This window comes from Triturus cristatus, chromosome 12 (genome assembly GCF_964204655.1).
Source record: "Triturus cristatus chromosome 12, aTriCri1.1, whole genome shotgun sequence".
In the NCBI taxonomy this organism is placed as follows: Eukaryota; Metazoa; Chordata; class Amphibia; order Caudata; family Salamandridae; genus Triturus; species Triturus cristatus.
This window is the reverse complement of record NC_140595.1, coordinates 815,149,317-815,293,495: the sequence shown is the minus strand read 5'-3', so window position 1 is coordinate 815,293,495 and position 144,179 is coordinate 815,149,317. Positions and strand designations below refer to the sequence as shown.

General features: G+C 46.7%; 1 protein-coding gene across 3 annotated transcripts; it reads left to right on the top strand.

Moving 5' to 3' along the window:
• Positions 1-32,870: 32,870 nt before the first annotated feature.
• On the top strand, positions 32,871-135,736 carry LOC146782962 (phospholipid scramblase 3-like). 3 transcript variants are annotated; one of them, XM_085638090.1, is made up of 8 exons: positions 32,871-33,069; positions 44,290-44,354; positions 68,057-68,220; positions 96,888-96,915; positions 116,691-116,875; positions 124,909-125,073; positions 132,096-132,257; positions 135,271-135,736. In XM_085638090.1, the coding sequence occupies exons 2-8, from the start codon at positions 44,342-44,344 to the stop codon at positions 135,307-135,309; spliced, it is 756 nt and encodes a 251-aa protein (XP_085494216.1). In that variant the 5' UTR covers positions 32,871-33,069; positions 44,290-44,341; the 3' UTR covers positions 135,310-135,736. The 3 variants fall into 3 exon arrangements, with proteins under 3 accessions (XP_085494216.1, XP_085494217.1, XP_085494215.1); XM_085638091.1 differs by having other exon boundaries at positions 32,885-33,331; XM_085638089.1 differs by lacking the exons at positions 32,871-33,069; positions 44,290-44,354 and adding an exon at positions 51,333-51,353.
• The last annotated feature ends 8,443 nt before the right edge of the window (positions 135,737-144,179 follow it).

Below are 144,179 nucleotides of genomic sequence, written 5' to 3'. Positions count from 1 at the left end.
GGTGCGCAATCTCATCGGAGCTTCCGGGCGGTAGATCAATACAGCGGTGTGCATTGCGATCACCAAATCACCTATACAGTTGTGTTACTACAGAGCAGGCACATGGGATTGGGGCGCCCAGACCTTCATATCTAATTTGTGTTGATCCGGAGTTCGGCTGGGGGCTCTGGGTGAGTTGTGACACTTGGACTTTGGGCATCCCTCCGCATCCAAATTGCATAAGGTTTGGTGACTCCTGTATGGAACAGCTGCCGTAGTGAGTCCATCGGTGTGCTGTGTATGTGTTATGAAGTAGTAGTTAAATCATAGAGCTAGCAGCATACAGAGTGAACCGTCTATCGTGGGTAAACAGGACGCTAAGCAACCTAAGCTAAATTGTGAAGGCAGAAGAACCACCAGGCTCACCGAATCGGATCCGGAGGCCAGCCCGAGACACAGACGGAGGACCCTGGGAAGGATTTACATACCTTAATGCTCGAGATGCAGTCTAGCCTCCGAACAATAGATACCAAACTGGATGCGCTGACCACCCTGTTGGACACAGTCAAAAAACAGTTGGGGTCACATGAAACGCCGCTGGATGTGCTCGAAAATCGCCAATCAGACTTGCATGAGTTTCAAGTTGAAACCAAGGAACAACTGTTACAGATGAACAGAGTGCTGGGTCTGATCAGGGCGAAAAATGAGGACCTGGAAGCGAGATCGCGCCAAAACAACCTGAGAATTATTGGGATTCCGGAGACAACGGCCATCTCCAAGATGGAGGTGTACATCACCGACCTGCTGCGGGAACTCTTTGACCCTAATCTGTCCACTGTGTTCGCGGTTGAGCGGGCACACCGGGCCTTGGGCCCAAAACCTCCGACTGGGGCTCCACCCAGGCCCATCCTAGCTGGGATTTTGCACTATCAGGACCGAAACCTCATCCTTCGACTTGCTCGTGAGAAAGGATCCATAACTCATAAAGGGAATAACATCTCCTTTTACCCCGATATCACGCCGACTGTGCAGGCGGCACACCGTGAGTTTCTGCCTGCAAAACGGATCCTACTTCAGGCCCAAATTCCAAATTCTCTGCTGTATCAAGCAAAGCTCAAGGTCACGCATGCGGTGTCGTGGCATTTCTTCTCGGACGTAAAGTCTGCATTGAAATTTGCAAAGCATGTTGGGGGGAAGAAGACTAAGAAAGAACTCCACGATGGGAATTCACCCACGAACAGGCTGAGTGATAACGACTAACTGTATTATGCAGTGGGGTATCATCTTTGCATTTGTATGGCCTAGTCTAACTTGGGGTTCCCATGGAGTATGCTGCTAGAGGAGCGCACTACACAGACCCCCTTTCCCTTTTATATCTTTGCTCTCATTTTAAAGTTGTAGCCGGGATGAGCGGGCATTGTGTGTAACTGTTCTCAGCTAGGCCTGTCCTTTCACGGATTTCTAGGCCACCCTTCTCTACGTAGGGGAATATGCCAGCAGTACTGAACCCCCCAGGGAGAGTTCCCAACAGTTGTTATCTTCCATATCAGGGATACCACGATTGTTGCCCTGAGAGAAAGGGTGTATTTGCTAGAGTTGAAAATGTTTCCGGGGAAAGGTACTACACAACCAAATTTGGGGGTTGGAGTGGGCGGCGGGGGTGTGGGGGGTGTTTTATGTTATGTTTTCAGCCATTTAATACCTCAGTCTCAACTATTGCTGAATGTATCATTGTCATCTGCCGTGTGTAGGTTCCACACCGTGCCAAGATTTAAATTTCAGTAAAGATCGAAACGTCAAGTTAAAATTTGTTTAACAAGGAACATTCGCTGTCTAAACGACCATAGGAAGGCAAGATTAGTCCACTCCTACTTAATACAACACCACATTGACGTATGTATTATACAGGAGACGCACTTGAACACAACACCATCCACCAGGCTGAAACATAGAGGATGGGGAAACGTATATTCATCCATCTCCTCCAACTACTCACGGGGGGTGGCTGTGTTAATTAGACAGGGACTCGAATGGAAGGAGGGGGAGATGCAGGTAGACCCAGAGGGAAGATTCATTTTGTTGTTGGGTGCGCTAAGCGGGATACAGGTGGCAATAATCGCAGTTTACGGTCCTAATGTAGATTCCCCTTGTTTCTTCCAGAACATATGGGCTAAGATGAGAGCAACAAATTGTGACACCATCATCTGGGGGGGGACTTTAATTCAAATCTAGATGATGTACAAGACAGAAAGGGATTGTACCGTTCACTGCACCCCTCCGCAAGTGCTGCCCTAAATGCTATTATTTCAGATGGTTATCTGATTGACATCTGGGGTCAACAACCCCTATTGTTAAGAGAAGGTACATGCATTACCGAGCATCACAGGGCCTGGTCCAGGCTGGACTATTGGTTGGTGTATCTGGATGTCGCGACATGGACCAGAGAAGTCTCCCATCTCCCGTGGTCATTATCTTACCACAGCCCTGCCCTCCTGCGTCTACAATTTCCTACCTCCATCCCGAAAATGTTTAGTTGGCGGCTTCTACCTAACGCCCTGTTGGATGAGGTCTTCAAAGAAGAGATTAGGGCAGATATCATTGAATATTTTGACATCAACACGGGCTCAGTCACCACTTATGCCTTCTTATGGGAGGCATTTAAAACTGTGCTTAGGGGTAAATGCATGGCACGGCAGGCCAGAGTATTGAAAGCTATACGGGGTACATTAGACACACTAGAGAAACAGATTAAAGAGCTTGAAGCCAAATTCTACACCACCAACGACCACACGGCAATAGCCACACTGAAAGAGAAACTGTTGGAGTTTGAGGTGGAGGCTCAAAGGGAGTTGAGGTTTTTAGGTAAACAATGGCAGGCCAGAAGATATGGGGAGGGGAGCGTCCCGGTAGAACTTAGCATCGATGCTGCGTTTCCCACGATCAACAGCCTACATTACTGAACTTAAGGGTGAGAACTCAACCACGATTAGAGGCCCTCAGGAAATCCTAAATGCGTTCTCACACTTTTACACTACGCTCTATACCTCAACCTAGAGCGAGAACCATGAGGGCCTTGGACCCCTTTTAGACTCATTGGAGCTGCTATGGCTGCTATGGCTGAGTAGGGGGCACAGGGAGTATTTGAATGTTCCTTTTGGTGCGGAGGATGTCACCCAGGTAATTAAGAGTTTACCGCTTGAGAAAGCCCCGGGCTCTGACGGCTTAAACACAGCTATTTATAAAACTTATACTGAGGAACTTGCTCCTCACTTGGTGGCGATGTATGAGGAGGCTCAGACCTCCAGTATTTTGCCACCGTCGCTACGAGAGGCTGCTATTATTACTTTGCTGAAGCCAGGTAAGCCCGAAAATGAACTTGACTCCTACAGGCCTCTATCATTGATAAATGTCGACGTTAAAATAATAGCCTTTGCTCCCACTGATTGCCCGCCCTGACCAATCAGGTTTTATCCCTGGGCACTCCACATCTCACAATCTTAGGTCCCTTTTTACGGTAGTCCACTATTTACATCCTGACTCACAAGCAATAGCAGTTTCTCTCGACGCAACAAAAGCGTTTGCCTCTCTTGAGAGGTCCTATTTATTTGCGGTACTGGGAAGGATGGGGTTTAGTCCTCTGTTCCTCAGCCTGGTGAGACTGCTATACACTACCATCTGCAAGAAGCCGTGTGAATGGCATGCTATCGGGACCGTTCTATATAACACGCGGTACGAGACAGGGGTTTCCGCTGTCCCCTCTGCTTTTTGCGATCGCTATGGAATCATTGGCAGCACGCATAAGGCAGCATCATACGGATCAAGGGCTGGGTTTTAGCACTAGGGCCCTGCTCATCTCATTATACGCGTATGACGTTACGTTATATATTAAGGACCTGATGACGAACATGGCTCCAATACTTTGGGAATTCATTAAATTTGGAGGCCTGTCGGGTGTCTCTATATATTGGGCTAAATCTACCTTACTCCCTCTTACGGATGCTACAACCTCCTTTCAAACTGAATTCCCTCTTACATGAGCCAATGGGCTGGTAAAATATCTAGGTGTATGGTGAAGTAGAAACATGCAGGACATTTAGGATATGAACTACGGACGCACAGTTTCGTGGCTGGAAGAAAAGGTTTCAGCATGGGCCAGACTCCCTTTGTCACTGGCCGGGAGAATCGCAGTTGCGAAAATGGTAGTTTCGACGAAGCTGTTGTACCTATTTGTAAATATCCCAATCCCCCTGACTAATCCTTTATGCCCCATCAATAATCCTGGCATTTAACTCCATGCTACCCACAATGGATGAGGGTGCAAGCAGAACACTGGCATTGAAGATGGGTTTGGTTACATTTGCAGATTTGTACCCGGAGGACTCATTTAGGCCCACCCCTGTATCTACGGAGGAGCAGGCTGTATCATTCTCCGAGTTACTGTTATATTATAAACTTAGGGCTACATGTAGGTCCCTGCACGATCCATTCCATAACCCGCCACCTACTCTACAGGCCCTAGAAAATATATTAAAGTCGGACTCTCCGCTTAGATTAATTATACGGATTTACAATAACATGCAAATCACGGCCCCAGTAATATAACCTAAGGCCATACAGGCGTGGAATGAGGAATTACATACCCCATAGACAGAACAGCAAAGGTCCCCCTGCTGTGCCCAACTTACTGCCTTATCACCTAATTATAAATTGTGTTTAATACATTTTAAATACTTGCACAGATTCTACAGGACCCCCTCTCAATTACACTGCATGGGGATTAGGGAAAACAACAAATGCTGGAGATGTGGGGTGGCCCAGGCTACATTTTTGCACATGGCGTGGGGTTGTCCACAGTTGTCCTTGTATTGGACGAACATATTTACCACAATTCATGATATGATTGGCACGACAGAAGACCCGGACCCCGTTGGGTTTATTGGGGTATGTTAAAGATACGCCAGTTACATTCTGCAAACTACACGCCTTGCTCCTATTGTTCGCTAAACGCCGTATAGCCATGCATTGGGGTTGGAGGGGGACACCAACCTTGAAAGACTGGGTACAAGATGTCACATTTGGTCATACGCAACTAACCACATTTTGGGAATTGATGCGTCAGCATCCAGGCCTAGAGACATATGGAGTCCTTTTGTGTAATGGGCAAGCACTCGCCGGGAGGATGGTGAAGGACCATTGGGAACGCATGGGGAATCACAGGGGAGTAATTAATAGCCTTACGGTGTGAGAAATGTTTGGGTTAGTGATGTATAATGCACCTTAGTTATGCCTCTGTAGAAGTAGAACTGACGGACCAGGGGCTGACTGTGGATCATTGGGTAAAATGCACACTTTATTGAAATCTATGGTGCTGCTGTTGTATGATGATTCCTGGTTTTTAAAAGTATGTATATTCTGTAACTCTGTACGGGTGGAACTGTATACTGGACTTGTCTGGAGGCCTTATACCACTGCACGACTGGACAGATCCTGTACGACTGTGAGCAACTGGCTTGTTGTTTGTACTGTTTGTTGTTAATTGAAATGCCAATAAAGAAATACAAAAAATAAAAAACTTTGACAAGACAGAAGTACGGATCTTTGACAAAAACACATCCATATGGGACCACAGCTGGTGGCCACCAAAACTCGGACCCACCCCAGCGCCTACCTCGGCATCATCCTCAACAGCAAACTGACCATGAATAGACAAGTCAACACGGTCGCCTTCCCCTGCTTCCACACCCTCCGCACACTGCAAAATCTTCAGATGGATCCCAGTCAACACCAGAAAGACAGGCCCTGGTCACCAGCCGGCTCGACTACGGCAACGTACTCTATGCCAGCATCTCCACCCAGCTCCCCAGAAGACTCCAGACCATACAGAACACTGCAGCCAGACTCATTCTGGATCTACACATATGGACCCACATCACCTCCCTCCTCAGAAACTTCCACTGGCTCCACATCCACAAGAGATGCCAGTTGAAGATCCTCACGCATGTATACATGGCCCTGCATGATCAAGGACTGGGCTACATCAACCTCCGACTTAACTTCCATCTACCTGCAAGACACTTGTACTCCTCCTCTCTAGCCCTTGCTCACCCCCCCCCCGCATCTATCGCAGCCATGGGGAGAGTGCTCCTTCTCCTACATTGCCACCAAGACCTGGAATAACCTGCCGAGCAGAGCCCCCTCTCTGGCAGACTTCAGAAAGAAACTCAAGACCTGGCTTTTTGCCTTGGACCTTGCCCCCCCAGCGACCAGATACTCCTACGGGTGACAGTGCTGCTCTATACGAATGTTGATTGGTCTTAAAATCATTGCTGAAAATATATAAATATGATTCAAAACATTAAAATTTCACAATTAGGTATGGTGCCATCGCACCCAAGAGTTTGCAGCAGATACACTGCGATAAAAGCAGGACCTGTAGGCATTGGGCACATATAATGACTAATGGCCAGGTACTGTGCCCGGTACGCTGGCCCCAGGGCTCACTGGGCATGGCTTGCTGATATGCCCAGAGTGCACTGGGCAAAAGCCATGGTCTGCATCCAGACACTGTGGCCAGTATCCCTTCTTGCAGTACAAATGACATGCTTGGAAGAGGCTTGGCTAATGGTCCTCTACATATCTAGGGTATGTAACTTCTTCGGCTTGTCAAAATTAGTGAGATGTCAGTGCCTAAAAGATCAGATCTCCAGACTCTCCTTGTTTCCTGTTTACCTGCTTCCCATGCATCTTCATGGCCCACCCATGTATGTTTATGGCCCAACCATGCTTCTTATTGGCTCACCTGTGCTTCTTCATATCTCACCCATGCTTCTTTATGGCTTACCCATGCATCTTCATGGCCCACCCATGCTTCTTCATGGCTCACCTGTGCTTCTTCAGGGCCCACACGTGCATCTTCATGGCCCACCCATACTTCTTTATGGCTCTCCTTTGCTTCTCATGGCCCAGCCATGCTTCTTTCTGGCCCACCCATACTTCTTTATGACTCACCTGTGCTTCTATTTTTTTGTCAAACTTGTTTTTATTGAATTTTTCAAGACAATTATCATTGAACATGGTAATACATTCAATCGTTCTACTTGTATACAGCTGTCAGTAATCTATTACCTTGTAGAGAGTTAATCGGTTGATCCAAGTCGGGTCCCTTCCAAATATCCAAGCGGGTATTACCTTGAAGTATACATTATATTTCAAAACCTTTGTCTTTAAACTAAACCCTCCCCTCCTCCCCTCCTCCCCTCCTCCCCTCCTCCCCTCCTCCTCCACCTCCCAAGAATCTGTTCCCCATATAAAAAGATCACTATGATACTGCTGCCGCTTGTGGGTAGAAGATAGGGGAGTATGAGAGAAAACTAAAACTATGTGTAAACAAAAAAAGTAAAATTATACAAAGAGAATGAGCCCGATCAGCCTAGACTAACCGGGGTCCTGGGTGACCTGGAGGTGTGGAGCGGGCCCTGTGGTAAGCTCTAGCTCGGGGAGTGACTCTGCTTAGAATTGGAACAAGTGTAGCGCTCTAACCCTTGTGGGGCAGGTAGTCAGCGGGAGACCCCTAGATAAATAGCTAACTAGGGGACCCCAGGTGTATTAAAAGTTTTTTAACTCATCGCTATAGATGGAGCTCATGTGTTTCAAGGTTAGTGCTTGCCATAGACGAGCCTGCCATTGTGTTATGGCCGGAGTGTCTTTCTTCTTCCAGGCAGCGTCCAGTGCCGCCTTGGCCACGCCCAAACATAGCCACATTATGGCTTGGTCGGCTGTGGTTTGGTATTTCAGACCCGGGTCGCAAAGACCCAGAAGCGCAAAGTCGGGAGAGTGCGGAATAGTAGTTTTTCTTTAATTTGAGCAAGAATCTCGGACCAAAAAGGGTGAGTTGTCGGGCAGTCCCACCATATGTGTCGAAATTCACCTAAAAGGCCACACCCTCTTCAACATAGGTTGATTGTGTTTGGGAATATCTTTTTAAGTTTTGTGGGGTACAGATACCAGTCGTAGAGTATCTTGTAGTGAGGCTCACTTTGAGTTAGAGAGTGGTTGTGACGTCTTATATCCCTCCATAATACTTTCCATTGTGTGTCCGTGATGTCATGGCCTAGTGTGCGTTCCCAGATGTCCAGATAGCGTGGTCGTCGGAATGGCAAGGTATATAGTAGTAGGGAGTAAAGGAAAGAGATAGCCCCTTTCACTGTGCCAGCCCCCTTCAGATAGAGCTCTTTTGTTGTGAGTTCTCTTTTCGCCCCTTCTCTAATCTCGGTTTGCAATGCCCAGTGGTGCACCTGGTGATAGTGAAAGTATTCTGAGTTAGGCAGATTGAAGTCTCTCTGACAATGTCTGAATGTTAATATGTTCCAATTATGAAACATATCCGCGAGAGTGAGGCATCCTCCCTCCTTCCACTCATCGAAGGGTCCCGGCTGTAGTGCGGGTGGAAAAAGCTGGATTGTAGTGTATGGGAGTGAACAGTGAGGGAAACGTCATCTATTCAGTCTGTATCAGTATGTCGTCCCAAGTTTTAAGAATTGTTCTAGTGGGGGTACTTATTTATGCATTAGCCGTTCGATCCAACTATAGCTTCCGTAGGAGGTCCCATATCACCCTTTCTGTTATCGCTTGTAGCCAGTGTTTGTCTGACTCACGTTGGGACAATTCAACTATTACTCGGAGTTATGCTGCTCTATAGTAAAGGGTCAGATCGGGCATCGCTAGTCCTCCTTCATCAGAGGGTTTCCATAGGAGATGAAAGGGGAACCTCGGTCTTTTATTTTGGCAAATAAATATTTTGAGCAGAATGTGTGCTCCTTGTAAGAAGCCTCTCTCAAGGTCAATGGGCAGACTCTGAAATAAATGTAGGAATTTCAGAGGGACTACCATCTTGATGGCATGTATTCTGCCGATCCACGATAGATACAGTGACGCCCAACATTTAAGGTCGGCTTGAAGCTGGCGGAGGAGCGGAGAATAGTTAGAAGCAAATAGGTTTGAAATTTTGGGGTCAGTTTGATCCCTAGGTATGTCAATTCCCTGTTGGCCCACTGGGATGGGGTTGTGGCCAGTAGGTCCCTCATCTCCGCATCCGCTAGTGTGTCAAGTTGAGAAGGAAGGATTTAGGAAGATTAATCCGGAGGCCCGCCACCTCCTCATAGCGGCCCAGCTCCCCCTTGAGTGTTGTCAAAGATCTCTGCGGGTCAGACAATGTCAACAGGATGTCGTCGGCGAACAGGGAAATCTTATGCTTGTCGGTCCCAAAGACTACCCCTCTGATCCCCGGACTCTCTCTATTATTTGCGGCTAAGGGTTCAATGCTAAGTGCAAAGAGGAGTGGGTATAGTGGACAGCCCTGTCCTGTTCCTCTCCCCAGGAAAAAAGGGTCCGAGGCTACACGATTAAGCAAAATTCTAGCACTTGGAGCCGCAAAGTTAGCCTTTACCATGTTGATAAACATCTCACAGAAGCCGAACTTCTGGAGAACTTGGAAAAGAAAGGGCCAGTCCACCCGATCAAGCGCCTTTTTGGCATCTAGACCAAGAAGTACCACAGGAATCTGTTTTTTGGTGTTTTTTTCTATTAAGTGAACTACTCTGCTCACATTATCATGGGTCTGTCTGCCCTTAATGAATCCGGATTGGTCCGGTGTGAGAAGTCGGTCTGGTATATGCTGTCCACTAGTTCTAGTGGGCACCTTGCACCAGTCCAAATGACCCTTATTGATAATTAGGTTAAAGACAACCTTTATTGAAAGCTATCCTAGTGGTAGCTATGGAGAGCAGCCTTCAGGCTAGGAATGTAAAGCAGCTTGGTGTACCAGATTATAACCTCTTGAATAACCAAATGAAAGGAGAACCACACAAGGTATATATAAAATATCTGTATTTATTTCTAAACACTCTCTACTAACCTCTTTATGAGATTAAAGATCAAGGCACACAATATTAATACACTAGAATGACAGTAAATAGCACAATACACAGTGGGCCCCAGGGGGAGACCAAACCATATATTAAGAAAGTGGTATAACAACCACGACTTGACTAGACACAGTGCCTAGAGCACGTAGAATCGCTGAGACCCCAAGGTACCACCCAAGGTAGTGACACAGGGGACCCACAGGGGACACGTGCAGTGTGACAACACAGTTGCGAGCTCTGTACAATTCTATGGGAAACTCACGGTTGGAATTCTAAAGATTAAGGACACTTAGGACAGGACTTTGAGCAAACCCTTTCAAACTTAGAAGGTTCTAAGGCCAGCACCCATGTGAGCACTGGAGTACTCGTGTTACCTAACCCAGGGAAGCCGGGTGCATAGGTGTCAAATGGTGTCCGGAATCTTCGTCGTTTTCAATGGCGTGATGCTGCAAAGTGCTGCTGTCGGGAAGATGAGAAGTGTCCGGTGTGATCCAAGCCTGGATCGGAGCTGAGAAGAACCTGAAAGCAGAGGGGACAGAGTCTGGGTCACTTCAGGGTGACCAGGGGCACGATAGACCAATGCCCACCAATGTCGGGTGTTTCAGGTGAGATGAGGTGAAGCTTGACTCTTCAGCCACGGGGACCAGGAGATGTCTACGACAACCAAAGTCTGTAGGTGAGCTGTCCCACGAAGGATGTCGAGTGCTGGGGGGTCAGCGTCTGGATTGGAGACCAGCAAGCCTTGGCAACTGCAACCCACGCAGTTAGATAAAAGATGCTTCGGTGTGGACCAGCAAGGTCCTGGGGACTCCCCAAGCAACGAAGAGTCAGGGCACATCTGGAGCAACCAGGAAAGCCGACTGAAAGTTAAAGTTCCCTTCTCAGGGACCCACAGGTCGATGGAGAATCACAAAATACCATCCCACGGAACACTCGTGGAGTGCAGGCTGGTAATCTTCAATGGAATCACTGCTCCGGGTCTGGACTACAAGTAGCCCAAAGCAAACAACCTCAGGGATTACCAAAAAGGATATGCTGCTGCAAATGTGCACGGTGTCCAGGGGTCTGGGTTGCATGGTCCCCACGCGGGCTGCGGGTTTCAGGTTTGCTGAGAGCGGTAGTTGACCTCGGGGAAGCTTGGGGACCCACCTCCTGTGTTGCAAAATCTTTGGAGTCCTTCAGGAGCTGTGTAGATGCAAACCGGTCAGATGTGTTTCAGGTGCCTGCCTTGCAGGGGAGTAACTCCTTTACTCCAAGGGAAATTCTTCGGCCATCCAACGTAGTGTAGATAGTTGAAGTACTTAGTTTCTGTAACAGAGTTTCGTCCAGGTAAATCCAAAGTCCTGTAGACAGGGGTTCCTACTTTATACCCAAGGAAGGGGTGGGACAAACTCTAGGGACCCACCTATGGGAGGGTCAGGAGAGAGGGGTGGCTACACCCATGTCCTTTGTCCAGTTTCACGCCAGAGCAGGGGCTGATAGCCCCTGCAACCGGTTTGAGCTGGACTATGCACAGGGACACCAAATGTGCCCCCAGTGCAGACATCAAAGCACTCTCAGAGTGCACCCACCCAGCCCCAATACACTAAAGCCTGTCTGGGAGGTGGTCACACCTCCTTGTGACAGGAGATCTATTGTACAGCCTTCCCCTGCCAGAGTTTCGTTCAGCAGCAGGAGGGCAGACTCGTGTCTGTAGCTGGCAGCATCCATTTTATGATGCCAGGGTCTGTAAAGCTGGTACCAGGTATACCGGTGCTGTCATATTTCTCCCTCTAGTAGGGTGGAATCATACCTCCCACACCAGTTACTGGTGTGGATGTATGATTCCAAGCTGTTTGACACCAAACACGACATGTTTCCATGCAGCCATGTTAAAGCTAGCAATTTACCGCAAGGTTATAATGCACTTAATTATATATGGTTGGCTGCATCACAAACAACCCCGGAATGTAGGTACTGAAAGCTGCATAGGGGCTCTGCTCATGCATGGGCACCCTCTCACATAAAACACAGCACCCTGCCTTCAGGATTGATAAGGCTTGCCATAGGGGTGACTGATAGGTTTATATGTGCAGTGATATGGATATATATAGTGAACCTATATCTAAGTAAGGGGTGCATGCACCACCTTACACAGGCTGCTGTAGCAGACCTATTGTGTCATTTTGAATGGTCTCCCAGGGGTGGCATAATACATGCTGCAGCTCCTGAGAGGCCTCTGGGGTACCTATGCCCTGGGTATATAGTATACCATATACTAGGGACTTACAAGGGTACCCCAGAATCCAATCTGGAGTGTACCTAAAGTACATGAAAAACCAATTTGGGGAGAAAGCAGATAGACGGGGGTCCTGATTAGCAGGATCCCAGTGAAAGTAAGTAAAAAAACAGCAAAACACCAGGCAAAAAGTGTGGGGGGGGGGGGGGTAACCATGCAGTCAGATTCCACCTTCCTGCATCCGGATGTATCAGTTCCGGCATCAAGTTTTCTAGTAGAGAGGCCAGAATTTTTAAATATAATTTGCCGTTGCGGTTGAGGAGCGCAATGGGCGGTACGAGCCACATTGCTGTGGGTCCTTTCCAGCTTTGGGTATCACGGTGGTCAGAGCTTCACTCATAGTGTGTGTCACCTGTTTGGATTCCGCTATCTGATTAAAAAGGGTGGTCAGCTGGAGGATTGGTTTGGCGCTAATGGTTTTATAGAACTGTGTTGTCAGGCCGTCCGGACCCGGAACTTTGTGCAACCTCAGGCCCTCTACACCTCCTCTTCTGTTATAGGTTCTCCCAACTGCTGGGTAGTCGTGACCTGAGGAAGCTCCACTGTACTAAGGTAGTCTGCTTGTGACAGAGGGTTGGGTTGGTCGGCTGTGTATAATGCGCTGTAAATGTCCCTAAATATGCGAAATTTCCCTGATTCTTCCTGTGCCTGTGTGCCTGAAGGATCTTGTATGAGTCCAATATAATCCCTTTCCCTCTTCACTTGCAGTTGACGTGCCAAATGTGCTCCTACTTTGTTGCCCTGGGCATATGAAATCTGTTGGAGGCAAAGTAGTGTTAACTCTGCCCTAAGAGTATATTGTATGTAGTTTGCCTTTCAGGGCAGTGACCTTTCATTGGACTGTTAGTGTGGGGTTGGCCTTATGTGTGCGTTCTATAGTTTTCAATTCTCCCTCCAAAGTTAGTCTTTCCGTCGCTCTCTCTTTATTGAGGGCAGCCATTAGCGTCAGGCATTGAACTCTAACCACTACTTTAAACATGTCCCAGTTGTTCGCAAGGGATATGTCTTGGGAGTCGTTTAATTGGAAAAAATTCCCTGACGGTAGTATGTAACGCGTTGCGTAGTGTTTTGTCGCTGGCTAGTACGTTGGAAAAGAACCATCTCTGGTATTTAGGTTCGGGGCAAGACCACTCCAGAGAAACTGATACGGTGCATGGTCAGAGATAATAATGGGGTGTATAATGGCCTCTTGGACGCGTTTATTTAAGGCTTGGCTCATGGAGGTGTAGTCGAGCCTCGAGTGGACGTGGGAGAAGAAGGTATAGTCTGTATCATCTGGGTGTGCTTCCCTCCAAGAGTCTTTGAGTCCCATTTCTTGAATAGCCAGTTTTAAATTTTTGGGGAAGCTCCCTGTGTGGTATTTGTGTGGATTTGAGCTATCGGCCCCGGAGTGCCAAGTAAGGTTAAAATCTCCCATTAGGGTTATGTCTCTGACAGCAAACCCCCCCAAAAGGGACAGGGTGTTGTGAAGGAAAGTCGCCTGGTTAGTGTTGGGCACGTATATCGATGCAATTGTACATTGTTTTCCCCGAAGGCAGCCTTTCACCAGTAGTACTCTCCCCTCCCTGTCAGTTTTATAATCTACCGGTTGAAACTTGACAGAAGAGTGAAAGAGGAGAGCCACACCCTTGTGTTGTGTGGGGGAAGAGGATTTGTATATCAATGGATATGTCTTGTGCTTTAACCTATGGTCTTCTGAACTTTTGAGGTGGGCTTCTTGGAGAGCCACTATATCATAGTGTTGGTCTGTGAGGTATATCCAGATCTTCTGGCGCTTGAAGGGTGCGTTCATACCTCTAACGTTCCATGACAGCGTGGTAATCACCATAGCGGCTGTGTGTACTGGTTTGTTAACTCGTGGTTGCGTCTTTCTCTCCACTCGTCCTCTCATTACCTCCCCCCTGACCTTTCCCTATCTCCCTCCCCCCAGGTCACTCGAACATGTTCCTCGTTTGTTTGTTGTCCATCTCAGTGTCCCACATGCCACCCCTGTCACCCAGGTCCAAAATGGAGAGTATGAGAAAAAAAAGGAAAAAACAAACTCCAACATAGTAAACTTTGGGACAACATGTCCCCAGTTTAGACTACCCTCGTGGAGTCTGTCAAACATTTTGAGGCGAATTGGACCAAAGCCCACTGCCAAAGTTCCTATGATGAGGCTATTGAAGAAGATAAACTCTGTTTCTCCGTGTTAAGCCCTGATAGCATGTTCCGCTGGTGTGTTGCAGGTCGTCGGGCACGAAGTATGTTACTGACAATGATGTCTAGGACCTAGAATAACGTGTAGTCCATGGATCTCAGTTTCGCAGTGCTGGGTGACCAGTGTCCACTACTGTCCTTGTTTCGTGTGATTGGAAAACAGTTGAGTCGGTCCTCGTAAGAGGCCTGTCATGTGGTGGCTCTCAAGTTTTCTCAGGAAGTCTGTGTGTCTTCTTCGTTCCGGGAAGTCGGCAGGTTTGCCATGTGTTGATTGTCTACGCGCCAGTTAGGGAGGTGTCTTGGTGGCCTTGATTATTCTCACGAGGTCGTTTTCCGGAATCGGGAGTTCCAGCACGCTGAATGCTTCCCTGACCTTGGTAATGTGATGCGCTTTGTTTTTATATTCGAAGCCCAAACCAAAGCGATACCTGATGTTGTCCTTTCTTTGTTTTTCTGTAACGGGTCCCTGGAGCTATATCCTGATACAGATCACAGGAGAACCCCTGAAACTTCACCATGTCCATTTTCTTGGCCGGTTGCAATATGGCTTCCTAGGTTTTAAATGAGTGTAGTTTTGCCAGGATATCCTGTGGCTGACGTTTCTCATCTTGATTGGGCCTTCCCACCGTATGCACTCTCTCCAACTTCACCTTAAATGTTGCCGACTCCAGGGTTTCAGTGAAGAGTCCGTAATAAAAGCTTCGAGATCTAGGCCTTCTGCCCCTTCTTCCAGATTGCGGATTCTGATGTTTTCACGTCATTCTCGGTTCTCCAAATCTTCATTTTCCAGCTGCATTGCTTGGAGTTGGGTTTGGAGATCCCTCGTGGTCGTTGTTATTCATTCCGTTTGTTGTTTGAGGTCTGTGGTTTTAGACTCTAAGTCCATCACTCTCGTACCCACTGAGTCGATACCCTGCTGCAGTGTGGCGAGTCTGCCACTGAGGTCGGCCCCCGGCGATTCCAGGGACTGGGCCATGTCTGCCTTTAGTTACTCCTGTAATTCCTGTTTGAATTCCCTCAGGGAGGCAAGTAGGTCCTCTTTGGATAGTGCTATGTCGGTCTTCCCTAGTCGATTTCGGATCTGTGGTGGTGGTAGGGGTGAAATATGCAGAGACTCTGTTGCTCTGTGGTTGTTTTTAGGGTGGCATAGAGAAGCTCTCTATTTTGCCCTTGTTAGTTGTACTGGTTCCAGGCCTGTCGGGAGGTACAGTGTTGGTGAGATTCGCATGGCCTCCCACTGCTCCCGTGTTTGGGGTGAGGCTATTAGCTCCCGTGATTATCTCTAGGCATCAATTTAGTGTCCTCCTAGCAAGGCTCGTGCTGTCGCCTGTGGTGTGTTCCTAGGTGTCTTTCCGGCATGGGCGTAGTTTTGCCTTCTCCCCTACACTCAGTCTGAGAGGCAGCCCCTCTTTCGTTGCCCAACAACACTCTGGGATTCCAGCTCCCACTCCATGCCGTCCTCGTGTCTCCCCTGTGGCTCCTATCCTGTGGTTGGTTTGCGATCTTGTGGGGTTTGAAGCGTTGTTCCACGTATGATGCAGTGGATGGGCAGGTGGTAAGGTGTCCAGGAACTGTGCCCGCCGAAGGTGTGCACTTTCTCGGTGTCTCTAATGTTGTTTTGCGGACATCTGTTGTCCCCACGTCTCAGCTCAAGGTGCCTTGTCCCCAGTGGGTGCCATCTTGCAGTCAGGCAAGAAGCATTGCAGTGCCGGGCAGCCTTAAAAAAAAATCCCCCTGCTGAGGGCCCCTGTCTGGCATCGACGCCTCCCATTCTTGTCATCGCTGGGGCTCTGCTTCAGGGACTTCCAAGAGGGCATTTGCTGCTCCCCTTGGTGCGCAACTCTGTGGGTGAGATGCTGTCTGCCACGCGGTCCCGGCCTCGCAGTACCCACTCAACGGAACCACTGGAAAGTTTGTTCCGGATCCTGCCGGGAGAGGGGAGCCCTGATCACTTGTCTTTGTTCGTTGCACGATGGGGTCCCAACAGTCCCGCGCCTGGATTCCTCCGCTCCGGTCCCTGGCTGGCTCTTCGGATGGGCCTGTCTCGGACCAGTCCACCAATAATCGGCTGCCATCCAGTTGCCTCCGGTCTTTCTTGGGCATCACAGGTCAGTCTGCATTCTTAGCAAAAGGCCCCCAGGTGCAAATCAGCAGTTTTGGTGTCAGAATTGCGGTGTTATCTTCTGTTGTCTAGCGATTGGCAGCAGAGCCGTCGTGGATCACGTCCACATGGCCATCTTGGCTAGCCTCACCTGTGCTTCTTAATGTCCCAGTCATACTTCTTTATGGTCCACCCATACAACTTTATGGATCGCCTGTGCTTCTTCATGGCCCGGCAGTACTTCTTTATGGCCCACCCATAATTCTTCATGGCCCAGCCATACTTCTTTATGGCCTACCCATACTTCTTTATTGCTCACCTGTGCTTCTTCAAGGCCCAGCCGTACTTCTTTATGGCCCACCCATACTTCTTCATAGCTCACCTGTGCTACTTCATGGGTCGTCTGTACTTCTTCATGACCCACCCATACTTCTTTATGGCTCACTTGTGCTTCTTCCTGGCCCAGCCATACTTCTTTATGACTCGCCTGTTGTCGTACTTTAATATTCGGGACCGCGTAGGGGACAGGGCCCTACCCCTGTCTATCTTGGTATTAGCGAACCGCAAATGGTAAATGCGGCATGTACGAGTGCTTTATATACCGTTCTAGCTATGAATGCACTGTGTACACGTTATTCTGCTCCACTACGCGGGTTCCATTTTGGAAGCAGTGGCCATCTTGTCATTGCCCTCACATAGGCTATAATGGAGTAAATACGGGCCTCACAGTACATGGGCTTTCCCTCTGACTTCTCTGTGACCTGGGCAGCTGGCTCTGCTGCCCTGGGTCAAACCGGTCTCACGAGCTCCCCTTCCTCCGTCCACCTGTGATTAGCATCCCAAAACAGGAGATGCTCATGTTTATTGGGGGGTCTCTTTACATCAAACGTGGGATCTGAACCTTACTGTGTAAATCATTGTGGGCTGGCCGAACTGGAATGTGGGATGGTCATCATGACTCTGCCTTTTCTTTGTAATGTACACTTGTATATTGCCGTATCATAAAACCTAGGAATGTATGCTTGAGGCAAGGAAAAGCGTATTTAAGATGAAGTCCGTTCCTATGATTTGCAGCAGTCTCCTGAGAACATACACGCTGTTGTACTTCTAGGATACCTGTCATTGGTCTGCAGCCAATAAACGATTCTTTGACTTCACCCAGAAGACTCTGTGTTTCTGTAGGTCCGGAACAGGGTGAAACCCAGAAGTCATAGGGTGTGTGCCCCTGCACCGCTGGGTCTAAAATACCCAGTACTTCAGTTTGGCGCCCAATGTGGGGCGATTTCAGCGGTACCAGTCCAAGCCAGAGGTTCGTGAGGAGCTTCGTGTGGAAATTCCGGAGGAAGGCCGCCACTTCATCGACCCCTGCATGTCGACGTGGTCCGAAAGTCTTTTCTGCGAGGTTCTCCGCGTCCCGACGGCTACGAAGGACTGCTGCCCTGATTAATCGACCTGTTTTGGACCCTTGACGAGTTTGAGAGAGCGAAACAATCGAGAGAGTCTTCTGGTGACGCCATCGATCAGCAATATTCAGTTAAGTATAAGTGGAGCGTCTCCCATTTGTTTTGGTATCCTTCGGGATCATTTGAATTGGTACTTTGGAGTTTGCAAACGCCAAAACCAGAGGACTCGTGTATTCACGAGAATATCGTATTCGATAATCCTTTGACGTTTGGATCTAGACTAGTGAGCGAAGATGCCTGGTTCTGGACTATTTGGTAGATTATTCTGTTTGGGTTGTGGAAAAGATTTCCAGCTAGAGGAATCATGTCCGGTTCCTCCGGTTGGAACTCCAACTTATGAGCTCTATGTGAAACATGGCGTAGGCCCCATTGCATATAACGAAGTGTGGATCCACTACACCAGGAAAGATGGTGTTTTAAAATGGCCCCAAAATGGTAGTTTTGATACCGATATTTTAGATAATCTGGAAATTAAATTGTTTAAGAAGAAAGCCCGGCCGGCGATGTTTGACTCTTTCCGCTTATGGCGAAAGGAAGCCAAACAGAAAGAAATTAAGTTAGCGAAAAAGAATAAAAGAGAGAGAAAGGTATGTCAGTAATGCAAGCAGCTGTACAATTTAAAGACAATGAAGAGGAGCAAATGAATGAGCAATTGCACAGGCAGCGTAAGTTAGGGATTGACAAATGTTACCCAGCTTTGCCACATTCTAAGCAGGATGAGTCAGAAGAAAAGGAGAAAGATCCCTTGATGTCACATTTGTTGAGTTCGCCACCCCCATATGCTCAAACTGCCATGGCGCCTCCCCAGCTTGTAAATATGCCGCCTCCAGTGCATATACTGCAAGCCTTGCCGCAACCGCCAGTTGCTTTGCAGCCAGTTCCTATTCCTGTAGCGCAGCCCTCTCAAGCGCCGCCAGTTGTGCTTCCAACTGCCCCCGCACTTCCTGCGACTTTGCCTAATCCAGTAACTGCCTCCCCTAACACTCTTCCTTCCATCACTCCAGTACCTGTCTCTACATCCTCTTTTCTTCCCTCTGTTTTTCCCCCTGTTCTCGCCTCAGCTTCTCCTTCAGCGCGACAGCGCTTAGCTAATGTGGTTACTACATTAATGTCTCCTCTCTTTGGGTCATCTGGTGCAACTCCTGGTTTACAGCGTAAGCAGCTGCGCAGCCAATTGCCTAACCCCGATGAGAAAAAGGTAATAGATCACATGGCGCGCAGATGGATTGTTTTCCCTTCATTGTATAATGTGGAATCAGTTGTCAGTGTTTTCCATCAGTGGGATGCCCCTAAACAGAGATATGTGTTCGAGAAAATGTGCGAAATTCTCTGTGAAGAATTGGAGGATAGTGGTAAAAATCCGAACCCGCAGGAGTTGTGTAGAGTGAGGTTCGATTTTGGAACTGGTATAATTGTGGACCGCGAAGTAGATAAAGCAGTTGCGGTTGTATTGTCACTTAGGAATGACGATTGCCAACAGTCATTGTTTGAACAAGAGGTCCTTGTGGGGAAAAAGGCAAAAGCGCGACAATACCCCATGAGAGAAGTTCCCCCGGTATGGAAGGAAGCAGTTGCGGCTGATGCCGCTCGAGGTATTGCTGCTGCTCCAGCACATTTCCAGCGTGTTTGGGTGCATGTTCCATGGAAGCGCTCTGAAGTATTAGCGCTTAAACAGTCCTTACCTGATCCCCGTAAGAACCCAGCAGGTTATTATAAAGAGTTGTCACAGACGGCAGGGTCATGCATTATGAATCTGGCCGATATAGACATGTTGTTTGGTAATGTTGTTCCACAGCCTCTATGGGGATCAATTCGTAATGTAGATCACAATGCAGAACTAGGGGATACATGGGCCAACATTGTTGCTGCTGATGCTAGACAAACTGGTGGTGCGAAACCAGAACCTTTAGTAGCTGAATTGCCTGGTAGAATCATCACGTATATGAAGACAATAATGCCTGCGATGCGCGTAAATTGGGACAAGTTATCTGCATGCAAGCAGAAGAAAGATGAGACAGTGTCAGACTTCTTTACTAGGTTTGAAGAAACGTTTATTGATCACAGTGGGCAAGATATGAGTACTGAGGGTGGCCAACGGTTATTTGTGGATAAGTTTGTGCAGAATCTACTTCCTGACCTGTGTAAAAAGTTAAAAGATTCAGAGAGTTCCTGGGCTGTTTCTTCTTCAGCGCAAATACTGGCTACTGCACAGTATTATGAAAATAGAGATAAGGACGAGAAAGATAGAACAGAAAAGAAAACGAAGGAATTAAAGACAAAGGTCCTTTTACAGCAGGCCTATCCGCCACGTGGAGGTCAGAATAATTATAGACAACCACAAGGTGTCTATCACCAACCTCAACAGTTTCAGAACAACCAGCAAATGAATGGGTATTATCAACCACGTGTCCCTGTAAGTCCCAACCAATGCTCATACTGCAAAGAGGAAGGTCATTTTAAATATAGTTGCCCTAAATTAATGCAGCGGAACGGTAATATGTATGGCGCAAGAGGTAGAGGTGGTCAGCAAGCTCCTAGAGGCAGAGGGCGTGGAAATGCTCCCCAGAACGCGCGTCCTCTGCCGCCTCAAAGTGCCATCAATAGCTTTGATCAGCAAGTTAACGCGATTAGTAATACGGCCCAGTATTATAATAATGATTATTATGTAGAGGACGGTGATGCAGGGAATAATGATTACTAGGACAGCCATAGACAGAGAGAGGGAGTTGTTTCAGTGCCAGTGGATCAGAGTGGACCGTATGTTGAGGTGACTACAGCAAAAGTAACGGAGCCTTTTCTGCTAGACACTGGTGCTGCAAAGAGTTCAATCATGCATTCAAAACTCCCTGGCGCACCTTTGTCTGGCGATATAAATGTTTCAGTAGGTTTTTCTGGCGCCCCAGTAAGGAACCCGATTTCTAGTCCCATGTCACTTTCTGTTGGACCTTGCAAGCTGAAAGCACCCCTGATCCTGACAACAGGTTGTGGTGAGAATTTGCTGGGATTAGATTTGTTGAAAAGATTGCACGCTACACTGTATTGTTCTCCTTCAGGAGTACAACTTACATTAGGCAAGAAAGTGATTTCCCCAATGTATTTGTCTAAAAACACGATGCCACCTGAATTGTCATCCCTTCCGGATGCCCTTTGGGCTATTGGTCCCAATGACGTGGGCCTCTTAGAGATACCGCCATATGTGGTGACTTTAAAGGCTAATGTCAGACTGCCACGTATTCCCCAGTACAAGATCTCTAATGAAGGGCAGAAAGCATTGTTAGACATTGTCAGCGACTTGATTCATAAGGGTGTGATTGAAGAGACAAGAGGCAACGTTTGCAATAGTCCGATCTTACCTGTCTTAAAACGAACGGATCCTTCACAGCCACCTGTTTACAGGTTTGTGATTGATCTTAGAGAGGTTAATAAGATTGTTGTGCCACAGTTTCCGGTTGTCCCCGATATAACTGCCTTGTTAACGATGATTCCAGCCTCTGCTGCATGGTTTTCGGTGATCGATTTAAAGAATGCTTTCTTTAGTATCCCAATTGCAGAAGAGAGTAGAGATATTTTTGGGTTTAGTCTGGGAGGCCGAAGCTTCCGCTTCAAACGCGCTCCCCAGGGCTACTGTGAGAGTCCATCCATATACAGTCAGGCTTTGAAAGCGCAGCTTGATGCACTCGTTTTACCTAGTGGCGCTATCCTGATTCAGTACGTGGACGATTTACTGATTGCCGCGGATACTGAAAAGATCTGTAAAGAAGCCACATTGTCACTGTTGCGCCATTTATTCGCTTTCCATCACAAAGTGTCTCTCTCTAAGCTGCAATATTGTCGACAAGAAGTGACCTACTTATGTCATCTCTTATCGAAGGAGGGAAGGAAACTGACCCCAGAAAGAATTCAAGCTATTGCACAGTTGAGTGTGCCAAAAACACAGAGAGAAGTGCGTGCTTTCTTGGGCATCACTTCATACTGTAGGCATTGGATCCCTAGTTTTTCTTTATTGGCAAAACCTTTGTTAGCCTTAACATGCAAAGACACACCGAATCCTATCCCATGGTCTGAAGAGTGCCAGAAAAGTTTTGTGGAATTGCGTAATGCATTATGTTCAGCACCTGTGTTGGGTACCCCCGACTACAGTAAGCCTTTTACATTGTATGTTCACGAGAAAGATGGATGTGCGTTGTCAGTGTTAACACAGCCTTTTGGTGACAGACCGCGCCCATGCGCATATTTTTCATCTACCTTGGACCCTGTAGCGAGGGCATTGCCAAGCTGTCTGAGAGCGACAGCTGCTGCAGCGATGTCTATCCGACAATCTGCTGGTTTGGTAATGGACAACACATTGATTGTTATGGTTCCACATGCCGTGGACACATTATTAAATAGGACCAAGACACAACATTTGACTAGTGCGCGGCTATCGGGCTACGAACTTACACTGTTAGCTAATCACATACACATAAAAAGATGCAGTACGCTGAATCCAGCTACATTGTTGCCAATTCCAGCAGACTCAGATGAGATTGAGCAACATGACTGTCTGTTCAGAACAGAAGAAGAGACGAAAGGGAGAGTAGATCTGAAAGATACTCCCCTGACTGAGTGTGATGGTACTTTATGGGTAGATGGGTCCTGTTTCAAGCTCCCTAATGGTGACACGACTGCTGCATATGCTATCACGACTCTACACACGGTTGTGGAAACTGGACGAGTGCCACATAATTCGGCCCAAGCAGCAGAATTAATCGCCCTCACGAGAGCATGTGTGTTGTCTGAAGGAATGAGAGTGAACATATACACAGATAGCCAGTACGCCTTTGGCGTGGCTCATAATTTTGGGCGTTTGTGGAAGGAGCGTGGGTTCCTGACGTCACATGGAGCTAAAATTCAGAATGGCAAGTTGGTGAATGATCTCCTTGAGTCACTGACCCTACCGTTGCAAGTTGCGATCATGAAATGCAGTGCGCACAGGAAAGTCACAGATGATGTTGGACGTGGGAATGCGTTTGCTGATGAGACCGCGAGAGAAACAGCACAGAATGTGAAGACTAGAATGTATGTTGCAGGTCCCGCAAGATGGGTTAATGATGTGGGAATGTGTGAGAACACAATAGAGAGTGTGAAGTCGCTTCAGGCTGAAGCCACAGAGGAAGAGTTAAGCAAGTGGAGAGAAAGTATGGGTAAGTTGGATGAGAATGGTTGTTGGATTGATCTGACAGAACATAGGCGATGGTTGTTGCCTGACGCATATGTGCTTCCAGTGGTTACTATGGCACATGGAATGGCACATATCAGTACGAAAGGTATATGCAAGTTGTTGGCTCCAGTATGGCAGAATGCTGGGATTCCCAAGTGTGCAGAGAATGTGGTCAAGAATTGCATGGTATGCTTGAAATACAACCCTGGTAGGGGAACCCCAACTCCGGCTGGTCACTTTGCACCCCCATCATGTCCGTTTGAAGTTTTGCAGCTGGACTTTATTCACATGGAAAGATGCAACAACCTGAAATATGTACTAGTGGTTGTTTGTGCTTTCTCAAAATGGATTGAGGCTTATCCTCTGAAAGATAACACTGCCCTATCCACAGCCAAAGCCCTTGTGAAGGAATTTTTTCCTAGGTTTGGGATGCCAAGAATGGTGTGGTGTGATAACGGAAGTGAGTTTGTGGGTAAAGTGATGAAGAATGTATGTGAAGGGCTAGGGATAAAGCAGAAGTTCCACGCTGCAAATCACCCCCAATCAGCTGGATTAGTAGAACGCTACAATGGAGCCTTAAAACTCAAGCTGGCTAAAATCCAGGCGAGCACCGGTCTTAAATGGCCTGACGCTCTACCTCTAGCACTCCTGTCTACTAGAATGACCATACACTCACGAGTGGGACTTAGTCCTTACGAGGTCGTTTTTGGCCGTCCCGCCAACGTATGGGGTGTACCGAGACCTACGAAGTTCAGTGAGATTGAGCATCCAGTACTGCTCGATTACCTGTATGATTTGACGGTTAAACTGCGTGTTTTGCACCAACAGGTACATGATACTCTTCCCCAAGCCTCTGAACCTCCTGGACACCCTATCAACCCTGGCTCGTGGGTCCTGGTCCGAAATTTCCAGCGCAAGAGCAACGACGAGCCTCGCTGGATCGGCCCTCATCTTGTTCTTCTTTCGACAAGATCAGCAGTGCGAGTGAAAGGGAAGAAGCACTGGATTCATGGTACCCACTGCAAGGTAGTCCCCTTGCCTCTGCCATATGACCAGTGGGTCAAGGAGGGTATCGCCGACTCAGAGACAGACATTGTACCTCGCTTTGTACCATTCAGTGACGCACGCCTAAAAGACACAGTTTCAGACCAAGAGAGTGACAATATTCTGCAGGAAGCTGTGCCACCATCAAGTCGATTGAACACCACTGAGCCCGAACTTTTGTTTCAAGACCAAACAGCACCTGGCCGTCTCCGCTATAATTTGAGACCTAGGCCCATGGACAAATAAAGATTTCCTCATTATTTCCCTTTTGACATTTTTGCTCTCCCATCTGAAGGACTTTCTTGATTTTTGTTTTTCGAACCACCATCCGGGTTCTGCCGCAGGGTCGCGGTGCCAAGACTTTGGGGTACAGGCCGAAGACGCTAGGTCGACGGTTCTGGTTGGTCTAGGGCGTTTCCCTGGACTGACAGGCGTACTCCTTAGCAGAAGAAACTCATCCGCCGCGAGCGGCCCGAGTAGAGGATGGAGTTTTTTAAGATGGAGAGACCGATTGAGGAAATGACCTTTAACGCAAGGATGTGTAGAATTGTAAAAAGTAAATGTTTTGTCTTTTTGTGCTTTTTTACACTGTGTAGTATCATAATGTTTATTGTAGGATTTGTGTTTTTCTCCGCTCAAAAGCCCATTGCACCCACTCAACAGCCTATATCTCTTTCTACTGCCTCCTCTCACTCTTTTCACCCTTTGCCTGAGCACGAACAGACCAGACGATCAGAGTTTGTAAATAACTCGTTTATCCAGCTCTTGCACCAGCACCAACTAGTAATGAATACGACCAATTGCTGGGTGTGTGGGTTAATGCCACATACCATTAACAAAGGTATTCCCTACCTGGTGCTACCGTACAGTTACAATGGATCGTCATGGGCATTCCAAACCATGTTTCTCTATGCCCTAGATACATACTCCCCTCGCCAACCGCGTTCCATCAAACCCATCACCAATAATAAGGCTTTGGTGAAAGGAGTTGCCGATATGAGTAGAGATATTGATGCATACTCCTCTATTCCCAAAGAAGAGTTGAGACCTTATGTAGGATGGAACGCGACGGGGTATAGTATTAGTCTGGGTGAAAGACAGCGAAAAATCTCATCTCCAATCTGGGTCGTACCCCACATGGGTCGGTTCTGCTTACAGGGTAATGGTCAGAATCCTAGAGCTCAACTGGGAAGAAGTGACTGTACTGAAACGTACACTTTCCCGTCACAGTTTTCCCCTGCGTTTCTAGCTGCCAAGGGCACATATTTCATCTGTAATGACCGAGCATATACATGGCTGCCCCCTGATTTCTCGGGCACATGTTATATTGCGAACTTGCTACCGCCGACATTTACTGCCGCCTCTGACTATCACAAGACCAGAGTTGTGAGAGGTGTGATTAGTAAGGAGGATACTGCCGGTCAGGAAGCAGGAGACTTCTTCTTGGGTTTCCTGCCGTTTTGGGGACCTATGGTCAATAGTAGGAACCTGAGACAGCTGACACGTGTGGTTGAATCCACTGTCAATGTAACGGCTGGTGCCCTTAGTAATCTGACAGCTGAGCTCCAAGCGGATCGCCTTATGACTCTGCAGAACCGCATGGTTCTAGACGTTATTCTTGCAGACCGCGGTGGGGTATGCAAGGTCATCCAATCCAGTTGCTGCATTTTCATACCAGATAATGCTCCAACAGTGTATCAAGCCATCTCCAAACTCCATAAAATATCTGAAGCCATACACGTGGATAAGGGAGATTGGTCACTGGTGGGGTGGTTCTGGGAATTGATATCTGCCTGGGGTTGGAAAGTTCTGATGGTCATTGGAATGATCTTAGCCATTCTTTTCCTGTTCTGTCTGTGCATACAGTGTGCTCCTGCGATATGTGGCCTCTGTACTACCTTATGTGTAAGGAAACCTGTATCGAGGGACGAGCTAAGTAATAGGATGATGCTACAGCAACATCTCCATGACTTTGCGGACATTGACCTAGACTCGGATTAAGATGAATATAGTAATTGCCTATGTAAGGGCAAAAGGAGGGTCTGTCGTACTTTAATATTCGGGACCGCGTAGGGGACAGGGCCCTACCCCTGTCTATCTTGGTATTAGCGAACCGCAAATGGTAAATGCGGCATGTACGAGTGCTTTATATACCGTTCTAGCTATGAATGCACTGTGTACACGTTATTCTGCTCCACTACGCGGGTTCCATTTTGGAAGCAGTGGCCATCTTGTCATTGCCCTCACATAGGCTATAATGGAGTAAATACGGGCCTCACAGTACATGGGCTTTCCCTCTGACTTCTCTGTGACCTGGGCAGCTGGCTCTGCTGCCCTGGGTCAAACCGGTCTCACGAGGTCCCCTTCCTCCGTCCACCTGTGATTAGCATCAGGGCTTGACCCGTCATAAAACCCTTTCATTCTACACAATCCCCCGGCTAATCTCTTCCACACCTGCTCGTTCCTGCTTTATGACTTGTTTCCCAAAACAGGAGATGCTCATGTTTATTGGGGGGTCTCTTTACATCAAACGTGGGATCTGAACCTTACTGTGTAAATCATTGTGGGCTGGCCGAACTGGAATGTGGGATGGTCATCATGACTCTGCCTTTTCTTTGTAATGTACACTTGTATATTGCCGTATCATAAAACCTAGGAATGTATGCTTGAGGCAAGGAAAAGCGTATTTAAGATGAAGTCCGTTCCTATGATTTGCAGCAGTCTCCTGAGAACATACACGCTGTTGTACTTCTAGGATACCTGTCATTGGTCTGCAGCCAATAAACGATTCTTTGACTTCACCCAGAAGACTCTGTGTTTCTGTAGGTCCGGAACAGGGTGAAACCCAGAAGTCATAGGGTGTGTGCCCCTGCACCGCTGGGTCTAAAATACCCAGTACTTCACTGTGCTTCTTAATGGCCCAGCTGTGCTTTTTCATGGCCCACCCATACTTCTTTATGGCTCACCCATACTTCTTTATGGTCCACCCATAGTTCTTTATTGCTCACCTATACTTTTTCATGACCCACCTGTTCTTCTCATGGCCGTTCCAGATCTTGAATTCTGGAGCCGGGTTTAGGTACAAATAGCACTTGTCCTACCATGGGATAGGTGGCATCAAAGACAGTGCTTTAAATGGGCAGGTATTGTTCAGTACTGAGCATCTGAACTTCTTTAAGTTGAAAGGGAGAGTACTGGCACTTTTCAGCACTTCTGCATTACATTTAATGGGAGAGTACTGGCACTTCTCAGCACTTCTGCATCACATTTTATGGGAGAGTACTGGCAATTCTCAGCACTTCTGCATTTCTTTTAATGGGAGAGTACTGGCACTTCTTAGCACTTCTGCATTACATTTACTGGGATAGTACTGGCACTTCTCAGTACTTCTGCATAACTTTAATGGGAGAGTACTAGCACTTCTGCATTACATTTAATGGGAGAGTACTGGCACTTCTCAGAAGCAAACAGGTCCTCTAAATAGTGAATACCAGCACTTCTATATTTCCATTTAAAGCACTGATCACAGACCACCCACCCACACACGAATCCTTTGGGCAAGGTGTGGGTCTAGGCCACCAAATTCACCTGCCCTCGGCCTTTAGGTGCGCTGAGCATAGCTGTCTGTGATGTGACAGCGTGATGAGCACACACTGACCTCTGAGGCACAACCATCAGGGTGCCCCAGCTCTCAGTGCCCCTGAGAGCAATGCTCTGAGTGGGGGTGCTGCCATCAGTGTCACATTACTGAAGTCACAGAGATTGTGAAAAATCCAAGCACCACACAAAAGAGAAGGGTAGCAAGTGTGAGCAGTAGATTGTGGAAAGGCTGTGTAGTATGTAGTTGGTGGCGCGACTTGGAGCACACTGATGCAAATATATCACTAAAGTATGGTGTGGTAGCACAGTCATTTACAGACAGCGCGCTTCCCATTGAGATAGCAACTAAATTTGCACGGACGGAGTTTAAGTGATAAAACCAGGACACGAGTCGGGGGTACATGTGGGTGGACGGCGTCCACCCACTCTTTTCACAGGGTGGACGCCGTCCCCCCTCTCAAGAAGTTGGGCCCCACTGAAAAATATGCTGAAATCGTCCTGGTGTAATGTGCAAACACCGGGACATTTTCAGCAGTGTCGGCACGTTGTTGTCTGCTTTCCATCCACAACAATGTGCAGGTGGGGAGGGGGGTCTTAGTTCAGACTCCTGCTGGGCCCATAACAAAGGCCCAACCTGAGGGGTCATCAGGCCTCCTGAGTCTCCTGGCTGGGTGCAGTCAGGAGCCTCACACCTAGAAGCAAATGCAGCAGAGGGGAAACAAAGGTTGGCACTTCACACTTACTTAAGAGAGGCAGCTTTTCACTTTGTTCAGGCTCTGTTTAGAATGTCAGATGCACTGTAAAAATGTCAGATGTGTAGGTATTTCCCTGTATTTACACAAAATAAATAGCATTTATGTAGTGCTTATTACCTCTGAGGAGGTGTTGTAATAATTTAAATATTACTATTTTTTCTTGTAAAGCACAATGGGTAGAGGACATTTACGCTGACAAAAGGCAACATTGTTCTATGTGCAGCTTACAAAAGTGTGAATCTTCGGGAGGGTTTCCCTGTACACTGGAAATGTGCTTTAATGCACTCATGATAGACATGTTAAACATATATGTGAGGGCTTCAGATCTGATGTCACTTCTTATGATGCCACTTCCTTTGATGTCACTTGCATACTGATTAACTAGGTTAGTCCCCTAACTTCTTTTTTAGGTCGAGGGACCGTCCGGTCTGCCGAAGGCAGAACCGGAAGTCCGGAGATCTTATGATGCTTAGAGTGGCTATTTAGCCCGCCTCTCTTTTTGGCTCTCCTCCATTGGCTGGCTTCCTAAACGGAGGCCAGCCATTGGAGGAGAGAGCCGTCCCTCCAAATAGGCTCCGTCTTTTTCAGATTCGGAGGCGTGTTCCGTGCTCTTCTTTCCACTTTTTAGCCACGCCCTTTTTAGGTCTCGGCTCGAAGGCTGCGCTTGCGCAGTCTCGCTCCGAGATTTAATGTTTTGGAGAAGAGGGGCTTGAACCCGCCCCTCTTCTCTCCTCTTCTCCATTGGCTGGCCTCTTAAATGCTGGCCAGCCATTGGAGAAGAGTATTTGTCTCGCAAAACAAGCCCCGTCCTTTTCGGATTCGGGGGCGTGTTTTTTCGCTACTTTTCGCTGGGCGTGTTTTTCTCTCCTCCAGCCAATGGCAAGAGGAGAGAAAAGAAAAGAAAAACACGCCCCCGAATCCGAAACCGCCGCTGCGTTTCTCCGAGGCATTTCTGCTTCGCCTCGGAGAAAGGCGGCGGTGTTCATGGCTCTCACTGCCCTATCCTCGCAACCTGGAGCTTGTGGTGAGGTGTGCTCTGATGTTTACGTTTCCAACTCAGGTCACAAACCATAACATGTTTAAATCCTGGTTTCTCCACTTGACACCAACCGTGTGATCTTGCGCAAACCACTTTAACTCCCGGTGCAAAGTTCCGGATTCCCCGGGAACGGTCTAAGCTCCAATATTAAGCCTTATCTTGGAAGACTGCATCCTCCTGCACTGGAGCCGCACTGTTGGGGTCCCCCGTACCCCAGGATGTTCTCGGTGTTGGCAGAGCTGCAGAAAGGAGGTCCAAGGGTCCGTCCCTGCCGCGCCGCTCCTTATGCGCCCTTGGCTCCTCTGTGCACTGCACCCTCAGCTGCAGCGGGTGGAGAACGAAGGATCCGCTAAAGAGTGGGCGCGGTGCCCTGGCACCCACGGGTCCGCACGGGTCCAGCTGGGAGTGCGAGGTGAGTGTGTGGGGTGCACTCTTCTTCCCCTGCAGTTAGCCTTGCAGAGCTCTCAGCTATGGCACAGTACCGGTGCTTGACACGGATCCTCCCCCCTACCTTTAAGTACAGTGCATCCGCCCTATCCAATTACAGCGCCATTTCCACCCCCCGCGGCCCCTCCCGGCCCCTTGTGCGCTCTATTGTTTGCTAACAAGCTTCTGATGCAATTTAAGAGCCGCCAGACTCTGCCAGGCCGGGAGGATGTGCCTTATTCATGAGGCGCCTCGGTGGCGAACCTTCAAGTCTTGGCACCTCCCACAGTGCCCTTGTGTGATGGGCAAGGCGCTATAGGTCACCCCTCTAAAGGCAGCTCAGTGTGTTGGGATCCTACTGCAAAGAGTACCGTTAAACCCAGGCTGTCATGATTGGGCAGATATAGGCCGCAATCCTTACGAGGTCGATATATTTACAGCCATATGTGAAACTCAACCTGTTATCCTTCGGAGATCTATATAATCAGGGCCACTTGAATTATGCGATTCTGCAGCCGCAGCGTTTTCCACATAATTATAGATTTGCCCCATTTGCCACTTGATCCATCCACTGCTGTATCTGCAGATTTTAACCAAACAATGCGTCTAGCTGAATCGCATCAAACGTTACTAAATATGTGGCGACCCCTGTTTCCGCACAACAGAATGCCACCCGCAAAGGTTGACTGGTTATCCATCCTTCAGTTGTTTATGACCGTATTTGGTTGTTAAACTGGTACCAATGAGGTCAAATCTTTGGCCAGAAAGTGTTAGCAAGTATAAAAAAACACAAAATAATGAAGCATTACTATAAAAAAAAGTGCCTCATTATACTGCATAGTTGCCTTTTTTGCCTCCTAGTTTGGTCCTCCCTTTCTGCGTCATTCGAGTGGCCTAGGAGATAATAAATATCATAATTCAAATTAGGCATGTCATCTTTCCGAGGTCGATAAAAATAGTCCTGCAGGTGACACAGCCTTTAATCCTTCTGAGGCTGCTAATGTGAAGGACATTCTACTCACTCCCTCCACTTTTCAACAGCAATCTAGATGATACCATGAAAGGGGCGGGGGAGGGGGGAAATAAATGCTCTATAATTGTATTATCTTAGCTTTTATTTGTTCGAGGATTGTATTCACAATGTTAGCATACACTATACATTGGTTCTTTTCTCTCCGGCAGATCTAGCATCTTTGAGCTTACCCCTTTACTGCACCTCCTTTCAGCACTGAAGTTGGCAGACATAGTGATTGTGGTGCGGCTGTGGTGGGAAGGGAACGTTTGGGAGTACTTGTGAGGGGGGAGATTAAAGTTAACAACCTCTGACTGTTCGGGCCCACGCGTTCTGCTTACATGATGAGTGTGAGCTCAGATGCATGATGGGTCGTGTAGTTTCCTTGTCCTTACGAGGGTAGTTAATCCTACCCAGATTGTATTTTTGTTACAGGTTCGGATTTATAATTCTCCTGTAAGAATGAGTTAAAAGTAGGGCTACAAGTCTTAGAAGGCAAAGCGAAAAACATGAACTCGGCGAGCTGCTCACGCAAGGATCAGGGCACACGAGAACTTAAACAAATTTGCCTTCAAAGTCTCCTAAGTGGTCGAGGTCAAGAGGCAGGTCAGTGGGTCCTATAATTCAAACAGAGGACGTAGACTTAGGGCTAGAGCAGCCGACTTTGGAGCTGACGCACAGGGTTCGAGTGTCGGCCTTGGTTCAGCATCCTGTGATATCTTAATCTTCCCGTGTTTATAAAAAATGAATGTGTCTTGTGTAAGGTAACTGGTGATCATTTAAAGCGCTCTAATACCTTCGGGTAGAGGTTGCGCTATATCAACCTGCAAAAAAATAAACAATGGATTTAGGAAGAGAAGGGGGCCGCAGAGGTGGGTGTTCATAGCTCTTTGACTTCACAGCCTGTAAGCGCTTTGTGAATATACACATCGTTAGTTTAAACAAGCGCGCGCCTTGCGCTACAAGTGGGAGGGGTGGGGGGGGGGAATGCAAGAGCACACAAAGCGTTTCCCTTGCAGGAGCATTTGCGAGTGATTAAGCTATTGACATTGTAAATAACAATGCTGTTTCTTTAAATGTTTTAAAAACAACAACATAAACAAAAATAATGTCATGAGCAATGCCAATAGCTCTAACTTTAACAATGCCGAGACCATTGCATTGTAAATGCTTGTTTAGAACATGTGCCCTGGATACAACTATTCAGTGCACAAACCATAAGGTGTGAAAATCGGGTTTCTGTAAATATTTGATTTGTGCATCACCAAGTGTACTGATTTGTTTCCATCACTCTTCAGAATTACAAAAAATGTGCTTTATGTGTGCTTTGTATCTGCCGACATATTCTGAAATCTATGTACAGTTCCTTTACAGATGTTTTCGTGTTAGACAAATTGATATCCTACAGTCTTTCCTTTCACATCTGAACTCTGTAAGATTCCACAGATTCCACAGATTCCATAGTTCACTTAATAAAATCCTTCACGTGGCAGGGACATGAAAGTAACCCCCATAGTCCATGATAAAAGAACAAGCAGCAATTTGTCAGAAGACACAGCTTGACCTCTGACCTCAGTCTGTGAAAGCACAGCACATGTGACAAGATAAAAACAAACTTCAAACGCCTCTTAATTGCTTCTTCGCCTTCTGAGCTCCAGCGTGGTTATTTTGGGGGTGCTGCAGCACCCAGCACCCCTACTTCCAGCGCCTATGCTAGCTCTGTGCACACTGCACATTTCCTGGTCCGGGAGGAGGGGCGAAGAACCGCGGGAGGACTTTCCCGAATGGAGTAAGAACTACCACCCGTCCCAGCGGCTGAGGTCACATCCTGCCCTGCCCACTGCTGCGTTTATTCGCCAGATAACAGCCTGACAGGGTTGTTGTGCTGTGAGAGGACAGCGTTGAGCAACACTGGGTGGGCTGAGAACAGAGGGAAGCCCTGCTCCCTCAAACAGCAACAAACAGAGGCACAAGAGCACACGGCGAGACACAGCAGCATCCGGGACCGAGGGCACAGGCAGACCCTGGGACTGTCTGCCACCTGCAAGAGGTAGTGTAACAAGATCACACAGAGGGACACAGAGGCATCTGGGAGTGGGACAGAGGACCAGCGAGCATAGTATCCCCGTGCACTGCCAGCCACCTGGAAGAGGCACAAGATCACACAGAGAGACACAGAAGCATCTGGGACTGAGGGCACAGGGAACCCCTGGGAGTGGACTGTCTGCCACCTGCAAGAGGAAGAAGATCACACAGAGAGACAGGAGACCTTCCTGGACCGAGGTCCAAACGGGAAGAAACCAGAGGAAGAGGTAACACATTTTACAGAGTTACAGCAGGAGAACGGAAGAGGAGAGCCGGAGGAGAGGAGAGAAGAGGCAAGGAAGGGCGGTCATCTGCCTTCAGGGCCCCGGGCACCAGGCTAACAACAGCAGTGCCTGTCAGGGGTAACAAAGGGCAAGCCAGGGGTTACAGGTGCCGCCCCAGCTACCACTGGTTGCTGCCCAGGCTGGCGGAGAGAAGGGATAGAGAAGGGTCGGGGAATAGGTAGAGGCGTGGGGAGGGACTGTGTGCGTCACGTGCCTGTCAGGAAAAGTACAAATAGTACCATGTTCAGCGCATTGCAATGGAACTGTGAGACCTGCCCCCCCCCTTATCTCAATGTTAAACGGCTTGCGGGCGAATTTACGCATTAACTGTGTTTGTAAGTGGAAGCCATAATGACGGAAGTGTGTGTTGGAGTGAGAAAGAATGAACGAGTGTGCTCTGAAGGCGAGATAATGAACTGGGTGAGTGAGCGTCAATGGGGGGGGGGGGGGGTCACTGATAATCACACTACAGGCCGTAAATGCACATGAATTATTGAATTGAAATTGCATTTATATAGCGCTTACTACCCATGATGAGGCCTTGAAGCGCTTTACGGCTAGCAGCACGATGCCTGGGAGCCCAAAGTTAGTGGTCAATCCATTGGTGTTGGGGCTAGTCTTATCTCTCAAAGAAACCTTTCCCTGTGTTTACTCCGGGCTCTTTGAGGTGCATTAATACATTAGGTGTGATCGTTAGAGGGGGGTTTGTGAAAAGCAAATGGCTCCTGTGATCCAGCGGTAAACCAGCCACTAATACTCTAATGCCTCATACTCCCCTTGGGCCCCTATACACAAACTTACACACAGGCCAGTTAAATCCACTGGAGTCAAATTTTATATTTATCTCTCAGATTAATTATTTGATATTTCTAACCAATCTTTCACAGCTCAAAAGTTCTTTCCTCTGGTCAATGGACCATTAGTTGAACTAGTTGATGGTGAAATGACAGGAATCTTAATCTACTTTCTCTGCAATGAAATAACCACAGACTCTGGATTTTTTTTTAATGTTTATCTAAATGAAATTCATGTGAGCCAAAATTCAAAGTACAGAACGGTCTCCGTCACCCATAGAAGGAGGAATTATACAGATTTATAAGACTTTCAATGGCGGTATTTGGACAGGAGAGGATAGAGAGAGAGAAGTACAAATTAAATTCTACGGAAAATTATTGTTACCTAGAATGGTGTGAGAACCGACCCCTTAGCCAAGGAGTTGGGAAGGGTCCCCCGGGAAAGGACAGGAGACAAAGGCTTCAGGATTCAGGACAGGATAATGGGACCTCCTCTAGATCCGACGCCTGCGTCGCACCCCTCTCTGACACTATCTTCCTCCTCGACTCTTCCGCGATCTTCTTCCAATTATTTGGCTTAAATTCAAAGCCTGCAATATGATTCTTCTTCAGCATTCGCTCGTCACTCCGACAGCATCCCGAGCTCTGCAGCGTTCCGGTCTGTCTGTTCTTACTAATTAGCTAAACTACCTCAATTATACCCTCCTAATGCCATGTACCACCCCTTAATGTTTCAGATTCGTAGAGCCCCTAAGTCTGATTGGACAGGCAAGAGGGATGAACGTCACACCATGCTAAGTTTTCTTCATTTTCTTTACTTCATTGTCTAGTGATCCCTCCCCTTAAACTTTATTCAAAAGTCTTTATTCCCACCCGTATTCACATCTTTATCATATCAAAGTATACATTTGGTAATATATTTCTTCCTTTCACAGGACATCATGTTGGTTCCCAGGGTATGTTGCTGATTCTTTTCTTGGATGGCATTCAAGGATGACCGCGCCGCTCCTGGCTCACTTAGACTATGCATGTGTAACGATCACATGGGATATAGACCACGGTCTCTCTCAAAAGGCCCAAAAACTAACTAATAAGGAAATCAGAAAGAAATATATTCATTGCAAAATAAAATGATTTCACTTTATACCACATATCTCTACTCTAATCCCATTTACTTTAAATGCTCTCCCTGCATTAGCAATTAGTAAAATAGTGTCATTTAGTTTCAGCAAAGCAGATGCTTAGTATGTGAGCTTTCAAGCGGCCATTTTGGAGGTGTCTGCGCAAGTGCAGAAAATTCCCTCCAAGCAAAAGCTTGTCATACTACGTAGGTGTAGTTGACACATGCGCAATGCAATTTCCCGCGTTAGCGGCCATTTTAGATTTCTCTCGAGTTACTTGTTAATAAGACACATACGCAAGCTTCTCTATTCTTGATATTTAAAATGCGGTGCATATTAATTACACAATACACGATTAGTATGACGTTATGAGTTATATGAGAGGATTGTCTCCAAACAAGCCTCTTCTCTACGAGTCCTTGCTCCATCACCTGGGATGAATAGATATTGTCGGTCTTCATAGAAAGAGAGGTTAAGACAGGCGTGAGGTTTGGAGTAGCCTATATGTACAAGAGATGCACAGAAGGATGAAGGGAAGGAGAGGGCCATTTAAAATAAAGGATGGTAGTAAAAATGGAAAGTTTAAGTCAAGCTTAATTTTTCAATCAGTTATTAGTAGTATAGAAGGTGAAATTTGTTTACAATAAAATGCTGTCTGTGGATGTAAAATTTCAAATGTCACTCTGAAGGAAAATGGCTTTTAACAGTCTTTGTATAAACACTTTAACTTTCAAAGAGATGGCAGATACTTGCCTCGCCGCAGAAAGGAACCCCAGTGCTGGCTGTGACCCCTTTACGAGCGACAGTCAAGCAGTGTGACATTTAGTCACATTCCAGTACCCGTAATGACCATTTGACAACACCATTGAGAAGGCTCTTGTGCACATCACACCACTGTAGATGCGTCATGAATCCTTGCAAAGCCAGAAAGGACACCTGTGTGCACGTATTACAGCAGCACAGTCATTGCGATGAAGTATTGTCAGAGTTCATGCTTTCAAACCATTGGACCCCTCACATAAACGACACGTATAAACATATGTCATGTACACACCCGCCAACTTAATATAGAACGAGGCAGTTGATAAACACCCTGCAGCAATCATCGTTAGTAAATTCAGAGCATAGTTCAGCTGACCCATTCATGGCCTTCTTTGTAAGGGCGTTGGAAGGTGCTGTCCACAGCCCGGCCTGAAGAACCCAGGACTCCACAGAACAGATACCACAGTCCACTCAATGGATGTGTCTTAGGTCACCATGACCCTCCAGCATCCACCTGGCCCTGTAGTGGAGCACACCTGGATGTAAACATGCTTGCCAGCTCAGCCCCTCCCACGTCCCAGGGGGCTGGGGATCAGTAAAGCACTTCTGGCTTACTTTACTGATCGCACAGCGACCATATTTGATGATAGCTTAGTGTGTTGAGGCACAGCTGCACAGGTTTCTGTGTTGAAAGCCTAAAGGGCACAATACTGGTATGGAAACCTCACGATGCTCTGTACATTCAGGAAGCAGCTGCTCCCAGTGGAAGTTTAGGGCTCAGTGGGGAGTGTTTGCAACAAAGGTAATTTCTGACATTGCACAAGAGCTGGTCTAGAAACCTAGAACATGTTGTAGTTCCCACCGTGTCACCTGGAGCGCAGCGGGTGTCGTAACAATATCCCACTTTCGCAAGCACATGGAGCTAGTGCACCCGGTGTTTCCCTGTCTTGCAGCCCCTCCTGCCTTGGGCAGTGTGTCGGAGTCTGATGCTGGCGTGGGCTAGAGCCTTTACTCCTCCCTGCTCTGTACTACAAAGTGTATGCGGGGGATAACGCATCCCCACCTTTAGCCTATGTGCTTATTGCCTCCATCTGGTTATTGGGATCCAGGAAACCCTATTATCAAGCCTCATTGTAAGAACAGCTCCGTCCTCAGCTGGCACCGGTCACGGCGGCAAATAAGCTCTAAGAACCATGTGCAAAGCCACAAAAGTCCATGTTAACAGGGTCGACACATAACCACACTGACGCGGTGATCACACACATCATCAAGACCTCTTGGAGTGGCCCCACCAGCTCACACTCACACATAAGGGTTCATTAGGATCTGTCTCCCCTACCATGGGCGTGGCCGCCACCTCCCTCATAAGTGGTAATAACTCGGAAGTGACGTACACCTGTTCACAGCCCGCAGTGAGGCGCACGGGAACGTGGGAGATGAAATGAGCTCCATTGTTCCTGAACCTCTATGGTTCTGTTGGAATCTAGGCTTGCCTGGAGTCCCTGGCTGAGAAAGATGCACTTTTATGAACCGGCTGTGGGTCAATCTAGGGAGCAGACCCCATTCAACAAATCAACGGAGTTGTCGTGGCCCAGCAGTGGTGACCAGTGGTTAACATCGCCCAGTTAATGCATGTTGAAGGTCAGTAGATCTGGGTTCCTCCAAACTTCCTCTGTCTTCAGCACATCATGAAAGCCAACTGGCCGTACAGCGATAGCCACATTGAATCCTTGCAAAGTGACCTGGCCTAGTGCCAGACCACCCTGCCCTGGGGACCCCAAAGGTTTGGTTCATCCCTCAAGAGGGGGTCCTGTTGCCCATCATGGTCCTGCCAAAGGGATATCTTCTTGCTCCTGTTTGACCACTCTGGAGCTTCTGGTGATCGACCAATGCCTTTTCTTTAATGCATGCACAATTAACTGCTATATTCAAAATGGCAATTATTTGCAAGATTGCAAGTACAATTACAAATTGTAACCCCTTCTTTAGGGGCTTTGGAGATTAACCAGGGTGTAAATCATGTACTATAAACAAATATCACCGGAACAATGAACCCAATACCTCTAGGATCAGCAAGGGTAGGCCTACAGGCTTTGTCGAGTCATTCACAATGTACAATGAGAGGCCCACTGCCTTTGTCACCACATTTCAAAATCGATAAAGCAAGTTTGTTGGCTTCAATATAAAAATACACATGACTATGCGTTCTCTATTAAGACTCAACAATTTGAACAGACCCCAAATATACATTGACATGAATATAAAATTGCCCTCAGAGCAATAAAGCATTTACAGAGGCTAGACCTAAAAAGAAACCTCTGTACTAACCTGTTTCCTATTGCATTTGTGAGACAATTCACAATATAAAGCCCCATTTCAATTGTATTAGTAGCATAGTTCAAAATGTAAAGAGCCTGAGTATGTTTTTTATGGTGGAGCTCACAACAGAAGATCCCTTCCTATTGTATTCGTAAATGTGGTGCTTTACGTGTACTGTGTTTTGTTAATTTTTAGTGTGGCCAGACCTTTTTCTTTGTGCCAGTGAGAGACCTGTCTACTGACCCCTCTCTTGTAAATTTCTTCTTTTATTTGAAACCCAGCGCTGGCATCGCGTGTACATGTTGTTGTGTGCGTGTGTGTGTGTGTGTGGGTGGGTGTGTGCAAATCATGTAGTTTGAAGAAATATCACAGGGAGCAAATATCCTGTAAATGTGGTATGGCACCAGTGTCTGTGAGGTATCATAACATTATGCGCACTAGCAACCTTTAATTGTAAAAACCAGCAATCACTCTATTACGGTCTATTCGGAAACATGAGGATTTTCACCATAAAAAAGAGTTGCCTACAGGCCTTGTCAAGTTCTTCACAAGGCAAAATTAGAGAAATACAGTTTTTATCACCAACTTTAAAAATCAATAAAGTAAGCACATTGGCTTTAACATTAACATAACATGCCCTTGTGGTCTCTGCTGGAGAGACCCATCAAGCATTTTAGGCAGACGCAAATTATACATTAAGGTGAACGTAAAGTTTCCCATTAGAGGCAACCAGGATTTACAGTTGCCAGACCTAAAAAGGGACTTGTGTACTCGCCACCCCCCAAATGCATTTGCTGGAGAGTTCACAGTGTAAAGCCCCTTCCTGTGGTCTTTAACAAGGAGTTTGCAATGCAAACCCCCTTCCTATTGTACTTTTCAGAGAGTTCACAATGTAAAACTCATTTATTATTAGGGCTCCCGGTTTTATGGTATATATATTTTTTTACATTTCCGTCTGTATTTATCCATATTTATGTTTTTTACCTTCTTATTATTATGTTTCCATATTTGTTTTGTGGTTTGTGAATAAATGGAGTCAAAGTTATCCATTTCCACATTTAACTGATAAACATGCACTCATACTTTGATGCCTGTTGCATTTTATCAAATTCAGCAGCCAAATATAGCAAAACACTACACCCACAGGTAAATATTAGCAATTTACTACAAATATATTTTAACATATGCCTGTATTTAAAGCGATCTTAACCTGTGTTTTTAAACAACTCCCCATGCTGTCGATCTGCTCATCTGTTGTCTTGGAATTCACAACAAGACAGTATGGAAAGTCACTCATTAGAAGCACAATTTTCAGTATTTTCCTGCTTTTAAAGATTGTTTTCTGTCTGTATTTGTCTGTAAAAATCAGTAAAAACAGAAAAAAGGGAACCTTAATCATAATATATTTAAGATATCCAGTTTGGGAGTCTCCCAGGGCAGTCAGAAGTTCCAATCCCCGCTTGTGTCAATGGGGGTCTGTCACCTCTGGTGTTCTTGGACCTTTTCTACCCCTGATATTTCAACTAGGGACCAAGTGCCCCTTTTAAGACTTGTCTTTTAGGTTAACTATGAAGACCCAAAGTTAGTCCAGTGTTTGGCCCCAGTCGGACCAGTCAGAGCAAACACGATTGTGCGTGGCAGTGGTCAGTAGTTGGTGCGCGATTCAGGCTCCGGGCCTACCTCTTACTCTGCCGCTCTGGTGTACTAACTTTGGGTCTGTCCCCAGGAGACACACTACATATTTATGTAAGGTATACACGGCATGCTCTGCACATATCTCACAAATCCATCCCTGTTTGAGTAGATGCAGATGAATTGGTCTGAATGAAATGCCTCGATCCTTGTGGACAGTAAGAGGCATGAAACATGTTGACTCTTGACTTATGTTAATCAGAGCCTAGATAGATCATTATATCAAAAACTAGCTCAAACTCACGTTTTCAATTATGACCAAATGACCCAACAATTAAAATAGTTTTTGGATCCTATTAGTCATTTTTACACACACACCCTCCTCTTATTCCACTCACACCTGCACACCACACCCAAACTTCACTCCTCACTTTGGCTAAAAAGAAAAGAACTCCCACAAAGAGCCACCCTGAGGGGCCTGTTGGGCATTGCGGTGCCGGCCCAACGAGGAGCTGCCCAATGATGAAGCATGACACCCCTCGGGTGTATGAGGGCCCTTGCTCCTAAAAGGACCACTCCCCTGTATTCCCCTGGATTCACCACACTTGGAGACCTAGGTCCCCCATAGGAACTGCGCACTCCTTGTTTTCATAGTCGATTCAAAGGGCGCGTGTGCTGGACCATAAACAAGCCCTTTTTGGCTCTAAGGTTAACTATGCAGAGCAGTCAAAGACTGTCTTCGATAGGTGGCCTGTGCGAGAAACTCAGAACACAGCAGTGCACATTAACACCCAGTGAACCAATGTCCAGACGGTGATGTTTCTTCCAGTCGAAAACATTTTTTAGGGCACACAAACTAAATACTACAATCAAAATAACACATATGTACAAGATTTCAAGTGGAATTACAAATTGGAACCCGTCCTAAAGTGCCTTAACCAGAGTGTAAATCATGTACCCTGAAGAGATATCATGAATTGGAACTGACCTTATAAATGTAGTCTGCTCGCTGGATCTGTGAGATATCATGTAACTGTTTGCGAATCAGAGTGCTCTCACCAAAAACACCAGAAATGTACCTATATCTTCCTGTTGGAACACATGAGGGTTTTCACAATCAAAATATTTGAGTCTGCAGGCCTTGTCAAGTCGTTCGCTACGTAGAATGAGAAGCCTGCTACCTTTGCACCACATTTAAAAATCTATTAGGCAAGTTTGTGGGAATTACCTGGAGCATATATATCACCATGTGGTCTCTGCTTGCAAAGACACATTGAACAATTTAGACAGACCTAAGGTATATGTTGTGATAAACACAAACTCTCCTCCCAGAGACGCCAACCATTTACTGTGGCTAGATCTGAAAAGGGGCATAAGTGCTAACGCCCTTCCTATTGCATTTGTCAGAGAGTCCACAATCTGCAGCCCATTTCTGTTGGATTTGTCTCATAGTTCGAGATGTAAAGCTTCTTCCTGTGACGTTTATCGTGGAGTTCACAATGTAAAACCTCTTCCTACTGTTTACAATGTAGAATCCCTTACCATTGCTTCTGTAAGAGCGTTCACAATGTAAAACCCATTCCTATTGTACTTGTCATAGGGATGCCAATGTAAAGCCCACGCCTGTTTGTGGTCAACATGTTTCTCGCCTGGTAGTCAATCAATCTGTTGGCGATTCGTCAGGACCTTCTAAAATCAAATCTATCTACACACGGGTGGTTATATGGTGTAATCTACCTCTATAAACCCGCCTAACACATACTATGCGTAGTACCTGATAGAACATGACCAACCCCAGTCGGGTTTCTCATTTTACTTCATCAATACCCGGTAGGTATCGCACAAGGAATTTCCCTATGTAGTTTGCTGAATCATCAACAGGTACCACCCGATCCCGGCAGAAGTGGATAGGTCAGAGAGCCTTTTGCTGATTTAGCAAAGTACATAGGGAAAACACAAACTCAGATGTACAGATACACACTTACACACAGATGTAAAGTTACACACACAGCTACATCGAGGCATAGAATCACACACAGACGTGCATAGATATATAAACGCGCATACATACACACTCAGACAACACACTCACACACAGACATATACCCACACCGACATACACACACACACACTCTCTCTCTCGCTCTCTCTCTAGTCCTGCAACTCTCCTTTGGCTCTAATCTCAATTTTTTATTATGTACTCTGAGTCTGCTACTCACTCCCTCCTTGAGTAAACACTACCGTTTCCACTTCCTTGCATTGCCTGGCACTGCTCCCTGAAACTCCTTCCCCTGTACAGTCTGTTGGGGGTGGGGGCAGTGGATTTTACTGGGGCCTTGGAATGGTCCATGCGCTTGGGTGTGACTGGGGCAATACCACCCTTTCACCCCCTCACTACAGCATGTTCCCTCCTCTTCCCAACACTGGTTAAGCCAGTGACACTCAAAGTACGTCCCAGGGGCCACAGGCGGCCCTCCTGACCTTTACATGTGGCCCCTGGTTGAACAGCAGCACTAGGGTGCTGGTCTCTTTACAAAGCACTGATATTCATAAAGATATCAAATAAACGGCAATCATTTATTTACAGTCGAACTGAAGTAAAGAAAGGAAAAAAAAGCACAGACGGTATCATGCACCACTGAACTTTAAGAACAACTTTATTTGTGTAGACATCTTGCAGCAAACCTGCAATAAAAAATATGATAAAGTCTCCTCAAAATTCAAAAACATCTATTTCGCTAATATATTGAAGCTGTTTCACCTAAATACATCTGATTATAAAGGTGCTTTGCAATTTTTTTTTTTAAAGTGACAGTTTTCAAACATGAATTTAGAAACATTCATGCCTGCTCCCACCCTGACAACAATGCCAATAGTGAACTAAGAGGCAAGTCAGTCAGTAGTTGTGTGCACACTCTGGCTGGACGGGGTTGCTGTTATACATGGACAACATTATAGTTTATTAAATCAAACACAAGAGAAGGTTTTGTACAGGGCACATTCTGAAGTCATGTATTTCAAGGTCCTCTTATATGTGATAGTAAAGAAAAAGGAGGCAAAGTTATATAAAACTATTGCCTAGGATCACACAATTTGGTCAAGTGGGGAAGCCGAGATTGATCCCAGGTGCAATTCAACCACTAGATGTGCATGCATCGCGTCCCCATGCCTACCTTACACCTCCCAGGACCCCGACTGACAACCTCCTGGCATCAATGCTGCCCTCAGTCACACCACTGACCAAACTTTTTGGCCATTGTGAAAAGTTTACCGAGGACCCATGAATTAATCCTACCTGACAGTCAATGCGATGAGAAGGCCAGGAAACAGAGTGACCACTTGAACTAGTTTCGGGTAATCCGCTTACTTACCCAATAAATGCTGGTAACTGGAAGTAAAGCGGGTGGGGTGGGGCTGCAGTCCTGCAGTTTCAAGGCTCACCAAAGGTTTTGTAAGTTAAATGGGGGGTAGTTAGTAATCAGTAATGTAGACTTTTAATAAACGTATAGTGTATTGTACTATTAGTTGTATGTAATATTGTGTATTCTGAATGCAATACCTTTAAATCTGGCTAACTGGTTTGCGGCTACAGTCTTCCGACCGCTTTAAATACCGAACACTGTTATAATTCAAACTCTGTGGTAATCACGTTAATGGTCTCTGAAGGATGAAAGGTTGGGTTGCAGGTATTTGGACTAATGGCCCACAAGTCACACAGATCTCTGCAGCAGGCACATTGACCCGCCAGGGCTGCTTTCAGGTTTCCACGAGAAGAAAACACAAGGCCAAGGGCCCCTGAAAGATAGTTTGGAAAGGAGATTTAAAGCGGAGATAACAAAGTGTCCTGAAAACCCAAGAATACCGAGTGAAGGAATGAGAGATGCGTGTGACTGAGAAACTGAGAGAGAGAGGTGTCTGTGGATGGGGGGTGACAGTCAAAGGGTGAGAAAATGGAGGAGGAGTTCGAAGATAACTCTTCCCTTTTGGAAATCAGTTACCACCCTAACCAGGGAGTCTATAACTGATCAATGTCTTGAGACTAGAATATTGATAGTACCATACCAACTCACAGATTGGAAGGACGCCCTTACACGCCCCTTCCAAATTGCGATTCAGTATGAGTCGGACAGCCCATTGTACGATTTGGGAAAACCTTTCTGAATTGCTCAATGGGGTTAGTACATATTATAAATTGATTTAGCAGTTTTTATCTGTGGCAACATTTTTCTCCAACACACGTTTTGCTAAAATACTGTTTTGTTTCCTTGATTAGGTGACCCTGCGATTTGCACCTCGTGCCTGAATTATTAAGTTACATTCGGACGATGGCGTACCAAGGTATGTACAAAGCAAGCCTGTCGCCAGTCACAGCTCCGAGATGCACTTTTTCATGGTTTTGAATGACTAAATGAATAACTCAGGTGTTTACGGGGCCTTTCGGATCATTAAACCGTAGACTACAGTCCTGGCTTTTAGGTTGCCTTAGATCCTAGGGGTAGATGGTTTGTGTCTCCCAATCATATCCAACAATGCATACGTCACTTACATATTCCAGCGCTTCGCCAGTATAAGTGTTTTACACAGGTCCTGCGCTTTGACTCCTTTCCAGCGATCTAAAAACAATTTTACCTTAGCGTAAAAGTTTTAAAACAATGGGGCATATTATCAAGCACGGCGTTAAAATTATCGCCGCTTTAGTGGCAGAAAACTGCTGCTAAAGCGGCGATAATGGGCTTGATAATATGCCGCAGAGAATTCCCATGGAAGCCCATGTTGACACCAGAATATGGGCTTCTATTGGAATTCTCAAGGGCATATTATCAAGCCCCTTATCGCCGCTTTAGCTGCAGTTTTCTGCCGCTAAAGCGGCGATAATTTTAACGCCTTTTCTTGATAATATGCCCCAGTGTTTTTTCAATCCGTCCATCAAATATGATTTATTTCAGAAATATGCCTTTAAAACCTTATGCTAAAAAACAATCATTGCACCAAATGTATTACGTGCATCATTAAAATAAAGAAAACATTGAGACTATGTCTGTACGTTTGGCCCTGTAAGTGAAACATGTTATTTTTGTTTTGATGTATCTGTTCATTGCTTTGTCCACAAATGGACCTCTATGTAAACCCCACATTTTATATTATTTATTGAATTTTATTTTAAAAGTTTTATATAGCGCTGGCTAGACCCAGAGGTATCAGAGCACTTTACATGAGTAAGATAAAATAAAACAAACATGGCATACACGTAGATAAAAGATAATGAAACAACGTGAAATATACAAATCAAAATAGATATACAGGGGCAAGAGCTATACATATCAAGTAATTAGGTAGATGATGTTCAGGAAATGGACAAATATTACTGGACAAATATAACCTGGTGATTGGAGATCAAGTGCAGGTCACAGGTTAGGATCCCCAATAATAATTGAGGAGGTGGATTTTGAGGTCTTTTTGAAGCTGAAATAGGAGGGGTTACAGCGCAGGTTTTTTGGGAGGGCATTCAGATGATAGGACCATTACCAGAGAAGGAGCGTGATTGTGTGGATTTCTTTTTATGAAGTGGTGGGATTAGGAGGAGGGTGTTGGTGGTTCTCAGAGGTCGTTTGGTGCCCGCAATGAGGAGTTTCTTGGAGAGGTACTGCGGAGTGTTTTGGTGGAGGACTTTATGAGTAATGCAGGCAGTTTTGTAGGCAGATCTGCCTTCAATAGGGAGCCCTTTAAGAGATTTGAGAGCCGGGATATATGATCGAAGCATTTGCAGTCTGTGATGAGCCTGGCTGCAAGGTTGAGCACAGCTTTGATTGGAGCAAGGTGGACCTTGGGGATTCCGTTGAGAATGGCGTTACTATAATCAATACGAGAAAGAACAAGTGACTGAACTACAAGTTTAAAGTCATCGGTAGGTATAAAGGGTTTGATTTTCTTGAGGTGACGGAGAATGAAGAGGGCTCCTTTAGCAGAGTTTTTGATGTGGACGTTAAGGGTTAGGGTGTTGTCGACAGAAATACCAAGAGATTTGACGGAGTTGGACAGGGTGAGTGAGCAGTTGAGTGTGTTAAGGTCAGAGATCCAGGATTGAACGGGGAGAGGGTTATTTTTAGGGGAGAAGAGAATGATTTCGGTTTTGTTAAGGTTAAGTGTGAGATGACTGGAATGGAACCAGGTTTGGATCTTGGTGAGGGTGTTGTTCAGGTGTAAGATGTCAGCATGAGTTTTAATCTTGTAATAGATTTGGGTGTCATTGTCGTAAAGGTGGTAGTTGATTCCTGCTTGTTTAAGAATGAGGGTGAAGGGTTCCATAAAGAGGTTAAAGAGGGAGAGAGAGAGAATAGATCCTTGGGGGACTCCAAGGGAGATAGGGGTGAGGTTAGAAAGACAGTTTTTAATTTTGATTTGCTGAGTTCTGTGTTGTAGGTAGGAGACAAACCATTTGTGGGCAGTACCATTAAGGCCGAAACGGGTCCTAAGCATATTACGTAGGGTTGAAGGGTTGACTGTATCGAACACTGCGGAGAGATCAAGGAGGATAAGAAGGCAAGACTCGCCAATATCAAGTGAGTGGTGGATGTCATCGACGACATTGAGCATTGCCGTTTCGGTGCTGCAGCCTTTCTTGTAAACCTGATTGAAAGGGGTCGAGTAGGTCGAAGTTTTCGATGTATTTATTTAGTTGTAGTAGGACACATTTTTCAAGGACCTTTGAAGAGGTTAGTGATGGGGCGGAGATTGTTTAGGTCATTGGGGTCAGCATTGGGGTTCTTGATTATGGGGGAGATTTGTCCAAGTGGAAGGGAGGTGGGGACACAGCCAGTGGAGAGAGAGGTGTTGATGATTGTGGTCCAGTATGGGGTAGTGAATGATGTGCTTAAGGGCAGGGACAAGGTTAGAGGGTAAGGGGTCTTTTGTGTGGGAGTACGGTTTAAGATTACCAATTATCTTAAGGACTTCTAGCTCAGTCACAGGGAGGAAGTTGAGCAAGGAGGCATTGTTCTTTAATTGTGAGTTAGGAGAGTTGGTTTCCGGAGATGTGGTAGGGGATAGGTGTGAGGAGTGGTTAAGGGGGCGGGAGGAAGTAGGTAGGTGAGGATAGTCGCTGGGGAGCGGTAGGATAGTGGGTGGAAGAGAGAAGGGGTTAACTGGTCGAGGGTATGTGGAGTAGGCATTGGAGGTGAGGACGGGTTTGCATTGGGAGTTGGAGGGGAGCTGTGTGGGAAGGAAGGATTGGTCAATTTTGGCTATTTTGTCCGAGAAGAAGTGGGAAATTTCTTCACAACTGGCAGAGGAGGCAATCAGATTTGGAGGTGCGGGGGAAGTTTGGTTTCAAATGATTTTAAAGAGTCCCCTAGGTCTGTTTTTGGCACGATCAAGTTGAGTGCAGAAGAAGGATGCCTTTTCCTTGAAGATGTGTTTTTTGTACGTGGATCTAGCACTTCTGAGGAGTGCAAGATGGGAGGGAGAGGGATGTCTCCAGGTTCTTTCCGACAGTCTGAGTTACCGTCTTTCATTATTAAGCTCGGTATTAAACCAAGAGCTGGAGGGGGTGTTTCTTTGGTTTTTGAGTTTAGGCAGGGCCAATTGGTCAAGGATACCGGTGACAGTATTGTTGAAGTGTTCAGTGAGCTCATTCGCATTTTGTGAGGGGGAAATGAGAAGAAGTTGAGCTTGGAGTTTAGACTCAAGAAAACCTGGGGGGATACGTTTTAGATTTCTGTTCAATGTCTTAGGTCTGTTAATTTTGGAGGAAGGGAGATTTGCATTGGTAGAAATGGTGAACAGTAAAAGATGATGGTCAGACCAGTCAATGGGGACGATATTTGTCACGGAGGCCAGATCTTCGTTGGAAAGAATGGCGTCAAGTGTGGCTCCTTTGGTGTGTGTTGGGGCAGACATAGTTGTTTGAGTTCATTGATCTCAAGTAGATTAGTGAGGAGGGAGATAGTGGGGTCATCGGTATCGTTCCAATGGAGGTTAAGAACCCCAAGAAAGAGATTTTTTGAGTTGGAAAATGAGGATTGTGTCAGGAGCTCCGATAAGTCCTCGATGAAGGGCTGGGGGGCACCAGGGGGGCGATAGATGTTGTGTAGACAAATTGGGTGGGAATTTTGAGTTGTCAGTTCAGCTTCCAGGTATTCGCAGGAGTTGTAGCCAGAATTATTGACAGGGGATAGCTGAGGTTCATTTTATAAAGATAATGGCTAGACCACCCCGAACTCTGTCAGGTCTATCTTTTCTAAGAATAGAGTATCCCGGGGGGGAGAGTAGGTCAAGTATGCTCGTTGAGTGGCCATTGAGCCAGGTTTCTATGAGGAATGCAATGTCAATGGATTCACTCAGGATAATTTCCGAAATTTCCGTGGCATGTTGGACTGCGGAGCAACAGTTAACAAGCATACATGTAAGTGGTGTGGGGTTGCATAAGGTGGGTGGGCAAGAGTGGATCGACATGAGTTGGGGTGGTGGTCTGGGGGAAGCGGGGGAGGAGGGGATTCTATTAGTCCCTAGGATAACAGGGATGTGGGAGTAGGGGAGTGGAGGATTGGTGGTTGGTAAACTAGGAAGGTAAGAGTTGCATAGGTCGGAGAGGTCGGACGGGGAGAGATGGTCGAGGTGCGACGAGGTCTATGTATACGGCAGCGGAGAGGAGTCGATCTCCAATGATTGTGTTTGGTGTTAGGGATTTTTTGGAGGGGGTGATTTATGGTGAGGGAGGTTTCTGGAGCTGAGGAAGATAAAATCTTTCCTGAATTGAGAAAGTTCAGTAATCAAATTAGAGAGGTCAAGTTCGATGTTGTGTAGGCTCTGGGCTATTATGGTGAAGGGAGGTACCAAGGGGGCGTGGTCTGGGTTAGTTGCAGAGGGTGGACTGATGTGTGAGGGGGAGATAGGGTATTGGGTGTGGAGTGAGGGGTGACGGGGCTGTTAGGTGTGAGGGGTTCGGTAATCAGGTTGGCTAGGTTAAGTTCAGTGTTGTGTAGGCTTGTGGCAGTTGAGGTGAAGGGGGTACTGAAGGGGCGTGTGTGGGGGTAGGGAATGGTCTGGGTTAGTTGCAGAGGGTGAACTGATGTGTGAGGGGGGAGATAAGGTAGTGGGAGTCGAGTGAGGGGTGACGGGCTGTTAGGTGAGAGGGGTTCAGTAATCAAATTAGATAGGTTGAGTTCAATGTTGTGTAGGCTCGAGGCAATTAGGGTAAAGGGAGGAACTGAAGGGGCGTGGGCGAGGGAAAGGGAATGATCTGGGGGTAGGGAGTGGTCTGCGTTAGTTGCAGAGGGTGGACTGATGTGTGAGGGGGAGATAGGGTATTGGGTGTGGAGTGAGGGGTGTCGGGCTGTTAGGTGTGAGGGGTTGGGCTAGGTTAGAAAGGAGGTTAAGAACTTCAGGAGATGTGGTCAGAGAGGATAAAAGGGCATAGAGGGACTGGAAAGCGGATATACTGGGGTGGAGGGGTTGTGATAAAGGATTGGGAGGCGGAGTTAGGAGGGCCTGGAGGGGCAGGATAGGGGGGATGGGGAGGATAAGAGGGTGTTTGGGATGAGTAAGAGGAGGGGGGTGAGGAGTTGTGTTAGGGGATTGAAGGGAAAGGACAGAGGAGTACATGAGTGTTTGGGAAGGGGGGAGAGGTTGGGGGGTCAGGAAGAGGGGGGTAATGGGAGGGGAATGAGAAGTAGATGGCAGGGATTGGGGCTACCATTTTAGTGGAGGGGTCCAAGGAGTGTGAGTTCCGGAAGTTAGGGGGAGAGAGGGAAATTAGAGGGGGATGGGAAATAGGTAACGGTGGTTGGGGAATGTCGTTTGCTGTAGAGAGGTCCAGAGAGAATGATGGTGAGGTCAATTGTTGGAGGATGGTGTTAGCTGGATGGTTGAGAGTGGAGGTGGAGTGAGAGGTTGGAGGGGCGTTATTCAGTTGGGGAGAAGGAGTGTTAGGCGCAGAGTGGTCAAGGAGGAGAGACATTATGCTGAAGTGGTGTTCGAAGATGGAAAGGTGGGATACCGTGGCTTGTATGAGGATGTTACCTGTTTTGAAGTTGGAGATATCGATATCACCATGACAGGATGAGGAGGGAGCGGTGGATATTTTGAATCCATATGGTATTTTATTTGATTTAGAGATTGGGAGGTGTTGTAGGAAGATGCTTTTCCATTCGGAAGGACGTTTGGAGTAAAAGATGTAGTTGGTTATAATGGGGGAGGTGAGGCTGAGGTAGTTATCAACAATGAATGTTTCAGGGTTACGGATAAGGAGTTTATGTTTGAAGTTTTGAGAGATTGGGGGTAGAGAATGGTCCATGAGTTGGGGCCATGTTTGGAGAGAGTAGGGTCCTGGGGGTGATGGTCAATGCTGTGAGGGGGCATGTTGGGTAGACGTGAGAGGAAGAGAGAGTGGAGTGAGGAAAAGTTAAGGAAATGGGGGAAGAACAGGAGAGGAGGATTGGGAACCAAGGGGGGCACTGGGAGAGTGGGGGGTAGAAATATGGGGGCTAGACTAGGAATAGGGTAGGCCAACGAGGAATTATAATCTGCAAAATGGGGCAGATCAAATAAACAAATTATATCGACAATCAGATAGATAAACAATTGGCAAAAATGGAGCAAATCAATATACCAGGAGCAAAGCTTGAAATCAAATAGATAAACAATCGGCAAGTGAGAGCAGATCAGTAGAAGACAACAACAATGCTTGCGAGGGCGTGGAATGTCTAAGTTAGTGAGGGAATACCGGAAGAGAGAGAAATACAAGAGCATAAATATAGAAAGAGTTAGAGGGACATATGGGTAAATCAATGAGCCAAAAAAATAATAAGCGGTAAAAAAGTTAGAGTAAGAAGCTAGAGTCAACAATCAATGGAAACATTTAGAAAGGGAATACCGGAAGAGAGAGTAATACAAGAGCATAAATATAGAAGAGTTAGAGAGACATAAGGGTAGATCAATGAACAAAGCAAAATAATACGCGGTAAAAAGTCAGAGTAAGAAGATAGACCATGATAGTAAGCAGATCGAGTCAGTAATAGTGCATTGGGTCACATAAGATTCACACAACAGATACATAAGCAATGTTGATGGACAGCATAGTGGGGTCAGAGGCATCTCCAATTTGTAGAGGTTGAAGAGATGTCATCCCTTTTGGAGACTTAGGAGATTTAGGACCGTGGAAAGGGCTGTGAGTTTCACCCTAAAAAGGACCGTTGAGGAAAGAATCGTTTAGTCCTATGTCTCTTTCCATGGTGCTGTGTAGAGGTGGTGAGTCCTTTCTTTGTTACGTTTTCTTTGTTACGTTTGTTAAGAAAGTAGCATTTAGTCCTATGTCTCTTTCCATGGTGCTGTGTAGAGGGGGTGAGTCCTTTCTTTTTCACGTTAGAGGCATTTAAAGATAAATATGCTACCTCACGTGGTGTTGGTCAGCAGAAGGCACGGCATGCTCCCTACTTTTTTGTTGTTAAAAATACAATAGTTCGTGAAAATAAAAAACACATTGTTATAATGGCAGGAAAATCCAGACAGCAATACAGATATGCTCATGCCGATCCGACTATTGTTTCGAAATGCCTACAGTTCCGATGCTTGGACATCAGAGGGAGCCAAAACACTGCAGATGCGGGCAGCAAGCGGTTTAACCATCTTCAGTCCATCCCGGTGTGGGAAGCGGGGTGGAGCAAGGAGCGGCTGGAGTGTGTTATTGCTTTGCTCCAAGCACTGCCTGGGCGGGCGCGTAGCTGTCAATGGTGCAGTGTCTGTATTTTCAAACCCAGCACATGCTCCTTGCTCGCAGCAGACTCTATCCCAGCCTTGCTTGCCTCATCCCTGTGCCTGGGCTAACACTAGATTTACAAATAGAGTTGCACAGAGGTGTGTGAAATCACAGCTTGACTTGTTCTGGCATCGGTGTATCTTACAGTAGAGCTGCAGGGGCTGATTTCCTGCCCACTGTGGTTTCCTGCAGTTTCCATGCCGGGGAGTATTACCACAGACACCCGGGCTGCTCGCCTCTCTCCAGAGGGTGGAGCCGGGTGACAGGAGCTGATGCTTCTGCAATGAAGATACCGGATGCTTTGATGAAAGGGGGGGGGGGGGGGGGAGGAGAAGAGAGACAGGGAAAGATTTGAGTCCAGCCTGGCACTGCTTCAGCCTCCACTCATTGAGATGATGCCACCCTGCAGAATGTGCTGAGGGGCCCCTCGGACGCCCACATCATAAGAATATTCAGGGTCCTTATGTTGAATAGGGGCCCCTGAAGGTTGGTGGCACCCCTGCACGCAGGAGCTGCAGGGCCTGTGTTACACCCATACCTTCCCTGTAGCACCCATGGCCGGTGCCATTGCACACCATGGGGCACTTTGTAGGGCACCCCCAAAGTGCACTTAGGCCTCCTCATGGCAGTGCTGCATGCTGCGGCCCGCTTTGTTACAAGGTGCAAGAAATCTGACCACATCCCTCCCATCCTTCTCACCGTCCAATGGCTGCCTTTTAAGACGACAGCCCAGGTTAAAACGGCCTGTTCCACACACAATACCCTGCAATTCTCTTCGCCCACGCACCTAACGGAACAATAGAAGATTTCAAGTAAACAATGAGGTTCAAGAAGCTCTCAAACCCTTCTTCAGGAGCACCCCACCTTCAAACGAGAGTGAATGATGAACCATTCATTCTCCGGAAGTGCAGAAGAATTTGGAACTCCCTCCCTCCGACCCTCTGTGCGACCTTCCAAAACTCTGCTCTTTGAAATACACTTGGGTCAAATTCCTTTCGCCCCCACTCACTCCTGAATGTCTGTTTCACTCTTTTTGAGGTTGTGTCTCAGCTGTGCTCCCTCACTGGTGGTTTGGGGTTTACACTCATGCACAGCTTATCTCCTCTTACTCTTCATGTGAGTTTGTGTCTGTAATGTACTCTGTCTGTGACTGTTTTACAGCACTCTGATGCCTCCTGGCCATGGCTCCTGTTTATAAAATCACACAAATAAATAAATGCATACATATATACATAAATAAATACATACATGCATACATACATCAAATAAATTACCCTGACAGGTAAAACAACTGACGCGAGGAGGCAGGTGGGAGGAGCGTGTGTGCTTCAGATGTGCAGGCTGCACTGATGAGGTCTGTAAACTAAGCAATAACAATGTTCACAGGGAACTTATTTTAATTAAACAATTAGTCAATAAAGAGTACAAATTTATATACTCGTAACTGATTCAATCCAAAAGCAGGGAGAAAAACATTTCAAATCAATTGAAAAATTACTTCAGTAACCTTGAGAATTATTTACTTCAGCCGAAGTAAATATAATTTATTTCATGAATAGCAATTTACTCACAAGAATTGTTTCATCACAAATTTTTGATGCTACAGGCACAGGGATAGGAAGTGAAAGAAAGAGCCCAGTGAAGTGATCATAGCCTTTAAGGTGAAGAATATGTGAATAGGGAAAAGGTCTTAAAAACAATGAGAGGCATTCAACAATAACATAATTCTTTGTTGCTCTCTCTTGGTTTGTGTCGACGACGTTTCAACCCATGTTGGGTAGGGGGTCTCTTCAGGACAGTTATCTGGGGACTGAAAATTAAGATATTTTATGTGCCAGTAGTAATTTAAAACCATCCGTCACATTTAATTATATGGACGTAGGTTACTGATTCGCTTACCAATGTAAGTCTCGTATCTCCACAGTATTCTACGTTGAACCCACTGATCGAAACAGGGTATGGGTGGGATTAAATCTCTTCAATTCAGCCTAATACAAACAATATAGACAGACGTGTCAATTCAGTAGGGCATTGTGTCAAGAGATTAACACAATTCAGTACAGCCTCATTGAGATGATAAAAGATTTTTTGCTCCACTAAAGCTACAGTCTATGACCCTTGGAGAGCCCATTATCATCGGTCTGTATCTACCACCATTAATGTAATAGTTAGCTCGTGAGGTTCAATTAACCCCTCATGTTATTAATTATAAAACTAAAAAAACGATAGAGGAACACTCACATGAGTTGTAAGTCTCTCTCACTTGTCCATGATAAAGATGGGCCGCAACAATGATATAATGCTGAAAAGACCAAGGGAATTATTAGTGGATGCCTACTGATGTTTAGAACTCGCGTCAGTCTTAGCCTACGATATAACTGGACTTACTAAGTATAAATCTCTAGGACGACGAGTTAAGCGTCTCCTTCGCAACGGCTGCAGTGCCGACAATCCTACGAGGGTAGTAAAAATAGAAACTGGACCATTCCCCGCATGCGCAGTTCAGTTGGCACAAGGCAATCATCACGGCCATCTTTGAGTGCCTAAACCTTCATTAGTGTTCCCCATTACTATATAGAGGTTATAATCCACTCCATTAGATGGTATCTAATTCCATCTATTTATACTGGAAATCATGTATTAAGACTAGTTATTTCGCCCGGAAGGGTGTTTGAAACCAGTAACGATGTGTCCGGTGAATCCGACCCCATGTTCGCGCATGCGCTCTCAACGCTCGCGGCCATCTTAGAGCGGTTAATTTCTCTAGATACATAGGGCACCTATTAGGATTAACCTTGTCTCAATAGAACTGGGAATAGTTGGGGGAATCAGCCAGCATCACCGTTCCTAAGTAGGGCATGGATAAAAATTACGAGCAGGAGTCCCGCCAATGTACAGTCAAAAGTGATATCCCCACATACCTATGGGGTTACCTATTAATAGGGGGCCGAGGTTCATAATCCCTATCGGGAGCATGAATATACAATGTGAGAAGGAGTACCACCAATGTACTGTCGAAACTGATGTCCACACATACCTAAGAGATTACCAATTAACTCATGGCCATCCTGAAATAACAAAGTTTGCCTGACTGATATTCGTTTCCTACGACAAGAATATAAAATTGAGCTAAAGTCTCACAGTAATCAAACATTTTTAACATCACAATCAATATTTACAACAATCATTTACATTTAAATCTATTGCATATGTACTAAATGATTATTCTATTCCGTTGAACATTTGCAACAGGCAATAAACCATAACATAAGGTCACTTAACAATACTGGCCAAGCGGTAGGTGCATACCCAATCCTTCAAAATATATTTATGGCAAACATCGTCATTGATCACAGTATCTCCACGTCAAGGCAGGAAGAGTATTCAATTGAGCAGATCCCTACTCAAACCAGTATCTCTATAAACCCTTTCAATGGAGGCTGATGAATCTTCGCCATTCTTCCAGACTATTCAACCCTCTACTCGTCGATTGACATTTGTCAATCCATTTACATTCTAGGGTTTGTAATAGTAGAGAAATGTCACCTCCTCTAGTCGGTAACTTTGCTTTTTCAATCACCTGCCATCTGATGTCATCTGGTGAATGTGCTTTCTCCTTATAGTGTTCTACCAAAGGGGCATTCTCTGTCTGACACCGTATCCTACTCCGATGTTGGCAAATACGGGCTTTTACTGGCTGGGTAGTTTGCCCTATATAGATCAATCCACATGGACACCAGATACAGTATATAACATTAGATGTTAAACAATTAGAAAATTCCCGTAATGTATGGTTTATGTTTTCATGCGAAAAGGATTTTGTTTCCAAAGTAAATTTACATGCCACACAGCTGCCACATTTAAAATGACCAGTTATTGGTGGTAAAGCCCAAAGCTCATTGATAGTTGTTTTGGGTTTAGTGATACTGGTATCAGAGTGAACCAGATGATCTCTTATATTTTTACCTTTTCTGAAAGAAAACATAGGTAATTCTTGACCCACTTCCAAGGTGTTCAGAGTGAGCCAATGTCTTTTAATGATCTTTTGAATCTGTGTACTCAGTGGACAGAAGGTGGTGACACATATCATCTGTGTATTTGGTGTTTTGATTGTTTTCTCCAATAGAATTTCTCGGGGACTATACCACGCTCGTTTCATCGATGTCTTGACCAATTTCTTAGGGTACCCCCTTTCCCTTAGTTTAGTGCTCAGGATATTGGCTTCCATGAAGAAATCTTCCTTTTCTATACAATTTCTTCTGAGCCTTAAAAATTGCCAGTATGGTAGCCCATCTTTCAAGGCCCTCGGGTGAAAGCTGTTGTATTGAAGGAGGGTATTTCTATCTGTTGGTTTGCGATAGAGGGTAACATTAAGGTGGTTGTTATTATGCCTTATTTTAAGGTCCAAAAATGGAACCATCTCTTTCTCACAGTTAAAGGTGAATTTCAAGGCAGACTCACATTCATGAAGATATTCAATGAACAGGTGCAGATCAGAATCTTCCCCTTTCCATATGAAGAAAATATCATCAATATAACGCCTCCAACACCTTATGTTGTTAAAAAATGGATTGGAGGCGTTATTGATATATTTCTCTTCAAGGGCACCAACGTACAGATTTGCTAGATTAGGCGCGAAAATTGCGCCCATAGATGTACCTGAGCATTGTTGATAGTACGTGGAATTGAATTTAAAGTAATTCATAGACAATGCTATTTCAAGGAGATCAATCACAAATTCAGTGGGAACTACAACAGGTCTAGGACGGGTGTTTAGAATAGTTCTAATTACCTCCATACTCTCTGCTTGAGGTCTGTGAACTGACATCACACAGAAAAGAAGAGGCTTAAAAGGCACCCACCGAAGAGAAAAGCACAGTACTCTTAATCCACCCTGCACTGCCAACAATCACCATAAACCGACCTTCTAGAATGATCCTTTGTTTGATGATCTGCGGGGACTGTGGGGCGTAATGTGACTTCAGTCACCAGATGGCCTCTTTAAGTGCTTCAGTGAGGGGGGCGTGGCTTGGCGCGCGGCAAGATGGCCGCACTGTAGTGCTGCTCCGCCGGCCGCCGTGATCATCCTACACTATCCTGCTCTCTGGGTGCCCATCGCCTAACGCCCGACTGGAGGACTGACACTCCGGACACTGTGCTGGCGGAGACTTCTGTCGGGAGGCAGATCCGTGGTCTGAGGCGGCGATCGGAGAATCGCGCTGGTCGCGGCGGCCATCTTGGTAGCCGGCTGCGGTGTACGGAGCAGACGCGGCGGCGTAGATCAGCGGCGAGTTGGGGGCCCTGCGCTCCGTACCTGAAGCTGGTGCTGTATGCGGAGACGACGGAGAGTGGCGGCGAAGGCGTCCGACCTGGGCCCCCCTACCGCCGCAGCGACGAAGACGAATGGTGGCCTGGCGGCTGCGGATGCAGAGGTGAGGTGGGCGGTGCGAGCTGCACGCGAGCTGCCGGCTTCGGACGGGTGAGTGGGCCCTGTGGCTGGTGGCGAGCTCCCCCCCCCGTACCCTGCTCGCGCTGCTGTGCGGGCACACCGGCTGGAGCGACTACGCACGTGGAGTCCACGGAGAAGAGAAGTGACCGTGGGAGCTGCGAGTGGAGGGGGCAGGGCGCGCGCGGATTGCCGGCCGCTCAGCGAGATACCCCACTACGTCCTTCGTAGGACCTGGCGCCCTACAGGGTTCCCTGCCACACACGCTTCTGGAGGGATTTGAGTGCTGCGACTTGTGGGACAGATGTAGACATTTGTGGAGTGCATGCGGCTGGCTTCCCGCGTGGGGCCTGTGGTGTCACCTGGGGGTGTTGGAGGCGCACGGACCGACTGGAACTGACTTGTGCGCACTGTGAGGAGTTGACCTCGAGCCGTCCCCCCCCCCCCCTCCGGCCCCGGTTGAGTCCTGCTGCTGGCCTGTGTTCTGCTCCCCGCTGCTCTGGGGGTGCACACGGTCCGGTCTTGACCATGGGCAAATCGGACAAAACACAACCGAGGCTCACGTTCGAGCCCCGCAAAGGGGGGAAACCCTCGCGGCCCGGGACGCCGGACACGGAGCTGGAATCTGCCGCGCTGGGCCCCACGACTCTGGAAACGACACTGGCGGCGATTCAGGCCAGCCTGCAGTCCATCGATGGCAAAATAGAGGCTCTTAGTGGACGCATGGACTCCATTTCCGCCAGGCTGGACAAGCAGGGGGTGCGCCTGGGCGAGGCGGAACAACGTATATCGGACACTGAAGATGGTCTCCAACAGGTTTCCGATAAGACTGCAGAAATGGCACGACTGCTGGCGGTGATACAGGCCAAGAATGAGGATATTGAGGCGCGCTCTCGGCGCAATAACGTACGAATCTTAGGCCTGCCGGAGTCCACCAACGTGGGCCGTCTGGAGGACTACATCGAAACGATGATACGAGATATCTGTGAGCCTGCGAATCTCTCCACCATGTTTGCTGTTGAACGCGCCCACAGGTCTTTAAATGCGCGGCCGCCTCCGGGGGCTCCACCGCGCCCCATTATAGCTAGACTGCTGAACTTCAGAGATCGGGACGCACTGCTCCGTGTCTCTCGTCAGAAAACCACGATCACCTATCAGGGGAATGTCCTCTCCTTCTTCCCAGACTTTACTGCCACGGTTCAAGCTGCCCGCAAAGAATTTCTCGGCGTTAAGAAGTTGCTCATGAAGGAACAGGTCCCCTATGCCATGCTATATCCAGCGCGTCTTCGGATTGGCAAGGATGACGCCGCTAAGATATTCACGAACCCGAAAGCAGCCATGGACCACGCCAAGTCGCTGAGAAGGGGGCGGCAGCCCTCCGCTTCCACTTCCGAGATCGAAGACTGACTGTAGCCCCTTTTACTCTGATGGACCGTTGCTGTGTTGGCCCTGGGCCTGATCTACCAGACTGCTGTGGGGCCGACTCACGTGGGATGCTTACTGGGTTACACATGTTGATACCTGCGATGTACTCGTATTGCACTTGTTCTGACTCATGTGCCCCATTCTGGTGCTTACTCTGGGGTGTTGCAGCGGGTGCAAGTGTTCACATCTAGCAACGGGCAAGTCTCGGTGTCGTGTGCACGCTGTCTTCGCCAGTTGGCTGCTGTGATGCGAGGGGGCGATTGGGGCTCCCTGGTTGTTTCCCTCATGATGTCATTTCGTCGCTGTACTAGGGGAGCTCGAGGCGCACAATGAATGATTGCGAGGCGTTTTGGATGGTGGGATACCCATGGAGAGCATTAGTCACAGTATGGCGGCCCCTCCCCCAAAAGACTGGGAGGTATTCGCAGCCAACACGTCCCCCCGATGGGTGCTCCCCACCTTTCTTTGGTATTGCTACCTCAGGGGTTTGTTTTTGGTTTTGTTTTTGTTTTTCTGTGTGCGAAATTGGGGTTTGTCTTTGGCAAGGTTGGGTTGCTGAAGTGGGTGGGGGGTGGGTGTTCAATACAGTTCCGGATGCGATTGGGGACGTCAATTGATGTGCCTGCTGAGAAGATGCAGCGAGATGCGTGTTGTGATGCGGAGCGCAGTGTGGTGGTAGGCTCTGGAGCTGTGCTGGTGTATACAGACAATGGGTGACGACTGCCGATGCCTGACTTGGAATGTCCGTGGGCTTAACACCCCAAAAAAAATACGTCAAGTGTTACACTACTTGGACAGGCATAACATTCAGATTGCACTACTGCAGGAGACGCATCTCACTAAACATACAGAGGCTACAATGGCTCACAGATGGGCAGGGTTTCGGCTCGCTTCCTCATACTCGGCTTATGCGCGGGGAGTGGCTATACTGGTCAAAAAGGGTATCCCATTCCTGCCAACACACACCGCTACTGATTCAGAGGGACGCTGGGCGGCAGTGCAGGGCAGGCTGGGCATGACTTATGTTACGATCCTGAATATATACGGCCCAGTAGTAGATGACCCACTCCCCTTTACACAAATGCTTGCTAGGGTGCGCTCCTGGCCGGAGGCTGCGGTGCTATGGGGAGGTGACCTTAACACACATCTCAACCCCCAAGTGGACAAGTCTAACCCGGCGGGAGCTCGCACGCTTAAAGTGGCTCAGTGTGTCCGTGAAGCTATGGCAGGGATGGGGCTGGTGGATGTCTGGAGGTTGCGGAATGAGCAGGCTTGCATGGGTACGCACATCACACCGGCCCACAACAGCTGGTCCCGGCTGGACTACTGGCTATTGAGTGAGGAGACAAATAGATGGGTGATCGGCGTCAACAATCTGCCGCGCACACTATCGGATCACAGCCCGGTATACTTACATCTGCGAATCCCTACTAACCCACACCGCCCCTTCACTTGGCGCTTTCGAGCGGAGGCACTGCAGGACCCTATCTACACAGACACTATTAGTAAGGCCATCGTGAACTATTTCACTGAAAACACAGGCTCGGTGTCTAGTCAGGCGTCGCTATGGGAGGCGTTCAAGGTAACGATTCGGGGGGTCTGCATTAGTACCACCGCCGGTATTCTGAAAGATCTTAGGGGGCAGCTCGCAAAAACTGAGAAAACTCTTGAAGGGTTGGAGCGGGACTACTACGCAGCGCCGTCCACGGCGGTGCTTGCACGCATTCAAACAATGCTTACGGAATATGAAAAGATGGCCGACACAGAAATAAAATACAGGGGTAAGCGGCACGTGGCTAGGGCGTACGGGGAGGGAGGGCGACCTGGCAGGAACTTGGCCGCTAAGCTGCACTTTCGGGCAAACCATCAGCAGATTGACAAAATAGTGGATGCCGCCGGTAATGAGCACTTCAGGCCTCAGGCTATAGTGGATCAATTTAAGGACTGTTACAAGACACTCTATACCACACAGGGGGAGGTAAACGGGGCGGACATGACTGACTACTTATCGGACATAGCATGTGCGTGGCTCTCCAACTCCCATAGGGAATACTTATCCCTGCCTATAGACGTGCACGATGTCCGCGACGCCATCATGTCTCTTCCCAACAATAAGGCCCCAGGGCCTGATGGCCTATCGGCCGAATTCTACAAGGCGTACATTGATCTACTTGCCCCGCACATTTTGGAAATGTATGCTGAGGCACATGAGGCCGGCATCCTGCCCCCGTCTTTGCGACAAGCCATGATTATCACACTCCTCAAAAAGGATAAACCACCAACCAGTTGCGACTCCTACCGTCCTCTGTCGCTGATCAATCTCGACGCAAAAATACTAGCTAAGATTCTAGCCGCAAAAATGCAGCCCCTGATGAACTGTCTGGTGCTCCCAGATCAGTCCGGGTTTATACCGGAAAGGTCCACCTCCCATAACTTGCGGACTATTTTCTCCATGTTTCATATCCTCAATCCTGAACTATCGGCAGCCGCTGTTATGCTGGACGCGGCCAAAGCCTTCGACTCAGTGGAATGGCAATATATGTTTTGCGTATTACGTAGGATTGGTTTCCCAGAGGTCACGTTACGGTGGATCCAGCTATTATACACTGATATATCGGCGGTGGTGCGAGTAGGTAACCACACGTCGGGGCCATTTAGGATTGGTCGAGGTACTAGACAAGGGTGCCCTCTGTCCCCTCTCCTGTTCGCCTTGGCCCTTGAGCCACTGGCTTGCAAGATTCGGCAATGTCACAGGGCGGCCGCCCTAAATTTCAATCTCCGACCGGTGGGCATATCGATGTATGCCGACGATATGGTGTTGTTCATTAGAGATCCCCAGACACACCTATCTCCGGTACTCCGGGAATACATTAAATTCGGCTTGTACTCCGGACTTGCGATCAATTGGGACAAATCGGTTGTCGTACCGCTTACGACGATCACGTCACAGCCCCACATGGAGTATCCCTTGATTTGGACGACGGAACCAGTGAAATATCTCGGGGTGTGGGTCCATCGTGATCCCGCGGTGGTGATCCGGGAAAATTATGGTAGGGCATATGACGCTCTAGTGCAACAGGTGGACGGATGGCTACGCCTCCCCTTGTCTCTGGCGGATCGTATTGCTGTGATAAAAATGGTTGTTCTCCCGCGTTTCCTATATTTATATTGTAATATTCCGATTAGGCTGACTCAACAATTTTTCATAACGCTGCGTGCCCAACTACTGCGGTTCATTTGGGGTGGAAAACACCCTAGGATTAGCTGGAAAACGTTGACTTTATCGTACGACAGGGGGGGCTTTGCGGCGCCGGACTTTTATGTATACTACCTGTGTGCACAGGCGCAATATGCGTATTTTTGGTATAGACCGCATAGCTTTGTCCCACATGTGGCGGTGGAAGACGGGGACGCCCATCCCACCCCACTTAGAGGTATACTAACGCATACTGTCCGGCACACGCCGCGCACTGAGATTAACACACTGGACATGACTATTGAGGCCTGGCAGGCGATTGGACGCAGAACGCAGAGACTACCGTTATATGCGCCAGCGTTGCCATTGGTGCACCACGCGGCCTTATCAGTTGCGCAGGAAGCTGGCCCTCTCACATCACTTAAAGAAGCGGGTATAACACATATGCAGGACCTTTACACACAGGGCCGTTATCTAGAGCAGAGGGACATGGCATACATACAGAACCCCACACCCCTGTTTGTGTACACTTGCCACCGTCTCAGGCGGGCCATGAGAGATCACTACCCCTGTTTCCCCGCTGAACCCCCCACACTTAAAGCCTTGCAGCTGCTGCTGGTGACCCCGTCCAGGAAGAAGCTAATCACAAAATTATACAGGGCAGTACAGGAGGAGACGGTTCATGGCCCCGATGGTAGTTTAGCAAAATGGAATGCTGTGCTGGTCCCCCAGATATCAACTGAGGACTGGGAGCGAATCTGTCAGCTAACGGGCCGCCTCACCCCTAATGGTAACTTGCGTATAATCCACTTCAAGTACTTGCATCAAATATACCATACCCCCTCCAGACTGCACAGAATGGGGTTGAGGGAGTCGGATCGTTGCAGACGGTGCAAGCAGGGGGCTGCGGACTTTCTGCATCTGGCGTGGGGCTGTGGGCCAGTGTCTGAGTACTGGAGAGAGGTGCTACATCACATTCACAAAATGACTGGCGCTGAGCTTCCGTGCGAACCCGCGGTGTGTCTGCTGACCTCCGTGCCTCAGTTAAAGGGTTTGGTGGGCAGGTTTGTGAGGGTTGCCCTTCTGTTGGCCAAGCGGCGCACCCTGTTTACATGGGACAGTGCAGCTAAACCAAAGGTGTGTGGATGGTTGTCGGACATGGTATACTGTCGGGAAAACTTAGAACTGTATGCAGAGGAGTTGCCCGCCACCTCCAGACCCAAGGATATCTGGGAGCCGCTCAGGCGCTTTCTTGCTGAGGCGGCACTGAATGCGGCTGATTGAATATTGTTTGCTCTCCTTCTGTGCCCAGGTAAATTAACAAGGTGGTGGCTACTAGCTGGTCGGTACTGCGTGCCTGCCGCAGGTCATTTGCTGTATTTTAGCAGTGCACTTTGTGTTCTGTGATTAGCCCGGAACTGTAATGTTGTTACAATGTTCTATGTTTGTCTGTACGCCGATCACAGATGACGGCGAGATGTACCATGCTTTAAAATAATAAACAGATTTAAAAAAAAAAAAAGTGCTTCAGTGTGGAACAGAAACCCATATTGGGTACCCACCGCTTCATTTCCACCCTAGTTTACCGCTAACATACCAGAGCACTGCCAGCCAAGGGCAGAGCATCTGCGGTGGCCGGGGGGGGGGGAGGGGGGTCGTGAAGGGAGGGTAAGAGTCCTCGTGCCCCCTGAAGATCTGCAGTCTGTGAACATTAGGCCAACTGCTTGCAGTCCCCCTACACACACTTCAGGGGCACCAAATTGAGTATTTATGCATGTATATATGTATGCATGTATGTATGTATGTATGCATGTATAAATGTACATATGTATGCAGGTATGTATGTATATATGTATGTATGCATATGTTTGTATTAATGTATGTATGAATGTATGTATTAGTGTAACTATGTATGTATGTATTCATGTATGTATATATGTATGTATGTATGCAGGTATGTATACATATATACGACGACAGGCGAGGAAAGTGCTCCCCCTGCTCCCTCCCAAGCCAAGAAAATGATGGTCCAATCTATTCTACTCTCTAGATTGGATTATGGCAATGCGCTTTATTTGGGAGCCCCTACCTCAGTGATCAATAAATTACAGACCATCCAGAACTGCGCAGTCAGATTGTTAACGGGAACATCCAAATTTCTCTCCGCAAAAACCCGCCCTCCTTCTCCTACATTGGCTTCCAGTGAAAGAGCGAATTAGCTTCAAATCACTATGCATTGTACACAAATCCCTACAGGAGATAGGCCCTCCCCTGACCTCGGCCATAATACATCCATATGAAGCAAGGAGAAAGCTTCGCTCGGATGATCTTTACCTAATCGAGACCCCCAGAATCAAACGAGCCAGAAGTGGCGGTAGACTCTTCTCTCTGAATGCAGGCAGACTCTGGAACACCCTGCCCCTCCACCTCCGAAAAGAGTCTAGTCATCTCGCCTTCAGGAAACAACTCAAAACCCTTCTATTTCCTTTAAACCAATTATTCTGTCTCACCCACCCGTTCACTAGTCATGCCTAGCGCTGGGAGACCTTCTGGTAGCCATGCGCTTTATAAATGCCCTTTTCATTTCATTTCATTTTATTATATGTATGTATTCATATATGTATGTATGTTTGTATTATTAAATGTATGAATGTACGTAATAATGTAACTATGTATGTAATCATGTATGTATGTATTAATATATGTATGTATGCATATATATGCATGTATGAATGTATTTATGTATGTATGCATTAATATGTGTATGTATATATGCATGTATGAATCTATGTATGCATGTATGCATGTGGTATTTCTATAGCGCAAACCTAGCTTACAGGCAGAAAAGCTCTGTACAGAGTCAAAGTCAAGCATACAGTCACCAAGTGATACGAGAGAGGGGCTGGTTTTTAGACTGTTAATGCATTGTGATGTTGTGTTGTTTAAAGATGTGAGTCTTCAACTCTTTCCAAAATTGGGGCCATCCTGATGGATATGGGAAAGTTGTCCCATATCATTGCTGAATCGATGGAATAGGTCAGCTGTCTTATTTTACTTTTATACACTTCCTAGTTTGTAGTCTGGCGGTTGTACAAGCTCCAGTTGATGGTACCCTTTGCACAGGTCCAGGTTCGAGAATCGGCATGCGCCAGTGAGGCAGCTTATCATGTCATTGAGGTGTGGCCCAGGGTGTCGTTCCCTCTCAATGACTGTATTTGGTATCCTCATGTGCACGCATATGCGAATCTTTGAGGTGTTCTTTTTCTTAACTGAGACTATTGGAGACACCCAGGGAGTCGGCCCTTCTGCAGGCTCAATGATGTCCTGTGCCAGTAGACTTTGTATTTCCTCTTCGACTTGAGGTTGGAGGTATATGGGCACGCGACGGTGATGCTGAGCCACAGGTTTGATCGCCTCGTTGTTGTGTAGTGTAATTTGGTTCACTTTTAATTTTCCTAGGCCTTGTAATAAGGCCGGATGTTCTTGTAAAATGTTCAGTTTCTCTGACATGTGGTATGTCATTGCTAGGAGGCCCATTACCTGCGCTGTGACGTTGCTCAGCAGGCATGGTGCTGAGATGTCTCCCCGTAGCACATGTATCTCCTCTTTACATGATCTGTCTTTGTACGTCAATGTCTCTGTGAACTTCCCCATATTTTCCACTGGCTTCTTTGAGCCCCAGGTGAACACATCAACGGTGGATGGCGATAGTGGCGGTCCTATTTTCATCCTCTCGTACTCCGACATGCACATTATGTTGCACGTGGCCCCACTATCGAGCACAAAAACGTGTATTGTGTCTTCCTACTTCAATGTCCACTGTTGCTGTTTTCTTGATCTGATGTTTCTCCACAAGATTGTGCTCTGGTCTTTGTTCTTCCGTAGGTGCATCTGACGTCAGATACAATTGTTCCGCACTTTCTGGCGTCACTGTTCCATCTGATTCATCTGAGGGGCTGCGATTTGCCGTTTCCATATTCTTGGCATATCTGCTCGTTACCGCTCGTTGTCTCGCCGGTCTTCCTCGCTCACTTTTAAACTGTCTACTCATGCAGGCGCTTGTGGTTGTGGCGCAGTGGTTGTCTCTCTTGCATTTCCTGCATTTCTGGCCCATTGCCGGGCACGCACCATGTGGAAGTTCGAGTCCGCACCTATAGCACGTTCTTTCATGCTTCTTCATTGGCGGTGGCAGTGTGCTGTCTTTCTTATTGCTGTTTCCCGTTACACGGTTCACTTGCTCCGCTCTTCTTTCTTTTCCTAGCTCCATCTGTTTGGCATGTGTCTTTGCTCTCGCTTCCGCTCGGGCCATTGTCAGTATTTTCTCCAGCGTCGTTGGTTCCTTCAAAATACGTGAGCGGAACACCACAGACTGGCAACCCTCAATGATGCGCAGTTGTATTGCTTGTTCATTGTCAAACTTGTCGAACTCTCAATACGTGACCAGGTTTCGCAGTCTTGTTGCGAAAACATCAAGGGATTCTTCTGCTCGTTGACGCGCGGTGTTAAATGTGTACCTCTCGAAGTCTGTGTTTCTTTGCCGGTCGAATTTATCTGTGAGACACTTTATCAGTCCCTTGTACGTCGCTGTTTGATCGCTGGCAAATGTTATGAGCAGGTCCTCCACTTCATCCCCTACGAAATTTAGAAACAGGTCAATGTGTTTAGCCTCGGCGATGTCTGTGGCACGCATGAATCGTTAAAATTGCCAAATCCATCGTTCCCACCTGATGCCTATCTGTGGTTCCGACAGGCTGAATGGTAGTGGTCTGCAAAATATGGCCTGCGCATTGTTCTTATCACTTGCGGGATCAGTCATTTTCTTGTTCAGCTCTTGTGTAGGTCTTTTCGTACGGACTTCTTTTCTTGTAGTTTCTTCTTTTTCCTCAATTATTCCTTTATGTCTCTCCTTCTTCCTTTATTTGGTGGTGTTTCCTCTTATTCCATTGTATTTTCCTTTTACTTCGCCCTTTTTCTTGTTTTATATCACCCTTTTTCTTCTTTTTGGGCCTTTTCAGTATTTGCCTGACCTCAAAATGGCCTCTTCCTATTCCTTGCTCCTCATTGGCTCCCCCTCCTGACCTTAAAATGGCCGTCGAGATTTTGGTGGGTGAGATTTGGTATTCCTTGTATGAACTGACTTTAAGATGGCCGCCGGGTCTTCCTCAGCCTCTCATTGGCTGCTCTGCCTGACTCCAAGATGGCCGCCGAGCTCTCGCGAGATTTCGCTTGAAATCTGTACGTGGGAAGCTCAAGGCTGTCTTGGCAGTTGGCAGTCGGCTTCTTTCGCGGTCGGGTGCTTTTCTTGCCTCCCGTTCACCTCACCTCACTTGATGCGGCCGGGGTGGGCTCCCGATGTCGCTGCAGGCGCCAGCACGCAGACCAAGGTGGGCTTCTGGCTCAGCTTTCCTCCCGATTTCGCGTCTTCTTTTTTTGTCGCCACATGGACCAGGGTAGGCTCCTTATTTCGTCTTCTTGGAGTCAGATGAGCTCCCGACGACACGGTTTTTCGTTCTGACAGTCAGCTGACCGGGGTGGACTCCTGGCTCCGTTTGGACGTCATCGAGGGGCACACGCTTCTAATGTCGATTCCCGATCCCACCTGATCGTCGCCAGTTGTCGTGTTCTGGGAATGACCCACGCAGAGACAGGTAGGTGGTTACGCCACTCTTTATTGGTTTCTCTGCTGTGCCCACATGTACGTCCGTTCCTCTTGCCCTCGTGTCCCGTACTGATCCCTCCCCGCTCCCTGACCGGAATTCGTGTCCTGTCTCTGTCCCCTCCCCACGGTCGGGTGCAGGGTCCTAGTGCCCCCTTGACCCAGGTCACTACACAGGGGTGAGAGAGCTTGGATGAAGGATGATAACTCTGCTCTCTGTAAAACACTTTGGTTAAATTCCCAGGACGAGGGAGTGATAGGGAGTGATAGAAATGCGTTAGACCGGAATAGCCCCGTAAAAAGCTTGCACTAGTCTATAAATTCCTGAAGCATATGTTAAGTTTAAAATGCATTTAAGTTTAAAATGCATTTAAATAAAGTACATTTAATTATAAAAGTATGGAGGTTTGTAGGCTCATTACATATTTTGTGTGAAAAATCTAAAAACAAGCCCACAGTCAATGCTCATTTAGAGCCACCCGGAAATAATAGTAGTGACAGTTCCATGGCAGGGTAAGGAGGAGAGGTGGGTGGTTAATGCTGTCTTGTCCTTCTTCCCCATCAGGTGATAAAATTCAGTACGAGCCTCAGTACCAGCCTCAGCGGTACCAGGGCACCGAGGCTGGGCAGCCGCAGTCACACCAAGCAGCTGGAGCCTCAGGCTTTCAGCCAGTGCCATACATGGCGGCACTGCCCAACATACCTCCGGGGTTGGAATACCTGACACAGGTAAGACACCGTCACTGCCTTCCTCCTAGGCTTTTCATTTTATTCTCAGTTTTCCAGCTTTACCCTACCCTAGCTATGTCTCCTCCACCTTCTCTGCACGTCTAATCTGTCAGCTCTGCCAGGCTCAGCCTATCCAGTCATGCAGCTCTCATCATTAATGCCAGGCTGTTCATATGTTTATCCCTGCACTCACCCCCATCGTCATCATCACCATCACCACCACCATCACCACCACCTCCACCACAATCACCACCACCACCACCATCACCACCACCACCACCATCACCACCACCACCCCCCAGACCCCCTCCCAGGCATCCAGGCTTTTGAAGAGATGCTATTAACTTTGGCCCAAAGGGTATAAAAACTTAATCAAATAGTATTAATGTGCCTCCATCATCTCTGTCAATGCCCACTTTTTAGTTTTTGCCTCGATGTGGCCGAGCTCCATTAATGACATCACAGCTAATCCAGGTTGTCGCCTAGGAAAGCAGAGTGCTGTTGCCATGCATGGGCTGCATTGTCAATGGAAAAAGGTCCCTCTGCAGGCACTGCAGCACCTGGAATAAAATAATTCCTCTCTTGCCATTTGTACGTTTGAGACAAAGGGGCTGCTATACTGGTGGCATTCTCCATGGAGACGACCGACCCGCCCTGGTTTGTCATAGGCTGTTGTTGACCTTCGCCCTATGCCTGGCGCATTTCCTGCTCCTTCACTGGGCTGGACCTGGCTCCACATAGCAGAGCCCACAATCTTGCACGTGTAGGAACATGGCGGCCATGTTATAAGGGCTCTCAGAGTTCAAGTCCCATCAATAATTTATGGTTGGAGCCAATGCTTAGGCGAGGACCATGACATTCTCATTGTGACTCGGCCTGGCTGAGGGAGGAAGGAGAGATGAGAAATCAAAGCAGCCGTGGAGCTGCTGCTAACTCCTGCACCACATCATGCTTCACATGTCCCTCCTGAGAGTGGCCCTTCTCCGGCAGCCTGTGTTGCTCTGCCCGGGATGACTTCCCGCCCTGATTGTTAATGGTGTGAATCCATTGATCTTGCTCATGTCTGCCTCTTAATACTGTGTGTGACCAATAATGCTTATTACTTTGTGGAACCATTGATGCTTGTTACTGTGTGGGGCAACTGATGCTTGTTACTGTGTGGGGCAATTGATGCTTGTTACTGTGTGGGGCCATTGATGCTTGTTACTGTGCGAAGCCATTGATGCTTGTTACTGAGCGGGGCCATTGATGCTTGTTAGTGTGTGGGGCCAATGATGATTTTTACTGTGCAGGCCATTGATGCTTGTTACTGTGTGGGCCATTGATGCTTGTTACTGTGTGGGGCTATTGATGCTTGCTAATGTATGAAGCCACTAATGTAGGGCTATTCATTCTCACTGCTGAGTGAGGCTATTATTGGTCACTACTTTGCAAGAAATTGCAGAGCATTTACTTCCATGGGCCGTTCATTGTGGTTCCTGAGGTCACTGTGACACAGACCTCATAAGGCTTTTTATAGATATGCTGCCCAGGACCACTGAAGTATATAATGTCTGAGACCACTGATGCGTGTTACTGCCTAGAACCACTGGTGTTTATAATGTCAGAGACCACTGATGCATGTTACTGCCTAGAACCACTGGTCAAATCAAAAGCATTTGTATAGTGCAGCACTATCACCCCAACCCAGTAAAATAGCCCGGTCTTGAGATTCTTTCTGGATTCCTGCACGGAGGGTGGTGTTTGGAGATGAAGGGGCAAGTTGTTCCAGGTCTTGGCGGCGATGTAGGAGAAGGAGCGGCGGTGAGTGTGGGGTGCTGCACAGGTTAACTCGGCAGAGCGTAGGTGTCTTGTGGGGCAATGGAAATTCAGTCCATGGTTCATGTACACCGGTCCTAGGTCGTGTAGGGCTTTGCAGGCGTGAGTGAGGATCTTGAACTACATCCCTTCTGGTTGGGGAGCCAGTGAAGGTATCTGAGGTGGGGGGTGTTGTGGGTCATTTTAGGGAGGTCAAGGGTGAGTCAGGCGGCCGCATTGTATATCTTTTGGAGTCGTCTGAGGATCTGGGCGGAGATGTCAGCGTAGAGAGCGTTGCTGTAGTCGCGGCAACTGGTGATGAGGGCCTGAGTGGTGTTTTTTCTGGTGTCGGTTTGGATCCATCAGAGGATTCTGCGGAGAGTGCAGATGGTGTAAAAGCAGGTGTAGACAAGTGAGTTGACTTGCCATTTCATGGTCATTTGGCTGTCCAGTAGAATGCCAAGGTTGCATGCCAGGTCTGTTGGTGTGGGTCCGAGTTCAGTCAGACACCAGCTGTGGTCCCAGATGGAAGTGTTCTTCTTGAGGATGAATACTTCTGTCTTTTCGGAGCTGAGTTTAAGGCAGTTGTCCCTCATCCAGTTGGCTAAGTTGGTCATGGCGTTGCCGAAGTTGGTCCTTGTGGTGGAGGGGTCTTTAGAGAGCTAGAGCATGAGTTGAGTGTTGTCTACACATGAGATTATGTTGCGGCTGTGGGCTCTGGCAATGTCTGCGAGGGGGGTCATGTAGGTGTTGAAAAGGGTGGGGCTGAGGGATGAACTTTGGGGTACGCCGCATATGATGTCCTTTGGTTCCGAGGTGAAGGGAGGCAACTGGATGATCTGAGTGCGACCTGTCAGGAAGGAGGCGATCCACTTGATGTAGTTGTGTCATATGCCGATGCTTTAGAGTCTGTTGATGAGGGTGTGGCGGGACAAGGTGTCGAACGCTACAGAAAGGTCAATGAGAATCAGGGCTGCAGTCTCTCCGCGGTCGAGGAGGATCCTGATGTCGTCTGTGGCAGCAATCAGGGCGGTCTCTGTGCTGTGGTTTGCACGGAATCCTGTTTTGGAGGTGTCCAGTAGGTGGTTCTGTTCCAGTTATTCAGTGAGCTTGTGGTTGAGGACCTTCTCGAGTACTTTGGCCATGTAGGAGAGGATGGAGATAATTTTTTTGTTTGCTGGTTTCGGGGGACCGAGTCTTTAGGAGGGTTCTGACCTGAGCTTGTTTCCAGCTGTCCATGAAGACTGCTGTGGAGATAGAGGAATTGATGATGCTGGTACGTGCTGGGCTGACTGGGTTGGATCCAAGGTTAAAGAGGAGGTGGGAGCAGGCAGCGGTGGGTGCCCCTTAGTGGATGGATGATATGATGGCAGAGGTGGTCTGGGTGGCGAATGAGGACGAGGTGGTGATTGTTCGGCTGGTTAGCTTTGGTTGGCCAGGGCTGTAGAGGATGAGGGCTGAGGGTTGAGTGTCGAAGTTGTTGTTCATGGTGGCAATCTTGTTGGGGAAGTAGTCTGAGGGGGTGTTTGAGAGTTCTTGAAAGGGGGGAATGGTGTTCTCTGTGGCTGTCGAGTTAGAGAATTCTTTGACTCTCTTGAAGAGTTCTTTTGTGTGGTTGCCTGATGTGTTGCTGCGGGTTGTGAAGGCCACTCTCTTGACTTCTTTGATGCTCTGGGGGTAGTTACAGAGCCGCGCCATTGCCTCTCGAGTTGGTGGTATTCGTGCTTGGAAGCTCTGAGATCTGGGGTGCACCAGCTGGCTTGATTTGAGGTTTTGTTGGATTTGGCTGGTTTTATAGGGGCGGCTCTGTCGACACTTTAGGTGATCCACTGAACTGATGCATGTTATTGCCTACGATCACAGATGCATATAATGTCAGAGACCACTGATGGTTCACTGACAGAATATCAACACCCAAAATATCCCCATACCACAATATCGAGTTATAAATATTGATGCCAAAAATATCGACATCCTATATTCATAAAGGTAAGTACAAAAATATTGACAAAAATATTGATGTTATTAATAAAGTTGTACAAAATATTGTTTATATATATATATATATTCACTTAAAAAACCATAGGTTTCACACATGTTATAGTTAGGTGGACATTTCACTCGTAAAAAACCAATGAAATTCCCCCGTTATAGTTAGTTCAGATAACTGTAACTCGCGCGCCCGCAATCCACTGCTCATGACGTCACATATTACATCACTCATGACTTGGTCAGTGGCATCACTCATGACATCACTGATGACATCATCCTTGTGATAGAGTGGCGGTCGCGCGAGTTATAGTTATCTGAACTAACTATAACGGGGGAATTTCATTGGTTTTTTACGAGTGAAATGTCCACCTAACTATAACATGTGTGAAACCTATGGTTTTTTAAGTGAATTTGCAAGGTTTTTTGAATGCTAATTCCTAACTATAACGTGTGTGAAACCTATGGTTTTTTCAGTGAATTTGTACGGTTTTTTAAATGCTAAGTTATGTATGTATTATTATATTTTTGATATATTTATTTTACAATAAACTACGTATTAAAAAGTATTTTCTTTCTTTTTTTTTTTAGGGCCCTCTGCGATTTTTTGAAAAAAATTAAAATGTTTTTTTCTGCCTTCGGGGTCCTTCAGGGACCCCCTGACAAAGGCTAGGGGGTCAGGAACTCTCTACCCTGCCCCCTTTTCACGTTCGCCACCTTCCTTTTTCACTCTCGCACTCAAAACAAACAAAATGGCGGCCGACACTTCCTGATTTCGACCGATTAGAACGTTGACTAACATTTAACCACCAATCGGAATTACGCTCGCGCACGTTAGGGTGCGCGCATGGTGCGCGGCTATAGATATTTATGTGCTTTTGTTGGAAAGTGGGTTATTGGTAGGGGCAAATGTAGGTCTGCCACTTGCAATAAGGCCACTAACACATGATAGGACCCAGCATAGGTCTTAGAAAATTATTCCTATGCTCAACCCTTGGTAACGTGGCTGCGAGCAGACAGGCTTAACTTCAAAGACAGGTATGTAAAGCATTCAAAAACACCATTTCAGTAAATAATTAAGACACAACACAAAATAAAAATCCAACACCAATTTATAAAAATAGGTAATATTTTTATCTTTTAAATGACACCAAAACGAAAATATTCCACTGTAGGGAACCAGAGTTATGAATTTTTAAAGATTAGTCACTTTCTAGTGCTTAGAAACCAACAGTGCCCCTTTTAGTCATTTCGTTTTCTCTGACAGGGACACACCTTTAGAAGCGGTTCTGGAGAATGTCTCACCACTGTGCAGTGCCGCCTTCTCCAGCAGACGGGTCCAGTTAGAACTCCTTCCTGAAGTTCTGCTTGCGGGTCCCAAAGTATCCAACACACAGTCCAAGGTTCTGGAATCTCCAAGAGGGTCCTTGAAAGTGTGAAACTTCAATTCCGCAATCCACTTGAACAAAACCCTTTCAAATCCACTGGTACTCCAGGCTGGGGATTCTTTGTGGGGATGTCCAGTTGAGCTCTGTTAACCTGTAGCTTGCAGGGAGTCTACTTCTTAGTCCTTTTGTAGCAAGGTAATCCACAGGGCTGCAGTTTTCAGATGGCGCAGTTTTCAGAGGTCAGGCCTTAGAAGTCTTTGCACAGCAGAACTTTTGCAGCAGGGCACGTCTTGCTTCAGTAGTTTCAAGCAGCAGATCTGGAGGGCTCTGCCCCTCTCAGATACTTATTCAAAATTCTCTGGGTCAAGCCACAGGTCACTTCTGACCAATGAAAGCAGGGTAACTCCTCATAGTTATGACCACATCCGGCAGAGTGTGGCATTATGTTGTCCCAGAGTGCATCTTTCTTCCAAATCCATAATGGCTGATTTTCCAGCAAGGAGGTAAGAGCTGGCTAAACACACCCCCTGGGATGGCTTATTTCCATGGACTCTCCCCCTACCATCTGCACATACCTTCCTTAAGCCTAGCCCTGACTCTGGGTCAAGAGTGTCAAAATGAAACTGAAAGCCAGGCCTCCCCTCTGCCTTTGAAGAGCATAGTTTACGACTCCACCCCTGGCCTGGCATACCTTATAAACTAGCACAAGGCCCTCCCAGCAGAGTGGCCCTTTATCACCTCTTCAAAGCAGCCTGGCTAATCCACTTATCTCTGACCAATCAGGGCAGACCACTGGAAGGCTGAATTTGGACTTACAAACAAGAAAGTCTTATAACTTCTTGTATGTACACTTTAGGAGAAATTCAACAATATAATATTGTTGGATTTACTACTACCATTCTGGGAAGTCTTTGAATGGTCCGGCTAGTCCTCTCCTATCAATATTTATTCATCTTTAACTTTCTACCATGTTAACCTATGGGCCATGGGGTTTGCAATGGGGAAATGACTTGGGCCAGTCTTCTAGCACCAGGGCTTATAAAAACATATTTTATAAGTATTTCCCTAATTTCTACAGGACCCCCCACCCCCTGTGCAACTAGGGGAGACTTTAGGGGTTCTGAATCTGTAGAAATATTGGAGATTCTCCTTTTACTGTATTCCTAGCATCAAAGTCGAATTTGGCCAGCAATTTACTGTTTCAAAGCAGTCCTGGCACCCAGTGCTGCTTTTAAACTGACCTCAGGCTTCAGCACTGCACACATGCTAGTGCAGAAAAAGCTGCTGGCCTCTATACTACCATACCCCAGGGTACTGGGAACCTCTAGGTAGTTTCAATCCCCTGCCCTATTATATACATCTAATGTGTTCCTTTCAGCTTGGCACTGGCCCTGGGCCTGGTTAGGCAGAGCCCAGGGTCAGTCAGAGTCAGTTACCACCAGTTCCAGTCAGCAAAAAGTTGAGGGGTGCCCAGGGCACAGGATGACTTTGCAACATAGCCCCCCCCCCAAACGAAAGGTGATGGGTTACTAACCTACACCCTGGTAGTCCTCATCAGCTAAGTGGAAAAACCTGGAAAGTCCATCTGCATTGGCATGGGCAACCCCAGGTCTGTGTTCCACTGTAAAGTCCATTCCCTGTAGGGAAATGGACCACCTTAACAGCTTGGGATTCTCCCCTCTCATCTGCATGAGCCACCTGAGAGGTCTGTGGTCAGTTTGAACACGAAAGTGAGTCCCAAACAAATAGGGTCTGAACTTTTTCAGTGACCACACCACAGCAAAAGCCTCTCTCTCAATGGCACTCCACCTCTGCTCTCTGGGAAGAAGCCTCCTACTAATAAAGGCAACTGGCTGATCAAGGCCCCCTTCATTTAGCTGTGACAACACTGCCCCAATCCCTTGCTCGGAAGCATCTGTCTGAACTATAAACTCTTTTGTATAGTCAGGGGCCAGTAACACTGGTGCTGAACACATAGCAGCTTTCAGAGTGTCAAAAGCCTTCTGACACTCTGGGGTCCAAATCACCTTTTTGGGCCTCTTTTTAGAAGTCAGTTCTGTTAGGGGCCCCACAATGGTCCCGTAATTTTTAACAAACCTTCTATAGTACCCTGTCAGTCCAAGGAATGCCCGGACCTGAGTCTGGGTAACAGGAGCTGTCCAATCCAAAATAGTTTGGATTTTAGCTTGGAGAGGCTGTACATGGCCCCCACCTACCAGGTGGCCCAGGTACACCACAGAACTCTGCCCTATTTGGCACTTGCTTGCCTTAATAGTCAGGCCTGCCTGCTGCATGGCCTGAAGCACTTCCCTTAGGTGGTTTAAGTGATCCCCCCAGGTAGAACTGTATACAGCTATATCATCCAGGTAAGCTGCATTGAACTGTTCCAACCCAGACAAGACCCTATTCACCAACCTTTGGAAGGTGGCAGGTGCATTCTTTAATCCAAAGGGCATTACCTTGAACTGATAATGTCCCTCTGGGGTGTAGAATGCTGACCTCTCCTTTGCTCCATCAGTGAGGGCAATCTGCCAGTAACCTGAAGTCAAATCAAACGTACTCAGGTACTTAGCAGCCCCTAACCTATCAATGAGCTCATCAGCTCTAGGTATAGGGTGAGCGTCAGTCTTTGTGACTGCATTCAAACCTCTGTAGTCCTTAACTCCTTGGGTCCCCCCTGAGGATTAGGTTTAGGTACCAGCACCACTGGACTGGCCCATGGACTCTCAGACGGTTCAATTACCCCCAGTTCCAGCATCTTAGCAACCTCAGCTTTAATGCTGGCTCTGACATGGTCAGACAACCTGTACAGTTTATTTTTGACAGGTAGGCTGTCACCAGTGTCAATGTGGTGCACACACCACTCAGTGATGCCTGGGGTCAAAGAGAACAGGCCAGCAAACTGCTCCAGCACCTGCTTACAGTCCCTGTGCTGCTGGTCTGTCAATTTGGGAGAGAGTACAACTCCCTCCACTGACCCATCTTGCATGTTAGTGGAGAGGAGGTCGGGCACAGGCTCAGTTTCCTCCTCCACACCCTCATCAGTGACCAGTAACATGGTCATGTCTGCCCTGTCATGGTGGGCTTTCAATCTATTCACATGCAGGACCCTGTGAGGGTTCCTGGGGGTGCCAAGGTCAACCAAATAAGTAACCTCACCCTTCTTTTCTAAGATTGGATAGGGCCCACTCCACTTGTCATGGAGGGCCCTGGGAGCCACAGGCTCCAACACCCACACCAATTGTCCTGGACTATACTCAGGCATAGTAGCCTTTTGATCATACCAGTGCTTCATGAGCTCCTGGCTGGCCTCCAGTTTCCTGTTTGCCTTGTACATGTACTCTGCCATTCTAGATCTCAAGCCTAGCACATAATCAAGCACATTGTCCTTTGCTTCCTTAAGAGGCTTCTCTAAAGACTCTCTTAGCAGGCTCAATGGCCCCCTCACAGGGTGTCCAAACACCAACTCAAAGGGACTGAAACCAACCCCTTTCTGCGGCACCTCCCTGTAGGCAAACAGTAAGCATGGGAGGAGAACATCCCATCTCCTCCTGAGTTTCTCTGACAACCCATTTATCATGCCCTTCAGGGTTTTGTTGAATCTCTCAACAAGACCATTTCCTTGTGGGTGATAGGGGGTGGTGAACTTGTAGTTGACACCACACTCATCCCACATAGCAGTCAGATAGCTGGACAGGAAGTTCGTGCCCCTATCTGACACCACCTCTTTTGGAAAACCCACTCTGGTGAACACACCAATCAGTGCTCTAGCCACAGCAGGAGCATCAATGGTTCTAAGAGGTATGGCTTCAGGGTACCTAGTGGCGTGGTCAACTACCACTAAGATATACCTATTCCCTGATGCAGTAGGTGGGTCCAGGGGACCAACAATGTCCATCCCCATCCTTTCAAAAGGAACCCCCACCACTGGTAGTGGTATTAGAGGAGCCTTTGTCTTGCCCCCTGCCTTGCCACTGGCCTGACAGGTGACACAGGAGCTGCAAAACTCCTTTACCTTTTCAGACATAAGGGGCCAGTAGAAATGGTTCACCAACCGGTTCCATGTCTTTGTCTGTCCCAAATGTCCTGCCAAGGGGATATCATGACTCAAAGTCAGGATGAACTCTCTGTACTTCTGGGGCACCACCAACCTCCGGGTGGCCCCCTCCTTGAGGTTTCTGGCCTCAGTATAAAGCAGTCCATCTTCCCAGTAGAGTCTGTGAAACCCACTGTCATCCCCCTCCTCTTGCTTAGAAGCAATCCGCCTCAAGCTCTCAAGGGTGGGACAGTCACGCTGTCCCTGACTGAACTCCTCTCTGGAGGGTCCACCTGCTCCTGTCAGTTCTGCCAAATCTGACAGCTCTGGCAGGGATGGAGTCCCTCCCTCAGAGGCCAGATCCTCCCCATCAGGGTTAGATTCTTCCTGCACCTCTGGAGTTCCCTGGGCTGGCTCACCAGGCCCAGTGCCCTTGTCCTTGGACGCTTGGCCCTTTGTTCCAGGGTCCAAGTGTCCAGCCCCTCCCTTCTGGCTAGTCTGTGACCTAGTCACAGCACATACCCACTCAGGGAGCTCCAATATTTTCATATGGAGTCCTCTCTCCACCTCTGACCACACAGAGGCTTCAAGATCATTGCCCAGTAAACACTGGACTGGGAGCACCTTTGACACAGCTACCTTCATAGGGCCTGTCACACCTCCCCATTCCAAATCCACCACAGCCATAGGATGGAGTTTGGTAGTGCTGTCTGCATATGTCACCTGGTGAAACTCACCAGGTAGCAGCCTCTCTGGAGGCACCAGTTCATCCAGGACCATAGTTACACTAGCCCCAGTGTCTCTGATAGCCTCAACCTCGGCCCCATTCACTTTAGGCCTCTGCCTGTACTTGTCCATGTTTGGAGGTAAGGCAGCAAGGGTTGCAATATTCACCCCACCCAGGGACACTAATGTTGCTTCCACCACCTGACTACCCCTCTCTGGGGCACCACTCTCCACCCCTACACTGACACTGGCAATCCCTGTGGATGGCCCCTTAGGGGGGAGCTTCTTGGCGCAGACAGCATCTCCCTGTTTGTGCCCTGGCTGGTTACAGTCAAAGCACTTACCCACCTTTGAGGGATCAAAGAACCTACCATTCTTTCCCTGATACCCCCTCCCATTGAATTTGGGTTGGCTCGGGGCCCCCCCTCCTTGTGCAGGTTTTTGTGGGTCTTTGGAGGACTCCTTAGGTTTTTGACCTTCATTTCCCTGGGCTTTCCCCTGGGGAGGGACCTGTCCTCCTTTCTTCTGGTCACCCCCCTGGTGCTGAATGGAAACCCGGGTTCTCACCCACTCATCAGCTGCTTCTCCCAGCTCTCTGGGGTCTGTCAGCTTAGAGTCCACTAGATACTGGCGTAACTTCTCTTCTGCGCAAGTATATGTTCTTTCAAAAACAAATTATACAATCCCTCATATGAGCCAACTGTGTTACCAACAATCCAGCCTTCCAGTGCCTTCACTGAAATGTCCACAAAGTCTACCCAAGACTTTGAACTCAATTTCTGGGTGCCTCTAAACTTCACCCTGTACTGCTCTGGAGTCAGACCAAATCTCTTGACTAAGCATGCCTTCATCTGCTGGTATGATTCTGCATCCTCTCCCTTCAGGGTCAGGAGCCTATCCCTCCCAGCTACTGGAATCAACTCCCACAGGAGTGCACCCCAATACCTAGAGTGGACCCTACTCATTTTAAGGGCCCTCTCAAAAGCTGCTAGCCACTTGTCAATGTCATCCCCCTCAGTGTACTTAGGTACTATGCCCTTGGGAAGTTTAGGTTCAAATCTACCACCCCTGGACATCTCAACATCCTCTTCACTTTCGCTGCCACCATTCCTCTTCTCCTCCTCCCTCTCCCATCTTCTCTTAGCCAGTTCGAATTTCTCCTTCTCCAAGGCAATCAGCTCTAATTGAGCCTGAAGCTGTCTCTCTGCAAGGGACAGTAGTGGTACCTGAGTAAGGGACCCTTCCCCACTCCCACCACCACCTTCATTCACCTGGCTAACACTAGTCACAATGGGAGAGGTCTCATCCTCACCCCTCTCTCGGGTGAGGTTGGGGGGAACATCCTCCCACCCCCCTTGCGTCTCCTCAGCTACCCCAGCCCAGGCCATTAGGGACTTAAGCAACGCTGTCTTCTTAATCTTGTTGGAAGCAGGCAGCCCCCTAAGCCTACACTGTACCCTAAGATCACCCACTGTGAACTGGGACAGTTTAGCCAGGTCCAGCTCCATGGTTCCCTAGTTTTGGGTCACAAAAAACTAGGCACAACAGACTTAAAACAATTTGGAAAAATCAAAACAATGGATTAAAAACAGTTTAGTCCAAATTCCAAAAATCAAACTCAAAAGTTTTGTTCTAAGGCAATTTAGAGGATTTTTATAATCTTAAATCATTCACTGAAAGGTGTACTTCTTAAATGCAAGTCCACATCCACACCGCTGAGCACCAAATGTTGGAAAGTGGGTTATTGGTAGGGGCAAATGTAGGTCTGCCACTTGCAATAAGGCCACTAACACATGATAGGACCCAGCATAGGTCTTAGAAAATTATTCCTATGCTCAACCCTTGGTAACGTGGCTGCGAGCAGACAGGCTTAACTTCAAAGACAGGTATGTAAAGCATTCAAAAACACCATTTCAGTAAATAATTAAGACACAACACAAAATAAAAATCCAACACCAATTTATAAAAATAGGTAATATTTTTATCTTTTAAATGACACCAAAACGAAAATATTCCACTGTAGGGAACCAGAGTTATGAATTTTTAAAGATTAGTCACTTTCTAGTGCTTAGAAACCAACAGTGCCCCTTTTAGTCATTTCGTTTTCTCTGACAGGGACACACCTTTAGAAGCGGTTCTGGAGAATGTCTCACCACTGTGCAGTGCCGCCTTCTCCAGCAGACGGGTCCAGTTAGAACTCCTTCCTGAAGTTCTGCTTGCGGGTCCCAAAGTATCCAACACACAGTCCAAGGTTCTGGAATCTCCAAGAGGGTCCTTGAAAGTGTGAAACTTCAATTCCGCAATCCACTTGAACAAAACCCTTTCAAATCCACTGGTACTCCAGGCTGGGGATTCTTTGTGGGGATGTCCAGTTGAGCTCTGTTAACCTGTAGCTTGCAGGGAGTCTACTTCTTAGTCCTTTTGTAGCAAGGTAATCCACAGGGCTGCAGTTTTCAGATGGCGCAGTTTTCAGAGGTCAGGCCTTAGAAGTCTTTGCACAGCAGAACTTTTGCAGCAGGGCACGTCTTGCTTCAGTAGTTTCAAGCAGCAGATCTGGAGGGCTCTGCCCCTCTCAGATACTTATTCAAAATTCTCTGGGTCAAGCCACAGGTCACTTCTGACCAATGAAAGCAGGGTAACTCCTCATAGTTATGACCACATCCGGCAGAGTGTGGCATTATGTTGTCCCAGAGTGCATCTTTCTTCCAAATCCATAATGGCTGATTTTCCAGCAAGGAGGTAAGAGCTGGCTAAACACACCCCCTGGGATGGCTTATTTCCATGGACTCTCCCCCTACCATCTGCACATACCTTCCTTAAGCCTAGCCCTGACTCTGGGTCAAGAGTGTCAAAATGAAACTAAAAGCCAGGCCTCCCCTCTGCCTTTGAAGAGCATAGTTTACGACTCCACCCCTGGCCTGGCATACCTTATAAACTAGCACAAGGCCCTCCCAGCAGAGTGGCCCTTTATCACCTCTTCAAAGCAGCCTGGCTAATCCACTTATCTCTGACCAATCAGGGCAGACCACTGGAAGGCTGAATTTGGACTTACAAACAAGAAAGTCTTATAACTTCTTGTATGTACACTTTAGGAGAAATTCAACAATATAATATTGTTGGATTTACTACTACCATTCTGGGAAGTCTTTGAATGGTCCGGCTAGTCCTCTCCTATCAATATTTATTCATCTTTAACTTTCTACCATGTTAACCTATGGGCCATGGGGTTTGCAATGGGGAAATGACTTGGGCCAGTCTTCTAGCACCAGGGCTTATAAAAACATATTTTATAAGTATTTCCCTAATTTCTACAGGACCCCCCACCCCCTGTGCAACTAGGGGAGACTTTAGGGGTTCTGAATCTGTAGAAATATTGGAGATTCTCCTTTTACTGTATTCCTAGCATCTAAGTCGAATTTGGCCAGCAATTTACTGTTTCAAAGCAGTCCTGGCACCCAGTGCTGCTTTTAAACTGACCTCAGGCTTCAGCACTGCACACATGCTAGTGCAGAAAAAGCTGCTGGCCTCTATACTACCATACCCCAGGGTACTGGGAACCTCTAGGTAGTTTCAATCCCCTGCCCTATTATATACATCTAATGTGTTCCTTTCAGCTTGGCACTGGCCCTGGGCCTGGTTAGGCAGAGCCCAGGGTCAGTCAGAGTCAGTTACCACCAGTTCCAGTCAGCAAAAAGTTGAGGGGTGCCCAGGGCACAGGATGACTTTGCAACAGCTTTTAACTCAATTTTCTCAGGAACTACTGAACAGATTGACTCCATATATGCAAAAGGCACTTCCCTGACCTGAGGACTACCTCTTTGCCAAATTTCAAGTAATTCTGTTCAGCCGTTCGGGCTGTACCTTCGACTAAAGGTCCTATGGGAAAATGCATGGGGAAAACGCGTTTTGGGACCCCCCTTTTTTCTCGGCCCCCGCTTGACGAATCCCCCTGAGACTTTCACGGTAGGAGCTGAGCGGAGCGCCCCATTAGTTTTGAAAATTTCGCGAAGATTCGTCAACCGGCGCCAAAGTTATTCAAAATAGAATTTTGAGATTTCCTATGGAAACACGGTCCTAACTATAACTATCTACTGGCGACCACCAGTAGATAATATAGATATATATATATATATATATATATATATATATATATATATATATATATATATATATATATATATATATACCAATAAATATTACATATAGTAAATAATAACATCAATTTAAAAACATAGATTTAATATACTTTTTAAGAAATATAACAAATAAGCTTAATGAAAGAAGTTAAAAACACATATATAATATATATATATGTAGATATAAATATATTTACTTTAAAACCATTAATAAACTATTTATTTTAATTTATTTTATAATTATAACATTATTTATTCCCACTCCAATGAGTGCAACAGTATGAAAACTGTTGGATAGCGGAGGGGTAAAAATGACTATTCCCATTCCCGTGAGTGCAATAGTAGAGTAAGTGTTTGGATAGTGGAGGGTTAAAATGTACTATTCCTACTCCAGTCAGTGCAACAGTATGGAAAATGATGGATAGCGGAGGGGTAAAAAGAACTATTTTCACTCCAATGAGTGCAACAGTAGGGAAAGTGTTGGGTAGCGGAGGGGAGGAAATTACGATTCCCACTACAATGAGTGCAACAGTAGGGAAAGTGTTGGATAGGTGAGGGGTAAAAATTACTATTCTCACTCCAGTGAGTGCAACAGTAGGTAAAGTGTTGGATAGCGATGGATAAAATTTACTATTCCCACTCCAGTCAGTGCAACAAAGGGGAAAGTGTTGGATAGCGGAGGGGTAAAAATTATTATTACCACTCCAGTGAGTGCAACAATGGAGAAAGTGTTGGATAGCGCAGGGATGAAATTTACTATTTTCACTCCAGTCAGTGCAACAGTAGGGAAAGTGTTAGATTGAGGAGGAGTAAAAATTAGTATTCCCACTCCAGTCAGTTCAAAATTAAAAGCAAGCAAAATAAAAAAATAAATACAAAAAATATGAATATGTTAAAAATTAAAATACAAATATATTTAAGATTAAAAATAAAATAAATAAAAGCATATTATATTGTTAAATACATATGACAAATACCTACAAATATTATAATAATTAAAATAAAAAAATATTTTTCAAACAAATAAATATTTTTAGTTAGAAATTATTTAGAGACAAAAACATTAATTATTACATAAATGTAATTTACTTCCTACCCTATAACACCACAGAATTCACAAGCCACACCTAAAAAAAATGTTTCCACAATTATCAATTAAAGAAATATTATTAATTAAAAAACAAATTAATACATGTAAAAATTAATGTTCGAGGCATATGAGCTGCAGATTGTACACTTAGCATAGGTCGCCATCTGGTGTTGGGCCCGGATGTTTGCAGTTTGTTTTTCTTCTTGGACAGTCTTTGGAAGTCACGAGTTTGGTGACTCCTCCTTCGGTCCGTACTGCGCATGGGCTTCGGCTCCATCCTCAGATTGTTTTTTTCCGCCATCGGGCTCGGATGTGATACTTCGTGCTCCGGCTTCGAACTTCTACGGTTCCAGCCTCGACGGAAAATCCTCGATTCTTCGAGTTCCTTCATCATCTTCATCTCTCGAAGCGGCACTTTTCTCCATCCCGTACATCGACACCGGCCTTCGGGCCCTCCGCGACTCCGGTCCCGGCCGATGGAAAGGACTCCGTTCAAAAAGTGCCCAAAATGTGGGTCTAAATTTCCCCACACCGACCTCCATCAGGTGTGTAACCTTTGCCTCTCTCCGGAACACGAGGCTAGAGACTGCCCCGCCTGCAAGTCTTTTCGATCGAAGAAGACCATCCGAGATCGAAGAGCTCGACGCACCATGGCGCACTCATCCTCGGCAGCTCCACCGGACATCTTCGGAGACGACGCCGAAGCTTCGGGGCAAACACACACCGAGCAGGAGGAAGACGTCGTCAGCGCTTCCGAGGCCGACGACTCCGACGTGGAGGACGTTACACCAGCGCAGCGGGCCGTGAGTACTATGCCCCCTCCCACCCCCGCGCCGAAAACCAAAGAGACTCAGGTTACTCCCTCGCCTGCCGGCCTGGGCAAAACCAAAACCAAAACCAAAACTTCGATCACCCCACCTTCGGGCCCGGTGTCGAAGCACCCAAAGTCTCATGGCAGCTCGGGATCGAGCCAGCCGACACCCGGTGCCGAAAAACAGCATCCGGCACCGAAGACTGCAAAATCCAGCTCGACTCCGAAACCACCGGTGCCGAAGCCTGGACACTCGGTGCCGACCAAACACAAACACAAATCTGTCGGCACCGACGCTCCGGCGCCGAAACATCATTCGACGCCGAAACACCCGGAGACCTCAAAAAAGCATGGCGCACACAGACCATCGAAACCCCCGGTTCCGAAATCACCGGTGCCGACAGACGACTCGACACCGTTGGCTCTGTTTACACCAGACCCTTTACAAAAGACTTTGTCCAAAGATCCAAAGACTGGGCTTTTGACTTTAACTACCAAGAAAAGACGCCTTGATGCTCCGGCTCCTCCTCCTCCACCCAAAAGGAAGGACTCTGCTACTTCTCCCCTCAGAGTGCCCTCCCCACCACCGCCTCCCCTACCCACTCCACCTCCTCCACCGCCTCCACCTCACAGGTCTCCGCCACCTTTACCTCACTACGATCCGGCCCCATCCCCAGATCCGGATGATGGGGATCCGGACAATTACCCGGCAGACGCCCCAATGGATCCCACTCCACCAGGGACCCCAGATCCATGGGAGGATTACAATAACCCTGATATACCCAATGTACCTCAGGACGACCTATACCCATCAAGGCCGTCTCCTCCAGAGGACTCCTTAGGGTTTCATCATTTAGTGCAGAGAGCAGCACACTACCATGGGGTGGACATGCACAGTGAACCAGTAGAAGAAGACTTCCTACTGGATACATTTGATATACAAGACAAATCTACTTCCATTTTACCCATGCTTAAGGGTGTCACCAAGCACGCTACAGAGGTGTTCAAAGACCCTGTCAGAGCCAGAGTACTGAACCCTAGAATAGAGAAGAAGTACAAGGCGGCACCCACAGACCCTGCTTACATCAAGGGCCCTGCTCCCCTAGATTCCCTAGTTGTCTCCACAGCTAGAAAGCGGGCTAACTCCCAATCCTCAGGAGATGCCCCACCGCCAGACAAAGAATCTAAACTTCTGGACGCGTCTGGTAAACGCACCGCCTCCCAAGCTGCAAACATGTGGCGCATTGCAAACACACAAGCACTGCTTGCGCGATATGATAGAGCACACTATGACGAACTAGAGGCTCTTATGCAGCACCTTCCAGAAAAATACAAGCACAAGGCTCATGACCTTATACAGGAGGGTAAACTAATCACAAACACCTCCATTAAGTGTGCCCTCGATGCAGCCGACACTGCTTCTAGGGCCATAAATACCAGTGTCCTGCTTCGCCGCCACGCCTGGCTCAGGATCTCAGGGTTCAAACCTGAAGTCCAGGCATCCATACTCAATCACCCCTTTGACCAGGAAACACTCTTTGGGCCAAAGGTAGACGAAGCGCTCGAAAAGATGAAGAAAGACACAGACACAGCAAAGTCTATGGGGGCACTCCAAACACAAGCCTCCAAACGTTCCTTTCGACGCTCGTCCTTTCGTGGCACAGGTAGAGGCTCCTCCACCGATAACGCCTCTACCTCCTGCAAGTCCCCTCCTCAAAATACCTTTTCAAAGGGCAATCAGAGAGGTGGTTACAGGGGTAACAACAATAAGGGCAGGGGCAAAACCAACAACACCCGTTCTGCCACCCCCCCCGCACAATGACTCCCCTCCGCTCCCCCCAGACCATTCCACTCCGGTCGGGGGCAGACTACAAAACTTTATCCACGTATGGGAGTCCATAACATCGGACAAATGGGTGACCCAAATCATTCGGTCAGGGTACTGTCTAGAGCTAACATCTACCCCACCCAATATCCCACCAAGGCACCGTCCAATGTCTCAAGAACATTCCACACTGCTCAAACAAGAGGTACTTTTACTCCTGCAAAAACATGCTATAGAGCAGGTCCCCGTCAACCAACGAAATCTAGGGGTCTACTCTCTATATTTCTTAATACCAAAGAGAGACGAGACCCTCAGACCCATTCTGGACCTCCGGCCTCTAAATGCCTACATACACTCAGACCATTTTCACATGGTCACTCTACAACAAGTCCTCCCACTCCTCTGCCAGGGAGACTTTCTCACAACCTTGGATCTGAAAGACGCATACTTTCACATTCCAATACACCCCTCTCACAGGAAATACCTCAGGTTCGTGGTGGACGGGCAACATTACCAATTCACGGTTCTCCCCTTCGGGGTCACCACCGCACCACGGGTGTTTACCAAATGCCTAGCAGTAGTAGCAGCACACCTCAGACGTCAACATATTCACGTCTTCCCTTACCTAGACGACTGGCTGATAAAAGCCGCGTCCTACGACCAATGTGTGCAGCATACAAACAGCACCATCCAACTGCTCCACCAGCTAGGCTTCACGGTGAACTACCAAAAGTCCCACCTCATACCATCTCACACAAAGCAATACCTCGGGGCCACTATAGACACCTCCAAGGGTATTGCCTATCCAAACTCAGCCAGAATCACAAGCATTCAAGCCTTACGCAAAACATTCCTTCCTCAGCACTCTCTTCCAGCAAGAGTGTTTATGAAGCTCATAGGAATGATGGCGTCTTGCATTTTCATAGTGCCCCATGCAAGACTCCACATGCGTCCACTTCAAGAGTGCCTAGCACAACAGTGGAACCAGGCCCAGGGTCAGCTGACGGATCTGGTGTTGGTGGACGGCCGCACACATCACTCTCTGCAGTGGTGGAACACCACAAACCTTTCCAAAGGGCGGCCGTTCCTGGACCCGGTTCCTCAAGTGACTCTAACAGCGGACGCATCGCTCTCCGGCTGGGGAGCGCACCTTCTACACCTCACCATGCAAGGTCTATGGACGCCACAGCAAAAATCGCTCCACATCAACCATCTGGAGCTCTTGGCGATCTTTCTAGCCCTAAAATCTTTCCAAAAACAGATTTCGGGCAAAGCAGTCCTCATTCGCACAGACAATATGACTGCAATGTATTATATCCAAAAACAGGGGGGGACACACTCTCCCCAGCTCTCCCGCTTAGCCCAGAGCATATGGAGATGGGCAATTCCTCAAAACATCTTTCTCCTGGCACAGCACGTTCCAGGCGTACAAAACACCATGGCAGATCTGCTCAGCAGACAAACGCAACAAATACACGAATGGGAACTGCATCCACAAGTTCTTCACCCATTCTTCCAACAGTGGGGGCATCCTCAGATAGACCTCTTCGCCACCCACGAAAACAAAAAATGCCCAAGCTTCGCCGCCAGATACCCACACCCATTGTCCAAGGGCAATGCGATATGGATGAACTGGTCAGGCAGATTTGCATACGCCTTTCCACCTCTCCCACTAATTCCATTAGTGGTCAGGAAGCTACAACAGCACTCCCTCACACTCATTCTGGTAGCTCCGACGTGGGCCAGGCAGCCGTGGTACACCACGCTACTACAACTGTCAGTGGTACCACATCAAAAACTGCATCTATCCCCATGCCTCCTAACCCAGAACCATGGAGAAATCAGGCACCCGGACCCAGCTCAGCTCAACCTGGCGATCTGGCTCCTGAAATCCTAGAATTCGGATACCTTAACCTTTCCCCTGATTGTATGAACATCATCATGGAAGCCAGACGTCCTACCACTAGAGCATGCTATGCCGCAAAGTGGAAAAGATTTGTAATTTACTGCCGCAACAATACAATCAACCCTCTAGATGCATCCATACAGCACATCATATGCTATCTGCTCCATCTTCACAGGTGTAACCTGGCATATTCATCCATACGCCTACACCTAGCAGCGATCGCTGCTTATCTACAAAACAGGCAGCATTTATCACTCTTCAGAGTGCCCGCTATTAAAGCCTTCATGGAAGGCCTTAAACGAGTAATTCCTCCCAGGGCACCACCTTCCCCTGTATGGAATCTAAATTTAGTTCTTACACGACTAATGGGTCCGCCCTTCGAACCAATGCACAAATGTGAGCTACAGTTTCTCACCTGGAAAACAGCTTTCCTTGTAGCTATCACTTCCCTTAGAAGGGTTGGTGAAATACAAGCGTTCACCATACAGGAACCCTACATACAAATGCATCACAGCAAGGTCATACTTCGCACAAATCCGAAGTTTCTGCCCAAAGTCATTTCCCCCTTCCACCTCAATCAATCAGTGGAATTACCTGTCTTCTTCTCGCAACCCCAATCTGTTGCAGAAAGAGCCTTACACACACTTGATGTAAAAAGGGCGTTACTATACTACATACAAAGAACGCAACCCTTCAGGAAGACTAAACAATTGTTCGTTTCCTTCTCTCCACCACATAAAGGCAACCCCATTTCAAAATCAGGGATAGCTAGGTGGATTGTAAAATGCATACAAATTTGCTATCAAAAGGCAAAGAGAACATTATCTGTTCCCCCTAAAGCCCACTCTACAAGAAAGTTAGGGGCTTCTATGGCTTTTCTAGGGAATATACCCTTAGATGACATCTGCAAGGCAGCCACATGGTCTACACCGCACACCTTCACAAAACACTACTGTGTAGATGTGCATTCCAAGCAGCAAGCTAGGGTGGGCCAGGCTGTACTAAAGACACTTTTTCAAACAGCTGCAACGGATACCGGTGGTCGCCGCTAAGGTTGGGTACTGCTATATAATCTATGCTAAGTGTACAATCTGCAGCTCATATGCCTCGAACGGAATATGCTACTTACCAGTATGCATCTGTTCTTGGCATGTAGAGCTGCAGAGTTGTACACGCCCACCCGCCTCCCCGGCTACCTGTATCCGTTCCAGTACATCTTATTTAGATACAACACATGGGTTTCTCACTGTTATTACTACGCTCCATCATTTCCCTGTTGGCGAAAAACAATCTGAGGATGGAGCCGAAGCCCATGCGCAGTACGGACCGAAGGAGGAGTCACCAAACTCGTGACTTCCAAAGACTGTCCAAGAAGAAAAACAAACTGCAAACATCCGGGCCCAACACCAGATGGCGACCTATGCTAAGTGTACAACTCTGCAGCTCTACATGCCAAGAACAGATGCATACTGGTAAGTAGCATATTCCTTACTTCCCACCCTTTACCCCAATAATCCCAACAAACCACAGCTAAAATTAAACTGTACAAAAATTAATTACACAATTAAAATGTATTTTTAATTACAAAACTAATAGCATTTAACAACTAATTATAAAGTAAGTAAAAATAATTTACTCCCCACCCTTTACCCCTATAAACCCCACAACCCACACCTATTTTTTTTTACACAATTACCATAATTAATCATCAATTAATTAATTAATATTAATTAACAACCAGTTAATAATTAATTACAAAGAAATTACTTCCACAATGAACACTATAAAATCTCAATTAAATAAATATTAATAAATAAAAAATAATCATTAATTTATTATAATTAAATTACTTCCCACCCTATTCCTCTATAAACCCACAACCCGCTGCGGAACTGAAAAATGCAAAATGTAATTAAAATAAAATTGCTAACAACTAAATATGTAACACATATATTAAAAAACATAAACAATACTTATACAAAAAAATACATCACATACATTTAAAATATAAACTAAATTACATAACGCTAATTTAAAAATCGATATTTTAAACAACTATTTTTGAAAACAATATTTCTTACCTTAAATTCGATATTCTTGACTACGATATTCTTGCTGTCGATGTGTCTGTGTCACGATATTTACAACTCGATATTAGTGTAAGTCGACATTTCCAACTCGATATTCTGTCTGAATACCACTACTAATGCATGTTATTGCCTAGAACCATTGATGCATATAATGTCAAAGACCTCTGATGCATGTTACAGCCCAGGACCAATGATCGATATAATGTCAGAGACCACTAATGCATATTACTGCCTTGAACCACTGATGCATATAATGTCTGACATCATTGATGTATGTTACTACTGGGACAATGGATGCATAACATTTTCTGACACCATGATGAATGTTACTGCCTAGGACCACTGACGAATATGTCTGAGACCACTAATGCATGTCACTGCCTAGAGCCACTGATGCATATAATGTCTAGGACCATTGATGCATGTTACTGCCTAGGATCACTGATGCATATAATGCCTGACACCACTAATGCATGGTACTGCCTTGGACCACGGATGCATATAATGTCTGGGACCACTGATGCAAATTACTGCCTTGAACCACTGATGCATACAACGTCTGGGACCACAGATGCAAATTACTGACTTGAACCACTGATGGATATAATGTCTGACACCATTAGTGCATGTTACTACTGGGACAATGGATGCATAACATTGTCTGGCACCACGATGAATGTTACTGCCTAGGACCACTGCCGAATATAATGTCTGAGACCACTGATGCATGTCACTGCTTAGAACCACTGATGCATATAATGTCTGGGACCACGGATGCATGGCACTGCCTAGGATCACTGATGCATGTTATTGCCTATGACCACTGACAAATATAATGTCTGCAACCACTGATGCATGTTACTGCCTAGGACCACTGATGCATGTTACTGCCTAGGACCACTGACAAATATAATGTCTGAGACCACTGATGCATGTTACTGCCTAGGACCACTGATGCATATAATGTCTAGGACCACGGATGCATGTCACTGCCTAGGATCACTGATGCATGTCACTGCATAGGACCACTGACAAATATAATGTCTGAGACCACTGATGCATGTTACTGCCTGAACCATTGATGTATATAATGTCAAAGACCAGTGGCGCATGTTACTGCCTAGGGCCACTGATGCATATAATGTCTGAGAGCACTGATGCATGTTCCTGCCTAGGAACATGGGTGCATATAATGTCTGGGACCATGGCTGTAGATGCTGCCTAGAACCACTTATGCATATAATGTATGAGCCCACTGATGCATATAATGTCTGGGACCACGGATGCATGTTACTGCCTAGGACCACTGATGCATATAATGTCTGAGAGCACTGATGCATGTTACTGCCTAGGACCACGGATGCATATAATGTCTGGGACCATGGATGTATATGCTGCCTAGAACCACTTATGCATATAATGTATGAGCCCACTGATGCATATAATGTCTGGGACCACGGATACATGTTACTGCCTAGGACCACTGATGCGTTTAATGTCTGGAGCCTACGATGCATGTTACTTTCTAGGAATCTTTTAATATGTGGGACCACTGATGCATGTTGCTTCCTGCAACCAATGATGCATATAATGTCTGGGACAATGCATGTATACACTGCCTAAGCCCACCTCTGCATATAATGCATGCAGCTACTGGTAGTTGTTACTGCATAGACCCACTGATGCATTTAATGTCTGGGACCATAGATGTATACATTCGCTAGGCCCTCCTCTGCATATAATGCATGCGGTCACTGGTAGTTGTTACTGCATAGAACCACTGATGCATTTAATGTCTGAGACCATAGATGTATACATTCGCTAGGCCCACCTCTACATATAATGCATGCGGTCACTGGTAGTTGTTACTGCGTAGAACCACTGATGCATTTAATGTCTGAGACCATAGATGTATACATTCGCTAGGCCCACCTCTGCATATAATGCATGCAGCTACTGGTAGTTGTTACTGCGTAGAACCACTGATGCATTTAATGTCTGGGACCATAGATGTATACATTCGCTAGGCCCACCTCTGCATATATTGCATGCGGTCACTGGTAGTTGTTACTGCGTAGAACCACTGATGCATTTAATGTCGGGGACCATAGATGTATACACTGCCTAGGCCCACCTCTGCATATATTGCATGCGGTCACTGGTAGTTGTTACTGCGTAGAACCACTGATGCATTTAATGTCGGGGACCATAGATGGATGTTGCTGGCTAGAACCACTGATGCATTTAATGTCTGGGACCATTGATGCATGTTGCTGGCTAGAACCACTGATGCATTTAATGTCTGGGACTTTTGATGCATGTTGCTGGCTAGAACCACTGATGCATTTAATGTCGGGGACCATAGATGTATACACTGCCTAGGCCCACCTCTGCATATACTGCATGCGGTCACTGGTAGTTGTTACTGCGTAGAACCACTGATGCATTTAATGTCTGGGACCATAGATGTATACATTCGCTAGGCCCACCTCTGCATATATTGCATGCGGTCACTGGTAGTTGTTACTGCATAGAACCACTGATGCATTTAATGTCTGGGACCATGGATGTATACATTCGCTAGGCCCACCTCTGCATATATTGCATGCGGTCACTGGTAGTTGTTACTGCGTAGAACCACTGATGCATTTAATGTCGGGGACCATAGATGTATACACTGCCTAGGCCCACCTCTGCATATATTGCATGCGGTCACTGGTAGTTGTTACTGCATAGAACCACTGATGCATTTAATGTCGAGGACCATAGATGTATACACTGCCTAGGCCCACCTCTGCATGTATTGCATGCGGTCACTGGTAGTTGTTACTGCATAGAACCACTGATGCATTTAATGTCTGGGACCATGGATGTATACATTCGCTAGGCCCACCTCTGCATGTATTGCATGCGGTCACTGGTAGTTGTTACTGCATAGAACCACTGATGCATTTAATGTTGAGGACCATAGATGTATACACTGCCTAGGCCCACCTCTGCATATATTGCATGCGGTCACTGGTAGTTGTTACTGCATAGAACCACTGATGCATTTAATGTCTGGGACCATAGATGTATACATTCGCTAGGCCCACCTCTGCATATATTGCATGCGGTCACTGGTAGTTGTTACTGCATAGAACCACTGATGCATTTAATGTCTGGGACCATGGATGTATACATTCGCTAGGCCCACCTCTGCATATATTGCATGCGGTCACTGGTAGTTGTTACTGCGTAGAACCACTGATGCATTTAATGTCGAGGACCATAGATGTATACACTGCCTAGGCCCACCTCTGCATATATTGCATGCAGTCACTGGTAGTTGTTACTGCGTAGAACCACTGATGCATTTAATGTCTGGGAGCACTGATGCATGTTACTGCCTAGAACCACTGATGCATTTAATGTCGGGGACCATAGATGTATACATTCGCTAGGCCCACCTCTGCATGTATTGCATGCGGTCACTGGTAGTTGTTACTGCATAGAACCACTGATGCATTTAATGTCGAGGACCATAGATGTATACACTGCCTAGGCCCACCTCTGCATATATTGCATGCGGTCACTGGTAGTTGTTACTGCATAGAACCACTGATGCATTTAATGTCTGGGACCATAGATGTATACATTCGCTAGGCCCACCTCTGCATATATTGCATGCGGTCACTGGTAGTTGTTACTGCATAGAACCACTGATGCATTGAATGTCTGGGACCATAGATGTATACACTGCCTAGGCCCACCTCTGAATATATTGCATGTGGTCACTGGTAGTTGTTACTGCGTAGAACCACTGATGCATTTAATGTCTGGGACCATTGATGCGTGTTACTGCCTAGAACCACTGATGCATTTAATGTCTGGGACTATTGATGGGTGTAATTGCCTAGAACCACAGATGCATATACTATCTAACACCATTGATGGGTGTTACTGCCTAGGACCACTGATGCACTTAATGTCGGAGACCACTGATGCATGTTACTGCCTAGGACCACTGAAGTGTATAATATGTGATGTATAATCAGGGCCACTGGAATTATGTGGTGAGGGAGGGCAAATTATGCCGCAAGGTTCAGCAAATTATGCGGCAAGGTAAGCAAATGATGAGGCGTAACGCAGCACATTTTATAATAGTATTACCTCATTATTTTGTTGTTTTTACATTTCTTAATAGGGTCTGGGAGTTGGGTGCCCCTCATTAGTAGCAGTTTAATATCCAAATACAGCAATAAGCAACAGAAAGGTGACCAGTAAACATTTGCAAAGGGCCTTTTACTGCGCTGCAACACATGTCACTGCACTTTTAGAGACTTATGTGGCAAATGAAGCAAATCCTTAATTATGTGAAAAACGCCGTAGCCGCACAGTTGCATAATTCCAGTGGCCCTGTGTAAAATATAGGCTGAGCCATATATTCATGTACCTGTCAGGGAACTCAATACATTTCTGTCTATGTAAATAGAAGCTCATTATAGTCTGAGGTCATGGAGCGATGTTACATACTCACAGGCCACAATCACGTTTGAATTTGTTTGAGACAAACCCTGGTAGACTCAGAATAGAGCAAGACTCCTGCAAATAGATAGATGCAATGTCTACACTGGTGAACATGCTTAGTCAGCCCTGTTTGTGACACCCATGACACATCGGTGCTTGTCGAGGTCACCGTTGTAAAGAGACAGTGTGCCAAAGTCCAACCCTCTGCATTTGTAAATGGTTGTTTATATAGAAATTAATTAGGAAATTACTAGTCTGTTAGTCTTGTGGGTTTCACAATAAGGAAACATAGGAAGAGGGAGGTGAAGCAATTTGGTCAAGATCACAGAGCTTGGTCTAGTGGGGAAGCAGGGATTAGAAGTTGGGCGATCCGGTTCCACATTTACAACCACAAATCCTTCCGCCACAATAGGGCTCATTCTGCCAGCACTGGGTCATTCCAGTAGTGCCAAGGGAGAACCAGCCAGGGCATTACCATCTCATCAGAAAAGCCTATAATATAGCTCAGTGGGTGTGAGACATGCTGCTTGAATCAGTCTACAACATTCAGGCCACACTTTAAAAGTCTGAATTAGCTTGCATCTTTCGGTTGATTACCAGTGAGTGGGTAATATCAATGCCTTGTCTTTACCGCTGTATGTGAAAATATATAGAAAAGGTATATGTGCCTGCTAGGTCACGCCTCGCAAGGATTTCTGGGAAAACGCTTTCAAAATGGTGACAAGGTTAAAGTACAGAGGGCCTCATTTATGAAGTGTTGCATCGCTGCGACGCTTCTCAGCGCGCCCTCCTTGCGACACCAGGACCATAGATGCGCCGTATTTAAAGTACGGCGCATCATGTCGCAAGGAGTTACAGATACATCAGTATTACTGACGTATCTGTATGCACAAAAGTGGGGCATTGCTGGGGTGTGTCTGAAAAAAGACACAACTCCAGCAATGTGTCCTTTCACATGGGGATGGGGCAAGCCCCATGTGAAAGGGCCTTTGTCACCCACTTGAAGCAGGCGTAAGGTTTTCACGCAATGGCGTCCTAGAAGTGGCGCACCGAAATATCATAGATTTCAATGCGCCACTTCTGTGAGGCTTCGATGCAGGGGAACGCCCACCCTGTATAAATTATACCTGACGCAGGTATAATGTAGCGGAGGGGTTTACAAAGTGACGCGTCTGCGTCACTTTTTAAATAGTGCGCAACATGGCAAATTTTTACGCTGTCGGCGCATCGCAAAAAGTGACACACCAGCAGGGCATCAGTGTTGCAAGGCTCATAAATAAGCCCCGGAGTTTTTAGGAGTGAACGAACAGTTGGGAGGGTTTGGTGAAGGGTATTGATCTGGGAGGTGTATACAGATATGTGAACTCCACGTACATGCCAAGGTTGTATAATGTTTTGAAATATGCAGCTGCTTTTGGGGGGTCGAGGTGGGGGTCTCCTTCAGCTTAAAGAACGTTCCCAAGATGCACCTCGCCCAGTGTGGCCCCTGCCTCCACCCCACCCCCCGGAGTGCACCCGCCCTCCACCCTTCATGGTAAAGGGTCTCTCCAGCTCCTGTGGCTTCCATGCCAGCAGTCTGGTGGGGTGGCTGAAAAGCCCCCAAGAAGGGTGCCCCTTCACAGAAGTCTGGACACCCGAGGAGGGGTACAGTGAATGAGAGTCTGGCCACTGAAGCCGGATTCAGTCTCAGAATCCGCCGAGGTAAAATGATCGGTGTCCTGGGCCTACAGCTGTGGAACCCACCAAGACAAGAGCCTTGAAACCAAACACACAGGTGCATGGGAGAGGAGGCTGAAGGCCAGCCTCTTCTTCAGAGGGGATTCTCCCCCACCAGGGTCATGTCCCTCACTGGCCCTCCCCCTCTAAAATGGCCCTCAGCCCCTCCCCATGCGGTTTATCCCCCACAAAAACCCCACAGCCTGCCTGGCCCCTCCCCCCTTCCATAGAGCCCTAAAAACTCTCTGTAGGGCTTTGACTTATCGCTTCCAGCACTCCCTGTAGGCTGCTTGTCACGGGCTAAGACTTTCAAAACACACAAACGAATGAATAAATACATGAATGAATGAGTGGATTAATGAATAAATTCATACATGAATGAATGAATGAAGGAATACATAAATGGATGAGTGGATTAATGAATAAATAGATACATACATAATAAATTAATGTTTGAATGAATGAATGAATAATTAAATTCATACATATGAATGAATAAATAAATATGTGCATGCATACATAAATGAATGCGTGGATGAATGAACAAATGAATGGATGCATCAGTGAAAGTGGCTAGTCCTTTGCTCAGTGTGTTGTGCCTTCATCTGGTGCTCCCAAGGCTCAGTTCTGTGTTTTTACCCTCTGCAGGTGGACCAGATTCTAATCCATCAGAAGAGTGAGTACATTCTTTCATTTTACTTGACACAGACGAGGTGACTTATGCACACCAAGATAAAGCACATATAAATACAGAGACTGCAAATAAAGGCACGTGCACTTGAGTCCAGTTGTACGTCAGAATAACTTTGTTTTGCAAAAATATTGTAGCCAGAACATTTGCTACCACAATACTGCGAAGGTCAATTTATATAAATTAGAAAAGATTTATTGATGTTAACTTTGTATCTGTGTATCTTGAGGATATATATTGTACTCAGTTGTCTAGTAGAATATATGGTTGTCCATTCATCAAATGCCAGGGGAGCAGAAGTGACATTACATACCCTTTGACCTTAATGGCATCACAGGAAGTGACCCTCGATCCTGATTTTTTGCCAGGAAGTCAGGTGACATGCCCTTAACCATGATGACATCACAATGATTGACACTGATGAAGATCCATATATCTGCATGATTCATATGGCAACACAATACAGACAAAGGTGTATTTTAGATCCCGCCCATATTATGAGGCCGACTTGATTTTTAAAAGTTCGGGAACGTAATACTTGCCATGAATTGTAGTGAGCGGGCAAAGCAAGAATGCCGGCCACTACCAGGGGGTTTATGCCCTGGAGAAAAGTTTGAAAAGAATGTGATCAGGTACTGCATTTTAAAGCACAATTTCCACATACATTTTCCAAAAAAAAGCCATAGGCTGTGAAAGGGCACTCATTAAATGTTTAAATCATTACATGGGGTGCCAAGCCAATGAAACCAGACGGTCCCCAGGAGTTGATCGCATTTTTAAAAAAAATGTGCTATGGATGCCGCCATATTTCAAATATCAGATCCATTGTGCCACGGCCAGCATTTTGTCATGGGTGCCCCCATATGCCATGGGTGCCCCCAGTATGCCAGAGCCAGGATATTTCCATTGATGCCATCAATAGTCCACAAGTGACCTTTATCTAAAAAGTGACCGCACTATATGTCAGCGCCAACATTTTGTCATGGCTGCCCGCTTCCATACGTCAGGTTGCCCTCCTTTATGGCAAGAATTGCCTCCAATGTGTTTGTACCAGCATTTTTCCACAGATGTTCCGTAAGTCAAGACTTACCTCTAGTGTGCCAATACCAGTATTTTCACGTGGGTGTTCATTTCACGTGGGTGTTCATTGTGCCAAGAATTACCTCTAGTGTGCCAGCGCCAGTATTTTCACATGGGTGTTCATTATGCCACTACTTCTAGTGTGCCAGTGCCAGTATTTTCACATGGGTGTTCATTATGCCACTACTTCTAGTGTGCCAGTGCCAGTATTTTCACATGGGTGTTCATTATGCCACTACTTCTAGTGTTCCAGTGCCAGTATTTTAATGTGGGTGTTCATTATGCCATTTCTTCTAGAGTGCCAGTATTTTAATGTGGGTGTTCATTAGGACATTACCTCTAGTGTGCCAGCGCCAGCATTTTCACATGGGTGTTCATTATGCCATTTCTTCTAGAGTGCCAGTATTTTAATGTGGGTGTTCATTATGCCATTTCTTCTAGAGTGCCAGTGCCAGTATTTTAATGTGGGTGTTCATTAGGACATTACCTCTAGTGTGCCAGCGCCAGTATTTTCACATGGGTGTTCATTATGCCATTTCTTCTAGAGTGCCAGTGCCAGTATTTTAATGTGGGTGTTCATTATGCCATTTCTTCTAGAGTGCCAGTGCCAGTATTTTAATGTGGGTGTTCATTAGGACATTTCTTCTAGAGTGCAAGTGCCAGTATTTTAATGTGGGTGTTCATTAGGACATTACCTCTAGTGTGCCAGCGCCAGTATTTTCACATGGGTGTTCATTATGCCATTTCTTCTAGAGTGCCAGCGCCAGTATTTTAATGTGGGTGTTCATTAGGACATTACCTCTAGTGTGCCAGCGCCAGTATTTTCACATGGGTGTTCATTATGCCATTTCTTCTAGAGTGCCAGTGCCAGTATTTTAATGTGGGTGTTCATTATGCCATTTCTTCTAGAGTGCCAGTGCCAGTATTTTAATGTGGGTGTTCATTAGGACATTTCTTCTAGAGTGCAAGTGCCAGTATTTTAATGTGGGTGTTCATTAGGACATTACCTCTAGTGTGCCAGCGCCAGTATTTTCACATGGGTGTTCATTATGCCATTTCTTCTAGAGTGCCAGCGCCAGTATTTTGCCACAGATGTCTCTATTAGCCAAGAATTACCTTCAGTATGCTAGGGCCAAAGACACACTTGCAAGCATTCTCACTCACACTCACTCACACTGATTTTCACTCCCACTCTCTAACACTCTATTACACTCATTCGTATTCATTGTCACTCACTTGCAGTCACACATTTTTACTCATGATTCATTCATGCAAACTGACACTTAATCTCACTCTTACTCACTACTACCTGTCACTGACTCTCACACACACACACACACATGCCTACACATACATTCACACTCGCTCACACACGCGGACGCTCGCTCTCACATAAACACGCACTCACTCACCAGTTTTTACTTACATTAGCTGTGACCAAATGTCCCATTCCAGCTACCTCTGATTTATTTTACATTAATAGAGATAATCCAATATTTTTCAGTATTAGTGTAATGGAAAATGGACAGAACATAATGAGTGTGGACTGGAGTCCTCCCTATGTTCTTGGCACTTAATTTACCACTTCGGAGGCCAGGGAATGCAAAGGCAGTGCCAGGTATTGCCAGGGGTCACAGCTGTGACCCCTAAATAATGTCCATGAGCACTCCATGCATTCCCAAAGGGCCTGGGGTCCGGCAGCACATGACAACAGGCACAGGCTGCTGACCGCATCTGTGGGAGCGCCCTCCCGATGCTGCCCGGTCCTCCCAGAGCCTGCAGGGGAGGTTTGCACCGGCCTTGTGAATTTGTTGTCGTGGGAGGCCTTGAAGGGTGTGTTGAAGGGCAACACTTTAAGCAAACCCTTAGCTGATGGCCCACATTGAAACAGGTGCAAGTTGTAACTGATGCTTGTCTCCAGCTACAGCAGCCTGGAAATCCCAAAGTTGCTTTGATTTTCAGACAAAAACGTCCTGCTTCCTCTGTTCCTTGTGCTGCCCTTTCCAGCCTAAGCTCGGGTCGCACAGACAGTGACAGCGGTCGCAGGGGGAAAAGCCATCAGTGGCGGCTTCTCCACTAAGGCGGAGGAGCGTCGCCTCACTGCTAATTCAGCAGTGCACAGAAGAAAACAAAAATGATCATAACATAACGTAACTATCATTTTCTTTTTCTTTGTGGAGCTCGGAGCCTGGTGGGGGCGGGGCTGGGCTCCGTGATGCCAAACAGAGTGAGGAGTGGTTTCCAGTCCTCTAAGTGCACATTTAGGGCCAGCCAAACTGTCATGCGCACTTGGCATGTTCTCCATTGGGCTGGGTTGCACAGCCCAGTGGAGAACATACCCAGCCTCCCAGGCACAGCCTGAGCGACCAAACAGGATACTCAGACCAATCACGACGCTGCTCCTGCAGTGTCGTGATTGGCTGGGAGAGCCTGGAAGCCTGGGTGCTTCCGGTAGATCGCGAGGAAGAGGGCGGAGGAGAGACGTGCGTCAGCGCGGCAGCGAAGGAAAAGGTAAGTTACTTTTTTATTTTCATTTACTTTTGTAATCCCCCCCATTCTGAGGCAGCCGCAACTGAGACCCATGCATGCAAATAGACCCCATCCAGGTAGGAGACCCCCAGTTTTTGAAGTAAAAAATGGCCTTAATTTGGCTGAAATTGCCTCTGCTTGAATTGAAGTGAAGGGGGGAAATACATTCTCTCATTTAGTTTATTTTAAAAAAATCTCCCACTTTCCTCTTCTAAAATGTTGGCATGTTTGCAAACGAAGAGTCGCAACTGCGACCCTTGGTGACCCCTAAATGACACCCATGGCTACTGATTAAATCTGCATGCCCATGCATAGCGTATCCAAGATCACCAGTGCACTGGGCAAGCATATGTAGGTGACTGGTGAACAGGCAGACAGGTCAGTGTTATGTGGTGTGGCGGATCTGCAAAATTGACTTGGCACTGTGGAATGGGGGAGTCTGTGTGTGTCTGTGAGTACACAATATCTCTTCCAAACTGCATGCATGGGATAATGAGTCCATTCAGCTTCAGGGACGCGTCACACAAACTTGGACTGTATGGACTCACTGACGAGCAGTAGTGAGGACCCTAGTGACATTGCAGTCTGCTCGTTTGTTGTGATTCGGGTTCCTCTGTCAGACCTGCTCCTACCTGCTCCCCTGAGGTGCCTGGGGCGGTGTCCACAGGCATGCGGGGGTGGGCTCTCCTCTTCACTGTTGGCAGCTTAGAGGGTCTGTTAGTTGGTTTTCGATGGATATCCTCACAAAGTTCTTTGTTGCGATGGACGACAGCGGAGGATTGGGTCATCCTACCACAAACAAGGTAATACTAAGGCCAAGCTCTGATTGGTTGCAGTCCATTTCAGGAGTAGTTCCTCTCTTTCTGTGGTCTTTAAACTGTCATGATAACAACAAGCTTCAGTGAATATGTATCTCATAAGCAAACTGCACGCGGGCAACGATGTGCGGCACATTTGCGCATTTTGTCTGTCGGATTGCAGTGAGCACGTGTGCAATAATCACGGTGAAGAATGCAAAATAGTGATAGCTGCATTCAACCTTAATGTTTCCCATTTCAGCCACAGAAAAAAAGAGAGAGTCTCGGGCTGGGCTGTATGTGTGGCATGAGCATGAATGGGTGAGACCCACAAAGCATGCTACAGAATTACAGAATTATTTAGAAATAGGGATCTGAGATTGGTCCTGAGGAAAGCTACATGACTCGGATGGGCAAAAGAAGTGGCTGAAACATGTAGACGTATAGATGCTGAAGTGACTAATTTTCTGCATTGGGAATCACTCATGTTCTTAATTGTGCCAGGGGTTCTCAGAATACAGGGCACTTACAGAGGTAGCCATTAAGCATTTCTAAACTTAGATCCCGTCTCCCCAGAAGCGCTTCTTTGAGGCCCCGGGTACAACCCATCCAGATACGGAGAGTATCTGGACGAGAACTCGATGATGAAGCATGCCACCAGAGTTCCTAGTAGGTGAGAGTCCTTTTTAAAACAAGAAGTGACTTTCTACATCATTTTAAGGAGACCGTGAAACAGTGAGAGAGGGGTGTCTCGCTTCTTGGTATTTGTATGTACAACAGAAGTGGAGTCCATCCCCCGAACACTTCTCCACCCTTCTTCGTTCCCCTCTTCTTGGCTATAGTTGTTCACACCCAGTCACCCAGGATCCCCATTCGACATCCACTCCAGCAGTTCTTGGGCACATTGCAGTATAACACAGATGTTCTGAGCCGAGCCCTGCCACCGCCACACTTTTACTCTTCTTTCGATGTTGCAGTGGAGGAGGTCTTGGTTGCAACATAGTTTGGAGGTGCACTGCTGCCGTGCAAGCCATGCTTGCTTTGCTGACTGTCTCTTTCTTGTTGCTTACCATTGCATTTTCTTTACTTCTTTATTTATTAGGCACACAAATTATCCCCGAAGGGATCTCTAGGCGCCATAGCAGCAGTGGGCAGATTGCAATCCAATGGCAAGGTTAGAGGTTTAACAGCCATGTTTTCTAAAGTCTTTTAAAGAGAGTGAAATCGGGACAGGCGTGGATGGATATGCGCAGCCGATTTCAGTGATGCAGAGCCAGAAATGAAAAGGAACGACTCCCAAATCTCGTCGTACGAATACGTTTGGGGCATAACAGCAATAGATCACTAGATCTAAGCTGGCGAACAGGTGTATAAGGCAGGAGTTTATTTTTAAGGTAACAGTCCCTTTCCGTGCAGAGTTTTGCAGACTAGACAAAGAAGTTTGAAAAGAGCACAATTTGTGATCGGTAATCAATTAACTGAGTGCAGACTGGGTTCCGCTGGGGAGCGAGAAGGGATAGCCAGGATAAGGCGTGCAGCTGTGTTCTGCACCACCTGGAGCCTAGTAAAAAGGCTTTCATTTATTCAAACCAATAAGGCATTTCCATAGTTGAGGTGACTTACTATCAGAGCATGGACTAAAGTTTTCCTGGCCTGTAGAGGGGTCCACTGAAACACTTAAGCATGCGCATGAGACCAAAACAGGTTCCAGAGATGCTTTTAACGTGCTCGTTCATGGTAAGATTTTTCATCTAAAAGGCCTCCTAAATTCTTTACATATTTTTTAGGTGTAGGGGATAAACCCAGCTCTGATGGCCACCAGTCTCCTGACCAGACTGAGTTTGCTTTTCCGAATAAAAGTATCTCCGTCTTATTCGTGTTAAGCTGCAAAAAGTTTGCAGTCATCCATCAGGCGATTTTTAGCATACAATCCTTGAATTTAATTTTAGTGAGAGTCGAGTTAGAATCCATAGTGATGACCAGTTGCGTGTCATCAGCGTACGAGATGGTTTCAAAGCCACATGACTTAATGAGTTTTGCCAGGGGGGGGCCACATAAATATTGAAAAGAGTGGGGCTCAGAATTGATCCCTGGGGCACCCCTTTGTCAAGGACCATGGGTTTTGATGAGAAGTTACCCAGCTGAACAGAATGGGTGTGCTCAGAAAGAAAGTTCTTCATCCATTTCAAGGCTTTGCCGGTAATGCCAATCTCCCCCAGTCTTTGAGCTAAAATGTGATGGCAGATGGTATCAAAAGCCGCTGATAGATCCAGGTGAACTGGCATAGCTGAAGTTCCCTGGTCTAAAGTGAGTTTGATGGTATTGGTGACCTCTATTCAGGCTGATTCCGTGCTATGAAACACACGGAAGCCTGACTGAGAGGAGTCCAGCAGGCGGTTGGATTCGAGGTAGGACACCAGTTGTTGATTCACCAGAGACTCTAGGATTTTGGACATAAAAGGGAGTAGAGATATAGGTCTATAGTTTAACATGTCCAGGGGATCAGCTGAGGGTTTTTTAAGAAGGGTTTTGATACGTGTTGTCTTCCATTTAAGTGGAACAGTGGTTGACTGAAAAGAGAGATTACATAGGTCTGTGATCGTGGTAAGCAAAATAGGGGTCAGAGTGGCAATCACATGAGTGGGGGGCAGGGTCCAGTGGGAAACTGGTTTTTATTGTGTTTATTTCGACCAGTATTTGATCAGCTGTAACAGGTTTGAAAAACTTCCAGGGTGGGAGATTGAGAGTTAGTCCTGACTTCCTGAGATTCCAAAGTCATTGGTATCATGCTATTTGCAAGAGAAAAGTAGATGTTCATTTTTTGTTCGCAGTGCACTGCCAGATTGTCGAAATGTATGAGGATGTAGGTATTATATGATTACAGCTGCTTGGATTCGTGAGTTCCTTACGGATTTTAAAGAGCTCCGTAAGGAGTTTTTGTCGGCTCTGTGAGTCCTGATTTGGATTTCCTCCATTTGCGTTCAATTTTCCTACATACGGATTTCTCCTTTTTTAAGGATTCGGAGTACCAGGGTGCAGGGGGGTTTCCCTTTTCATTTTAGATCCTTTTAGCGGGGCAATGGTGTCTATGGCCTGTATAAATGTGTCTTCAAAGGCTTTTAGTGCAAGATTGGTGTCTTTGTAGTCAGATACAATATGAGGAGTAAAGGCAGGGAGAAGGGTGGAGGGAGCCACCCTTTTCCAGGGTCTTGTAAGATTCATGGCATCACGGGGGGCCCCCTCAGGTTTCTGAACATCCAGGAGGAAATCTACAGAGAAGTGGTCAGTCCACGCCTGTGGAGATTCTTCTACTAAGTTGGTGGCATCTGTAAATATTAAATCGAGAGTGTCCCTGGCCACATGTGTCTGCCAAGAGGCGGAAGGTATCCGGGTCGGCTTGATTATCAATATGATTATTGAAATACCCCAAGAGCAGAAAATTATCTGCTGCTAAGATGTGTGGTGCTAGCCGTTCAATGAGCTTCGCACTGAAATCATTTTTAGGTTTCGGCATAAGCAGCGCATGCGCTGCCTCTCCGAGGCATCAAGTAATCAGTATTACTAGTGAAGCTCCATCCATTGAGTTTCTCTTTGTTTTGCCACTTGTCATTGGTGTAATCAGGCATTTCTCTTCTTATCTTGCTCTTGGTTGGCTAGTGGTCCGATGCGTCACTTCTGTTTTCTTCTGTTTCGGAGGAAGCAGCATCAACCAACTACAGTTAACGTACGCTGCAGGGCGGTATCTTTTAATGATGGGACTACTTTGGTTTTTTTTCCATGGCGCCTGGTTTGCGCCCCTTGCTCCTTCTTTATTAAACCATCGTGCACGCCTTAAGTTTTACTTTTCTGTTCTACCCAGAATGCATACCACACTTTATGAATAACACGAGCGCACACTTTTAACAATGTGCCCGTGGCATGCAGCCCGTCACCCCCATCCCGCCCCCGGGCACCGTGCTTAATGTGTCACTCGGCCCGCCTCCTCGTCTACCTGTCCAGAGGTAGACATACCTATTGGGAGACTCACGGCCTTGGCAGCTGCTGTGATGGTGGGTGCGGGATGAGACACAGGCAGGAGAGGAATAAAACTGTGCAGCCCAGGGCCGGGCAGAGCAGAGAGGAAGAGCGCTGCCGACTCCTGCAACATCACTGGCAGAGCACTCCAGCAGAAGCCGCTACTTGCCCCTCTGTCGGCTCAGCAGAGGGTGAGGCTTGCGTACACACCTCCTTGTCCGGGCAGCGAGGCTCTGGTACACAATTCCCTGTCCGGGTTCAGCCAGGGACAGGTACCTGGCTGGCTGACCAGGCACAACACTCCCCACAGTCCACAGAGGTTCAGGAACGGCTCCTGTGGTGCACAACTCCCAGTCAGAGGTGTGCGACGGTCCAAGCGGGGCACAGCCACCCCGGGGGCTTCTGTTCCACAAAACTGGTGCAGGGGTGGGTGTCCGTCGTCAAGCAGAAGGGCTGCCGGACCACAGCGCGGTGTACGGCTCGGTGCGTGGGCCCCTGTCTGTGCACTGCTCCAGGTGTGTGCCCATGCAGTGCCGGTGTCAGCACTGCCCGAGGCTTGTTAGTATCCGGGCAGGGAGTTGTGCAGCTGGGAGTCGGACCCTACTACCTGGACTGTGGCTGTGTGTCCGACCCTCTGTGGCCTAAAAGAAATAAGTGCTGGCAGTCGGGCCTCTTCTTGCACAATCACACCTGAGGCCATTCGTGTCGGAGGTCAGTGCCTGGTTTTTGAGCACTCGTTCTCCAGGCGCTGTCTTCAATAGTGATTCCACTGACAGGCTTCACGCCCCTCGGCCGGATCTCCTCAGGGCAGCTTTTCACTCAGTCCCTGATCGCAACTGTTCTTAAGAGTTCTGTAGCTCCCACTTCAGGACCTCACCTGGCCGTTCCCCCCCGTGCCCTGGTCCTTTTTCTCACCAACACCCTCGTGTGAGCTCTGGCAGCAGAATGGTGGACCAGGGATCCGGGCCCCCAGAGGCGCCAGCAAAGAGGAAGACCCCGGAGTTCTCTCCCACGGCCGTGAACCTGCTGCTCCTGGAGATGCTGTCCTACCTGTGCAGGGCCGTCTTCTACCTCATCTCCGTCTACCTGTGCGGAAACCTGGGCCTTGGCATCAGCTGGGTGCTGCTTGACCGCCTGCTCTGGATGTGGTTTAAGAAGAACAAGGGAAGCAAGCTGAATCGCCTGACTGCGGCCTACGAGCTGCTGGAGCAGGAGAGGGAGACCATCTCCAAACAGATCGGCAGCCATTACCTGCCCGCCTGGGTGAGTACAACTGGCATGGCCATACCCGCCTGTACACGCGGGTCTGTGGAGATGAGACCACAGGCTGGCAATGGAGCATTTTTAAACTTATTTAACAACTAAAGTCTACCTAGTTTGAGTTTTACAAACACCTTATTAATCACAGTTATATAAAATATAAGATTATAAACATTTTGTTGTGAAAAACAGAGATTATGCTTTAAAATAGAAATAATGTATAGTAGAACATCATTTCTAGAACAATTCATGTAGAACTATGAATGATTCAGAACATTAACGGAAGACATGTATACAAAAATACATGCACAAATGAAATTAGATAAAGTTACAAAAGAAAAAAGCATTTGCAATGCAATAGGTCTCGCATTTTCGAAACTTTGACCTATTGGTATTGTAAATGACAATGCCTTTTATTAGTGCTGCTTTTTAAACACATAAATAAAAGGCATTGTCATTTACAATGCCAATTGCTCAAAATCTCGCAAATGCGAGACCTATTGCATTGCAAATGCTTGTTTTAATTGGGTGGGCGATAGACCAGTGCCCCCTTCCAAATTAGGTTAGTTGAGGCTTTTAATTGGCATATTATCATTTCCAACCCAGGGGTAGAACAGGAGTCCACTCTTAAAGGATTTTGTTTCGCAAAAGCTACTCCCCCTACCTTTTTTAGCTGTCTGTCGCACCTGGTTACACTATAGCCTTCAGGAAACGCTATAGCTATAGAAGGGGAGGAGGACAAAGTTAGCCAGGTTTCAGTAATGAAACATATGTCTGGCTTTGTTGAGTCTAAGAGATCCTAAAGCTCTGATGCATGCTTAGGGATGGAATGTGCATTTAAATAAGTGCACTGCAGCCGAGGGGGATATGAAAGGCATTGTCCAGATTAATGCTATTGCTACTAACTGGGGATTTGCTGGTTTAGGGATCATGTATTGAGGGCCCAAGGGCCCTATACCTGGCTATGGGAATGTTTTAGGCCCAGGAGAACTTGCAGGTGTTGCATTGCCAATAGTCTATTGTATCGGATAGGTGTAGTTTCTTTCCACAAGAGCTACCGAGAGTGTGCTTTCCTATCTCTGTCAGCTCCAGACTTGAGTATGGTTTATGGGACATGATTTACCCAAAAAGATGCAGCCTTCCTGGTGGCTAGCGGCATCCAGGCGTGGATGGACTTGCCTTTGGCATACCTTCGGCACACCATTGCGCGCGGACGCGCAGTGTGGAGCCCGGCGAGATCTGAGTAAAAAGACTAGAACGTCAGTTGCCCAAAATGGCAGCAGCTGATATCCCGCTCCCTCTGCTCAAACGGCTCCCAAACAGCCGCGGCGGACCAGAGAGCAGCCTTGTAGGAGGAAGTAAAGGTAGGAGGCAAACTGAGAAAGCTCAAAGCTGAAAGTGCAAAGCTGCTGAGTTCTGTATTTAAAACTTAAAATGCAGGTTAAAAGATTTAAAATGCAGGTTAAAAGTTTTAAAATGCAGGGAAAAACGTTTCAAATTAGTGGAGTACTTGCGGAGAGTCTCCATTTGCATTGAGTTCTTGAGCCTGGCTCTCCTCTTTTGGGCTGGGCTGAAGCAGGTGTGCTCTTTCTGTCTTACAGTTCACCCAGACACTCTCCTGATGGGCACCGCCTGATTCACTTCTGAGTATATATATATAGGGTATCCCTGAATTTCACTTGGAACCTGGGGAAATGAATATGTTAAAGGTAAAAGGTCATACGTTGCAACCCTTTAGAATCAATTAAAGGCCTTCATTAGGACGCAAAGTCTATCTTAACACTTCTAAATGATTTACTTACTGGCTGAGGGCTTAATGAGTTGCTTGGACCTTAAAAGGGGGGATAACGGGCCCAGAAATACGAAATCCCTCTCCCAAACTCCAGGCATTATAAGCATAAAGCCCTGGAATTGGGGACGGTATGCAGACCCAGGATTAATGATCCTTTTACTTTTCTGCAGTGGTGGCTGGATTGGCTTGCGGATGGCAGGGCGGGCGCAGGAGGCCCGGGGTGGGGGGGAGGGGTTGCGCTGGGGTGGGTGCAGGGGGGGGGCGAAGATAAAAAAACATTTTAAAAAATGAAACTTACCTTGCTGCCGGGTCCCGCGTCTCTGCTCCTGTTCTCCTTATGGAACTAGAGGACCAGAAAGCACAGCAGCCCCCACTGACCAACCACAACGCAGCATTGCAGCGTTGTGATTGGTTTTGAGCGTCTTGGTTCGAACCTCAACCAGGGAATGGGGGTCTGGGCATGTTCTCCACGCAGGCTGTAATGCAGCCTGCATGGAGAATGGGGAAAGTGCATATGACTGGTTTGGGCGGCCCGAGATGGCCGCCCAAACCACTGCACACTTAGGAGTGGCCAAACCACTCCTCCCCTGCCCTGCTCCGACAGCAGAGCAGACCCGCTCGCCCGCAAATCAGCACGAAGCATAAAATTATAATAGTGCAAAGTTATTTATTTATTTTTTTTGTCCTCATTTGCTTTTAACCATGGTAGACAAACCGTCTGTTCATACCCCTCCTCAACGACCTGGGATAGCACCGGCTCTTTTGATGGATTCTCTCGATACCTTCAACCTGTAGGGGTGTATTTTCAGACCGACATGCTACTTTCCCTCAGAAAAAGAGGATAGGTTTCACTCCCACCTGATCTATACGACCAGATGGACTCTTTCGGTGTCCCGGGGGAAGACCCAGCATAGTCCAAGGAGTATCCAATAGGCGTAATCATCGGACCCGCCCTTCGTTATAACATATTCAAGATGGAAGTAACATGACATATATGAAGATTTTTCTTAAACTATTTCCATTGAAGCAGCAGGTCCCAGTATGCAATCTTTCGACTACCAGATCTAGCCAAGTCCATCTTAGATGTTTCATATAAAGAAGTTAGCCAATCCGAATGTTTGGGAGGGACAGGGTCTACCCACTGTATACACATTTATCTCCTTGCCAATAAGATTGAATAAAATAAAAGCGATCTGGCTGGTCCTACAATATGGCTGTTGAGATCAAAAATTATCAGAGTCAGGTCCATTAGGATTGGTACTCTCAGAAAACTCTCCATTGTTATCCGTAACCTCTTCCCAAAATGCGCCAATTGAGTGACAGTCTTTGAACATATGTGAGTCCGATGCTTCTGGCAACCCACATTTTTTACAGTTGACTTGAGAGCCTTTTTAGATTTTAGATAGCCTAAGCGGGGATAAGTATGCTCGATGGACCGTGAAAATGAGATTCCTATTCAACCATGCAGGTTTAACTATGCTTAAGAGATTTTTGAAAGAATCCTGCCATAATAGATCACACTGTACATTTGGCATCTGTTCGCTCCAGAGCTCGTTAGCCAGCTTACATTCCCCATCCACCACCTCTTCTATGGCCCAATACGAGACCTCCTTCTTCCCTGCTGGCCTCTCCACCAACGGCTGCTCTAGGCTGTTTCCCTCACCAATAGATTTTTTCTGTCTAATCCGAGACTGTACCCAGCTTTGTAGCTGAATATACTTGAATCTTGGGAGACCGCTGCCCACTCTCATCTTTAGATCTTCCCATGAAATAAACGTTTTATTACTAACAAGATCTCCCCATATTCTTAGTCCAGCATCTTTAAGTGGCATCGCCAGCTTTTCCCGAAGGCATTCTAGCGAGCCCGGAGAGTCCCAGAGTGGCGCTAAATTAGAAAAGTAGTTGAGACCTATCAGGATTTTTAATCGTGCCCATATTCTGGCAAATCCCTGTAGGACCTTCAGTTTGACTTTCTTAAAAAAATTTTGGTCACCAAATTTAAACATAAAATCCTCCTTTGGTAGACCCGCCCCTTTTAACATAGCCGATAGCATATCTCCTCCCCCTGTGTCAGTAGGCATTTTTAATAGGATCCGAGAGTATGTAAGTTGAAAAGCCCACGCGTAGTATTGAAGATCAGGTAATGCGAGACCTCCTTTCTCCCTCCTACGCCTTCGCTTTTTCCAGGCTATCCTACTAGATCTGTATGCCCAAATAAAAGAGTTTATTTCTCGTTGAAATTTTTCTATAGTGCGTTTGTCAAAATGTAGAGGGATTGTATTAAAAAGGAAAGTGGCCTTAGGTAGTATTGACATTTTAACAAGATTCACCCTCCCCAAGATGGATAAAGGGAGATGGACCCATGTCTTCATCTGTTTGTGACAATCTCGGAGGACTTGTGTTAAGTTGACATCTGCTAGTTTATCTATATGCTGAACAACTCTGACCCCAAGGTAGTGCATATTATGGCTTGTGTGATGTATCCTACCCGAGATGTTCCAGGTCATAAATTGTGTTTTCCCGGCGTTTATCTCGTATCCTGAGACCTGCCCAAATTCCTCCGCCAATTTGATAACTGCCAGGAAGGTTGTATCCAAATCAGCTGATAATATCAGAATGTCGTCCGCATACAGTGCCACCTTCCTCTCCCAATCCCTGTGTCTGAAAGGCTCGATGTCAAGATCTTCTCGGAGCCTCTGTGCAAACGGCTCAATATACATATCAAACAACAGGGGGGAGAGGGGGCAGCCCTGTCGAGTACCTCTGGTAATACTAAATGCCTTAGTAAGGCTACCATTAACCAAAAGCTAGGCCGATGGCGCCTGGTATAGCAACTGTATGGGACGGCAAAACTTGACACCCAAATTGAATTTTCCCATAACTTCTGACAGGTAGATTCAATTAACCCTGTCAAAAGCCTTAGTGGCATCCAGGGTTAAAGCTGCCAGGGGAAGTGAGTTGGGGCGATGTCTATTGCGCCGACCAGATCCCGGGTGAGGTCTGCCAATTGTCTCCCTTTCACGAACCCCTTTTGGTCGGAATGAAGGATATCCTTCGCCACCACCCCCAACCTAGTAGTTAAAATGGAAGTAAAGATTTTATAGTCAGCGTTTAAAAGTGATATGGGGTGATATGAACCGCAACTAGCGGGATTTTTTCCCGGTTTTAAAATCAGGACTACTGTAGCATCATTCCATGATGCAGATGGACTAGATCCTTCCCAAAATGTTATTAAATAGTCGAGTTAGTATTGGGATTATACTCTCCCTGAGTGATCTATATAATTCAACTGGTAGTCCATCGGGACCAGCAGCTTTCCCCCTTTTACCGCCTGCCAATGCCTTCCTTTCTTCCTCTTGCGTTATGCTCTGTTCTAGGTCTAACTGTTGCTCAGCACTGATAGATGTTAAGGTGATTTTTTTCTAGACATGTTCTTACCCTAATTTTATCCTCTTTGGAGGTCTCTTTATATATCTCCTGAAAGTATGCCTGGAAGGCCTCTCCAATACCTTCATCCGAGGATATGGAAGCTGCCCCGTTACCCCCAGAGATTTCCTTTATGTGGTTTCGGAGCTGGTCTGATTTGATTTTCCAGGCGAGTAATTTCCCCGCTCCTTCCGCGTACTCAAAGTGGGCAATCTTGCTAGCCTCCCATCTACGCATAAGCCTCCCCTGAAGGATACTCTCCAACTTAATTTTACACTTATCGAGATCTTCTTTTTGGCCTATTCCCACCTGGCCAGTCATTCTTGCCTCCACTATCCTCATTTCTTGTTCCAGAGCTGATATCTCTTCTCTATATTTTTTGCGCCTATAGCTCGACCAATTAGATATAATACCCTTTAAAAAAGCTTTAAGAGTGTCCCATATTATATTAATATCATCTCTACCCATATTGGTCTCTAAAAATAGACTTACTTCGCTAGAGAGAAAACTTGTTTCCTCCTCTTCAAGTAACAGTGTACGATCGAAGGACCATGTTCTAGCCTGTTGTGTCTGTATACAATCTAAGGTCATCAAAATACCAGAGTGATCAGAGAAATGTGATGGCAGATATTTTATATCCTTTACTCTGTCCCTAAGACTATAGCTGAGTATGATGTAGTCAATTTGCGACTTATGCTTATATTTACAATTCCTATAGGATACCCCCAATTGTTGTCCTGACCTCTCTCTCCAGATGTCACTGAGCCCCAATTGGGACATTATTGTCAAAAGGGACGCCCTAGATCTTGAAGGAACTATTGCTCTGCTGTTAGAAGATTTGTCTAGTTTAGGATCCAGAAAAATATTAAAATCTCCTTCCCAAATCACAGGCTCTGGGAAATCCAATAAGTGCAAGGAAATGGTATGGAGACTTGAGGGGTCGTCCCGATTCGGACCGTAATAGCCAACTAAAGTAAGAAGGATACCCCTTAGAATGATCTTCAATATCAGCCATCTCCCCCAGGGTCCTCCTTATATTGTAGGACCTGTACTTTAGCTGTTTTTTTAAAGATAATCACCACTCCTCTAATGTTAGCCGTCTGGTTGGTGCAAACAAAAGAATCCACCCATTTCTGAGATCTTAGTATTTCTTTTGTTTCTGCCTCGAGAAGATGTGTCTCCTGGATGACCATGACCTGCGCTGGTGAATCTTTTAGATATTGTAAAATCTTTGCTCTGGGTGACCTCACACGCAGGCCATTCACATTCCAGGACAACATCTGAAGTATAGTCATATTATTAGGGCTCAGTGCCCCAGGCCCTCCCTTGACCAAGGCAGAGGTGACGCCTAAATCTTAGCGTATCGGCCAACCCCCTCCTGAATAAGACTAGCAGATCTAAGCAACCTAAAAAGATCAAGGCGAATGAGGTGATTTTATTTTTTATTCCCCCGTGCTCCGCTCCCCCCCTCCCCCCCACCTCTTGGAGAGCCCTACCCCCATTTAACTGGACTAGTTGTTGTCCAGGTGTGGTGTCCGTGAACTACCTCCCTCAACCGCCTACATGTATGTGTGTGTTACCATACAGAAGTATATCTTCCAGTCCAAAAGCAAAAGAGTGATATACTTCAGAAAGAAAAAATATACCAAATGTGCTTTATTATCTAACTCAAGAGGTCAAAAAGAGCCGTTCTTCTCTTCCCTTTTTTTTAAATTAAAAGTTTTTTATTTCTTCTTTTTAGCATCTTCATCCTTTTTTTTTTCTTTAGACATGCTTACCCATAGCTTAAGTTATGCAGAACTCATACTCTTTACCCGGCCTAACAGGCCTTTCTTTATTGTGAGCCTATGATTATATTTATAAGGCTCATGAAGACACTATTCTGCACCACTCTCTTCTCCTCCCTTCTATGCTTCCCAAGGTAGGAGCCTAGGGGACCCCTTCGCTGATAGTGGCCAGCAATTCATCTGCCTCCTGAATTGACCTGATATTGTGCATTTTGTTATTTTGCATGGTTTTTTAGAAAAGCTGGGAATTTAAGTTTTACCACAGCTCCGGCTTTCCTGAAGTTATCAATCCTTCTACCGAGCTCCCACTGCCTTTCTAGAGTATCTCTTGATAAATCCGAGCGGACTTCAAAGGTAAAATCCTTGCTTCTTAATGATTTTGATTTTAAAGCCAAATTCAAAAATGTTTCCTTTACTGCGTAGTTAAGGAAGTTGATAAGAATCTTTCTGGGTTTTGTCCTGCTTGGATTCAGATGAAAGGGGTCCCTATGAACTCTTTGTATGTCCTTTTCCAGTGGCAGAACTTCCTTGATCAATTTAACCATGAAGGTTTTGAGGTCTGACCCTTCTTTCCCCTCTGGGACATTCAAAACGCGAAGATTATTCCTGCGGTAAATATTTTCCAGCGTCTCCATTCTTTCTCGCAGGGCAGCCTCCCCTCTTTGTAGTTCATGAATTTTGGCTTCTGCAGTCCCTAAATTGGCCTTTAACTCATCAACAGAGTGTTCTACAGATTTGGTTCCGTCATTTAGGAGGTCCACCTTTTTTTCTAGGCTCTCGCATGAGTTCCTTATTTATCCGATTAGCTGTTGAGACCACAAAGCCTTGCTTGATGTATTCTTTTAATGAGGTGAACAGAGCTTGCATCGATACTAGTGGAGGGACTATCTGCTCCTGCTCCTGCAGCCTTAAATGTGGCCCTCTTCCATCTGTACCAAAATTGGCGGCTGCAGTTGAACTCTAAAGGCCTGGATCTGTCTCCCTCGTAAACCCTGTTTCTGATCTCTCTTCTATTCGCTCCCTAAATGCCTCATTTTTGATAGACACTGTTTCTGTGGACTCCATCATATCCCGAGAATCTCCTGATATACAACCCGTAAGGTCATTTAAGCTAGTTAAGCCGAATAAGCCAGATACTCCAATACCAGCGTTCTCTCTGTAATCAGCTCCCTGCTTTGTAATGGTCAGAACCTCTGGTTGCACCCTAAAGAAAGACTTCAATGAGGGGGTAATCTTAACCTTGTTGTGTACAGAAGTGGTCTTGTTTCTCCCCTTTATACTTCTGGCCTTGGTCTGAAAATTTTGGAAAGTCAGATACTCACTAGACAGACTAGAGGCACTAGGGGCACTAGGAATGTTTTTTGCCGTTACGGTTTCCAGAACCTCCCCCTCCTCCGACTGATTTCCTAGCCCTCTACTCTCCTCTCCTTTTACTTTGCTTTTAACTTTTTTGTTTCCAGGCACACTCCCACGTTTCCTACCTTTTTTTCCTGTTTTACCTCCCGATTTACCTCGGTCTCCACCGTCCCTAACGTCTTCTCTGGTGCCTATCTGTGCACTGTTTTCTTTGCTTGCACTTTGAAGTTCCAGGAAATGGGCAGGAGATACGTCTTCCACTCTACCTGGAGGTGCCTTTAATTTTTTTTGTGTTGCTGTGGCAAGTGTGGGGTCCGGAGTTGCCCACTCCGTGGAAATATTGCCGCCGACACTCACCGCACTGCAAGCGCCCGCTGTCCCGAAAAAGCACCCGATGCTGGCACTGCCACTGTCGACCCAGAGGAGCCCGCGAGCCGCCGCTCTGCGGCCGCGCCTCAGCTCCAGGGCGTCCGAACACCAGCACGGGAAACAAGGCAGGCGGGACGCACCGTCCAACTTCAAGGGCATTCGTCTCCCTCCTCCGCCCGATTCCGCCTAGCCTCGGGGCTCAACTGCTGCTCCTCCGACCCCAGGAACACACAGGAAGGGTCCACAAACAAAGGTACTACTCAAACACGAGGTAACATATCGCCGACTGCTACACGGTGAGGGGCAGTAACATGGATGCGCGCGACTGCTCAACTAGCAGACGCCATGTTCTCCCATGAATAAATTTTTGTAATTCAATGCAAAGTTATTATCATTTTATGTTTCTAGTACACACTGCTTAAAAGCAGTGGGGCGACACTCCTCCGCCATAGCAGAGAAGCCGCCACTGCTTTTCTGCATGGTTATGCATGGTTCCAAGGTCTTTTCTTCTCCATTTACCATCTTCTCTAAGCAGATGATACATAGGTACAGGGTCAATGCGTATCACGGAGTGAGGTTCAGGGGGACATGAAGGTACCAGGAGCAGGACAGTTTCATGGCGGCTGGAGCGAAGCATTGCTTGTTCCTACCATGTTGTAGGATGTGGTCAGGTGTGGTACACCTGTGCCATCTGCCTGTCTCACATCCAAGGCTGGTGTTACCTGGTCCAGATGCCCACCTGGTAAAGCTAGGTCTAGTGTACCCGCATACGGTAACTGTGGTTGTGAGAACACCTGCAACTCAGTCTCATCCACAGCTGAATATCCCCAAGGATACTGCTCTGGCCGACTCAAAATGAGTGTCTAACTGTGTATCGAATTATTATCTTTGTCGATAAAGAACAGGTTTCAAATGGATTTGAGATCTGTTAGCTTGATGCATCTCAAATGCAACTGTGTACGTGGAGTATAGTTTTCATTGCACTGACAGCACACAAAAGAACAGACACACACTTCCTGAGCCGAGGCTGCAATGAACCATCCATTGTGCTCTTGAAATCTGCTTTTGTCACATTTGCACAAAACCGCCGGTAGCACAACTGCCCCTGTATCTATCACAGATGAAACTAAAGTGCAGGAAGGTGACTTCCCCTAACATATTTCTTAGTGGCTAATGGCTGAAAAGACACTTCCCACATGCTTCTGCTCAGTCCCTGGATCCCTAGTTTATGTATCCATCATGAGTGTGGAGGTAACACTGGAGATGGGGGCTGGTGGGTGGGGTATGGGTGGTGTTATCCTCCTTAGATGTTGCGCTCTCTTCTCACAGTCCACTCTTGTGTCACCCCAGGGTACAGCATGTTCCAGTCCTGCAGTGAATTTGAGATACTCAACGCAGTCAGCCAGAAAATCTTCCATGCCATAGAGGAGAAAGAGTGCTGCGGCCCCCTGCTGGATGTTAGAGTGTACGACAATTCCCAGAGTCACGTGCTGCACCTCCTCCTCCCAGCTCATTTCTGCAGCTGGACTGAAGAGGTAAGTTACCAGCCCAGAGGCCTTCTTTGGTAGAGGCAGAACTCCAGGCTCATCAACCAAAATACATGTGCCAAGATTTATACCTTTGGTGTTAAGCAGTGACATTAAGTTTTGTCAAAACAGCAGAATATGGTGATGAGCACCCATGGGGGCCAGTAGTGGCGGCCGGCACAGCTCACGGGTTATGGGGTGGACGATGGCAGGGGGTTAGAGGGGGGTCGAGGGGCACAATGTTAAATAAAAAATTAAAATACATTTACCTCGCCTCCGGATCCCGCGTCTCCTCTGCTCCTCTCCTCCCTCTCGGACTCAAGGAAACACAGCCAGGCTCCCCTAACCAGCGTTGTGATTGGTCTGAGTGCCGTAGTTCGACACTCAGCCAGTGATTGGGGGCCTGGGCAGGTTCTCCATGCAGGCTGTAATGCCACCTGCATTGAGAACTGGGAAAGTGTGCATGACTGTATTGGGTGGCCCGAGAGGGCCGACCAAAGTCAAAGGAACTTATAGAGCGCACAAATCACCACAAAAGGTATCATGGCACTTGCAGAACTCCAAAAGACTGACGGTTAGAACTGGGCAGCGTTATTTCTGATCAAATAACCACGTCTTTAATTCCTTCCGAAAATGCTTATAATCAGCGATAGAGAGAAGATGAGGCAGAAGCTTATTCAAAAGGTGGGGAGCAAGAAAAGGAAAGGATCGTCCCCCATTACGTACGGTGCGGATTCGTAGTGGGGTGAGAAAGGATTTTGAGCTGGATCTCAACTGTCTTCCTGGCTGATACCTGTTAAGCGTTTTTGCTAGGTTACAGGGTCAAACAGTCATTGCACACTTAGGAGGGTTCTACCACTCCTCCCCTGCTCAGCAGCTCGCCCCCTCACGCAAAGCTGCCGCAGCAGTAGGAAAAAAGAAAATGATAATACCATTACATTATTATCACTTTATTTTTTCCTTTGTTTGCTTCTTCAAGGCAGTGGGGCGACGCTCCTACACCTTAGCGGAGGAGCCGCCACTGATGGGGGCCCATGTGCCAGCACTATAGGCGTACCTGTAGAAGACCATGAGATGGTATCATTCACCTCCAAGGAAGCTGCCGACAGCACAATGCTAGGAACATGGAAGACTCTTCCCTTTAAGTAGAATTGTGGGGGGCTGCACAAGGTGACTTATGCACACTAAGATAATGCATATATAAATACAGAGACTGCAAATAAAGTCACTTGCACTTGAATCCAGTTGTACGTCAGAAGATCACGTACAAAAACGTTGTTTTACAATAATATCGTAGCCAGGACATTTGCTACCACAATACTGCAAAGGTCACTCTATATAGATTAGTATGGATTTGCTGTTGTTAACTTCATATCTATGTATCCTGAGGATATATATTTTACACAATATTCTGGTAGAGTACATTGGCATCCATTCATCAAAATGCCAGAAGGAGCGGAAATGACATAACATACCTTTGACCTTAATGACATCACAGGAAGTGACCCTTGATACTTATTTTTTCATGGAAGTCATGTGGCATGTCCTTAACCATGATGAACTCACAATAATTGACACTGATGAAGCTCTATTATAACTGCATGATTAATATGACAACACAATACAGACAAAGGTGTATTTTAGTACATATATAGTGCCCTTTATATGTGTTGGCTTTTGCTCAGGCTGTGAGGAACAGCCTGTAGGGCCAGAAGGGGTAGAAGCGGGACCCATGTTAGAAAGACACGTTCACTGTGCGCTGCTGCCACAAAGAAGCACAGCAATCACGAGAGGAGGGTACATCCCTGTATTTACATAAACTCACTAATGTGCCTGTTGGCATTTGATCATATGAACATATCAACTAGATCCATGGTACAGTGGAGAACCCCTTAATGCCCCTGTCCAGTAGTTTACAGAGAGGGGAGTCAGAAGACTTCTTCAGGGTGCCCCCTCGCTCACCTAAGCTCTGGGTACCAGAGGCTGAGCTCAAGAGGCTGGGGTGCTGAAATTAAATAGTACAATTGCAATTCAATCACTCATAGACCAGGCAAGAGGATTCATGAACTTAAATTTAGTATTAGAACACGCAAACAAGCTGAACAAAGAATAATGAAGTAAAATGAAAATTAATAGGGGTTGACTGTCTTATCTTAAAGCCTGTAGCAGACCCCATTAGAAGGATCAGGGGATGGGGGCATTGAAGTCTATGGGAAAGGTAAGCATGGGCATAAACATGCTAGTCTTTCGATATCCTGAGGGACTGAGCCCACGAGGTAGAGTACTAAAGCCGGTCTGCGAGTGAAGGTGGTCGGCCCACAATGGGAGCGGGCATGGATTGATCTTTAAGATAAGTGTAGTTCTGTAAATCATAACGTTTCTGGACAGATCATCTTCACAACCATCAGGTCCCACTCACTCTGGTTATCGAAGTAGATCTTCAGGACTGGTCGCCATATGTCCCAAATCCCCAAAGCACAGCACCGAGAATGCCAAACACTTCCGGGAAGGTCCTTAGACCCTAGACACAGCACCAGAGCAGGTGCCTTGAAGCAATCTTTAGGACTGGTACCAAGTGGCCTGGCTATACCAGTACAACACAACACTAGATGGACAACATCTCTTTTGACCAGGCTAGCTCTTCTTGCTGAAGTGCCTGAGTAAAGTACTTCAAAGCACACTGGAGCACTTCTGTAGTTCTCCCCTGTAGCTCTCAGCAATCAAACCCCTGTGGGAAGGTCTCCAGACTCCAGCAGCAGTACCACAACAGGATGTGATTCTCTTGAAGATTCCTCATACACACAGCATGATTTAGAGTTCAGGGAAAATCCTCCAAATTCTAGAGGAAACACTAAAGAAAGGAGTGCAGTTTACAAGCTTGATTCCTCCCCTTACTATCTCTCTGGTTGAGGACATGCAGTGGGTGGATTTATTTCCTTGTTTAGAATTTCCTTCAAAATGTGAAGGATTTTCAGAGATCGCTGAACTCTAAATGAGGCCCACTTTCTTCCTGTTCAGCAAGCGGGTCATCCAGAGGTTGGCACACACCTGGCATCCTTTGGAGGTGCTCAACTTAGCATATTTAGGGATGCCTTCCATCTTACCGTAGGGCATAGGTCCATCTGGTCATTTCTTCACTAGCACATGCTGGTATATGATGAACGGCCCTTTGTCATTAAAAGGATGCTCAGGGAACTTATCCTAGCCTTGCTGAACAAGAGCCTATGACTCGACCTCACACGCTTGTTCTGTCATCCCGGGTCTGTCTGCATCAGTACATTTCTCTCCTCAGTGGATAAGCAGTGCTCCTGGGCAAAGGATATTGCAAGCTCTAAACTTGTCCTAAGGGTTACATTTCTAAACAAGTTCCCTTGAGTTGTGACTCTAAAGCATGTCCTAAGGACTGGCCAATTCCATCTGGTTCCTGAGGTTCCCATGAGCTGTGTTTGAGATCAAACTATATGACTCAGGAATCTGGGCTTGTTTTCTGAAATGAAATAAATAAGATTTTTAGAATACTTTTGAAACAGTTTCAAACACACTTTATTCTTCATTTCACATTCCTTTGGACCCCGTATTTAAAAAACAGGAAAGGCAAGGAACATTTTGAGCCTCCTCTGTACTTATAAGGCCAACACCGTTGCAAGAATTGAAAAATGAATGTCAACTCAGCACCTTAAATTTCACTATGTGAAAACAAAATGTAATTCTCATATCTGATAAGAAATCCAACCTACTTGTACAAGAATGGATAAAATCCCTTTCTGCCTTGGTGTGTCCACCCACCACTGTTCAGAAGGCCAAGTCACTTGGCTTCATCCTCAACAATCGGCTCAACCTCCAGAGGCGAATCGCAGCCACGGCTAAGAGTGCTCGGTTCCAACTAAGCCTTCACTGGGGGGTGTCTGGCAGGTAATTCCAGAGCAAGACTTTGTCCTTTGTTTGGTCGTTGGTTCTCTCCAGGCTAGACTACGGGAACTCACTCCTTTCAGGCAATCCAAAAGCACATTTAGCTCCACTAGGAGCAGGGCTGCATGCTGTGGCCCGCGTCGTTACTGGACACCAGAAATTTGACCACATCACAAATATCCTGCTATCCCTACAATGGATTCCTATTGAGGCGAGAGCTCAACTTAAAACTGTCTGCACCTTATAAAAGGGCCTGCATTCCTCTTCGACAATCTACAGAACTAGAAAATTGAAAATCTTGGGCACAAAATGGGGTTAAAGAACTGCACAAGCCCTTCGCCTGGAGTCTCCCACCATCAGATGAGAACAATACATGAACCAATCATACTCTGGAAGCATCGCAAGAATCTGGAGCACCCTCCCTCTGACCCTCCATATGACCCCATGCCACTCTACCTCTAGAAAGGAACTAAGGGGCTTATTTACAAGCAACTTGCACCGCCGGTATGACACTTTTTTCCATATTAAAAGTGACGCACCGGCGGCGCAAGGGGGTTGTAAATAAGCCCCTGTGACTCTTTTCTTTGAAAGACATTTGGGATAAATCTTTGATCTCCCACACACTGTCAAATATCTGTTTTTCTCTTTTCCTGTGCTGCATCTCTAATATTTTTTCACAATGGTTGTTGGTAACTGTACTCTTGCAAAGTGCTCTGATGCCCCTGGGCCATATCCGTACCATACAAAATCATAAAAAAAGAAATGAGGGGCAAGTTTAAGTCATGCTAGGATGGTATGAGCAGGTTGCTAGCTGAAGCAACGTATTTCGTGTGAATACCTCCCCAAGCAAATGCATATCAGGCAATGCTCTGTCTCTAAGGATTCAGCGATGTACCAACTAGGGGTGGACGATAAATTCTGCTCCGCTGGTGGAGTTTGCAGAGTTTTGGTCACTCCGCCATACGCTTGTAATGCAGAGCTCTGGACAAACTCTGCCAACAACCGCGTGGCGGAGTTGGGGGCCAATAGCACCATTTTCGGGTGCTATGAGGGTATCCGGCGAGATTTTCTCAACATGGGCAGGTGTGAACAGTTGCAACCGTTCGCGGTGAGAAAGCTGCCGCTCGAGTAAAGAATCTAGTTGAGCGGCAGCAAGGAAGCAGTGCCCTGTGGTGCACCGTGTGGTGCCGTTCACACTGAGTTTGCAGTGCGGAACAAGCTCCTGCTGCAAAAAAAACCAGCGCAAGCAGAGTAACATGCCGATTACCGCATGCTTGCGGAACTCCACAGAATCTCGCAGAGTTTTCATGTAACTCTGCAGAATTCCACAGAGTGAAACTCCTCGCGTTCTTCCCGTCCCTAGAACCAACACAGGGCTAGGGAATGCGCAGAGTGCCATGTGACCAGTAGTGAGCTTTCTTTTCCAAATACCCAGAGGTCGTCCTGCACCGCTGAGTCGAATTTAGAGAGTGGTTGGTTATTTTATATTGCAATACACGGGTAATACTCAAAAACACAGATCGGTCTCACAGGACGCGTTTCGCCATCAAGCCTTCATCAACTAATGAATCACCATTTTGGGAGTGTATTCATGTTGTCATACACATTGCAGGGCTGAGTAATTCATAGACATAGAAGATATGACAAAATGATTATAAGACCACTTTACAATCCTGCCCACGTGGTCTGAGTAAATAATACATCTTATAACATAAAATGCAATGCAACAAAATGAAAGCAGATAGACATCCATAGAGCAATCCTAGTTTGGCAATTCTGCCCAAGTGGGCATGATAACGAACGTCAGCTATGCTTCCTCAAAGATACATGTCAATCTTACTAGACCATTCTACCAGGTAGCTCAAAGCCCAGTAGGGCAATTTCTTCACTTGAAGCTCTATGTTCTTCTAGTCTACTCTGAATGCACTGGCATTCTCTAGCATCTTCAAAAGCAAAACACAAAATATGACATTTGTTAGTTGACCATCATCAACCTAAATTTAGAATTATTTTAAAAAACAATGTACTCCTAAAAAGAAAAAGTTAGACACTGCTAACAGTTTCTGTCAGTCACAATCTCTTCCATAAGTTTGCACATTTCAAAATAACAGTTTATAACAGTAGTAAGGTCAGAGATGCACATATAATTCCTCGTCAGCATTTAGTCCTTTTGATATATGTTCCTTAACATGATGTATTTATTTATGTGGTTTGCTATGGAGTGATTGTGGTCCAAGAGCATTACAGTTTTGACTAATGATAACACAAATCTTTACCTTTACTATCAAGAGTATAGAAACCAGCCATAGTCTTTGAACTTAGGTGGGGCTTAAAGGAAGGAATAGAAAATTGAGCTCAGGAGGATTATTACGTTCTTTATTATCTTATGGTATATGATGTTAGCTGCCATTTCTAGTGGGCATTGAGGGTCTCTAGGTGCAAAGAATGTGGCAGGTAACAAGCTAGCAGTATATAAGAAATAAATATCTTGTGAGAACAGCTGAGTTTTCAAGTTCTTTCTAAACTTACACCGATAATGCTCTCAATGAAGAAACGGCGGCAGTGAGTTCCAGAGTTTTGAGACACCTTAAGGAAAACTTTACCCTCCAGATCTGCTCTTACAAATTCTATGGTCTGCAAGAAAATTCCTCTTAAACAAATAGAGGAACTTCAATGGGTAGTTTTTTCAAATATGTTTCAAATATGTTTTTCTTAAGAACGCTAGTCCATTGCCGAAGAGCACGTTATGCCCCAAGCACAGTACCTTGAACTGAATACTCTGTCTTATAGGAAGCCAATTCAGGTCTTTTAAAATTGGTTTAGCCTCTGTCTCCCTAGAAAGACCAGCCATAAACTTGGCTGCCACATTTTTAAGTAGTTTATTCACTCTTCAATGGTCACTAGGCTTAAGCATAGTCTAAACGTGAGCCAATAAAAAGGTCTAACTGCAAAGAATATAGTCCACTGAATTAGGGATGACAAATTACATTTGGAATCAACACTTCACCACATTGAAGGGATGTAGTGGCCCAATGTGGTTGGCCAAGATGAATCACATATCAATACCTCCATTCAAAACGATGGCCTTTGTTTTTTTTGCATTAAATTTCAATTTGTTGTGCACCCGCCAAGTCCAGTTAAAGGATACAGTGCCAGACCCTGCACAGCCATCATTGTCTAATCTGAATAATAACTCTGTGTCATCAGGGTACATAAATGCTGTGACCCCCGTTTGCATGGAGTGGAGACGGCTCAGAGTTATAAAAGAAGGTGCATTTCTAAGTTTGGTGGAAGGGATTTCCAGGTTGTTTTCTCCCTGTCGAAAAGACCTTTGTGACTCACAGAGTATCTTTCGCGACTCAAATGGTATGTTCAGTGCATTGGGACTTGTTCTTTTGCGTTTGTATAGCCTCTGATTTTACAGATCACAGGATTTGCATCTGCAAAAGCACTTTGTACAACTGGTGCCAGAATCTTGCATGGCACAGGGTTAATTAGATACAATTCAAGCTTTTCCTATTATTATGTAAACCAGTGTACATATGTATGGTAGAACTCTGTCTGGACTCTACAGGGACTCATGTGTGCTGTTGGAGGACACCAGCTTTTGCCATTTCCACACACTGGTCAGTGTGGAGGACTGATAAGATCCAGTGTTGAGAGAGACCATCAACTGGTCACTGTGTTGACATGGAGAACAGAGAAGAGTTTGGATTTGTGGAGAATTCCCAGGTTTCTTACCCTTGATGAGGTTGATAGAGAGGAAACAAGGTCTGGGTCTTTTTGAAGGATGGAAAAGAGCAGTAGAGGTGAAAACCCTTCATAAATTCTCTCCCTTTGCATGAGATAGTTCTGTCTGTTTTTGCTGAACTCCATAATGCCAGTTGCAAGAATGTTGGCTTCAAATATAGGCCTTTCCAATCCTGAGTTACTATTTAAAATATGAAATGTGTACTGTAATGTCAAAAAACTCATAGACTAATGATCTATCGAGATAACTAACCTAAATCCTTGGACGGCACATTACTTCATATCCGCTTAATACTCCAGTGTTCAGTATAAATTACATTTTTGACTATGAGAACAAAGTTATTACATGTATGTAATTGATGTGTTTACAACTACAATCCTAGCTGGAGGTCTACTCTCCCACATCTGGGTGTCTGATCGGTTACATCGCAAAGAACTGGGAGGCCTTCTCGATCAGCTTCTCCATCCTGAACGTCGCCAAGGAGGAGGTGCTGCGGGTCGTGGGTCCAGGCTTCGGAACGGCTGCTTTCAAAGATGTCAACTTTGAGGTATGGTTACGGGGTGGTATCTATTGATCATATATCTCCAATGAGATGTCCAGTGGTTACCATAGAGTTCGAAGAGAAGCCTTCTGTTGTCTAAACATTATAATGAAAAGTCATGTGCTAACCATAGAGTTTAAAGAGCTGTGATAACCATAGAGTTTAATCTGAAGCTCTGTTCTGAGCATAGAATGAGATGAGAAACCCAACACCAAGTCTATAGTACTCCAGAAAGGGCTTGTCAACTCCTACAATGTCCATATATTCCAAATAGTCTGCTTCCAACCATATGTGGTTAAAGAAACAGGGGTGACCCTATAACCCAAGGAACCTGGGCCTCATCAACATAATATAAACAATGGTTCCATAGGGAAACAATTAATTTCATTCATAGTAAATCAAAATACACAGCATATATAAATCAATTAGATAATCAATATCGAACAAAGATATGCAATTTTAGATACAGAAATGTATTCTTTGTGTTTAAGTTAAGTATCAACTCTTTCAGAAATAAACAAAATCCAAAGAAAAAGATAAGGCTGTATATACAATATTTTGAAAAACGACGCAGTGACCAAGTGAATAAAGTGACTTAGTGCAATAAGTGACAGTGTGAATAATTACAATATATGCACGTATTTACTAAATAAAACCAAAATATATACAAAGTTTCTTATTATGAAAAGTCCTTAATTTCCTCATGGGTATACAATAATCCTTGTAAGGCACATGTCCTATCTTTTTTTATCAACAAGGAAATCCAATTAATAATGGACTGGAAAGCCGTCAACGTTTCGACCCTACACCAAACACTACTTGTGAGTAGTCATATCGGGTCTTCTTCAGGACACAGGAGATGTATAACAGCCTAAACAAGATAAATGAATATATATAAAATAAGTATCCATGCTGTGATCAAGGTTTTTGCACTTTAAAGTAAATTCTCTACTTTTGGCTATTCGAAAATCAAAGGGTCAAGTTACTCAAAAGTGTAGGCTTACATGTCTCTACCCCAACTGAGGATTCTCACTATAGTAAAGCATAGGGAAAAGTTAAAAAAAAAAGTTTATTTAACAGGAAAACAGTTAGTAAGAATATTTTTATGTTAAACATTCATGTAAATTAAATATATATACTTATTTAAAATGGAGGACAAAATGAACTGCATTACAGCACTATTAACTTAATTTTGAATCAAATCTTAAAACAATTAGGCTGAAGAGAAACAAATCCAAACGGCCGTACAGATCAGGTTCTGCCCGGCACGCATCAGATCCAGGAGAAGCATCCTAACACTAATCGTGCATATTAATGCTCTAAAGATTCAGGGTCACCTTTGCAGGCGATTCATCAGCCCGCTTGCTCCGCATAGACCTCAAGATGGCGTGGAAGTTCAGCCACATACTTCCTCCCGCCCTGGACACCTTGTATTGTTGGTTAAAGTTATACGGGTGTTCTGGGTACCTTTGGTGGAGGCGCCCTGGGTCCCTCTGTTAGGGGCCTGAGGGTAGCCTCTGCCGCGACAGATGCTCCGTGTTTCAGGCAGTATCGGGTGGGGGGTGAGGGGAGTGTTTTTTTTTTAAGGTATTATGTTTACATTGTTTTTTGTTCTTGCACGCCCGCAGAGTTCACGTCCCAATCCCACCGTTTTAATCCGTGCACGTGCAGGTCTTGGGGGTAGATGACAACTAAATGGAATAATCACTCACTCAGGGATTTGACCATAGTCTCGTGGAATGTCAGGGGTCTACTTAATTAAGTGAAGAGGTGCGCCATTCTTCACCAAGGCAAACGCTATGGGGCCGACATTCTCTTTCTGCAAGAGACACATTTGATGGGCACTAAAGCTCCCTGTCTCTCTAGATTTGGAAACCACACTCTATATCATGCAGGGTTCACCAGGGGATCTCGTGGGACTGCTATTCTTATCCACCGCCGCATCACCTTTGTACACACCAAACACTGGCTGGATCCCAGCGGTCACTATGTCTTGCTGTCAGGGACACTTTATGGGTATCGCATAAATCTAGGAAGCATCTATGCCCCCCCACCTTTGGACGCCACCTTTGTAGAACGGCTAACCCGTTTGTGGGGAGAACTCTCTGACGACTTGACGCTTCTGGGAGGAGACTGAAATGACACCATGACAGTAAAAGATAGAGCCCGTACATCAGGGCAGGAGCCCCCGGTAGACAGATCCAAGCTCAATTCATTAGCAACCACACTGGGCTGGTCAAACATTTGGCGCGAATATCACCCCTCCGAGCTAGGCTACACATACATGTCCGCTGTTCTTAAATCTTTGTCCCGTCTGGATTACCTGTTCATCCCACGTAGATACGTTCATTGGGTCTCCAGTGTGTCATACCTTCCCAGAGGTCTCTCTGCTCTGGGTACACTCCTCCAAACCCCCATTCAGGTGGAGGATGTCTCCCTGGCACCTACGCGACACGGAGTATCTGGAGAGTTTGTCTCTAGCGGTCTCGGACTATTTTGTACGTAATGGAACATCGACTCCCTCTAAGTGTACTTTATCGGAAGCCATGAAGTCTACTATCCGTGGGGTAGATATCAGTTTCCGCGCCATGACTAAACGTAAACGATTGGTGCAGCTAGTGGAGTTAGAGAAACACCAGAGAGCCCTGGAGGCACAGTGCCTCACCAATCCAAACCCCGCTCTTAAACGTGCTTTACTGCAGGCACAACAGTCCCTACAGCGCCATCTTATGGGTGAGGCCAAAAACATTTGGCTGTCCTCGCAGCACAGACTCTACCAATGGGGAGACAAATCTAGCAAAATGCTCCATAGGTTATGCCAAGCAGAAAAGTCCCCTACCAGCATCCCAGTGCTTCACGACGACGGCGGCGTCTTGTGGTCGTCCCCTGAGACGGTAGTCGCTGAGTTTGCACGTTATTTCTCTTTGCTATATGCGAGCCAAGAGCATCTATCAGAGGCCTATTTTGACAAGTTTTTGCGAGATATTCTCCCTCGCAGACTTACAGACTGTGCACGGGACCAACTTGATGCTCCCATAACGGTGGACCAGCTTGGTGCCGCGTTGGCGGCTATACATCCGGGTCCGGCTCCCGGACCAAATGGCTTTCCAATGGAGTTCCTGAGACCGCACATGAATATACTGGGCCCACGCCTGCTAGATGCCATACTGGAGGCAGCTGACCAGTCCCAACTCCCTCTAGAGTGGCGGCAAGGCGTTCGACTCTCTTAGCTGGGCGTACCTTTTTCGACTCTTAGAAGCGGTTAATTTTGGCCCGCGCTTCCTAACCTATGTACGCCTCCTCTATACAGGGCTAACTGCCTCGATTTGAGTCACTGGATAACGCTCGGCCCCATTCCCAATATATCGTGGTACGCGGCAGGGCTGCCCCTTATCACCATTATTGTTCGCCCTCGCTGTGAAACCTCTGGTGCTGTGCGTACGTGGTGATCCGGTGCTCAGGGGCTTTGACTGGGATACATCTCGATCTAACCGCATTGCACTATATGCGGATGTTGTCCTATTCTTTATGACAGACCTGTGGTTCTCAGGGTCCCGCATTCTACAGATCCTGCATGTTTTTGGTCAAACAACTGGGCTTCACAGAAACCCCACTAAGTCTGTACTATTACCGGTATGCGGACACCAGGGCCTTGAGAAGTGGGCTGAGCAGTTATCACGCGCTACCACTGGCTTTAAGTACCTCAGCATCTTTATGTCGCCCTGCTCGCCGACCTCATGGGCTCGTAACATCAATCCTCTCCTTAAAAGCCTTAAAGACGAGATGGCAGTTTGGTCCTCTCTTCCGCTCTCATTATATGGGCGATCAGCAAGTTTTAAAATGGTTTCCCTACCCAGAATACTCTATAGGCTGCAGAATTTCCCATACGCCATACCGCGGGCTTGGCTTACTCAGAGGAATGTCGTACATAATAAATTTCTCTGGCATGACGGGGCCGTGCGAGTGGCACTGAGCACGTGCACGGAGTCAACCTATTGTGCCGGATAGCGGCAGCGGACATTTATGCCTACTACGTGGCCTTCCACCTACAAGTGGTCAATGAATGGTGGTACAATCCACCATCGGACCCATCATATACAGTGGATCATATGGCAATGGGGAATATTCCACTTCTTCAACTCCTGTATAGTGCGCAGAACTTGTGTTTTCTACACCCCGCCAGCAGCACTGTCATCCACTATGGCGGGCTATGGTCCCGACAGATGGGATGGCACGGCCGACTGACCCAGGCGACCCCGCTGTGGCACGGCACACTGTTGCTCGGTAACAGCACTTGCGAGATTCCGAGAGTGGGACATTGTGGGAATATACACCCTTGGAGACGTTGTGTGTGGCACCATTTTAAAGTCATTTCAACAGCTCCAGACAGAGTTTAAATCACACAAGTCATAATTCTATACATATCTCGAACTTCAGCATGCACTTAACCCCATACTGCGGCAGACCGATACCTTGCCCAAATTCCATCCCCTAGAAGGACGCCTACTGATGGGTGACAAAGGTGCTCACAAGATCCGCCAGTTATATCAAACCCTGTAAACGCACAATCATACCACATTACACAAGACCAAAACAGTTTGGGAGGAGGACATACCAGACTTAACCAACAATGACTGGGCGGAAGCCTCGGCCAGCCCCCGAGGTGCGGCAGTCTCAACACGATACCGACTGATACAGTTTAAATACTTGCACCGTATATATTATACTCAATTCAGACTATGGAAGATGGGTGCCATCCAGTCCCCTGTATGCTTGAGATGTGGGATAGAAGAGGGGACCTTCATGCACACTGGCTGCGGCTGTACCTCATTGCAACCATTTTGGCGAAAGGTAGTGGTGTTCCTGAGCGAGGTGCTGTAGTGGGATCTACATCTCGAGCCAAAGTTATTGTAACTACATAGCACGGGTAGCATTGGGGGAACCGATACAAACAGCAGTTATTTGTTTTTAGCTGTCACCATTGCTAAAAGGGATATCGGCCAGGAGTGGAAAAGTGTTTCTCCTCCAAAGATCGGCAGATGGAAAAATGCCATAGATTAATATATGAATGCAGAGATTGTTGTGTTTCAGGCTCGGGATGCCCCCAAAAGCATAAGAAAATATGGCTGCAGTGGGCGGACTCCAGGGCCTTAGAATTACCCCAACTCATCGAGTCAGACGCTTGAAAGACTATGTCCCCCTGATGAGATTGGCCTCCATACAACTGAGAGTCTCATTTGATCACTTCCGGCCACATATTCAGTGGTTTGAATATAATTCAGTGGGATTTGAAAGGAACTGCCCAATGTATATGATGTTATGTATATCCATCACAATGTATCCTCCGGGACACGTTCCGGTATATACCATGTAAAATCAATAAAATATATTGTTAAAAAAAAAAGTAAGATAATGTGTATATATATATATAGTAAATACAAAATATTTTTCTGAAGTTTAAATTAAACAATTAATTCTGACCTAAAGTAAAATTATTGCATTTTTATTTATGCATTAATAATTCTTAAAAGTGAATAATAGAATTCATTATAAGTAAATTAATTATAGTTGAATAAATGTAAGTGTTACATTCATGTATACATTCAAAATAGGTTCCAGAAATATTTTGCAATTAAATATGTTTTAGATTTCTTTTAACATTAAATTATATTTACTTATATTTATAACTATTTTAAATAATGTAATGTATTTTAACTTTATTTCCTATGAGGTTTTTTTAAGTCCCTCCCTCCAGTATTTTCTGTGGGAGAGTGTTGCAGTAACAGTGTTTTGGGTTCCTTTTTGGCTGTAATAACTTCATAAGTGCTGTTTTTGTAAGAGTAATGGTATGTTATACAGGTTTGTAGAGTGCCCTATCACCCGGGAAGGATCCCTGGCGCTGAGCTGGTGTGAGTCTATCCAAACCTGGGCCTAGTGGGAATACTCGAAAAGCCAGGTCTTCAGCTTCTTGCCGATTTCAAGAATTGAGGGGAGGCTCTTATGAGTAGTGGCAGTTCATTCCACGCTTATATAGCGATGTAGGAAAAGACTCGACCAACGGATCTGGTTTTCCATATGTGTGGGATGTGTGCAAGCAGGAGCCCAAACAAGCGGAGGTCTCTGGAAGCTTTTTGAAATCAGATGTGATTGTTGAGTAATGCAATGCCAGTGTTATGTAGTGCCTTGAAAGTGGGGGTGAGAAGTTTCAATTGTGTGCATTTATGTATGGGAAGCCAGTGGACCGCTTTCAGATGTGGTGTGATGTGAGTTTGGCGTGGAAGGTTGAACATGATTCTGGCCATCGAGCGGGCTTGCTCTTTGGTGGGTGAGTGCACGCCCCTCCCTAAACTCACCTCATTGCTCCCTAAACCTAGTAGTAACTACGCCCCTTTTTCCAGCCACTCTGCTGTCCCTCCCACGTTTACTACTAAGTAGTAAACTTACATGTGCAAGGATTTCCCCACAGAAAAAATAGGAGCGTTGGGAGAATTATCCTCAAAGGTTTGTGAATAGCATTTTGTAGTACTTTAGTTTTACTACTGTAATACAAATTAATGTATTACAAAGTGCAGTTTGTGAATATGACCCTATATGTATAGGTGCATAGGAGGAGAGGCAAGCCTGTATCACACTAGTTTGAGACAATATATGGAACAACCCTGTGCGAGGTGAGTAGGTTGGGTTTCTATATGTATACACAATGCCTGGGACGACAGAGCATCCACACCACACACTTATGTGTGTCGTTTCTTTTTTTTTTTTTTTTGTCCTCATTTGCCATCAGATAAATTTGAGCTTATTCAATTTACTCCTGTGCCCCCCCCCCCCTTCCAGCTGGCACCAACCAGAGCGCTCCATATCTAGATGGGTATGCTTTACACAGAGTTATGTGTGCCATTGTCTAATCAATGTGTGATCACAGCATGCTGCAGGAAGAATACATGTTGCTGGGGTTGATTTTACCATAAGGCTATGAGAATGAATCAAATATGAAATGCACCAGTAGTAAAATTCCTGTTTCTTAATAGGTGAAAACCAGTAACGAATCCCACACCATAGGCCGGATCACAAGAGTATGGAGAGGATTTCGGAAGGAGATGTTCAGTGCCAATGACCACTACTCAGTCCAGTTCCCCATCGACCTGGACGCCAAGGTCAAGGCACTGCTGTTGTCGACAGGCATCTTCATCGTGAGTATAGTTGTACAAAAACCTTCATCTGTCCATTGAAAGGAACCTTCATCCGTCCACTCACAGGCTTTATTTATTCTAATAGGATCGAAGGTAACTGCTACCTCTTAGTCACTCTCCTGGCACCCGTGTGTGCATGAATGGCTCCAAGTCATCTAGTTGAAGAAGATTTGTCTCTTTAATGAACACATCTACATCAGCTATTCTCACACATCACCCACCAACAATAGTACACATCAGATAAAACTCCAGATGATGTCATGCACACAACCGTGCTACAAGCCAAAAATACATTGACACATCATTAGCAAGTTATATTTATACATCATCCTAAATCACTTGTACACATTTGACTCAAGCTTTTTATGTCTCCAAGCCATATAGCTAGCAAAGCCATCACTTCAATAGCACATACATGCAAGCTATACTGACACCTCTACAGCCTCTCATCATCTTGCACATCAACCCACTTAAAGATGTTAACTTAAGTGTACCACACATCAACCCACCTAAAGATGTTAACTTAAATGTACCACACATAAACCCACCGAAAGATGTTACCTTAAATGTACCACACATCAACTAACCCAAAGATGCTAACTTAAACGTACCACACATCAACCCACCGAAAGATGTTAACTTAAACGTACCACATATCAACCTACCAAAATATGTTAACTTAAACTTACCACACTTCAACCGACCTAAAGGTGTTAACTTAAACATACCACACATCAACCCACATAAAGATGTTAACTTAAACGTACCAAACATCAACCCACATAAAGATGTTAACGTAAACCTACTACATATCTACACACACATCAAATGGTATGAAGGCCACACAATGAACTAAGAAGCCTCGAAACATAACAACCACCTGAAGCTGAATAATGGACAGCTGTACACCCAGCTGAACAAACAAATGGCACTGTCCTTTGGCACAAACATCCATTCCTATAACGCGGCACACAGGTCCATATCCGTATCTAACCGGGCTCTTCCTTAATAGTCCATCACTGAACAATAACTTACTCAATTCTCTGTACACCTTCCAGCGTCCAGTATGCTCCACCTGGAAACAACATGAAATACAACCAAATACAATGTCAACAGATCGGTTTGACTCCATATAACACGAATGACAGATCTGTAAAGGGAGCCAATGTTATCAGAGGTCTTTGTAGCCAAGTGTTGCCACCAGGTAGTTGAAACACACTGTACAAATGCACTGCACATATCATACCTTTGCCCAGTTCTCAAAGTCCAGGCTTTTGCTGTGTATATGCCCTAACAAAGGGGGATTGTTTGCAGCAATGTCCCAGGATTAAATGGCCAGGCACAAGTTGTTATTTTCTTTACTCACTGGAAAGGCTATGGTGGCAGATACCATGGTGGGTACAATGCAGAGGTTCAGAAGTGTACAGCGAATATACGACGTTACATCGCGGTGTTTGCACCGTGATACCTTTACAACGCAGGCATTACAACGCAAGTTGTTACAACGACTTGCGCTGGAGGGCGCTGGACTTAGGAATAGTATGATTTACTATTCCAACTCCAGCCTACGTTACAGTAGGGAAGGTGTTGGAATAGTAAATCGTACTCTTCCTTAGCTTAGAGAGCCATCCAGCACAAGTCATTATAATGACTTGCATTGTAATACCCGTGTTGTAAAGGTATTACGGTGTAAACACAGTGATACAACCGATGTTTCCCATGTAGAGCTGGTACTGTTGGTGGTCCCTATGGGGGAAGTGTAGCCCTTGACTTCCACAGCAAAGTGTCAAGAAGGGGATACAAACACCTCTAACACAAATAACTTAGCATTACATATTTATACTATTTATTTATTTCTGTTTACTAACTCTCCAAACGCAGGCGTCTCTCCTGGGCCATGAGAGACACCTGAGTTTGGAGAGTTAGGAAACAGAAATTGCACTGTAAGACTAAAGCACACTTGCAAACATATTTTATTTTGATGAATTTCAGCTCCTTCAGTCACATACAATAGTGCACTTTTCTGCAGGAAATTCATCGACTTGAGCAACCTCCTTGAGGTCCGTTTCACACTGACCCAGTGATGTACACATGATTTCACAGTGCCTATATATCTTCTATCCAAAATAGCATGTATGAATACTTATTTTGAAAACTGTTTGAAGAATGATGTTTAAAGATTCTCTTGATTGGTGGACTAATTGCCCCAATCAGTTAGTGTCTCCTATATATTTCTGCATCCTGATGATGACCCTGTTTAAAATAATCTAAGTCCAGGGGTCAAAACGTCAACAAAAACATATGTGGACTGTTTTTCAAGAAACTGATGGTGGCTATCAACACTCGCTTAGCGGGGATAGATCTCTACCACTCTATTATCCCTATCAGCCACATGTATATAGTTCTGTACATTGCATGTATGCACTTTATGCACGTATTGTCACTTTCACTGTGCCGTCCCCCCCTTCTTTTGAACAGCTTGTGTTCGAGAGAGCAAATATAAGTTTTACTTCTCACTGTCAACAATCAAAGAAAAAGTTGCTAAAATGAAATAAAAAGATAAATATGTAATGCTGTTATTTGTGTTAGAGGTGTTTGTATTCACTTCTTGACACTTTTCAGTGGAAATCAAGGGCTACACTTCCCCCATAGGGACCACATTTTTGCTAAAAATTATCCGTCCCCGGTTACTCGGTTGCCCCTTTTGTTTCAGAGGTCAGCTGGTACTGTAGAGCCTTCACAGTGGGAGTGCAGGTTTACAGACTACTACACATTCCCTGAAGAGGAATGTGTGACAAGTTTAACACCAGGTGGGATGTTGTGTTCCAGTTATAGGGGATGTGAAATGTGATGTCTAGCTTCTGATGGAGATGGGAGACAGAAACCAGAGAAAACTGGTGATCCAACATAGGCTGAAACTTTTGGGGCCATTACTGGGGGATTGTATAAAGGTAAATTAGATTGCATATCTGTTGTGAAAATATTCACCAACCCTGTTTCTTCTCCTACCCAGGATCACTTATATTATGAACAGAGAAACAGAAATAAGTGACATCAACCCTCCAAAGACTGCAGCAACTCTGTCCATGGACCCTCCCCTTACAGAAGAGGAAGATAAGAAGCCCCCTTATAGTCCAGTGGGTGATGATACCCCCCTGCACTTCACTTTCCTGACACTTTATCACACCTGTTTGTGCCTGCACCACAAGCGCACTTTGGGCCCTGCTACGGCAGTGCTGGACACATGTTAAGGGAACGGCTGCAGGGTGGGGTAGAGGTCTCTACATCTACAGACCTCCTCTTCCAGGAATGCTGGGATCTCATATGTAACTCTAAAATTAATTGAATTGGACAAATGCCCCTCATTCGGTGTCTTTGGGGTTCAGTCACAGGAAGGATAAAGTCTGTATCACAGCACTGAACAAGTTATTACAAAACAGTCAAGTCTTGAATTTACCAATACAGATATGTCTTTTTTAGCAAGCAGTGTGTTTTGTGAGGAAGCTTCCATTGAATCTGTGTCACTTCTGTTCTGTGCATGTGAAGGAAGTCTGCACTGCTGAGGCATATGTAGCTGTTTCTGGGCCTGCACTGCTGATATCTATACAAAATAGCCCTGCACTCTTATGATAGTTAAATAAGCATGTAAGCCATTTTTTGCGCTCTATATCCATAATGTAGGTGGTTTTCAGTAAATGGTAATTTTCCCAAATGAAAGAAGTCGATCAAATCTTGCAATGTTAAAAGTTATTCTTTATTCATGTCCTTTAAAAGGAATTTCAAAACGGCCAATGCGTTTCGGACCTCAATCGAACTTCTTCAGGGCTTAAAATGTAAAGGATATTAATTCATTCAGTTGTTGTCAATCAATAAAACGCAATTGATTTGAAATTTATATATTCGACATTATGGCTTGTGTCAGTTCAATAAGTTCAGCGAACAAAAAAAGTGTTATCGGCGAAGGTTGCGCCCGTCCTCATGTGGTCATCTGGTTCGGCAAAGAAGTCCGATTGAGGACGAAATGCGTTGGCTGTTTTGAAATTCCTTTTAAAGAACATGAAGAAAGAATAACTTTTAATATTGCAAGATTTGATCGACTTCTTTCATTTGGGAAAATGACCATTTACTGAAAACCACCTACATTATGGATATAGATCGCAAACAATGACTTACATGCTTATTTCACTATCATAAGAGTGCAAGGCTATTTTGTATATATTGTTGTAGAGTGTACACGAAATTTTTCCTGTCTCTCTAGTTAGGACCTAGGGGATTGTGTCCTAAGCCTTTTTGCACCTAATGTTTTGTATACTATTATGTGGGACGTTAGGACTGGTGCAGACACCAATACTTTGATCCCCATCACTGCTGATATCTGTTCTGTCTGCTCTGCTTTGAAGGAACTATGCACTGCCTCCATTGTCCCTGTACCTGTCCTTTGTGCTAAGAAAGCTTGCACTGTTGCTGGTGTCTCCAGTTCTCTACCTGTTTTCCCTCTCAAGAGATATCACAGTGCTACTGCTTCCTGCTGTCTTGTAACTGTTCTTGTTAGGGAAGCTTCACCAAGGACTTAGAACACACCCCTGCAGCCCCTGAGGTGTTGGTGGGGTTTTGGGGCAAGGTTCAGACGCAATGTTCTCGGGGCTCCACTTGGAGAATAGGAAGCCTTGTAAATGAATATTAAGTCATTATAAATAAAGTTGAAGGGGATCAGATGGGTGGCCCCTTCATGGTGAGATAAAACTCTCAGGGGACAGTGTGTGGTCCCTGAAAGGTAGTCCCTCTGGTTTGGGGCCCCTCCAAGGTTGAATTTCGACTGGTGCACAGGGTTGGGTGCACCCTTGGTGCCAGTTGAGCCCTCTGAGCCAACGCTCCTCCAGCTTCTGTCCTGACCCCGCATCTGACATGACAGACTATGTCTGACCTGGGCACCTATACCGACTCCATCATCCCTGGAGGAGGATGTCCTAATAGTTCTCTCCTTCGCCGAGTCGATGCTGGTTCGACCTTGACCGAAGTCACCACTTTCCTCGCTTGATTTACCACCTTCACCGGGCAGACAACACTATTTGCATTTTGTTTTTATAACAAACTCTGATAATGACTGTGACACTGGTGATGAGTCTACTCAGCCCTACCAAGATGATGATTGGTGCGAGGCCTTGCAGGAGGCAAGCGGCCGCGATATCTCTCCGGTCACTGGACTCTTCTCAGCCCCTGGGCCAGCCATGAAGGAATCCTCTCCCTATGCCATAGTGCTGCATAGGGCGGCCAAAGTACTTGACCTCAAGCTCCCCACATTGAAGCTTATTACCAGTGTTTTGACAGAGGTCCTTTAACTGGGTCAGTTCTCTTCAGAGTCCCTTCTTTCATTTGACGAAACTATGATGGATACCTTAATAGTGGCTTTGGCCAAGACTTGTTCTAGCTCCCTAGTCCATCAGATAATTGCCAGGAGTCATTGCCCTGTTCCAGGTGACCCTGGCTTTCTTTCACAACACCCTTCACATGAAGCCTAGTGTTACAGGCCTCATTGAGACGCCCTAATCACGATACGTTTCCTACCACTCCACCAACAGAGAATCTAAGTGGGTAGAAATGTTTGGCAAATGTGTTTTTTCTTCCACCAGTCTGGCCTTCTGATAATGCCAGTTGTTTGTTGGGACGCTATTCCCACGCTCTCTGGGATTGGTGGCACAAGTCCTCCCTAGTGTGCCCGAAGACCTTTACCCTGTACTCGCTCAGGCAGTTCAAGGTGGTCACAATATGGCCAAGTTCACAATTCATTGTGGCTTGGATACAACTGATTCCATAGAGGGGGCCATAGCAGCAGTGTTGCCATTCACTGCCACATGTGGCTGCTTTCAGCTAGGTCCTCAGGCGATGTCCAGTCCTCCCTGAGGGACATGCCCTATGATGGAAATGGCTTGTTCGGGGACAAGGGTGATTCCTCTCTGGAGCGTTTTAATTAGAGCAGGGCTTCCTCTCACTTTCTGGGCCTTTCTGTCCCCACCTCTCCAGTCACAACAGTTCCACCGCTCCTTCCATGGATTTGGTCGAGGTGACCCATATCACCAGCCTGCTCAGCCTCTACAAGAAACCCAGCAGTTTCGCTGTAGTGGTCAAGGTGCCCACCGTCCACACAGCCAAGGTCAGTGAGCCATCCAGTCTAATGCCTCCCCTTGCGACTCGCCTGCAAAGCCTCTTTAGCGTGCCCTTGCAGGAGCACAGCCGCCCGGTGGGAGGCAGAATCCACGATTCTACCCGGGATGGCAGATGATAACTTTGGGAAGGTGGGTTGTACAGATTGTTTGCAGGGCAGGGTCTTACTCTTCATCTCGTAGCCACTGCACTTTCCACCGTCCCCCAGCAACTGTCGGAGGACGGTCTCTCCATTTTGCGGCAGGAAGTACTAGCAGTTAAGGCTAAAGGGACTATCGAGAGAGTGCCTGCGCCAGAAGTAGGTCGTGGTTGTTATTCTTGCTACTTTTTGGTGGCCCAGAAAGATGGAGGCTGGCAGCCTACATTAGACCTGTGCCCTCACAACACCTTCCTCCAGAAGAAGTTGAAAATGCTCACCCTTGCCCAGGTCTTCTCTGTCCTCGACCTCCTCTCACCCTCTGGGCTTGCCACGAAGGAATCCTCTTCCTATGCCATGATGATACATTGGGCGGCCAAAGTACTTCACCTCCAGCTCTCTCCCATGGAGGTCACAACCAACGTTCTGACAGAGGTCCTTCCACTGGGCAACCATCTTCAGAGCCCCTTCATCCATTTAACAAAGCTCTAACAGGTACTGTACTAGTGGTTTGGCCCAAGCCCTGTTCTTGCCCAGTCTATCAGCAAATTGCCAGGAGCCATCACCCTGTTCTAGGTGGCCCTGGTTTTCTTTAGCAACATCCTTCACATGAAAGCCTAGTGTTACAGGCCTCATCGGACAACCACATACTAGATAAAGTTTATTTTTGGCAGTGCTACTGACGTGGCAAATGCCAGCTTAGTGAGTAGGACCTGACTAGCCAACAATAGAAGAGCACACAGTGCGTGGAAACGTATGCCTGGCAGCTGCTGATGGAAGTGCAGACAGACATTGTGTTAGGAAGGTAGGGCTGGTCACAGTCATCAATGTATGCTAATCTTTGTTATGTCAGTTGTATTTCATGATGTCATCAGGGTCAGAAGCCATGCAGTCATTTCCTTCTGATTGGAATCCTGTCTCATTAATTCCCTGCAGTATAACTGTCCGCCTAAAGATCATGTGATGTCATTTCAGGTGCAGTTGTTGTTTTGCATGAGGGAGGCTTGCTTGGCCGTTTTCTGTGCTGCACATATTTTGAGATGGAGGTTTGCACTTCTGTTTGTCATTCAGTATTGACAGTATTGTGTGAGCTGGAGACCTCCCCATCAGACTTCAGTGCTCTTGCTGTTTTGTGAGGGAGGTTTGTATAGTTGCTTCCCAGCTTTGCCTGTTTGAGAGGGGGCAGCACAGCTCCTTTCCATGCTGTACCTGTTCGATAGGGGGCAGCATACCTCCTTTCCATGCTGCACCTGTTTGTGAGGGGCAGCACAGCTCCTTTCCATGCTGTACCTGTTTTAGACGGGACAGCACAGCTCCTTTCCATGCTGTACCTGATTGAGAGGGAGGCCAGCACAGCTCCCTTCCACGATGAATCTAATTGAGCGGGCAGCACAGCTCCTTTTCACGCTATACCTGTTTGAGAGGGGGCCCAGCACAGCTCCTTTCCATGCTGTACCTGTTTGAGAGGGGGCAGCACAGCTCATTTCTATGCTGTATCTGTTTGAGAGGAGGCAGCACAGTTACTTTCCAAGCTGTACCTGTTTGAGAGGGGGCAGCACAGCTCCTTTCCATGCTGTAACTGTTTGAGAGGGGCCAGCACACTTCCTTTCCATGCTGTACCTGTTTGAGAGGGTGCAGCACAGCTTCTTTCCATGCTGTACCTGTTTGAGAGAGAGACCAGCACAGCTCCCTTCCATGCTGTACCTGTTTGAGAGAGAGGCCATCACAGCTTCTTTCCATGCTCTACCTGTTTGAGAGGAGGCAGCACAGCTCCTTTCTATGCTGTATCTGTTTGAGAGGAGGCAGCACAGTTACTTTCCAAGCTGTACCTGTTTGAGAGGGGGCAGCACAGCTCCTTTCCATTCTGTACCTGTTTGAGAGGGGGCAGCAAAGGTCCTTTCTATGCTGTACCTGTTTGAGAGGGTGCAGCACAGATCCTTTCCATGCTGTACCTGTTTGAGGGGACAGCATAGCTCCTTTCCACGCTGTGCCTGTTTGAGAGGGCCCAGCACAGCTCCTTTCCACGCTTTACCTGTTTGTGAGGGGGCAGCACAGCTCCTCTCCATGATGTACCTGTTTGAGAGGGCCCAGCACAGCTCCTTTCCATGCTGTACCTATTTGAGAGGGTACACAGCACAGCTCTCTTCCATGCTGTACCTGTTTGATAGGGGGCAGCACAGCTCCTTTCATGCTATACCTGTTTGAGAGGTGCCCCAGCACAGCTCCCTTCCATGCTGTACCTGTTTGAGAGGGGACACAGCACAGCTTATTTCCATTCTTTACCTGTTTGAGAGGGAGCCCAGCACAGCTTCTTTCAATGCTGTACCTGTTTGTGAGGGGGCAGCTCAGCTCCTTTCTATGCTGTACCTGTTTGAGAGGGAGGCCAGCATAGCTCCCTTCCATGCTGTACCTGTTTGAGAGGGGGCAGCACAGCTCCTTTCATGCTACACCTATTTGAGAGGGGCCCCAGCACAGCTCCCTTCCATGTTGTACCTGTTTGAGAGGGAGCACAGCAAAGCTTCTTTCCATGCTGGTCCTGTTTGAGAGGTTGCCCAGCAGAGCTTCTTTCCATGTTGTACCTGTTTGATAGGGAACCCAGCACAGCTCCTTTCCATGATGTAACTGTTTGAGAGGGGCCAGCACACTTCCTTTCCATGCTGTACCTGTTTGAGAGGGTGCAGCACAGCCTCTTTCCATGCTGTAACTGTTTGAGAGGGGCCAGCACACTTCCTTTCCATGCTGTACCTGTTTGTGAGGGAGGCAGCACAGCTCCGTTCCACGCTGTACCTGTATAAGAAGGGGCAACAGAGCTCCTTTCTATGTTGTACCTGTTTGAGAGATTTTCCAACACAGCTCCTTTCCATGCTGTACCTGTTTGAGAGGGGCCCCAGCACAGCTTCATTCCATGTTGACCCTTTTTGAGGGTGCAGCACAGCTCATTTCCATGCTGTAACTGTTTGAGAAGGGCCAGCACACTTCCTTTCCATGCTGTACCTGTTTGAGAGGGTGCAGCACAGCTCCCTTCCATGCTGTACCTGTTTGAGAGAGAGGCCAGCACAGCTCCTTTCCATGCTGTACCTGTTTGATAGGGAGGCAGCACAGCTCCGTTCCACGCTGTACCTGTATAAGAAGGGGCAACAGAGCTCCTTTCTATGTTGTACCTGTTTGAGAGATTTTCCAACACAGCTCCTTTCCATGCTGTACCTGTTTGAGAGGGGCCCCAGCACAGCTTCATTCCATGTTGACCCTTTTTGAGGGGGGCCAGCACAGCTCCCTTCCATGCTGTACCTGTTTGAGAGGGAGGCCAGCACAGCTCCCTTCCATGATGTACCTGTTTGAGAGGTTGCCCAGCACTGATCCATTCCATGTTGTCCCTTTTTGAGGGGGGCCAGCACAGCTCCATTCCATGATGTACCTGTTTGTGACGGGGCCCAGCACAGCTTCTTTCCATGCTGTACCTGTTTGAGAGGGTGCCCAGCACAGCTTCTTTCCATGTTGTCCCTTTTTGAGGGGGGGGCAGCACAGCTCCTTTCCATTCTGTACCTGTTTGAGAGGGGGCAGCACAGCTCCCTTCCATGCTGCACCTGTTTGATAGAGGGCTGTACCTGTTTGAGAGGAGGGCAGCACAGCTCCCTTCCATGCTGCACCTGTTTGATATAGGGCTGTACCTGTTTGAGAGGAGGGCAGCACAGCTCCTCTACACATTGAGCCTGTTTGAGCAGGGGCCCGGCACAGCTCCTTCCCACGCTGTACCAGTTTGTGAGGGGGCAGCACAGCTCCTTTCCATGCTGCACGTGTTTGAGAGGGGGCAGCACAGCTTCTTTCCATGCTGTACCTGTTTGAGAGGGGGCCCAGCACAGCTCCTTTCCATGCTGTACCTGTTTGAGAGGGGCCAGCACAGCTTCCTTCCACGCTGTATCTTTTTGAGGGGTCAGCACAGCTCCTTTCCACTCTGCACCTGTTTGAGAGGGGGTGCAGCACAGCTCCTTTTCATGCTGTACCTGTTTGAGAGGGAGGCCAGCCCAGCTCCTATCTATGCTGTACCTGTTTGAGAGGGGCCCCAGCACAGCTCCTTTCCATGCTGTACCTGTTTGAGAGGGAGGTCAGCCCTGCTCCTATCTATGCTGTACCTGTTTGAGAGGGGCCGCAGCACAGATCCCTTCCATGCTTTATTTGTTCAAGGGGCCAGCACAGCTCCTTTCCACACTGTACCTGTTTGAGAGGGGGCACAGCACAGCTCCTTGCCACGCTGTACCTTTTTGAGAGGGGGCGCAGCAGAGCTCCCTTCCATGCTTTATTTGTTTGAGGGGGCAGCACAGCTCCTTTCCACGCTGTACCTGTTTGAGAGGGGGCACAGCACATCTCCTTTCCACGCTGTACCTGTTTGAGAGGGGGCACAGCACAGCTCCTTTCTATTCCGTACCTGTTTGAGAGGGGGCCCAGCACAGCTCACTTTCATGTTGTACCTGTTTGAGAGGGGCCCACCACAGCTCCTTTCCATTCTGTACCTGTTTGAGAGGGGGCAGCACAGCTTTTTTCTGTGCTGTACCTGTATGAAAGGGAGCAGCACACCTCCTTTCCACGCTGTACCTGTTTGAGAGGGGGAAGCACACCTCCTTTCCACGCTGTACCTGTTTGAGAGAGTGCCGAACAGCTCCTTTCCATGCTGTACCTATTTAAGAGGTTGCCCAGCACAGCTCCTTTCCATGTTGTACTTGTTTGAGAGGGGGCCAGTACAACTCCTTTCTATACTGTACCTGTTTGAGAGGGGTCAATACAGCTCCTTTCCACACTGTACCTGTTTGAGAAGTTGCCCAGCACAGCTCCTTTCCATGCTGTACCTGTTTGAGAGGGGGGCCAGCACAGCTCATTTCCACACTGTTCCTGTTTAAGAGGAGGCCCAGCACAGCTCCTTTCCATGCTGGGATTTCTCCTCCTTCATTGCTTCTCTCCCGTTCTCTTCTACCTCTCTATCTCTGCTGCTTCCCCTGTCTCTCCTCCTCTGCCTCTCTATACCCTTTACCTCCCCCCACCACTCCCCGTCAATTCCCTGTGGCCCTTCCCTCCTCCCAGGCCCCTGCCCTCCCTAACTTGGTGATGTGAAGCCCACGAGGCCGGGCAGAGGGTACCCCTTCTTCCGGCTTCTGCTCAATAACAAGTACTCGTTCCCTTCAGTCCCAGGTGTGATCTTGTTCCTGTGCCCCTTGCAGCTGGAGGTGCCAGGGGTTCACCGTGCCTAGTGCCAATATCGCCCCCCCCCCGCTTAGCAGTAATTGGTCGCGCTGCGCAAAATAATCAGTCCTTACAAATTTTGTTGCAGAACAGTTTGCTGCTGGTTTATTTCATACAAGAAGTATGGCAACTTGGTGGGTTAACTTACGGGCGATCCAAGTACAGGTAATGGTGACTAACCTAATCTGCCCTGCCCACCTGATAAGCCAAACTGCACTGTGGCCAACCCAATCGGTGCACCCATTTATGTTGGGATTATCACCCTTACATACCATGGAGCACCAGTCCATAACTTTACTCACGCTTTTTAGGGGCGGAGCATTACAAGGCCAGTCCCTGGTTGCTCAGGCTTACAACCGCCCGAAGGACTAGCGGGGCACCAACGTTTTCAT

Excerpts from the sequence above, each read along its gene's own strand:
- LOC146782962 (XM_085638089.1), top strand. Across the intron at positions 68,221-96,887 it reads GGTTGGAATACCTGACACAG|GTGGACCAGATTCTAATCCA; the intron begins GTAAGACACCGT and ends TACCCTCTGCAG. Across the intron at positions 96,916-116,690 it reads GATTCTAATCCATCAGAAGA|GGTACAGCATGTTCCAGTCC; the intron begins GTGAGTACATTC and ends GTGTCACCCCAG.